The sequence below is a fragment of the Paroedura picta genome, chromosome 7 (assembly GCF_049243985.1).
Source record: "Paroedura picta isolate Pp20150507F chromosome 7, Ppicta_v3.0, whole genome shotgun sequence".
Classification (NCBI taxonomy): Eukaryota; Metazoa; Chordata; class Lepidosauria; order Squamata; family Gekkonidae; genus Paroedura; species Paroedura picta.
In genome coordinates, this window is record NC_135375.1 from 104,649,372 (window position 1) to 104,793,550 (window position 144,179).

Here is a 144,179-nt window from a genome sequence, read left to right on the forward strand (position 1 = left end):
GAAGCAAAACCGATGCAGAGCTACCAATCAAGAAGAGTGCTGCCTGCTCCTCCCCTTGATGCACATTTAGGACGCCAAAAAGTTCTCTCACTCAAGAAGAGGGAATCTACCAACTTCTGGGGCTAAATTTGCCTTTGTACAATCCATGCACACAGAGAGACCCCGAGGAAAGGACAGGGTTCCTTTTGATGAGTATTTATTGTTCTACAGCTCAGCTGTGGTGCTCTTGGCCTTGCGAGGAAAGGAAGGCAAATATTTGGGGCCTCCCAGTTTTCACAGGCAGGGTTCCAGTTTCCTTTGGTAAAGCTCTGCTGGTCCTGGACTTGGAGTAGAAGCTCGCCTCCTGCCTATGACCTAATAAAGTAAGGTGACCAGATTGTCCCACTTTTGGAGGGACATCTGGGGGTACCTGGCCAATTGTACTTATGTTGAAATTAAAAAAATATATATTGCAATAGTATTTTTGCATTCTATGCGTTCTATGAAACTTTTTGTTGCTCCATATAGACCAAATTTTAAATCAAGAACCCCCCCAGTCAATGGTGTCCCGCTTTACCAATGTTAAAACCTGGTTGCCTTATCATAAAGCACTGTCCTCCTCATGCCTGTCCCGCCCCCCCTCGGCCCAAAAAGAACCCACCATACTGAGCAAAGTATTTATTGTTCAAAAGTCAACAGCTATAACTCTCCCAAGTATGAAACGGACAAACACTCGCTAAACTTAAATAAAAAGAAATTAACATGAGATTAAAACTCGTCTGTTGCTTCTTGGTACAATTCCCACTGCAGGGTCACTTGCTGGACACTTCCGGTAGGCTTCTGCAGGGCCTGGTCTGCAAAGGAAAATGGGGCAAAGTTGGAAATGGGTAGAGAAGTGCCGAGAGTTTCAGCGTAGGCCTCCTTCCGGCAACATGACCTCCTCCTGGAGGAACCTGCCGTGCGCTCGAGAGAGCCACCATCAGTCAGGTTATACCAGGGAAGCCAGACTGAGGAGGGGGTCAAACTGGAGAAATGCTGGACGCTTGAGGTCTTAGACTGCTATTTGAATTTGTATCGCGGTTGCAAATGCGTCTTCTTTCAGTCGACACTGGAAAATCAGAGCCAACATACAGAGCTAGACCACAAATTAAAAACAAGGGAAAGAACGGAACATCTAACTTGGCATCGTGATTAACAGCAGCTGTCTCCAATCTGGTGAGCCAGGTTCGATTCCCCTCTCCTCTACATTTAGCCAGTTGGGTGACCTTGATCTAGTCACAGTCCTGTGAGTCACAGTCCTATTACAGTGTTCTTGCAGAGCAGTTTCTCTCAGCTCTCTCAGCCCCACCTCCCTCCCAGGCTGTCTGTTGTGGGGAGAAGAAGGGAAGGTGACTGTGAGCTGCTTTGAGGCTCCTTTGGATGGGGAAAAGTGGGGTATAAAAACCAAATCTTTTTTAGTGCAGTTAACTGTGGCCAATTTTTGTCCATCCAAAACATTCTTTGAATTCTGAATTGCTCTTAGTTTAACTTGATTACAATTTCCACATCTTTAACAACCAATCTTAACTTGCCAGGCAGGGTTGGTTGTTTCTAATATCATGCAAATGCCACCCTCCACATTTCAAGGTTTGGTGTTGTGATGAAGAAAGGAAAAACTGTAAGCCACATCAGGCCTTCTCCAGGTAGTGAAAAGCAGGGTTTAAAAAACAGCTTGTTCCTTCCTTCCCACCTAAAGTACCTATATTTTATTTGGGGGAAGGGAAGGCGATTGTAAGCTGCTTTAAACTACAAGTACAACGATATAGGCTAGATATCAGGAAAAAAAATCACAGTCAGAGTAGTTCAGCAGTGGAATAGGCTGCCTAAGGAGGTGGTGAGCTCCCCCTCACTGGCAGTCTTCAAGAAAAGGTTGGATACACACTTTTCTTGGATGCTTTGGGCTGATCCTGCGTTAAGCAGGGGGTTGGACTAGATCAGGGGTAGTCAAACTGCGGCCCTCCAGATGTCCATGGACTACAATTCCCAAGAGCCCCCTGCCAGCATTCGCTGGCAGGGGGCTCTTGGGAATTGTAGTCCATGGACATCTGGAGGGCCGCAGTTTGACTACCCCTGGACTAGATGGTCTGTGTGGCCCCTTCCAACTCTTATGATTCTGTGATTCTGCTTTGATACTCCTTTGGGTAGTAAAAATCAGGGTGTAAAAACCAACTCTCCTCTCAGGGATCAGTCGTTATATCCACTCCCTTTCTGTGACAGGTCAACACCCCTATCCAGAATGTCTTTTGCGCAGTCTTCCAGTGACAAAGCCCAGTACTTATGTGTGGTTTGAATGGGGAAAGGCATGGCTGGATGCTGCCTACCCGCCATTTCCCACTGGGGACTCATCGTCTCAGCGCATCACGTTGTCGCGATGGTTGCCAGACGTGCTCTCGAGTGGCAGCAGGAGCATCCGCGTTTAGGAACTTCCTTGCCCTTACTCACTTTATCGAGCAGCTTGCAAGGAAGGGATGTCCTGGAGCGAGAGACGGAGCTTGTCGAGATCAGCCGGGCCGAGGCCGCCTTGCCCCCCTGAGGGTAGTCCGGGGGCCTCTTGTCGTAGAAGTCGCGCGTTATGACAGGTGAGAGGTACGTTAAGGACAGAGGTTGGCTGTCTTCAAGGGAGCCGCAACAGGAGAATTGATTAAATCAGTGGTCCCCAGCCTTTTTATCACCGGGGACCGGTCAACACTTGACAATTTTACTGAGGCCCGGGGAGGGGGTAGTCTTTTGCTGAGGGACGTTGCTGCCACCACCTCAGCCCCTGCTCCACTTGCTTTCCCGCTGGCGCCCCTGACTTCCCGCCACCTGCTGAGGGGCGCTGCCAGCAGCAGCTGCGCAGTGCCACACCGAGGGGGAGCCCCAGCCATGGTGGCCGCTGGAAAACACCAAAGGTGAGCCGGCGGCAGAGTGGCAGGGCAGCCCCCGAGGCAGCAGCCAGGGAGGAGGATGAGGAGGAGCCGCAGCCTGGTACCTACTGATCCACAGACCGGTACCGGTCTCCGGACCGGGGGTTGGGGACCACTGGATTAAATGACTGGCAACAGGAGGGGGGTCACTTTGCACTCGGTGGGACAGCTCTGCCTAATCGGCACAGGCCCACCTGGGGAGAGGAGTGCCCCTGTCAGGACACCTTCCTCTGCAAACGGAGAAAGCCCCGCCCACCAGTCGGATACAACTTTGGATTGCAGTGAGGCGGAGGAAATTCTCCACATGTGTTTCCCCAGCAGATGATGGCGGGAATGTGGCTGCTCTAGTGGACAGCCTCACCTGGATGTCTGTGGAAGTGCGGTGTCCTTCGGGAGTGGAAATCTCATTTCCTCTGCCCGACATGGATTGCACAGTCCCTGTTTTCCCTTCCTCATTTGCTCTGGCTCTTACTTTCCGTGCTGCCCCTTGTTCACCTGCAGCGTGGTGTAGTGATTAAGAGTGGTGGGAGTGAAAACCAGGCTTGATTCCTCACTCCAAATGCAGCCGGCGGGGTTACCTTGGGCCAGTCACAGATCTCTTAGAGCGATTTTTGCAGTTCTCTTACAGCTCTCTCAGGCCCACCTACCTCACAGGGTCTCTGCTGTGGGGAAAGGAAGGGAAAAGGCTCCTTCGGATATGGAAAAGGGTTTAATCAGCTCGTCATCTTCTTGTTCCCTACCTGCCACTTGTCCGTCTCTCTTAGTTGATGCTTTTTCTTCAGTTTCCTTCCCCACCCTGCTTTCAGCCCCTTCATTCTGTCAACCACTGTGCCCCCCACCATGCACTGTTTCTCTGCATCTTGTTCTTTTCATTCTTCTAATTTTAAAAATGGCATGAGAACTGTTGAGAGCCAGCATAGCATTGGGGTTAAGAGTGGTGACCTGTAATCTGAAGAACCAAGTTTGATTCCCTGCTCCTCCACATGCAGCCAGCTGGGTGATCTTGGGCCAGCCCGGTTCTCTCGGAGCTCTCTCAGCTTCACCTACCTCACAGGGTGTCTGTTGTGGGGAGAAGCAGGGTAGGTGATTGTAAGCCTCCTTGAAACTCCTTCCGGTAAGAAAAAGCAGGGTACAAAAAGCCAGCTCTTCCTGTATGGGATTACTAGGCAACCCCAAAATCGCAGTCCTAAATTTACACTTGGTCTCAGATCTCTTGGCAAACTATTGGATTTTTCTGCAAATCTGGGAGATCCACTGGGTTTGTAAAAACAGTTCCCCATCTGTTTGTGGTCCCACTGTGCAGATTTTTTGATCCATGCTGTGAGGCCAAGTTTGGAATGAGACACTTGAGAAGGGCTGTGGCTGCCGCTTCCCAAGCAAGGTTGTAAGTCACTTGGTCTCTTTTCTGCTCGACGTCCTGCGGCGTGCTAGAGCCGATCCCCTTGTCTCGACGTCCTCTAAAAACTGCCTCCTTTAGTTGCACCATTGCAAGAGAAGCCCTGGCACAGGTGATATGGCTAAGACTGGTGTCATGCCCCAACAACTGCTAGCTGGAGATGCTGGTGGTTATTATGCAGAGTCTAGGGTTGGGCATTTTGGCATCCAAAATGGCCGCTCGCATCTGAAGCAGCCAGCGCTGTGTCATGGGGGGGGGGGAGGCGCAGCCGTCAACATGCCAGTCGGCGCACACACTCGACATCTGCGCCTTCCTCCCCCACCCCCATCCCCCGCGACGTGGCACTGGCTGCCCCACCCTAGTAGACACTGCTCTCATGTCAGGAGAGAGGAAAGCTCAACTTGGGGCTCCTCTTTTTGGTGGCAGCCTTAGATCTTTTCAAGTGAAATTCTTTGGCCTTTGGAAGGGGAGAGAAGCGGTCAAGACCAGGCCAGCATTTAGGGCTGGGAATGAACATGCTCATTTCCTCCTGAATGATTTTTTTTTATTTTAAGTGTTGCTCAGACCCGGGACGTATCTCATCCGTCATCCCTCTGCCTACCCTGGCCTGTAGATAATCCTGGACTCCAGAACCACCACCGTTCCCTCTTGATGGCATACCGCTCTGTCCCAAGATGGTGCGTAGCTCGGAACAAAAATGCATTATTCTGGCTAATGGGGAATGGAAGACCCATCCTCCATGAAGCTTCCTGGCTTCCCTTTTCATGATCTCGCCTTGGGGGTAGAGAATTCTACCTGTCATTTATGCATGGCGTGAAGATGCACTTTTGTTCCCTTTGTCCATGTCGGGCACGATTTTGCACATGTGTTTCCTGCCCTCATTCCATCATGTCTTTTCTGAACTTAAAAAAATCCCAAATGCTTTCCCTTAATGTTTAAAATGGTTTGGCAACTGTGTAGACCAGGGGTGGTCAAATTGGGGCTCTCCAGATGTCCATGGACTACAATTACCATGAGCCCCTGCTGGCAGGGGTGTATGGTAATTGCAGTCCACAGACATCTGGGTGTAAACTGCACACTTTTATTCCAACCCCAGATCGATTCAGTCCCTGCCCTCTACACAGAATGCGATTTCCGTTTGGATTTTGGCCGATTTAAAATTTCCTTCAGCAGCAAAAGGATTGATTTTGACCCTACCTTTATTGTGGGATATCTCAGACTGCTTTTAATCCTGAATATCCATTTGGGAAAAAAGCTCTGTGGTAGAGAACCTCTGATAGGCCATGTGGTCATGTGACCCGCTTGCCTTAAAGGAGAAGCCCCTAATTTCTCTCAATTTCTGTCAGTCCTGGATTTTTCCTCCCTCCTCTGTCTTTTTTGATCCTCTCCCCCTCCCCTCCAAGAAAAGAAAGAGACTCCCTGCCTGGTTCCTCACCCCCCCCCCTTCAAGAAAAGAAAGAGGCTTGGCTTCCTCCCCCCTTCTGAACTACCCTAACCATGTGCAGAAGACTTTCCTGTTTCAATGGGGGGGGGAGAGGAAGAATCGAGTTCAAAGCGATCTGAATTCAACAGGATTGACAATGGAATAAAGAAAGTGCAGATTCTGCCCTGGTATAGACTACTGGCGAGTTGCCCCTTTGACATCACTTTCCTGCAGCTCGACCCAATTTCGGTGGAGAGAAACAGGACTGAAGCACTCTATTTTGGCCTCTCTGTTGACAGAGAGCGGGGTGGTGATGGTGGTAGGGAAAGAGAGAGACTGCAAAAGGATATTTGCCTCCACGGGCAACAGGAGTATTTCCGTCTCTGTGTGAATTTCGATCCGGTGGGAGATCTCACCGTAGCCCTGGGCCCCTTCCAGACCAATGGCCATGGCATAAATCTCGATGTCCAGCTTTTCCTGCAGTCCAGCAGCCACCTAGGAAAGACCGGGATGGGTGGCTGGGTGGGTAGCCATTCATTTTAAAGAATGTTGGATTTCCCCCCTTCCAAGTTCTTAATGCTCTCCTTAAAAATGACAGAGGAAAGATTGCTGGCGAGGCATGAGTTCACAAACGCCCAGGATTTCTCACTACCTGCTTTGTGCACCCCCTGTCTTCTTGTCGTGTGTATGTGTGGCGGTGTGACATGGATCGCCCTACTGCCCTAGGAGGGGCAGGCACTGTGTGCACCTGCGGTGTACTAGCAGACTCGGCCTCCTTTCCCCCAAGGCTGCTCATGGAACGAACTTGGGAGATGTTCAGAGTGAAACCGGTGTAACGTGCGGATTTCCTTACGACTCCACAGTGAGCTTATGTAGAAAATTAAAGTTGGGAAGAGCTGGTCAAGGATGGAATTGGGTGCTATTAACCAAGAATTCATTTGCTTGTGCCTACTTAATCCTCCTACTCACAGTTCACTGTGCTGCATGCCAGGCTAGTCCCTCTTTAAGTGGAGCAGGAAAACTAAGTGATGGACTCAGAAGTGACACCATGGAATCCCCCAAATTTCCATGGCTTTTGGGGAAATCCTAACATTGCTCTGACATCACTTCCTGCTCAGGAAGTGCAACACTGTGGCTGCCCTCACCATCTTGAGGGTTACCAACAAATGGCAGTCAAACCCGCCCTTCCTCCTTGTGCCTGGAGAAATTCTAGCTGGAATATGAGCCATTGAATTCAGCTCTGAGCTGCTTCTACTCGTGTGGGTGACTTAAGGGCTGTGAAGCCCCTCCCTGGGCGAAGCCCTGGAACTCTGGGGCCTGGTAAAGAAGCGGTCTGTGGCTTACGGGTTTGGGCTGGTAGCTCACATGCAGTCCAGTGGAGGGCGGCGGCTGTTGTACCCGAAACCTGCCAAGAAACAGGAGAAGTCCATCAGTGTGCCCTAAATTGGGCTAGGAGAATGGGAAAGAGAAGGACAGTGACTAGTCTAGGTGAGTCATAGCTCTGTTAGAGCAGTTCTCTTAAAGCTCTCTCAGCCCCACCTACTTCCCAGGGTGTCTGTGCCGGGGAGAGGAAAGGAAAAGCCTCTTTGGGATTCCCTTCAGGTACTGAGAAGTGGGGTGGAAAAACCCAGATCTTCTGCTTGGTTCTGCACTGCTAACCCGGAAGCACAGAAAACACCGCTATGCATGTGCTCTCTCATGTAGGGCTGCTTCTAATGGCTTCCTTCCAATGTCCCATCAGGCTCTGAACTCTTCCTTCAGCAGCCGCATCCTACTCCTGACATTATTGGGGTGGGGAGAAATGATCCTGCAAACAGCTTCAGGTGGGGAGGCCTGGTAGCCTGCAGTAGGACAGTGAGGTTCAAGCCCAACAGCACTTTGGAGATGAACAAGGTTTTCAGGTCAGGTATTTCTATTTACATTGATTCCCTGCCCTTCCCCAGAGGCCCAGGGCAGCCGACAAGAAATTTTAACATACCTGACCAAGGGAACCTTGACTATCAAAATGTTCTACCTCAAAAAACGTTATTGGTCTCTTAAGTACGACCAGATTCAAACCTAGCTGTGTGCCCAGCATGGGCAGCAACAAGGACTGACCTGTCCTGCCTTGGATGGGCACCAATGCAAAATCCAGGATTTTACAGGCTGGGTCAGCTGCCTCTTGCACCTTCTTCCCGTGCCGCTGTTAATGGATCGGATTGGCGGGGATACCATATATGGATCACCAAGACAAACCTGCAGTAGTCCATGCCAATGTTCTTCAGGACCACCGTGGTGGTGTAAGTGCAGCCTTCCTTGAGAACCCCAAAGGACACTTTGGGTGGGATGAGAAGGAAGCAGGTCAGGGGTTTTGGTGCTTTCAGTACAGAAGAGTTGTTGACTTTCCCAGAAACCGGAATGCTATTCTTCACATACGAGAAAGAGAGAGAGAGAGAGGGAGGGAGGGAGGAAGAGAATTAGAAAGGCCAAACAAAGCTGGTGCTCTTGATCTGAAGGCAGGATACAATGGATGTTTATCATTTCTACAAATGAACAATTTTGACTGACATTTTTTTGAAGTTTGAACTTTTTTTTTTTTTAATCCTTCTTTACGGGGAGCTTATGGCCAAGGTAAGAACTTGCAGAAGTTGTCTTTGCATGAAAAACATCTTTGCAGATCACAAAACAGTAAAGAGAAATGGGGGGAACCATACAAAACAGCACAATGCTTCATGCAAAACAGCCTTTCTCAACTTCTTTTTACTGTTGAGAAACCCCTGAAATATTCTTCTGGCTTTGAGAAAACCGAAAAATCCCCACCTCCAGACAACTGGCATCCTGCTTCTGCTGCTCCTATTCCTGTGTTTGTGGACAAGGACACACATTACGAAGTGAATCAAATATTGGACTCTCGATGGCATAGGGGGAAGCTCCAATATTTAGTGGACTGGAAAGAATTTCCTATGGGGGTCCGTGAGTGAGTGGAGGCCGGGAATGTGCGGGTGTCTAGATTGGTGAAGGAATTCCATCGTAAATTCCCGTTGTGCCCCAGGCCAGAGGAGGGAGATTGATTGATGAGAAATGTTTTTAGAAGGGCGGAATGTCAGGATCACATGATCACTGCCATGATTTATGCTTGACCTGAGTGGTTCCATCTTGTATCACTGGCTGTGTAACAACCCTGAACTGTCTGGGTAGTGATTTAGTTATTGTAACAATTATGCTAGACTGTGTTATCTTTGGGAAGGGTAGCTGTATAACACCCAAGGCCAAGAAGACCCGGCTATCACTCCTGGACGCGAGTCCAGGCTGACACCTGCAGGAGGGGGCTTTTTGCCCTCTGGGAAAGTGGACCAGTAAAAGTGAACGCATTTTGTGTATTGATTAGATTTGACTATGAACGTCTAGGTGTTCTGATCTGCTTAGCAATAAAGTTTGCTATTAATCCAGAAGTATTGTTACTAGTCTGTCAGCCCTGACATCATGCAGAATATGGTTGGGAAGCGGAGCTAGGTATGTAACCCCCCCCCAAGGGCCCTCCCCTTCCCATCCCCTCCAAGTCCATCACATAATTAGAAATGTGGTAACTTGTGCTATAGGATCTCACTTTCTTTCACTGCTGGTGTCAGAAGGTGGGGTGGGGTGGGTTTACCTTCTTCTGATATACAGCATCGGGCTTGCCTTCCTTTATGCAGGCGGGCAATTTCACTTTCCCTTTTCTAGGGAGTCCTGCGGCATTTACCAGCAGAGACTGGAGTTTTGGCTTGAAGAGATGTGTCGTTAAATTATCATCGTCATCTGTGGAGTAAGAAAAGAACACCTAAAGAACACCTATTTAAGGGACTCCACCTCCCCAGAATCGCAAGGGGGTATCCTAGGTATAAGTTCGTTTCATTGAACTTCCTCAGTTGTATGATAATTGCACACAACCAAAATAAATTCAGGCAGAGCGCAGTCTCTTGAGTAACAGCTTCCCCAGTGGATCCAAGAAAATAGGAGAATGTCTAAACAGGTGCTCCAAAAGAACAGGGCTGCACTTACCTGTAACTGTTATTCGTCGAGTGGTTTTCTGTGCAGTCACACATGGGTTCACCCCTCCCTTCACAGGGAGTGACTTTCCCTCCCAAAGTCACATGATATGGGAGTGGTTAGCACTCTCCCCTCAGTTCTGCTTCCTGCCGCCGGAACAGGCAAGTCAATCCATTATCAGTGGCCCACAGAGGGGAAGGAGGGAGGGTTGTGTGACTGCACAGAAGACCACTCGATGAACAACAGTTACAGGTAAGCGCAGCCCTGTTTTCATCTTTGTGGCTTCTGTGCAGTCCCACATGGGAGACTAGCAAGATCACGCACCCTGGAGGTGGGTGTGGGCTTACAAAGTGGAAAAATTGATTGAATCCACTCTACTCACACAACCTCTCTCCAGGAGTTGACATCTATGACATAGTGGTGGATCACTGACTAGGTCGCTCCGCTGCAGATGTCTGTTAGAAGCAATCCAGCCAAGAAGGCTGCAGGAAAAAAAACCTCTGAACACATGTAGTTTAGAGAGATACCAATAGGGCCATCTACCTCAGGCAAAATAAAAATTAGTTTAATGGAAACATCATCAGCTTAACGGAAACATGATAATGTCTGTACTGAGGCCCTTCTACCCTTTCATGGGTCAGTATGGGAATTAAGGATTCCTACATTGCCTGGATCAGCCCATGAAACTTTTTTAAAAATATAAAAAGTAGGGCCCTCGGAACATCTCCTGTATACAGAGCCCTCTCTGCTTCAGAACCAGGTGTCAGGTCAGGAGTTACGTAGAAATCACTTGGTTGGTAGATCTGATCAGGATAACAGAAGATCCCGACTAAGTGGAACCTCCATGCTTACCGTTGCCAATATTTAGGCTGTCAATCTGAACATTCCCAAATGCCCAAACATCTCATATGTCTGAGCACTAAATAACGTTTACCTTCAAAAGAAACCCCCCCAGGTTTTAGCCCTGGTTCTGGGTCAGACGGGGAGTGATTAGCCAAGAATGATGTTGCACTACAATATAGGCTGGCATTACTGTCATGTGGCTTCTTGCCCCCTTTCTTGAAGCATTCAATTGCCACTTTCCCCATTTGAGGTATACTGCCACTATGCCAGTGGATCCCTATACTCAGCAAGGCATCAATGACAGGTGACATATTGACCCCAAGGGACCCGTGATACATGCCCATTACTGTGTTGCACTTCACTGCTTTTATGCCCATGGCAACTAATGAGAGCCAGTTTGGTGTAGTGGTTAGGAGCGCGGACCTCTGATCTGGCAAGCTGGGTTCAATTCTGCACTCCCCCACATACAGCCAGCTGGGTGACCTTCTAGAATTATATATAGCTAGCTTGCGAGTTTTTCTCTGTGGCAGGCCTGCGATCCTACAGAACCCATGTGGGACTGCATAGAAGCCATGAAGATGAAGAATTCTTCACAAAATCCAGTCTTTTTATCTCAAAAGATCATCTATTCTCCTGAATGCCTAGGAATGATCCAGGTAAATTCCTGGATCGGTTTTTCTGGAGAAAATGGATGCTCTGGAGGCTGCACTGGATGGTATTGGACCTCCTTGAGATCCGTGTCCTCCCCAGGCTCTATCCTTAACTCGCCAGGAGGACAAAACAGGAGATATAGAATCATAGAATTATAGAGTTGGAAGGGGCCATACAGGCCATCTAGTCCAACCCCCTGCTCAACGCAGGATCAGCCCTAAGCATCCTAAAGCATCCAAGAAAAGTGTGTATCCAACCTTTGCTTGAAGACTGCCAGTGAGGGGGAGCTCACCACCTCCTTAGGCAGCCTATTCCACTGCTGAACTACTCTGACTGTGAAAAAATTTTTCCTGATATCTAGCCTATATCATTGTACTTGAAGTTTAAACCCATTACTGCGTGTCTCCTCTGCAGCCAACAGAAACAGCATCCTGCCCTCCTCCAAGTGACAATCTTTCAAATACTTAAAGAGGGCTATCATGTCCCCTCTCAACCTCCTTTTCTCCAGGCTGAACATTCCCAAGTCCCTCAACCTATCTTCATAGGGCTTGGTCCCTTGGGCCCAGATCATCTTCATCGCTCTCCTCTGTACCCTTTCAATTTTATCTACGTCCTTCTTGAAGTGAGGCCTCCAGAACTGCACACAGTACTCCAAATGTGGTCCGACCAGTGCTGTATACCAGTGGTCCCCAACCTTTCTGAGGCTGGGGACCGGCAAGGCATCGGGCTGCGCCCGTGCGGACCACGCCCGCAGGCCGCCCCCGCGCATCGGGCCGCGCATGCGCAGCCCGGCCCTGATTCCCTCTCCCCGCCCTCCCACAGTAAGAAGATTCCCGGGCCGCAAGCTTGCGGCCTGGGAAGTTTTTTACTGCAGGGGGGGCGGGGAGAGGGAGCCGCGGCCCCGCGCCATGGCCTTCGCGGCCCGGAACTGGGCCGCAGCCCGCAGGTTGGGGACCACTGCTGTATACAATGGGACTATGACATCTTCTGATTTTGATGTGATGCCCCTGTTGATACAGCCCAAAATGGCATTTGCCTTTTGTACCGCTGCATCACACTGCCTGCTCATGTTTAGTTTACAATCTACAAGTACCCCAAGGTCTCGTTCACACACAGTGTTACCTAGAAACGTATGAAGGCTATGCCATTTCAAAATCGGACCCCCTTTGAAAAATATTTGGAAAAATACATTTGCTATACAGTTACCTTGGGAACTTGTGTTATGTCACTGAGGAAACTGATATGAAAACATGTTTCATAACCGGTCCATGTTATGACGTAGCCATGAAAATAAAAGTGGTTATTTGATTTCTACAACTGGTAGCCTAGCTGTCAGCATTTTTTCATTGTCTGTCCTTAACTTGCCAGGAGTTTCCCAAGATAGAATGGGCAACCCTGACCCCGACTCCCACCATTGGCCAAAAGGGGGGCAGGCAACCCTAGGCAGCATCAGGCACAGGTCTCCTGGGTCTTCCATTTGACCCCAGGGAATAGCAGTTTTGAATGCAGCCACAAAGACTCCCTTAGCTGTGAGTTGGCTGGAGCCCCGTGGGGTACCAGCTGCTCTCTGGAGACCTGGCCCAGGATATTGAGCTTTTGCCTTGCAGGAGTGCCTGCTTATATCTTTACAAACGAAGCGCAGATGGTAAAATGCTCTAAGCTTCGTAGGTGCTCTTGTCTAAAAGAAAACTCAGGGATGAATCAGATGTCACACTTTTTAAAAGTGTTCTGTGCATGGGCAGCTACTGGAGCGCACTCTCCAAAGCAGCAATAATGCTAATTCCTCAGAGGCGTCTAATGCTATAGAGCCTGGAGACTTTGGGGGTGGAACCAGGAGCGGGTGGGATTTGGGGCAGGGAGGAACCTCAGTGGAGTATCATGCTATGGAGTCCCCTATTAAGTCTGCAGGTTCAGTGTTCACAGACTCCAAGTGTTCAGAAAAGCTCGTTTTATTTAGCAACTCCAGCAACAGACTACAACTACTGAACAGAGAAAAACAGGCAAACTCATGCACTTTTATACCTAGGCAGCCAGCTGCTGCCTCTGATTGGCTCTAAGCAGAGCAATCTGATTGGCCCTAGTGGAGCAATCCAATTGGCCCTAAGCAGAGCAATCTGATTGGCCTTAAATAGAGCAATCCGATTGGCTCTAAGCAGAGCGATCAGGTTCCTTTGATTGGTTGACAGAAGCCCTCATCTGCATCAGTGGCCAAATGCCCACAGACATAACATCCTCCCTCCAGCCATTTTCTCCAGGGGAATTAAGGTTGCCAGCTCTGGGTTGGGAAATCCCTGGAGTCTTTGGGGGTGGAGCTGGGATTAAGCAGGACATCATCTTGGCATGGAATTGGGGTCACTGTGGGTGGGCAGGTAGTTGTGAATTTCCTGCATTCTGCAAGGGATGATCCTAGATGATCCTGGAGGTCCCTTCCTACTTGATGATTCTATGATTAACCACTGTACCACACAAGTATGCCTGCCTTTTCCAGCCCCCCTGCTTGAACACCTTACCTTGCAAGAAGGGATCAGGATTGATTTCAGCCCGGACTGAGGAACATCTCGAGATATTAAACAACTCATCGGAAAGGGAGCAGCTTTGATTTCCTAGAGAGAGATGAAGAAGGAGAAGGAGAGCTGGGCTTTTGTACCCTGCTTTTTACTACTTAAAGGAGTCTCCAAGTGGCTTACAACTGCCTACACTTCCTCTCCCCATAATAGACACCCTGTGAGGTAAGTAAGGTTGAGAGAGCTCTAAGAGAACTGTGATTGCCCCAAGGTTTCCCAGCTGGCTGCGCATGGAGGAGCAGGAAATGTTAAAATTAGAAATGCTTCAGCCTAATGGCCGTGATACAGTGATACCGTTTCTGCACAGATACAGATACTGTGATATCAGTGATACAGATATCAAGCCATACTGGCCAGGGAATGGAATTGAGGTCACTGTGGGTGAGCAGGTAGTTGTATGTTTCTTGCATTGTGTCGGGGAGCTGGAATAGATGACTCTGGAGGTCCCTTCCAACTCTATGATTCTAGGAAATAAATAAAATGCACACCAGGAAATGCTGACCTGATCAACTCACAAGAAGTAAGGGCAATTAAATGAGTCCCTCTTCCTTTTTGAGATATATCAGGACTATCAAAAAATATTTTATATTGAAAGTATTCCTAGGCTTAAACTGTATACTCAAGGTCAGAGTAATTCGGAACTCTATGGTATGGATGTGTTGACATTCAGGAATTTGTTTCCTGCTTGTGGACATACACGTACCATCAAGCCTACCAGAAGTGCCTTCAGTTTGAAAATGACACACAAAGTTATTTAGGTAGGCTGAGAGAACTCTGAGACAAACTGCTCTGCAAGAACAGCTTTCACGGAACTGTGAGCAGCTCAAGGTCACCCAGCTGGCTGTATGAGGAGAAGTGGGGAATCAAACCTGGTTCTCCAGATTAGAGGCTGCCGTTCTTGATCTCTACATAAGGTGACCAGATTGTCCCACTTTTGGAGGGCAAACCTGGCAAATTGTACTTAAGTTGAAATTTAAAAGATATATATATATATATATATATATATATGTATGTATGCATGTATGTATGCATGCATGTATGTATGTATGCATGCATGTATGCATGCATGTATGCGTGTGTGTGTGTATATATATATATATATATATATATATATATTACAATACTATTTTTGCCTTCTATGCCTTCTATGAAACTTTTTGTTGCTCCATATAGACCGCATTTTTAATCAAGTACCACCCCCCCCCCCCCCGCTCGATGGTGTCCTGCTTTACCAAAGTTAAAATCTGGTCACCTTACACCATGCTGTCTTCTTGAGACTCAAGTTGGTTTACATGGTATATAAAAAAGGAATCAAACAGCATGAGGTCTCCCTCCCTCCCTCCCCCCCCTGCCCATAAGCTTTTAAAATCAGGACTTTTCAGTCCTGTTAATTGCTAATCCTGTTCTAGCCAACTGCGTAGAGATTTCACATTTGGAAGACTTATGACAGGACTTACACAGTCCTTCCCCTTTTTTTGCATAAATAATTTACACTTGAAAGAGTTGGGAAGGATTTTGCACCAAGTAAAATGTATGGGAGAGGCATGACGATTGACGGGGCTCAGCCCCCCTTTTCAACCACCATGGCTATGGGCCTAGTTCAGGATCCAAGCTCTTTTATCTGAACATGCTACTGGTAAAGGCAAAATGCAGATCCACTGAATTCAGGTTTTTTTGTCTGATGGGAAAACTGAATTTGGGTTTTACCTAAAGTGTCTCCAGTAGTTCCAGTTTCACAGGACTGTGTGATGGTTTCCAACAAACGCTCTTTCTTTGTTGGCTTAGGAATGGGAGGGAGCTTCTTTGAAAGTAGTTCGACTTCTGGAAACTGAAATAATGAGAAAAAAATATTATGGCAGTCCTCTTATTACAAAGAAAGAATAAAAGCAACCTGGAGGCATCTCTAAAGTGAGCCAACCTAGAGTTTTCAGTATTGTTACTGTTTAAAAGAGAATCATTTGATAAAATTACATATGGGAAATGGATGCTACATTTAAGGTGGCTGCATGCTTACAGCCCGAAGAACCCAGCCTCTGAAGCTGTATTCAGATATGATCCACTGCAATTCTCCTCCAGCTACATTGAAATTTGTACACCAAGAAGAAAGCTGTGTCAAAGTTCGGTTAGGTCTATGAGCACATGTGAAGCTGCTTATGCTGAATCAGACTCTTAGTCCATTGGCATCAGGATTGTGTAGTGGTTCTCCGAAGCCTGCTGCAGAAGTTCTCCTTATCACCTCCTATATGGTTTTTATGTGAAAACATCATATGCGGCAGCCATAGCAAAAATGCAACGGAAATCTATTGCAGAAGCAAATGTTGACCGGCAAAATTTAAAGGACACCGTGACATGAGCTGTAAACATCCAGGAGGCCAGGCATGAGGTGCATGCTTCAATAGTGAGCCATTTTCTGTGTGGTACGGCCACAGGCAGCAAGTGTAATGCTCCAGTGTTGCATCGCTGCATCCATTGTTTTTCGGACGATTTCAAAACTTCAAAAAACAACAGTTTTGTCTTGTTGAGATCACTGATTCGACATAAAAAATAATTTGACATTATAATTGATTTTAAAAAAACAAACATTCAAAACATGCGGAGTTTTAGCATTTGATGTATTCACATATAGCTTATGTGACAATCCGAGTCTCACATCGTTTTTATTTTTAAGCTTGAGATGACAGAGATTGAACCTGAGGCCTTCTACATGCCTTCCCAAAGCAAGGACTACATTTTCTGAGTGTGGTCTCTGTACCAGAGGAACAAGAAACAAACCAAACCACATTTTGAAATAAGCTACATTTAAAATGAGCCCCAGCTTTTATCGAAAACACATCTAGAGATATCTATAATTAGTAAAAAAACCCAACAAAACCCAAATCCTGTCGTTAGGGTCGCCTAGGATCCTGCTCCATTTATGTTGCAATTTGGTTGCAATTGTTGGTTATTGGTGTACATGTTCTACAGACTGTTTTATGTATGGTTCTCTGTTATAATGTAAACCGGCCTGAGCCTCCGGGGAGGGCGGTATAAAAGTATGATAAATAAATAAATAAATAAATGTCCTGCCTATATGTGTGTCCCTTAACTCAGGGTCAGGTCCTGAAGGAACTGTTTTCAGACTGTTTTGCTGAGACAGAGAGTGTGTGTTGTTTCCATGTTCCATTACCTTCTTTTGCAAAAACTCTAGGCCGAGTTCCGATCTGAAATAAGGGGGGATGTCTTGGTTCCTCAAGCACATGAGACACTTCTTCCCATCCTCAATTTCCTGCCTAAAGATGTTTTTGAGAGAGAGGGAAAGAAGAAAAATCGGTAACCCTGCAATTATTACACATGCTTTCCTGTGTATTAAACATCCATGTCCACCTGAAGGCTCTCTCTCCTCACAGGTCTGAGGCACTGAGGCCATTTCCCAGAGAGCTTCCAGACAAACTGCTCTTCCTCCCCTCGATTTCTGGGGTGGTTTGGCAGAAAGGCTGAGGCATTGTCTTCTGTCAGAACAGAGCTGATGGACTCAGCTTTCCATTTGGGGCTATTTCACCCCACTTTATTCTTTTTGTCTTTTAAAAATTATTTATTTATTTTATTTACTTATTTAAACAAGGCCTTGTCGAAAAACAGTGGCCAATAATATCAGAATTCTGAGTCGTTTGCCTCTCCTTCTGAATCTGAGGTAAAAATTTCTCTTCAGCTTGCTGAACAGTCCTTTCTCACTGTTTAAGACCCATGACAAGTTTCAGATTTAGACTGATTCAAAGCCTGCCGTGTTTCTCCGTAGGCTTTTCCCATCATGGCCCTCGGGCAGGGAGTGGTTTCTGAACTTAAACCTCCAGGTATTTGCTCATGTTACCTGTTCTGTGCTAATCTGCTCTTCCAGGAAGATATGCGCTCTGTCTCTTCTTGACTGCAGAAGGGGAAACGAAAAAGACTGTAAAATATCATTTAGTGAATGAGAAGCGTTTCCAGAATATGAGAATTCTTGTTTTAAACAAGATTGCCATCACATCAGGCCATTTCTACAGTCTTACTGAACAGTCTTGCTGAAGAACACCTGTGAATAAAATTCACAGATCCAAGTGATTTATTTTGTTGTGAACAAGAGCCAGGGTGGTGCAGTGGTTCAAGAGCGTCAGCCTCTATTCTGTAGAATTGGGTTTGATTCCCCACTCCTCTAGCTGGGTGACCTTGGGCCAATCACAGTTCTCTCAGAGCTCTCTCCGCCTTACCTACCTCACATGGTGTCTGTTGTGGGGAGAGGAAGCGAAAGGTGTTTGTAAGCTGCACTGAGACTCCTTGGGGTAGGGAGAAACGGGGTCTAAGAAAACAGCTCTTTGCCATATTCCGTGGCAGCCATTTTGTGGCTATGCCTTCCTTGCTGTTTCGGAAGGTGCCTGCAGGCTGAAAAAGCACCTGCCCTAGACATCATAAAAGATGACTGGGAGGGGGTGGTCTCTAATCTGGAGGACCAGGTTTGATTTCCCATTCCCCCATATGCAGCCAGCTGGGTGACCTTGGGCTAGTCATATTTGATTTAGGGTTGTTCCTGCAAAGCAGTTGTCTCAACCCTACTTACCTCACAGCGTGTCTGTTGTAGGGAGAGAGGAAGGGACTGGTGTTTATAAGCTTTGAGACTCCTTCCAAACTAACTCTTCTCTTCCCACTTCTCCCTGTTAAACAGAGCTTCAGCTCGAACTGTCAAAGAGTTACTGTTATAGTTCTACATAATCTTACTCTGTGGCTGTGGTGGACTCCACCTCCTGTGGCAGCCATTTTGCAATTGTGACCACCATCCCATGTCGGGATTCTAAAGGGTCCTACAGGCTCAAAAAGGTTGGGGACCCCAAAAAATGAAGAGTTCAGATAGCCTGATAGATAATTATAATGTTATAATGATATGCCGAATGCTGATTTTTAAAAAGGATTTTTAAAAAGGATTTTAAAAAATGGTGGCAGGAAGAGGGGGAATGGCCACAAGTGGGGGACAAGGGGAGATAAAATTTTACCAACGTAGGCAGATCTGGACTTTCCCACCCACACATTTGCCAGACCGGCTTGGTTGCAATATTTCTTGAAATGCCGCAACAGATCAGGGTTGGGAAAGATTGTGGGAAAGGTTGAGTAACCCAGGAGGTGCACAGAAATCCCACAGTGCTGTGGGAAAGAGCAGGGGAAAACCCCGTGCTTTCCAATAACATCAAAGCCTGGACAAACAACCCATGGAGAAATGATCTTTGCTTCACTTCCTGCAAGTCGTTTTCGTTTTGCTGTCCTTCGTTCCTGGTGAGGTTGTCTTCTTTATGGCACACGCTTAGTATCAACCAAATATTGAATGCCAGTGCTAATGGCAGAGGCAAATGGAGTGGATCCAGCCCTCCTCCGAGTAGACCTCTTCCTACTTGAAGAGACTTCCTCCAACTTAAGTGACTCTTCCACTTCATTTGGAGGTTTCCTTAGAGGGGAGGAAGGTTTTAAGTTTGAGCCAAAGGAAGAAGAACTGTTTTTTTTTGTACCCTGCTTTTTACTACCTGAAGGAGTCTTGGAGTGACTTACCTTTCCTCTCCCCACAATGAACACCTGGTGAATAGGTGAGGTCAAGAAAGCTCTGAGAAAACTGCGATTGGCCCAAGGTCATCTACCAAGCTTCAGTGGAGCTTAAACTCACCTTCCCTTCCTCTCCCTACAACTGATACCCTGCAAAGTAGATGAGGCTGAGAGAGCTCTGAGAGAACTGTGCCTGACCCAAGGTCCCCCAGCTGGCTGCATGTGGAGGAGTGTGGAATAAAACCCTGTTCTCCAGATTAGAAGTCCACACTCCTAAACACTATACCAAGCTGGCTCTCAAATATTCCTATTGGATTTATATATACCAAATTGCCCCATAAGTAACAACAAGCTGCACAATGCAATGGTAAAATAGTTTAACTGGTATGGTATCCCCTGCAGGCACCATTTATTTTAAATTATTGCAATGTCATTTTTGTAAAAAGATGGGATAGCCTGTCCCTTCCCTTGGGGTAATATCCCAGCTCTCCCCGGATGCAGGATATTCCACCTTCTTCTTTTAAGGTAGCAGAGTCTGAAGTTTCTTTTTTTTTATAATTTTATAATTTATTATTATATAAAGCATTTACAGAAAAGTAAAAGAGAAAAAAAGCAACCAGCTGATATGGTTTGCCATCCTCTTTTAACATACATATTCAATTCCCATCACATATTAATCCTAATCTAGAAGTTTTTACCATCTTTCTTAGCGAAATGATTGTTTATACATATGAGAGTGTAATCTGTTATAAGAATATATTCTATTATTATCTTAAGTGATATAAAGTCGGTCCCCTTCATATATTGGCCCTGACCTAAGAGTTACTACTGCTGTCTTGTTAATACATATGAAGTATAGTTTGCCATCCTCTTTTAGCATACATATTAGCATACATATTCAGTTCCCATCACATATTGATCCTGATCTAGAAATTATTACCATCTTTCTTAGCAGAGTAATTGTTGATACATATGAGAGTATAATCTATTATAAGAATATATTCTATTATTGTCTTAGGTAATATAAAATCAGTTCCCTTCATATATTGGCGAGTCTGAAGTTTCTTCATAGTGGATGACTATATATGTATATACAGCACACATATTCGTATTAAGAAAGCTGAAGCTAAGTTTAATATACATGTAGATTTAACTTCACAATAATAGAAAAGCCACCCCCTCAGGAGAGAGGCAGAGAGAGAAGAAGGACAGTTAAGCTGGACACACACCGAGGGGAGGGGCTGATTCCGGAGCAGAGCTTTCAGGCCCCCTCCCTCCTGCAATCCAATTAGGCTCCAGAGATTTCCCTACAATTTTAACTTATATAGTATTTATATTACTCGTATGTATGTATTTTAAACTTGTAAGGCACCCTGAACTGTAAGGAAGGGCAATATAGAAAGTAAATAAATAGAAAATAGTACTTATAGTGAACAGCAGCCAGTGCTATAGCTCTTCCCTGTTCCTCTGATCCTAGCTAATTTTCATGGCAGCACCCCCCCCCCCCCCACTCACAAAGGCTCTTACCAGAATCTCTGCCAATATTCTTCGGTCTTCTTTGCAACTTTGTTGGCGGATAGATTTTGGGACTGCGGACACAGCGCCTGTTCATAGAGTTCCGCAATCTGAGCTGCAAGACCATGAGAGGATTTTTATTATTTATTAATTACTAGAAATCAAGCCCGCTGTAAACAGAATACAGCAGGTGCTAGTCCCCACTCCCACCCCAGGCTGCAGCCGTTCCCAAGCACCTGGGCTGTGCGGTCACCGGCTCTTGGAGCTGGCGGCCACGCTGCCCGGGTGGCTGGGGTTGGCTTTCTCCTACTCAGAGTAGGAGAAAGCCATCCCCAGAGTAGTTCAGCAGTGGAATAGGCTGCCTAAGGAGGTGGTGAACTCCTCCTCACTGGCAGTCTTCAAGCAAAGGTTGGATACACACTTTTCTTGGATGCTTTAGGATGCTTAGGGCTGATCCTGCGTTGAGCAGTGGATTGGACTAGATGGTCTGTGTGGCCCCCTCCAACTCTATGATTCTATGATTCTATACTCCCGCCTCCCCTGGCAGCTGCCGTTTCTAGCTGCCTGGGCAGCGCGTTTGCCGGCTCTCTGACTGCAACATGTCATCCAATGAGCAGAGAGTAATTTATCTTGCCAACGAGCAGGAAAAGATGCCAAAATAATAGTCCTGAGCAAGAAGACTGAGCATCGTCTAAAGCCAGGGTGGCCAAACTGTGGCTCTCCAGATCTCCATGGACTACAATTCCCATAAGCCCCTGCCAGCATGCCGTGTTGATGGTTTAGCTGATGTTCTGAGTGGACTGATGTTTTGTGCAGGGAGGCCAGATAGCCCGTTTTGTCTCTGGCCTTGACCTTAGGCCTGGCAGAACAGCTCTGCCTTGCAGGCCCTGTGGAGCTGTCCTAGGTCCTGAAGTGCCCTGATCTTGTTGAAGATAGCATTCCACCACGTCAGGGCTGAAACTGCCTTCTGGAAATGCAGCCTGGAGACAAAGGAAGCAGATCTGTGGCTGCTGGGTCAAAAAAGACATGGGCAAAATGGAGAGGGTGCAGAGGATGACCTGGGGACCAAGCTTTGTGAGGAAAGGATGAAGGAGTTGAGAATGTTCAGCGTGAAGAAGAGGAGGTAGAGAGGAGACAGGATGGCTCTCTGTATCTTGAAGAAGGGCAGGGAGTGGTTCCTGCTGGCAGCAGAGGAGAGAGCCCATAATAACAGATTTAAATCATGTGTGGAAGGGTGTACCCTAGATATAAGGAATTTATTTTTTCGCAGCCAGTCCAGCAGTGCAATCAGCTGCCTAAGGAGGTGGTGAGCTCCCCCTCACTGGAGGTCTTTAAGCAGCGGCTGGACAGATCCTTATCCTGGATGCCTTAGGCTGATCCTGCATCGAGCAGGGAGTTGGACTGGATGGCCTGTAGGCCCTTCCAACTCTGTGACTCTGTGAAATCTAGTTATTGTGAGATAGAAAACCTTGCTGCTAAACCCTCTCTTGCAGTGATCGATACTTCAGCAGTTGAGCCTGACATTCAGGAAACTCTGGAAAGTGCTCTTCCGTCAGGCAGAAAAAAACAGCATTCTGACCACTCTCGGAGGGAGACCTGTTTCCTAAGCAGAGCTCTCAGTGTTGCCTCTCCAGGTTTATGTGCTCTTCTTCTTCCCATCCTGCCCCATAACAATAGATCTCTGCTTTGACTTTGCAATTTTCTGTGTGCCCCAGGTCTAAAAATGACAAAGTCTAGACATAACCCTCCTGCTATGTGTTGGCAGAGTTGCAGGATGTACCAGGCTGATTAAAGCAACAAAATAGTTTTATTTAGAAGAGAAACAATGATGTCGGGAAAGGAGGAGAGAGGAGACCTAACTATCTTGCTAGCTGTGGTTTGCAGTCATTCTTCTGCTGTCCTGGAGGCAAGTAGGGAGGAAGTGCACTAAGAAGAGCCAGACGTCCCCTTTTGAGCCGATCAGGAGATATTTTGAAAATCACCACGAAGTTCCTATCCTAACTATGCTGAATATACATCTCCTCTGATGCCTCCTGCATGACACTCGTTATATTCCCCTCCGTCTTGCACCCTGCAGACCTTGCATATCCCGGAGGGAGGGCACATAGGTGTGAAGAGCCACAGTTGGGAGGTTCCTATATGCAATGGGCCTCTTTCCTAGGGAGGACAGTATTCCATCCCCCTAAGGAAATGAGTGCCAGATGGATGACTCAGAGTTCCAGCCAATGGGAACCATGATCTGCTTCCTTTAATGACCAAACTTCACCAGTGCACTTGCTACTCACAGTATCCAGCCCAACCTTCGCACAGTATTTATTCATTGGATATATTTACTCATTGTATATTATATCGCAAAGCAGGCACTATTTAAATAATGTAAGCCATACATGACACAGTTGAGAGGAAGAATTACGAAAGAAGTAGAGGCAGAGGAAAGCAAGCGTTAAAGAAAAGGAGCATCTTAAAAATCCAAAACAACAGAACCTGCATAGTTACCTCCACTGCAGAGATCATCTGAAGACTCTTCAACATTGGGGAAAGACTGCAATGAACACAAATAATTTGAGCAATATGAGTCTCAAAATAATGTTGACGCTAGTAGAGACGGCAATGCTACTTTCCCCCCCCCCAAGCACAAATCCGGCGGTGAAATGATCTACCCCGAAAGAGACAGCAGGGCGTAGTGGTCAGAGTGGGACCTGGGAAAGCCAAGTTTGAATTGCCACTTGGCCACCCAAGGCTGCTTGGGCCAGCCAGGCAATACAAGCCTAATCTACCTCACAGCAGAGAAAACAGGGGAGAGGAGAACATGGTAAGCTGGTTTTAGTTTGCACTAGGGAGGGAGGGAGGGAGGGAGGGAGGAAGGAAGGAAGGAAGGAAGGAAGGAAGGAAGGAAGGAAGGAAGGAAGGAAGGAAGGAAGGAAGGAAGGAAGGAAGGAATGGGGATAATTAGGGAGGGAGGGAAGAAGGAAGGAAGGAGGCGGGCGGGTGGAAGACATAACAGTTCTTACCATCACTAGTTTGAGCAGGTCTGCAGCATTTTTCCTCTCCTCTTCTGTTCTTGGATCCTTAATTACCATTTCTTGCATCTCATCTTCTTGCCTTATAATTTTCTCTATGTATGCCTAAAAGGGCAGTAGAGGAGGAATTGGAGTATCGTGAACATTAGGCTTTTCAACAGAGCAAAGTTTGAGACCAATGGAACCTTTAAGACTAACATGAAAGCTTGCACCTAGAATAAAACTCAGTTGGCATTGATCTTCCGGGCATACTGGCCTCAACCATATGCCTGGTGGAAGAGCTCCATCTTGCAGGCCCTGCAGAACTGTACTAGCTCTGCCAGAGCACTGATGTTCTCTCAAAGCTCCTTCTGCCTTTTTGGCCCTGGGCCTAGTTGAGGCCTGTCACATGTCTGTTTATTAGCTTAAGTATTTATTTGCTTCATGTGTGCCCAGCCTTTCTCCTCATATAAGTAATAGCTAGTATGGGAAGCTAAGGGAATAGGTTAAGGGTTCTTTGAAACACATTTGACAAGTCATGAAGAAAATGACTGTGTTATATAAAGTAGGATTTCTGATGACTTCTGGACAGAGTTTACAGAAGGAAGGGTCCGTCCTGCAGACTGGATCCCCACTGTAGTGCCCATGGGTGCCACAGAATCCATGGACCCCTCCTCTGTCATGTGCCAAGTGTTTTTAGAAAGCAGGTGGTGCCAGAAAACAGTTACACTGACCTGTAGCTGGTCTTATAATAACTAATCTTATATAATTCTAGAAGCTCCAAAGAGTGGTCACCCCTCCCCTACAGAGGGTGACTTTCCCGCCCAAAGTTACATGATATGGGAGGGGCTAGCCCTCTCCCCTCAGTTCTTTTTTGGCCTGTTCAGCAAGCTAACAGACTATTTTACCTCAGGTGACATAAATACTTAGTGTATTTTAAAGAATGGATAAATGAAAATGAACAGACTCGTGGAGTTTATCTCCTCATTCTGACAGAGGAGCGCCATGATTTTCACTCTTGCCACCAAATCACCTCAGAATTTGAGGGAATAATGGTGGCTTGCCTGCAAGTTCTCTAAATACTGGTTTTCTGCCTCTTGCCCATAGCAAGAGTGTCCTGGTAGCAAATTTCCGCCTACTAGCCATTTGGCTAAGTGCCAGGAGCAGTTGGGAATCTCCCCTCCCTTAAAGTCCAGGGGCACCTTTAAGACCAACAGAATTTCATTTTCTCTGAGTTTATTTACAGATTCATAACAGGGGTGCCTGAGGGCACGAGAAAGCTGCAGGGTCGTTACTGGAGTGGCTTTGTTTTGTATCGGTGGTAAATGCTGCTGCTGACTGGGCAGAATAACTGAGCTCCGTAGTCAAATTGTGGTTCTTGCAAGTAGTCCAGACTGCCTTTTGGCCACTAGGTGTAAAAATGTAGATTTTGCTTTGAAGATAAAAGCCCATCTGCCTTGAGAATATCTTATGGTGGGAAGAAGGAGCTCCATAGTAAAATTGTGGTTCTTGCAAGAGAGCCAGTTTGGGGTAGTGGTTAGGAGTGCGGACTTCTAATCTGGCATGCCGGGTTCGATTCTGCACTCCCCCACATGCAGCCAGCTGGGTGACCTTGGGCTCACCACGGCACTGATAAAACTGTTCTGACTGAGCAGTGATATCAGGGCTCTCTCAGCCTCACCCACCCCACAGGGTGTCTGTTGTGGGGAGAGGAATGGGAAGGTGACTGTAAGCCGCTTTGAGCCTCCTTGGGGAATAAGAACCAACTCTTCTTCTTCTTCTTCTTCTAGTCCAGACTGCCTTTTGGCTACTAGGTCTAAAAATGTAGATTTTGCTTTGAAGATCTCAAGGCCCATCTGCCTTGAGAATAACTTATGGTGGGAAGAAGGAGCATTGGTGGGAAAAGGGGGATGTCTATATGTATCCTAAGACTGGCCTTAGCAATAATACCATAATATTCCAGATGTACCCGCTCGGACCCCATTAAACAACTCATTCTTTTCTATGAAGAATGTCTCAGCTGTCTTGTCTCCTTTGAGAGAGTACTCTTGGATTGTGACAGCAGCAGAACTTGACCTCTCAGTGTCTGCAGATTTTGTCATTGTCAGTTTAGCCCAGTCCTCCCAAGGTCTGCCTTACCTTGACAGAAAGCTGCAGTAGATTGCGTCTCTCGTTGCTCACTGGCTCATACTGGATCAGTCGACGAATCTGCAGGACTTTGGGATTTTTCTTTATGGGTGGCGGAGCACTTGCCAACTCCTTAAATTCTATGTCCAGGCCTTTCCAAGCGTGCGTTCCAAAAGGAGGGCCTGGCGTCTTTCTCTGAACCGGGACAAGGAGAAGAGCAGACAATGCCTCATTAAACATTCAGGGGGAGGGTGCATCCTTACAAGTAACTGGTGTAGGACTAGTCTATTATACCAGCCATTCTCAACCTTTTTTGGCCACAGTCCTTTTAGGAGCCCTTCTCAGGTTCCAAAGACCCTTGAAAACAAGGATACAGCACAACAGGAACAGACAGACTGGAAATCATTGGTTATTGAACAGCCAGAAAACTTGAACATTCTGACATACTGGAAGAACTTTAGAAAAGATTGTATGAAATTAAAAGTTTAAACATCTATCAGGCCTAGCACAATCCTTGAGCTTAGTGCTTTTCGGCAAGTTTCATGATGTCATTGTCAGAATGCTATGATTTTGCCATGATTAGTAATCTTTGTAATCTGTTAGCATATAAATAATGTTCTAGTATGAAATGTTAAACTGTCAATTGTTCTACTGTGGTACAAGTTGCTACTGTTAAAAATCTTACATGTTTAAATTATGATGTCTTTCTTGTATTAAGGAAGTTTCATTGTTAACAGCCCTGAGCCACAAGGGAAGGCAGTATATAAACATAATGAAATAAAATAAATAAAATCAATATACACAAGGCAGATTTCCAGAACCTTTGACCAAGTAAAGCATGTGGGTTCACTTTTTCCTTGAACGCATTAATTCAAGAACACACAGAGGAACGGATGAAGTGATTTCTTTTTCTGTCCCTTGATGAAGGTCAACATCCGAGGGATAATTACACAACCACACTGCTAACTGCAGCAAGCTCTGAACATCGCCAAGTGCTGAACAACCCCAAAAGCCTGTGAGATCACTGTTCTGATAACCAAGCATGAAGGAGTCAGTTCAAAAACTGTGTACCTCGACTGGAGGGAAATTCTCCCAGGCCCTTGACTGGAGATTGTAAGGAATAATGTTGGCAGAGTCTCTCTTCATTACCCATCGAGACGCTTCGGTCAAAGGGCAGAGGACGATGATGCTTAGGATGCCTGGTTTCAGAAGGCAAAGAGAGAGGGTAAAGATGCCACTGAGTTCTCAGACCAAACAGAAAAGATGTGTGCTGCTGTGCAAGAGGAATGGAACACAGAACTCATTACATTTTTTTTTTTTTTAAAGGAGGCTAAAAGTCACAGAAACAGCCAGGCCTTGCTGGGGTGGGGGGGGGGGAGGTCTGCTCCATTCGGCATTCAGCAGAGAGCACTTCTGAATGGCTGGAGTACAAGGAAAGATTAAACTGCTTCCAAAGAAATGGAAAACCCCTATCCCGGACAACAGCAGATACAATCAAAGGAAGAAGTGCATTTCCTCAAGGACAGAGTAGTGTTCCTTGGGGGCATGAACCAATGCAGCAAAGCAACTTGACTTGGGGAGGCACTGCCGTTTCTGCCTGGGATCTTCTTGAAACTGTGCCATGGGGGACTGTTCCTGCTCAAGAACACCACCTGCCTCCCCCCCCCCTGCTGTTTTTCTGATCTGAAACATGGGGGAAATGTAGGGCAAATAATGCCATTCAGCATCATTTACCCTCCTCTACCCATGCCATGGTGTAGTTTGTGACAAAACCTGAGCCCCCACAGCACAGTTAAAGGAACTCCAGTCTGGAAACGCACTCTCTTATGTATTTGAGTCCAGTTTTATTCAAGGTGTGAACTTTCATGTGCATGCACACTTCTTCGGACAATGAAATGAAAATTACCAGGCCACATATGTAAAGAAAAGTAGGTTAGTAGTAAATTAAACAGCATCATGAAATATCCAACAAATATGCAGTATAATGAAGATGTTTAGCCTATTCAAGAGCCTTGCTAGAATAATGAGCTGATTTTGAGCTGTGCCCTCTGGGTACAATTCCAGTTCAAAAAGCATAGTCGAAGGAATTAAACAGTCCAGATTAGTGATTAATGGCGGATGCATTCCCAGTTCTAGAAAAAGTAATTAAAAGAGATATGGTGGCATGCCCCTAGAATGAACTCGGGGATGCCCATCTTGTCTAGTTTGTCCCCAAATCTTGTGAATTCAATGAGCTTAGAAGGGTGGAACTCTGCCTAGAGAACCATGAATCAAGAGATTTCTGGTGTGGAAGCTGGCATCTATCAGGAACTAGCTGACGTTCACTGGATGGCGGGAAGTGCTGTCAAGTCCTATACGACTTATGGCAACCACACAGGGTTGTCAAGGCTCGAGATATTCAGAGGTAGTCAGCCATTGCCTACCTCTGTGTAGAGAAGAGATTCCCAACCAGGGGTTTGTGGAGACGTGGCAATCCACAGGAGCCTTGAAGGGGGTCCGCAAGAGCTCTGAACTGGCGTGTTATGGGAGGGGGTGTCTAGGCTGGCTTTTCAGCTCCTGTTCTTCTTTCCGGTCTATGTGAGGCAGAGCCACCACAGTAAGGTGGGGGGAGGGAGCAAAAGGATGACTAAGAGTGTGGGTAGTGAGGTCATTTCTGGGGGTGTACTAAGGCACTGGGATACCATGTTGGCAAACAGTATCCAAAATAGACTTCTGTAGAGTCTTCAATCTTCTATTATTTCTTTATTCTTTTATGTTCAAAACAGTCCCAACGCGTTTCGCCCACTAGCTTTGTCAAGGGACATTTATTGTTTTCAGACCAACTTCAAATTAGCACATATCTCTTAAGCAGAGTATAAGGTCGTTATAACAACAGCTACTCGTAGCTTATGGCGTTCCAGAACCTTGAAGACTCTACAGAAGTCTATTTGTTTGCCACCTTGGTATCCCAGTGCCTCAATGCTTGATTTGTATCTGATCCTTCACTGGGTCGTACCCCTCTCAATTTATCATTTTTATTTCTGGGGATGTAGCAGGGGGCGTGGCCAGCTGACATCACTTTCAGAGTTCCTTGACTGTGGGGCTCCCCCACAGTCAAAAGGTTGAAAAAGGATGGTATAGAGACTCTTACTAATCAGATTTAGATACATCAGAATCTGATGACATCAGGCTAGCTTGTACTTACCCTCATCTTTCATTATCTGCATCTCTAATACTACTTAACAACATGATAACATATATGAGGGGCTTTGAACATCCAAGAGAGAAAAACACATATGTGAAGTGGCAGAGAAGAGTATCAGACTAGGATTTGGGAGAACCAGGTTCGAATCTTTTATTCATTTATTTTCTACACTGAGGAGGTTGCCATTTGCCTCCTCTTTAATCCCCCCTTCAAGTCAATGCCAGCAAGGAACTAAATGTCATGCAGCTCTTTTTTAACCTTCCGTCGTCATTTTAATTTTTCTTTAAATTCAGCAATCTGAGTCTAGCGACAGTCTCATATTGATAGATTCATGCTGCTTGTAAAAAAAAAAAAATTAAAAATGAGGGGAAAAGAGAGCTTGTACAGCCACTGCAGGGGTAAGTGCAGAGTGGGTGGCACAACCTCAATGTGGGTGGGACAGTGACCTTTGAGAGGTGGCAAAAGGCTGGGGTAAAAATCCAAGGGAATCTGTATGCTTTTCAATTACATTTGGACTGGAAGTGAAACAAGGGGAAAATCAGCACAAAAGCACTCGCAGAAAATCCGGGACAATAGCAACCAGAAAGTGATCTGAGCCCCGAAGGGAGGAAAATCAGTGTAGAATGGCAAAGAAAACCCAACAGACATGCCCAGTGAAAATGAGGGAAAATACCCATGCGTCATAGACCTAAGAAAAAGCAGGCTGAGTGGAAAAGAAGCATTCCTACCTGGGCATTCTTGTACTGGCTCTTGAAGAATGACTGACACGGGATCCCCATACGCCATACACAGATATTCATCCGTCTCCCTGGTATGGAGGAGTTCAGTCCCTGAGCCATCAGCATGGACAATGAAGAACCTAAATGGCCAGCCCCACAAATTGGATCAGTTTAAGGTTGCAAATAGGTTACAAGAAAGTGGAATGTCTAAAGGATCACTGAAGGGTCAAAGCTAAGCTACTGAAGACAGTTACCTTTGGAGTACACACATTTCACTGGTTTCATACCTAGGTGTGTGTTCCCCATATATGACAGGCGTTTGAATGTCTACGGGTTCCAATTCTTTCTCATCAGAATCACATCCTGCAATGAATTCGGACGTGCTGCCGTCAACCATCACCTGTGATTAAAAAAAAAACAGGGTTGCACTTACCTGTAATTGTTGTTCATCGAGTGGTGCTCTGTGCATTCCCACATGGGATCTGTAGTAAGCAGAGCCTGCCACGGAGAGCAGCTAGCAAGTTTACTCGTGAAGAAATAACTCCCAGGAGTGTTGCCCCCGCCCATTTGGGAGAGTATGAGGTGTCTTTTCCAACCCAAAGTCACATGATATGGGCGGGGCCAACAGTTTTCTTCCATTGACGGCTCATCCAGATTCGACCTTGAAAGCCCTTGAACACTCTCGACTCAAATCGATCAATGCACTCTTGCGCCTTCTGACTGAACCTCTATGGCCGTTGCCAAAAGACCTTTAGTCTTTGGGCCCTCCCATCTCTAGTCTTAAGAGGTCATCTTTTTACAGGCCTGGCAGGATCCAGTCTTATGGCCTTCCCCAAGGCAAAGAAGACAGGCAGTGTGATAATCATTTTGAGCCATTTTGGCTCCACAATCCAGACATTTTAATAATTAGGCCATAGTCAGTCCCCGAAATTTCCAATCAGAATTTACCTCAGAAGTCTGAGGCGCAGAGAACCTTTCCTGTCTGGTGCCAAGAAAAGAACCGAGGAGTGTTGGCCCCACCCACATCATGTGATTTTGGGAGGGAAAGGTCACCTCATACTCTTGCAAAGTGGGGGCCAACACCCCTGGGAGTTATTTCTTCATGAGTAAATTTGCTAGCTCCTCTCCATGTCAGGCTCTTACTGCAGAACCCATGTGAGAATGATGAACCCAGAACTGCTTCTCAACAACAGTTGGGCTCAAAAGACCATCTGGACATTGGGTTATTGGCCAGCATGCCCACAGATATCAGGGTCAAATGACATGACATGTTTTTTGGTGAGTCAGGTTTGAACTTGGTTTCCCACAGCCAAACGGCAGCTTCAGGAAATGTTATTTTTAAACTCTGCGGGCTCCCGACTTAACTTGGAACTGTAGTTTGGGAGGAGGAGAGGATCCTGTCCCCCACACTAATTTCCTGAACCCAAATGATCCCAGTGGAGAGTCATTTTCATAACTTTATATATTAATTAGATTAGATTTCTATTAAATTTCTATACCACCCTTCCCAACACTCAGGGTGGTTTACAATATGAAGATATTCAGTTAAACCATAATAATACAATTAAGTTAAACAGTTACATTACGAGAAACAATTTGTGTTAAAACTGTAGCCATTGTTCATTCATTGATCTGTATTACGATACCAGGCACATTCACATTTATTTAAAATTTGTCTCAGTCTTAAAAAAGATTGGACGATACCCCAGTCAAAACACTTTTATCGATTTTATTGCTTAGGGCTGATCCTGCATAGAGCAGGGGGTTGGATTAGATGGCCTGTATGGCCCCTTCCAACTCTATGATTCTATGATTCTATGATTCTATGATTGCCGTCCAATATAAAGCCAAGCTTGTAAAAAAAGAACAGCATACACATTATTGCAGCTACAAAGCTTAGTACTTTACCTTGAAAATGTTTCCTGCAGGATCTGTCATCTGGCAGGCAATGTTGGAGTTATGCTTCATAATGTATTTCCCTATCTCGTCCTCCTTATTGTAAACAAGCTTGCCTCCACATTTCTCAAATGACTCTGGGGAGTAAACTGCAGTGCAGTTTTCATCTATGAAGAGGAGGCCTTTGTTCACGGGCAATACCTATTGGAATAAAGAAAGTAGTTTTAGCCCTGACTTGGACAGCCTGGGCTAGTCTGCTCTCATCAGAACTGAGAAGCTAAGCAGGGTTGATCCTGGTTAGTATTTGGATGGGTCCCTTCTACTGTATTGGTCCTTCTAGTCCGGAAGTCTCCAGAGTCCAAAGGTTTTTGAGTATATAGTCATTGCAGAATCAGAGTATTGGATGTATGGAAAACAACAGAAGACTCTGGTATGAAAATAAGAAGTCAGAATGTTTTGGCACACATTGTCAATTTAGAACTCACTTGATACCTTCCTTGTGGCTTTGCTATGACTGAGGTTCCGTCGGCAAAAATGGCACAACAGGCGCTGTCCTCAGAGTTTGTGATGATGGTTGCAAAGTTTGGATTCTCCACGCGCAAGCACTTCACCCTCCGTGTGATGATTTTGGGCTCAGCGTCTGCAAACGAAATCAGACCAGCATACTTCAGAAGAGTGGGTATACAGATGTGTGGGAATGTTTAGGCCAGCCGTTTTTCAACCTTTTGACCAGGGAGGACACCCTTAAACATTTTCCTAGCTTTGAGGAACCCCAGAAGTGGTGGCATGCCTCTTCAAGGAAGTGAGCGTGGAAGTAAGATGTGGGAGCCAGCCAGACCATCAATCCATCCATCATTTACCATTTCCATTGTGGAGAAAAAGTAGGCCTGGAAAGCAAGAGCGCCAGTAGGCTCCAGTGATGTCTAATGATGTCAGTGGCCACCTAAAGTTTTGGGAAAGCCCATGTAAATCCAAGGGAGCTCTTGCCAAACCCCAGGGTTCCCTGGAATCCAGGTTCGGAATCCCTGGTCTAGGCAATGGACTAACACCATTTCTTAGAAAGAGTTATTTCCTAGTATTTGCAAAGCAGGTAGGTTTTATATATTACTTCTTTTCATGAAAATTAACATCAGTTATCAATATGGCCCAAGTTAGCCCAATCCATTCAGTCAATTTATTTGCATGTAGCCATAAGCCACTACAAAAATGAAGCAAAGTTATTAAAACATTTCAAAGTATAATGCAAAATAAACAATGCAAATGGGAATATGCCTACTGATCCATTTAAAAAAAATATTCAGATTGTATATGACAAACTATTTGCTCTCGCTAGTGCCTCTTTAGCGATTATCTTCTCCACTGCATGGGCAATGACATTTGGTTGGGAACAAAAGAATTAGTATTGATAACAAGAAAGTCAAGTTTTTCCTTATCAGATCAGCCATAATCTGTCAATCACAGTAAAAGAGATGCACACCCAGTCTCTGAGCTGATTGTTGTCTACTGAGTTATCTAAGAGGTCATCTGGGATGGAATAATGTGATAGAAGATTATTTAGAAATCTAGAGCCAGCTGGATCTTTGGACATCAAAAGCTTAAACGATGGCTCGCTGATTGAACTTAAACTTGCTATTTTATATTTATATTTCTTGCTATATTATATTTCACCTGTCTCCGGGTGATATCCCACACCTGCGTAACAAAGTGCACGCTCATCTATACCTGCTTCCTCACTGCTCTCAGGTGCAATCTCATCACACTCTTGGAAGAAGGTGGTTATCCGGGTGCTGTCAGCGTGATCCACTATCCTGGAGCCATCTGTTTTCTCCACTATGACCACCCGGTCTTCCCTCATTGTCATGACCTGGAATGACAAAAGACAATTGATGAAATGTTAGGGGTGGATTGAAGTTCTTGAACATTAAAATCAAACATAAAAATGACATGTATTCTGGAGGTGATGTGGGAGCTGAGTTTTACTCATACTCTGGGCTGCCCAAAGGACAAGGAAGTAGTTTCCTGCTCAAATCAAGCCTGAACTTTCCTTAGAAGCTAAAAGGACCAACAGAGGCTATCATACACATTGTGAGAAGATGAGAGTCCCTGCTAGGAAAAGTTGAAGGCAGCAGGAAAAGAAGAAGAGCCAACATGAGATGGATTGACTCAAGGTTCCAGTTTAATTTATTGCTTGTGGCAGGATGTGTATCTGATAGCAGATACATTAATTTGTTCAGCTCACAAAGAGCAGATATGGTGATTAGAACCCATCTCCAGGAATTTATCCCTGGGATCTGAAAATAAGGGACAAACCGAAATGCAGCGAGATGGATGGACTCAATCAAGGAAGAAGAAGGGGTCCCGAAATGGCTTACAATTGCCTTTCTCTTCCTCTCCCCACAACAGAGACCCTGTAAGGATGGTGGGGCTGAGAGAGCTCTGAGAGAACTGTGACTGCCCCACAGATATCCAGCTGGCTGCATGTGGAGGAGGAGGTGGGAATCAAAACTGGTTCTCCAGATTAGAGACCGCCGGTCTCAACCACGACCCCATGTTGGCTCTCAGGACGCCACAACCCTTGGTGTGCAAGACCTGAGCAAGACTGTTTCCCAAAGAAAGTTTGGGAAGAGGTCATTAATTCATAGCGTTGTTTGAAATGACTTTATGGCACTTCAGCCACACACACACACACACAGTTCCTCTTCCACTTTTAGGAAAATAGTATTTTTGCTTTATTAAGAGAAATTCATGAAAACAGATGTAGGATGGAAGCCTCCATGCCAGCTATGAATTCTATGGTGACAATTCAGGAATTTCAAAATGCCTTAGAAGTGGACGTGTGACATTACCGTTCCATTCACTGGATCCGTGGCCTGGTAGGACAGAAGTGGCTTCAGGTCCAGTCTCTCAGACCCCTTGGTGCCCACTTGAACCCCCAGTGGGGTGGTGGTGATCCAGGTGCCTGCCAGGGAGTCGGGGGAGTGGTCGTTATCCAACATATCCGGGACAGCTATTTCGGTGACTTCAGCCTTTGCACCCTTGGTGCCTTTCTCTGGGTAGTCAGAAGAAGAAAAGGAAGATGAATGGTATAAAACAGGCTGTCTCAACCAGGGGTTTGTGTAACTGGGGTTTCTTGATAGCAGCTACTCCCAGGATAGGCAGGAAGACGACTGGAGCAGGGTGCCTCCCACCACGCAGGACAGGAAGTTGAAAATTAGTCCTGCCTCCCAGTTAGAGTGGCGGGAAACACCCACCGAGGCGTCCTCCTGAATGTCAAGAGAGAAGGGTATATTTAAATGTTTCACAAATTTTTAAACAATATAAAAAATTATCAGGTGACATGACCATATATGGTCATGTTGACTGCCCCGCTTCCCGAAATAGCCAATGATGGGCCTGGAGGGGGTAGGAAGGGGTGGGGCCTTGGGTGGGCATGTACACAGTTGTGCTCCCCAACCATATTGTGCATGGTTGTGCCACTTCTGGGGTTTCTCAAAGCCTGAAGAATGTTTGGTAGGTTTCTCAATGGTAAAAAAGTTGAGATACTTGTTGATGAATTAGGCATTCGGGCCTCAAGGACCAAGATACAGTCCCCTACGCAACAGGGCAGAGTGAATGGCCTTTAGTGCCTAGAGTTTAGCACAGGATACAACTGGTTGCATCTTCAAAGACAAAACACTGTGGGATCCTATCTCACAAGCAAGCTATACTAGCCAGGGTACATGCAATAAAATAGAATACAAGGCAGCTCAAGAGAAACGGCAAACATCATCATGGTTTTGACAATACTCAAGTACAAACTTTGGATATGGATATGTACACCTCTCACAAATGTATCTGACTATTCCAGATCTCTAGTTCCTCTGCCTCTTCGAAATCCTTCCAGATCTCTAGTTCCTCTGCCTCTTCGAAATCCTGCCTGTACTTCTGGAAGTTCTCGGTCCACATATTGCTGGAGCCTAGCTTGTAGGATTTTGAGCATAACTTTGCTAGCATGAGAAATGAGTGCAATGGTGCAGTAGTTTGAACATTCTTTGGCAAATCAACGCTTTGTGATGAGCATTTGCCAATGTGACTCATATTACTACTATTATAACATACACTACTTTGGGAGAGGAACCACTGATGAAGATAGACAGAAAGCGGGTTATTTAGCATAGGATCCCGTTTTGGTTGACTCTTTATGACTGACTCTTTATTTGGACTTTTACGGATAATACAGAGAGGATACTACATTACTTTGCCTTGTGATTCCTTTTTTTCTGAGTTTATATTGAGGAATCCACGGTTCTGTGCTTGATTGGTAATTTATCCCAACTATATTCTGCATGATCATGCCACTTCGGAGGTTTTGGGAAGTCTGAAGAATGTTTCAGGGGTTTCTCAACCATAGAAAAGGTGAGAAAGGCTGCTCTACAGAATTATTCTGTAATTCTGAATAATTATTCTGCTGTGCAGAATTATTCTGTAGAAGAGCAGGAAAAAAAAAACAGCTGGCCTTTCAAAAGCTTCCATGAATAGTTAACTGCTTTCAGGAATCAACTTCTTATTACTTCATCTACCTGTTTGGGAAGACTATGTAGGATTCCCCTTGAAGCAGGGTTGGTTTCTCCATCTAGGACATGTAGAAGAAGATGATGAGTTGGTTTTTATGCCCTGCTTTCCACTGCTTGGAAGAGTCTCAAAGCAGCTTACAATTGCTTTTCTTTCCTCTCCCCACAACAAACAACCTGTGAGTTGGGTGGGGTTGAGAGAGCTCTGCTAGAGCCTGCTCTGTGACAACAGCTTTAATAGGTGTGTGACTAGTTCAAGGTCACCCAGGTTGCATATGGAGGAGTGGGGAATCCAAGCCAGCTCACCAGATTAGAAGCCGCCGCTGTTAACCACACCAAGCTGGCTAAGAGCCCCATACTTCCAGGGACCTCACGTGGTGCCTTGCCCCATCCATAGCCTCTCTACTCTCTCGTTTTCCCTCTTTAAGGATCCTCAGAGTGACACCCCTGTCCACTGTGCCCCTAGTTTGGCTGAAGTGGAAACTATGAGAAAAGTTGACGCCTGTCGTAATTCATTCTGAAAACAGGAAGGGTCCTTACTCTTCTTGGTGCTCGGCTCCGGAGGAGTGACCTCTGTGTGCGGTGTACTTGGCGCAGGGGGAGGTGGCATCACAGGACCGGAATCAGGGCTTCTAATCACGGTCCCATCCGCAAACAGAATCTAGGGAAGACGTCCATGTCAAAATTCTCACAGTCAATAACCGCAACATTCTATGACACTCTTTAGATGAAATATCCAACTATTGGCCTTATATGAATGAACCTTGGGCTTATGCGTTGTCCTTTTACCTGCAGGCACTGAGACGTCCCATTAAGGCACATCAGAACTAGTCTTTACATTCAAACCACCAAGTTACATTCTCTGTGTGTCTTTCAAACCAGAACTAGATCCCAAAATTTAGGGGAGGTTCTAAACCAGAATTAGCTGATTTGCTTGCAGCACGAGAGAGTAAAACGGAGCACAAGATGGAGAGGAAGCATGGAAGCAAACAAGTCTGAGGCTTGTTCAGATAATGCCAAATTACAGTGTGCCCCTGCTCCCTGTCCGCTCTGCCAGATTGCGTATTCCTGCTCCTCTTTTCTCCCCACCAGATTGTATTCTCCTGTTCCTCTCCCTTCCCCTTGACTGTGCTCTCACTCCTCCTTCCCCTCTGCTGAACTGTGTATTCTCACCCCTCCCTCCCCTCCACTACTGTTTATTCTTGTTCCTTTCTCCCTTTCCTTCAACCGTGCTCTCATTCCTCCTTCCCATCTGCCAGACTGTGTAATCTCACTCCCCTTTCCCCTCCACCAGACTGTATGCTCCTGCTCCTCTCTTCCCTCCCCTAAACCATGTACTCCTGCTCCCCTTTCCCTTCCACCAGACTGTATGCTCCTGCTCCTCTCTTCCCTCCCCTAAACCATGTACTCCTGCTCCCCTTTCCCCTCCACCAGACTGTATGCTCCTGCTCCTTTCTTCCCTCCCCTAAACCATGTACTCCTGCTCCCCTTTCCCTTCCACCAGACTGTATGCTCCTGCTCCTCTCTTCCCTCCCCTAAACCATGTACTCCTGCTCCCCTTTCCCCTCCACCAGACTGTATGCTCCTGCCCTCTCTCCCCTCCTTTAGACCAAGCGCTCCTGCTCTTCTTTCTCATCTTCTGGCCTATGCATTCCTGCTCTTCTCTCTCCTCCCCCTGCTCCTCTTTCCTGTCTGCTGGCCAATGCAATCTTTATCAAACAACAGCACTAAATTTAAGCCAACGGCCAATGGACTCTGTTCATGTACCTGGGTGGAGCCATCCAGCATGTATTTTACAACAGTCCCTTGTCTGGTAATAACTCTAGACACCTCCTGCTCTATTGGCTTCTTCACTGTGTTCTGCATCTGTGAATGCTTCACTCTTTGGGGATAACTCTGCCTAATCATAATTTCAAAGACGGACTCCTTCTCCTTGTCCACACTGGCTGTCTCTGCTTCAGTTTCAGCCTTGCCTTCAACAGGCACATCCTTGAGGGCGTCGTCAACGGCAGGGGTATCCACAGCTTTGACCTCGTTGCTCGGATCTCCCTCTGCCTGGGTCTTGCTTGCCATGGCCTCGTTGACCTTGGCCATCTCCTCCACCTTGGGCTCTTGGGTCTTGAATTCATCTGGCTTAGTCTCCTCCACTTTGCCCTCTTTATCGCTGATCTTGTGCTTGTCACCTTTCTCGTCATCTTTTGCGTATCAGAAAAATTTACTTGCATTAGTTGGTTAAAAAAAAACACACACACAGCACCAATAGAAGGAGCAGAAGAGCGTTTTTTCCCCACCCCGCTTTTTGCTACCCAAAGGAGTCCCAAAGCAGCTTACAAACACCCTTCCCTTCTTCTCCCCACAACAGACACCCTGTGAGGGAGCTGGGAGCTGATAGAGAGCTCTGTGACCGGCCCAAGGTCACCCAGATGGCTGCATGTGGAGGAGGTGTGGGGAATGAAACCCAGTTCTCCAGATTAGGGGCCACTGATCTTAACTACTGCACCAAGCTGGCTCTCAAGGATAGAAAGCTAGGAACCAGATGAGCCTCAGGGAGTAACGTTCCAAAGAAAGGGTGTCTGTACTGACAGTGCTTGGGAAGAGGGCCTGAACTGGTGGGCTGAAGAGCACTGCAAGGACCTGCCTTTCAATTATCCCAGCCCTGAGCCTTAAAGAGCCAGCACTCTGAATGGTGCTCAGGATCAAGCGGGCTGCCAGAGCAGGCCTTTCGGCAAAAGGACGACATGACCCCTGCATCCAGTCTGACAGTAATCTATCAGCGATATTTTGGAGTCGTGGGTAAAGCGCGTTGCTCTCTTCCGCCATTTCAGGCAGCCGTGCCAAGTGCTAAGAAGTGCGAGAAGGCAGCAGAGGAGAGCAAGTGAGTCAGAAGATGAGGAATGGCTGGAGGTGCGTTACTTTATAGCATTACGCTGGCGTAATGCTATTTTTGTCAATGTGCGGAACTAAAATGACTTTGCTTTTTCCAAAGAAAATGCCATGGACCGTGACACGCTTATATTTAGAATTTGTTTGGAACATATACCAGTTACCATATACCAGTTACTGAACACATGTTGTGATTTTTGCATTTAGGGTAATTCTGGTGCCTGTTTTCTTCACTGAACTTTTGCCTGGGTACCCTGTTTGTATTTGTGTTTGTGTAATACAGCACAGAACCAACCTGGGCATTTTTTACCAATGAAGTTCAGTACCAACCCATTGGGACAGGACATGTTCAATGCATTGAAACCACGGACTTCCGGTGTGGGTGGTATCTGCAACTGGAGTGGCTCATCTACTTCCACCTAGAGAAGAAGAAGAGTGTTTTTTTTTTTATACCCCACTTTGCACTACCTGAAGGAGTCTCAGAGTGGCTTGCAGTCGCCTTCCCTGCCTCTCTTCATAACAGACATCCTGTGCGGTAGGTGGGGCTGAAAGAGCTCTGGGAGAACTGTAATTGGCCCAAAGTTCACCCAGCTGGCTGCACATGGAGGCATGGAAGATCATAGCTAGTTCTCCAGATTAGAGATCGCCACTCTTAACCACTGCACCAAGCTTGGCAAGAACAAACACCCCCCTCCCTCAAACTCTGGGGCTATTAAAATTTAATGACTATTTACAGGCCAAACTAGACGGGACAGGGAGATCTCTGCTTAATTCCACTTGTCAGTCTCTAAAGCTATGGTTCTTACTCCATGGTTCATGGAGAGCCACATTCGTAATCATCCACCAAAGAGAAGAACTGCATTGACTACCGTCCTTGACATGAGAACTGCACTTCAGTGAGGATTGCAGTTTACTCCTTTCTCCAGCAGTGGAAGGTGGGGATCACCTGCTAACTACAAGCCCAACTAGATAAGGGCCTTGCCAATTTTCCAAAAATGTGCCACGCCACATCACAGAACGGGGCTCAGAAGAACCAGAAGTGGCTCCCAAATTGTTAAGTACTGCTACTCTAAAGTCTGGATGAAACTAAAATAGTAAGGCATGGGGAACCAGATCCAGTCCTCTCGCTCCAAGTTGTCTGGCTGAACATCAGTGACTTCTGAATACTTCTTCCAGCCCCACTGGGGTGGCAGAAGTGAATGTGGCTGAAATCTCACCCCCAGGGCCAGTTCTCTGGCCAAGCCACCCAACAGTTGGCCCTTTCCTCAACATGTCTACCCTTTTACACAGCTGTCATATTACCCCTTGCCCCTGTCCTCTATTCTTGGCTCGCTCCCAACCCTCAGCAGCCCCCTGCCCCTCCCTTAGGTCTTGCACTACTGCCTCAACCAGGAGTGGATGGGTGTGCCTTTCTTGAGGAGACAAAATGCCTTGCGCCGGCCCTGCTCACACTGTTGTGCCTGTAGTCCTATCAAAGACCAAGCTTGAGTTCCAAGGAAGGATAGGAAGACTGCACCATAAGTGACCAAGGTGTGGCTGGATCCTGTCTCCCGGATCCAGTCAGTTTAAAGTGAAACAGACCAATAGCACACACTGGCAGGAAGATCTATTCTGGTTTTATTGTATGTAGGGACACTGTATTGATCCCAAGGCTGGAATAGCAGGACTGGGACTGAGAGATTTAGTAACGTCTATGCCGCCATGTATTGCTTATTGTTTTTATAATTTTTATTGGGAAATTTATGAAGTTTTATTGTGATTTTATTGGTTTTATATTGTAAACTGCCACAAGACGGCAATTGCCATGAGTGTCAGTTTGTAAGTCAAAGTATCAAATAATAAATAAACAAACAAACAAACGCATGAATGAATGAATGAATGAATGAATAAATGAATGAATGAATAGAATGTTGGTGTTCTCATACCATCATGCTGGGGTCACAACAAAGAGCAGAAATGAACTCCCAGTATCCTGGGCCTAGTCTGCACGCAATAGATAATGCATTTTCAATGCACTTTAGAAGTAGATTTTCCTGTTCTGCACTGGAAAATCCAGCTGCCAAAGCACATTGAAAGTGCATTATCCTTTGTGTGCAGACTAGGCCCTGGTCTTTGAACCCACAGATCTAACACACACCTTTTTCTCTTCTTGCTTTGGTGGTTCTTCTGGTGATCCGGTCACCGTGAGGCGAGAGCCCATTTTGCTCGACTGTAAGGATTTTGCAGATTTCTCTTTTGCGGGCTTGTTCTTTCCTGGTGAGACCGCAGCGGTGGCAGTGACAGCTGAGGCAGTAAAAGTGGAGGTGGGCACATTGACTGAAGGGATGGCCAAAATGGCTGCTAGTTCGGGGTCTTTCTTTTCTGCAGGGGAAGAGGAAACAAACTTTAGGCTGTGTGAGAGACGAGAAAATCCATGCATACTGGTGAAATCCCGGCACCTTTAGATGAACAAGTCAAATAGCAATTATAATAAAAAATCTAGACAATTTCCGCATGGAGGGGTAAAACACGAGTGGCTTCCTGCTTGCAAACGCGGGATGGTAAACCTCATCTTTGCAGGAGACCCCTCCCGCGTTTTCCCTCTGCCCCATTGCAGCTTTTTGCCTCCTGACATGTCTGCAAGGGAAAGCAATACAAACTTCTCCCTCCACTCCTTGGCTTGTCAATCACAGCAAGCCACCAATCACAGCATAGTGGTTCTCTCCTGGACTGAAATTTCTTCCCCCCCACCAGCCCCAAAATTCTTTAAAAAAAAAAAAGGCACTTCTGCATTGATAATACCTCTTGTGAGCGCAGAGTGGTAAGGCAATGACATGCTGTCTGAAGCTGTCTGCCCATGAGGTTGGGAGTTCGATCCCAGCAGCCGGCTCAAGGTTGACTCAGCCTTCCATCCTTCTGAGGTCGGTAAAATGAGTACCCAGCTTGCTGGAGGATAAATGGTAATGACTGGGGAAGGGAATGGCAAGCCACCCTGTATTGAGTCTGCCATGAAAATGCTAGAGGGTGTCACCCCAAGGGTCAGACATGACCTGGTGCTTCCACCTTTACCTTTTTTAAATACCACAACACAGATGCATTTTTAATAAAAATCAACACTGGTGCATTGCTATGGAGAAATACCAGAATTATACAGCATTCCCCTCTTCTGTGGAGGATTCGTGTTCTTTTGGACTTTATTTCTGCCTGGGTAGATTTCTGAGATTCTGGATATGGTCCCTGGAGTCCAAAAAGTCATTTTGTGTAAATGTTTGGTTTAAAAACATAGTGCTCAGATCCTTATATGATCGGGAGAAGGCTGCTCAATCACCCACCCCTCTTTCCCAGCTCATTTACCACCTTCAGAAAACAGAAAGAGGGCTGTTTTTGCCTTCCTGAATTGTGAGAAGGCTGGACATGGTCCCTGGAGCCCAAAAAGTCATTTTGTGTTAATGGTTGGCTTAAAAACAAAGCGCTCATACCCCTGTATGACCGGGAGAAGGCTGCTTCATCACCCACCCCCACTTTCCCATCTCATTTCCCACCTCCAGAAAACAGAAAAGGGGCTGTGTTTTGCCTGCCTGATCCCAAAAAGACTGTGAAAACTTTAAAGATTATTTTATTTTACTTTTGACAATGTAGGTTTGTGGTTATGCTGCAACACAGACCGTGCCATTAAAAAAAAATTACTCAGAGCAGGAAATGGAGAGGAGAGGTCAGCAGCCAGGGCTGATCTCCTCTAGGACTGACCAGTTTATTTGCTTTGCAGTCCAAGGGACTCGCAAGTCTTCTCCAGCACTAGAGTTCAAAAGCCTCAATTCTTTGACGCTCGGCCTTCCTTATGGATGATGAGGATGATTATCCAAAATAATTAATTCCACTACGTCTGGGCCCATAGCCCTATGTTAAAGATGGGATAGCCTGTCCCTTCCCTTGGGGTAATATCCCAGCTCTCACCAGATGCAGGATATTCCACCTTCTTCTTTTAAGGGAGCAGAGTCTGAAGTTCCTTCATAGTGGATGAGTATATGTATATATACAGCACATATATTCATATTAAGAAAGCTGAAGCTGAGTTTAATAAACAGTTACATGTAGATTTCCTCAAGTTAACTACTCAACAATAGAAAAGCCACCCCCTCAGGAGAGAGGCAGAGAGAGAAGAAGGACAGTTAAGCTGGACACACCCAGAGGGGAGGGGCTGATTCTGGAGCAGAGCTTTCAGACTTCCTCCCTCCTGCAATCCCAGAGACTCCAATTAGGCTTCCCAATCACATTCTGCATGGTTGTACCACCACTGGGGTTTTTCAAAGCTCGGGGGATGTTTCAGGGCTTTCTCAATGGTAAAAAAAAGAAAAGAAAAGGCTGATTTAAGGGATCGTGCTGGATGGGTTACACGTTCCTAGAGAAGAGACCGGTAAAGCAGGTATGATGAAAGTGAGATTTATGTATTTGTTTCTCGTACAGCATGTGTGGCTTAACTGGGAGATCTGAGGATTGCTTCGCAGCCAGGTGAGGGATGTTCAGGGGTGGTTTGCCATTTCCTGCATCCCACTGATGTATGACAGCCACAGCATATGCCCTGGGTACTAATTGACGGGGGGAAATGCTTCCACTGCTGTAGCCCCATCAAGCCATAATGTTCCGAGCAGCCTCAAGGCCTCCACCCCACCTGTCTGTGGGTCTCTGGATTCTGAGTACAGCCAGAGAAGGAGCGAGAGAGCCAAGAGGGGGGGATGCTTATAATCAGAGGGGAGGCTGCTGGAACAGGCCTTCCTGAACTGAGGCAACTGGGCACATGCTCCACCAGCGACAGAGCCCGCCCACCCCTGTGTCACCAAGCCCCGCCCACCCCGGGTGCCAAATATACTAGGTGTGCTGCTGCTGCCTCATGACCGCTGGCGTTCGTTGGAAGAACTCCATCGAAATACTAGCCAGGGTTGACCCTGCTTAGCTTCTGAAATCTGACATGGTGGGGCTTGCCTGGGCTATCTGTACTCCCTGGATGCTGAGATGCATCTTGAAAACCAAGTCCTAAATTCTATCTGCATAAACCCAGGGGCTGAAAAATGCCCCTCCTGAAGTGGTAGTTCTTGTGAAAAGCTGTGTTTCCTTAGAAGACAATACAGAACAGAACACAGGCAGGAAGAGTTTACAACTGGCGATAGCTCAAGGTGGGGCAGCTGGGCTAGTCAGCCTGAGGCAGCAAAAAGAGCACCATCAACACTAACGGAATTTTGGGCAGGGGATGAGCTTTTGTGAGTCACTGCTCACTTCTTCAGATCCCACTGGAGCTTGAGAACGTCCTTCCTTGTGCTTGTCTTACCTGGGGTTTTCCCTTCAGGTCCGTAGCAACTAAAGGAAAGGTGAATATCATTTTCTAAGGTGGCAGAAAATGATCCAAATTTGCTCACAGCTTCATCTTGATTTACTGGTTTTTCTAGAAGGGGGGGAGAAAACAAAGTTAAGTGCTATGCAACCTCCACATGCAACCAGCTAGGTGACCTTGGGCCAGTCACAGTTCTTTCAGAGCTCTCTCAGCCCCACCCTAACTCACAAGGTGTCTGTTTATTATTATTATTATTATTATTATTATTATTATTATTATTATTATTATTATTATTATTATTATTTAATTTTTAGACCGCCCTTCTCCAAATAGGTCTCAGGGCGGTTTACAACATAAACAGTTAAAACACAATAAAATCCCCATAAAAACCCCAATTAACATCAACAAAAGTTACAAATAACATATAAGCGGCGGTGGTCACAATTCTGATCTTAGTTACCCGACTTCCCCCCAAGTTCAGCCTGGTGGGGAGAATAATATTCAGAAGAGGGTGGCACCAATACAATAGATCTAACAATGATCTTGATGTTAGAGATCTCAATATCGGAGGGGATCCTCTGATGGATTAGTGGGAGAGATGCCCTGGCCTCAACCATATGCCTGGCGGAAGAGCTCCGTCTTGCAGGCCCTGCGGAAAGGGAAGGGGAGGCGATGGTAAGCCACTTTGAGACGCCTTCGATTAGTAAAAAACGGGGTAAAAAACCCAGCTCTGCTTCTCTAGTTAGGATGCGACAGCAAACAATTTGATCGTGTACCAGGAAGATGAGGACATTGATGGGCATGTGTTTTCTTAGCAGCAGTTTGCCCTTGACTTGTGAATTGGACCGATAACCGGAGAGCACACCAGAGTAGATCAGCCTATTATGCATCTAACAGTGACTCACTAACTGACCTGGATCAGCTTGCTGCTCTTCCAGGGAGTCCTTCCTTCCTTCTTCGTTTTTACAGTCTTTTGGAACGTCCTTGGGATCGATGATGTGAATGAAGAAGTTGTGGTTGTCCTTTATCACCTTCACTTTGACGAAAGTTGCCCCTGGGAGAATGACGGAATGAAAACAGCTACCCTCGGAATGGTTCCCACAACTTGTGGGAAATCCATGCAGCAGAACTAATAGATGACTTGTTGCTTAAGCATATGCATTGAAGGAATGAGTTTGCAAAGGGATAGATTTATAAGCAGGCTGCAGCTACCTCCACATTCATTTCTCCATAATCAAAATATGAGAGCAAAATACACACAGTATAAAACTATATAGTGTATGTGGGAAATCTATGAAGACTTATAGGGGAAAGGAAATCTACCCCCCCCCCCCCACACACACTTCTGGCTTCTTCCCCTATTGTTCTGCCTAGGGCCCAGACTTGTCACTGCAAGGATCCCCCGCCATCCCCTTCTGTCACATAGATACTTCTCTCATCAGAAACTTTCCTACTCCCCAGTAGCCAATCCTTACCCCCCTCCATCCATTTTCACAGTCGCTGTACATGTGTAGACATCCCAGTTACTTTTTTTTTTGGGGGGGGGTAGTTAACTCCCTGTACATTTTTTAAAAACTATCTGGAATTCTACCAACCTGTAAGGTTTCTCTGAGTTTGCAGAAAACTCACCCGTACCCCATTTTGCCCAGCGTTGGTTCAGAATTTGACTGTACTGATTGTGAGATTGCTGAGAAATGACGTGACCTTGTGAAGTCAGCCCCACTTTTATGGCCTTGGAGGACACAGCTCTGACTCTAGGCTATCACCTGCCAGGAGCTTAAGCCTGACAAGATTCCAGCAGGAGTTGACTTTACCATTGACCTCCTGGTGGCAATCCCAGTGGAACAGGACTAATGTGAAGCACAGGATCACACTCCAAGATGTGGGGGATTTGCAAGCCCAGCAGAACCAGTGCAATGTACTAGTGCCTGGCAATGCCAGCTCAACAGGACTGATGTGAAGCACAGATCCAGCTTAATTCCAATAGCAGTCTGCTGTCATCATGATTCCTGTGGGCTATTTATCTATCGTATGGTTTGTGTAGTATAGTCTCCTGATCTTACGCTTGCCTGGCAACCAGGCAAGAGACATTCAGAGGAGCCTCTACGTCATGGCCCGTATCAATCGCTAAAACAACCCTCCATGCTCTTGTCTGCTAGCTGCTGCTGAAGGGCTGAGTGAGAGAGCGTGCCTTTGTTCAAAGCCTGTTCGCAAGTTCATGACATCGCTCAAATGGACAACTTCCGGATCTACAGCTCCGCAGCTATGCCACACCGGCGCGTCAATTATTTTCAGGAAGCATTACTTCAATCAGCCTTTCTTAACTTTTTTACTCTTGAGAAACCCCTGAAACAATCTTCTGACTTTGAGAAACCCCCAAAGTGGTGCGATCATGCAGAATGTGGTTGGAAAACAAAGTTGTGTACATGCTCACCTGGGGCTCCTCTCCTTTCCACCCTCTCCAGGCCCATCACTGGCCAGGGTGGGGGGGTCAACATGACCATATCTTTAAACTGACTAAATAAAACGCTAAGGGCTGGTGGGGAGGAGTTAGGGCGGGCTCTGTCCGGGATAAAAACTCGGAGGAGCGAATCAGGAGCCGTGAAGCGGCTCTTGATTCGCTCCTCCAAATGTCAATCCTGGACCAAGGAGGCAAAGCGCGCCTCCCCATTGCCTCCTTGGCCGCCATTGCCTCCGCCCCACTGTGGGGAAAGGAGCAGGGCCGCCGCGTCGAAGACGCGGCAGCCCTGGTCCTTTCCACCCGCACACCTGCCCAGCTCTGCCTTCCCGCAAACGCACAACCTTCCCACGAACGCGCAAGAAGCCTCCCGCGAACGCACAACCTTCTGCCGCCGCTTCCCCACTTACCCCGCGCTTCGCAGCCGCTGCGGCAACAGCCTTTGCCCACATAAAATGGCGCCGCCCAGTCTGTCCACGGTCACCTGGCCCCTGAAGCCTCACCCCCCCAACATGCCGCTGCTCCATGGCCGCCCGCTCCGGAGCCTGAGCTGCCCGTCGACAACGCCGCACCTGACCCGCCGCCGCCCAGAGCCACGTTGCCTACCACCTCGCACCAGCCAGCGATCCCCCGACGCGCCACACACGGTAGGCCCACTTCCCCGACGCAAACCCTGGCCCCGCAGAACCCTTCCCCAGTCCAGGTGGGGGGGGGCAGGAGAGACACTTCTGCGCCCTCCCAGACCCGCCCCAAGCCATCTAGCGCCCATTTTATTACCAAATAAAATGGGCTTTTTATCTAGTCACCCAATAAATGCTTAACAATTTTTCAAACCGTATTAAAAATTAATTAACTTCCACCCATTTGGGAAACCTTTCCAGGGCTGTCAAGAAACCTCAGGGTTTTGTGAAACCCTGGCTTGAGAAAGCCTGACTTAAACTATCACTCATTTTGTATCATCAACGCTGATTGTCACTTCCCAATGCCCGTCTGTCACACAATTCACGAAAGTATAGAAAAATCACCTTTTACAAATGTTGTCTTTTCTGCCTGGATTTGCCCTCCATCTGTAGGGAAGAGATACTTAGTAGTCCCTTTCACTTGAATGGGGTTCTCTCCCATGTTATATCCAAGAAACTAAGGAACAAAAAGAGTTACAGCAAAAAAAGATATAACCAAGTTGGAATGATTCAAATTGGCTTACTTGAAAATGTCAGATCAGCAACACACCTGCGTTCTGTTCTGGTCATTTGCATAGTGTAATCCTATACAGAATGAGCATGCTAACATATGCAAACGTTTGTGAATGAGCCAAGAAAGAAGACCAAGAAAAGTAAAAAATGGACAAGCTTCCCTGTTTTAATCTAAGAGGAGAACAGCTCTGCGTGCATATTCTTTTGTGAATATCGATACCCTCCCCAACAAAATGAAATTACTCAAATTCAAAGCTTCTGGGTGGCCACTGTTGCAAAATGTCTTTGTAAACCCTATATTTTGTTTGTGCTACTTTTCTCAATGTTACATGTGTAGCATCCTGGAATGAACCCAACATATTTTGTATTTCCAGTGCTTTATCATCAGGAAGGAATTATGTGGACAAAGGAAAAATTATCATACTCAACTGTTCCACTTAATACAGCCAATCGCTGAGGGAGGTTGCAAGATGGCACAGTGCAGTCTAAGGGGAGGACCCTAGATCTTAGTCCTGGCCTCAAGACCTGGCGGAAGAGCTCTGACCTGCCGGAAGAGCATAGAACTTTGACAGTTCCATCTGCTCTCCCAAGAGCTGATTCCAGCAAGTCGGGGCCAGGGCAGAAAAACCCTGGCCTGGCCCCAGAGAATTACGCAAGGAGTAATTCTACAGAGTAATCTGTTAGCAGGGACTGCTAACAGATTAGTACCTGAAGAGCAAAGTGCCCTGTGGGGGACATAAGGAGATAAGCAGTCCCTCAGATAGACAGGGCCCGAACTGCAAATGGCCTTAAAGGTCAAAACCAAGACCTTTAACCTGATCCGGGCCACAACCGGCAACCAATGCAGCTGCCTCAGCACAGGCTGGATATGGGCCCTCCAATGTTCGCCAGTGAGGACCCTCGGACTGCATTCTGCTGCGGCTTCTGGGTCAAGGTAGGCCAGCATAGACTGAGTTACAGAAGTCCGGTCCAGAGGTGACTGTTGCATGGATCATTGTGGCCAGACAGTTCTGAGGCAGGTAGGGCACTAGTAGCCTCGCCCGGAGATGATAAAATACCATGTGAGCTACTCTTGTTATCTGTGCCTCCACAGAATGCGTGGCTGGATCCCGTCAATTTAAACCTGAAACTGATCAACAGCGAGCACTGGCGGGAAGATCCATTGTCTGATCATGTATATAAGTTGAGGTTTTCAGGAGATTTCTCAGTTCAGTTTTGCCTCTTATACCATCAGGCTAAGATCACAATAAAGCAACAGGTGACCCATAAGCCATGATACAATAGAAGAAAAAAAGTCTCAAGCCTGCGATGGTGAAGTGATTTAATGTTCAAAATATCAAAATGTTCAAAGCAATTTCAAAACGGATACCTAGGTATATTCCGTTTTCGCTTCCTTCATCAGTGAATATTGTAATCTCAATCTTCTCTAATAATGTTTGTTGGAAATAATACTGTTGGAAATTAATTTCTTATAATTTCTTGGGTATATAATTCAATCCCAAACTGGTTGCATTAATTCAAATTTGTAGGGGTCTACTAATATTAATATCACTATGTGTATTACCTCTATAGCACAATAAAGATCACAATAAAGAGCTGATTGAACTCCCAGAGATCCTGGCTTCCTTCGAATGCAAGGATATAATGTAATGAATTGAACATGGAGTGTCATACCCCGGCTGCCACCTCCCATCTCCCAGGAGTTGCCACAGCAACCAGGGCTTGCAGCTGAGCCAGCTCTGGCAGAAGAGAGAGGGGCCTCTGAATGTGTAGCAGGGGAAAGCAGTGCAAGTCAGCCAGGCTCTTCCCAAGAGGTATCTTTGGTGCATCCGCAGATGCCTTCCAGCCCTGACAGCTTGCCTGAATGACGCAGACGAAGCAGAAGGGTAATGTTTGCTGAACGCCGAAGGAGCCAGAGACTGCAGGCATGCTGTTAAAGTAGATGGGGCCCAGCTAGAATAGCTCCTGGGGAGGATGAGTGAGTCCTCCCCCAGGTGCTGCCAATTAGCTGAGCTGCTTTTAGGTGAGACAGCAGCAGCTTTTGGGTGTGGGTGCAATTTATGCAGAAATCCTCCTGTCCAGCTTGGATTCCCTGGTCTGTGAACTTCTGATTCCCATCGGCTTCCCTGACTCCTGGCAAACGGCTTTTGACTATGCACCTGGTAATTGGACTGGTTTTGTTGAATATATGCTTATCTGGACTCTGACCTTGGCTTTCTCTCAACTACTCTTTGCCTTGCTTGTAACTCTGCTTGTTTTGATTCCTAATAACTTGGACTGGACTTTGCTCTGGTGTGGACTCTGGCTAGGCTCTGCAGCCCAGGCACCTCCTGCCACGGGCTGTGGCCAGCTAGGACAGCATACCGAGCTCCCCCATGCGAAAAAGAGCAACCTCTTCCCAGTGGCCAGCAAGGAATCATAAATCTGCTCACCTCATGAGTCCTGGCGAGAGGAAGAAGAGGAGGAATGATCTGTTTACTCTGCCTCGGCATCTTTGCCTGATCTTCGGGCTCTGGCGATTTATTTGACTCGGGAGATTTAGTGGGCGATTTAGCTTTATCCTTGGACACTGTCTTCTTAGAAGACTTTCCTTCTTCCGGGGCTGCTTCTTTACCTTGGCCTTTTTTCTTGCTGCCAGCCTTTTCCTTCCGCTCGGCTTTTTTCAGTTCTCTCAACCGTTCTTCTTCCAACAGCCGTTCCTGCTCTTCCTTCCAAGCCTGTAGAATGATTCGAAAGAAAATCCAATTAATTCTCTTGCTTGGTTGGTTTTTTTTCTGCATTCTCCTTTATTGTCTGTTAAGTTCCTGTTTCTTCAGGGTTCCCCATCTCCAGCTTATCTCCAATTTCGGACCACTAGAGGGAGCAAAACACATGTGGAACAGGACAATCCCCTAAAGACACAGGAATTTAAGATGAATAAAATGAGAATGTGGAAATAAGTAATTGCTGCTTTGAGGGAGTTTATACTTCATGGTATAACTGAAAGGGGCAGTTAATAAACTCAGTAAATAAATAAAGTAATAAATAAATGGTTCTGTCTAAAACACTCTCTCTCACTCTCTCTTGCACCTTAGGGTGTGTGAATGCAATTAGTTTCAGAAAATAAAATGGGTGGTTGGATTCCATGGAAAATCTCTACTAAAGGAAGGGAATCTTGGTCAGCAGGGTGGATTTTTCTGCCCTCTTCTGCAATGCCCCAAAATGTACCCCCCCAATAGTGCTCCTAGGGGCCAGGAGGACTGCATTCAAAGCACAGGGGAAGTCAGAGGTCTGCAAAGGGAAGGGGGCATGACATAAAACCCCTTTCTGTTCGTGGAAACCTCTCACTGGATTCCATCCACTATAAGCATTCCTGCTGAAGGAAGGCACGACTTAATGGGAATCCCAAGAGACTTTCTGCTGTCTTCAGATAGTCTAAAGGAGTATCCGTATTAATTGGTTGCAGAAAAACCCACCGAAGCCTCCAAGATTAACATGATTTGGCCTAGGTGAGAGCCAGCAGCTTCTAATCCGGAGAACCAGCTCTGATTCCCCACTCCTCCTCCCCATCCAGCCAGCTGGGTGACCTTGGGCCAGTCTCAGTGCTCTCAGAACTCTCTCAGCCCCACCTACTTCACAGGGTGCCCATTGCGGGGAGAGGAAGGGTAGGTGATTGTAAGCTGCTTTGAGACTCCTTCAGGTAGTAAAAGGCAGGGTTAAAAAAACAGCTATGAAATACAAGGAATGCAGCGAACCACAAATAAAAATGAAAACCAGGACGTGGTTGGGCACAGCTGGACAGGTCAGGATTCTTCACTGATTTGCTGGCCTTTGCCAGTGAACTGGCTAACTTAGGGATTCTCAACCAAGGGTCCTGTGGGTGTTCTGAACAGACATGGTATGAGGGAGGTGGGTGTCCAGGCTGTCTTCTCAGCCTCCTGTTCAGCCTATATGAGGCAGAGCTGCCATAGTAGTGGTAAAGGTGGAGGCTGGAGCAAAAGGAGGTCTAAGGATATAGGTAGCAATGTCACTCCTTGAGGCATGGTATGGGGTGTGGCCAACTGACATCCCTCCCGGGTCTCCTCAATGTCTGAAAAATTACTTCAGGGGCTCCTCCATGGTCAAAAGGTTGAAAAAGTCTGAGTTAAGCAGATTCCATTCTGCAATGGAAGCTCACTGAGTAATTTTGGGCCAGTCCCTTTCTAAGCCTAAGCTACCCCGCAGGGTTCTTGTGAGGATAAAGAGAGGAGAACAATGTAAGATTTTCTGGGTCCCCGCAGGGAAGGAAGGTGGGGGATAAATCAAGTAAATACATAAATCTGCTAAACTAAGAATTGTGTTTGGGGGGGGGGTGTCTTGACTGTGATTTTATCATTATGCCAGCTACTTTGAGAAAAGGACCTCGGGCTGCATTCTGTGCTGCTGGTGCCGGATGAACCATCTGGTCTTGCTTGCCTACAAATCTATGCAGGAGAGGGAAGGATTCTGGCATGAGGCTGGTATAGTTTGTTGCACTGGCCAGGTCTAAATGTATGTATCTCCAAAGGCAGCCCCTTTTCTTTGGAAAGCCTGTTGCAACATTGGAGTGTTTGCCGTTTATCACCTTGGCTGAATCTGCATGGAGCTTTTATTCCAATCCCAGGTCGATTCTGTCCCTGCCGTCTACATTGAATGTGATTTCCATTTAGATTTTGGCCTATTTAAATTTTCCCTCTGCAGTAAGCAGGATTGATCCAGAGCGACCCTACCTTTCCGCCGCAATATCCTGGAGTGGATATAGCCCTCAATATTTGAAAAACCGGCATGAGTAAAGGTGCAGCTCTCTGCTTGTCCCGAATGAACTAGCTGCCTCTAGCCTCCGACACTGTAGAAAAGCCCTGTTTTGCCAAGGCATCAGTTCAAAGGCTTCCTTGTTCCCAGGCTGCAAAGTTTCCATTAAAGGAGAAGCCCTAACTTCTCTCAGCAGAGGCTCCGGAAGCTCTAACCACTCTAGGCAGATATTTTCCTCTTGGATTTATTCCCCCTCCTCTGCTGTCTCCAATCCTCCTCACCCTTTCAAGAAAAGAAAGAGGCTCCTGCTGCACTTGACTCCCCCATTCTGAGCTTCTCTAATCACATGCGGAACACTTTTCTGTTTCAATAGGGAGGGGGGGGGGATAGAGGAGGCCCCGAATTCAAATAGATCTGAATTCAGCAGGATCCACAATGGAATAAACAAAATAAGTGCAGAATCAGCCCTCCTCATTTCCAAAAAGGCATCTGGGGTCACCTCTGTCCGCATAGCCACACAAGCCTTGTTCCTAGTACTCATGCTGCTGGTGCCGCTGCCGGAGTTTCGCTCTGGATGTCCACTTAGGTACCCAACACACAAGAACATGTTTTGCAGAACTAATGCCATTGGGGCTCTTCTTGGTTTACCTTCAGAGAGTCATCTCTGACAAAAATGCTTTTTTCCTTCTCTGGGGGAGGAGGCGGCTCTGGAGAAACTTCTGCTTTACTTTTGGCATCTTTGAGAATTGAAGGAAGAATAAAGAAAATTGGGGGGCGGGGGAGAACGGAAGTGAAACCTGGGTCAGTAAAAGGCTTTTGCATTGTTAAACATCAGGAAGTACAGACAGACTACAAAAGTTGTTGTTATGGGATTTATAAACCGCCCCTCTCCACAGGCAGGTTCAGGGCGGTTTATAAGCATAACTTAAAAATGTTCATAATCCCATTTTAAAGCAGCTTAATGTTAAAATTATCTCCAAGCCCCCCAACCATCTTCAGTCTGGCCTTATTTATTTATAATCTAATTTATATGCCGCCCTTCTACGGGGGCTCAAGGCAGCGTACGGCCTCTATAATAAAAAACACCACTGAATTTTAAAATTTAACAATAAAACATGTAAAATGGCTAACAATTGCCTTCCTTTCATGTCGACCTGCTCTCCCCCCCCCCATGGCCAATGATGGACCTGGAGGGGATGGGAGAGGGGCCCTGGGTGGGCGTGGACACAGCTATGCCTCCCAACCATATTCCGTGGCACTTGAAGCCTGAGGAATGCTAGAAAAAGTTGAGTAAGGCTGCCTTAGCCCTTCTTTCTCCCCTAATCCAGGCATGCTAAACCGCTCACTCCAGCAATTAAAGGATTGGGTCAAAGAGAGACAATCTTGCTGTGAATGTAGGGATTTGGGTTTGAAAAGCATGTTCCCAGAAGGATGTTACAAAAATCTTGGGGTTTTTTTGGTCATTGATGTGACAGCCAATATGAGCCACTACGCACTTGCCAGCAACCATTGCATCAATCCACTTCAACTTCTTTCTTTGAGATAACAAGCACTATTTTATTAAGGGCTTTAACGAAGTAATTTTTCATAAACTTCGTTGCTTAGGATTAGATCTATCTACTCTAGTTAATTATGACGAGAGCACAGTCCCAAAGCTGATCACGAAAAGACTAGAGGACCAGGATATTCAGATAATAGGCACATCAACCCACAGGATCTGTTCACCATGCCATTGGGACATCCCCTGGACTTATAAATCAATGGCCCTATATCTGCAAGTGTTAGATGACTGTTCCCTTAAAAGGGCCTTTCTCCTTGCGCGCCTAAACATCTTCCCTTCAAACCTATCAAGAGGACGCTTCCTTCAAATCCCTCAAAATGAGAGAAGCTGTCTGCATGGGTGCAATATACCAGATTCCCTTAGCCACCTATTATTCAACTGCCCCAAATTTCAGATGTTCCATCATTATCTGGGGGGTTTTATGGGAAAACTGAAATATCTGTGCAGCGATGAGAGACATCTAGTGAAGATGTTGCTGAATGTAAAGGAGCCTTCTCAGTGGACCTCACAAAAATCCTGTCAACTATCTTGAGAACTAATCTATCTCTGCTGCAGATCGGCTATACGGCATAAGGCCTTATTAGAAGAAGAAGAAGAAGAGTTGTTCTTATATGCCGCTTTTCCCTACCCGAAGGAGGCTCAAAGCGGCTTACAGTCTCCTTCCCATTCCTCTCCCCACAACAGACACCCTGTGGGGTGGGTGAGGCTGAGAGAGCGCTGATATCACTGCCCGGTCAGAACAGTTTTATCAGTGCCGTGGCGAGCCCAAGGTCACCCAGCTGGTTGCATGTGGGGGAGCGCAGAATCGAACCTGGCATGCCAGATTAGAAGTCCACACTCCTAACCACTACACCAAACTGGCTCTGTTGTCCATGTGTCTATGTCCAGAATTTGTTTTAAATTTTGTTTTAAGTATATCAAATTTTATGCCAATAAAGGTATCTGAAATCTGAACAAGTACTATGTTTGGCTTGTAAGGAAATGTTCTCTGGCCCACCAAGTGGGAGGTCCTCCACACTGTTCCTTGGGAGAAGGATCTCACAGAACTGTGTTATACATTGATAAATGATGAGAACGTAAAGAAGAGAGAGACAGGGAGACCTACTTTTGGTTCTCTTAGTAGCGGAAGAACCTTTTCTTCCGGACGGTGGAGACTTGACCTCCACTGGAGGCTTCTCTGCCATCTCTTTAGCTATCCGCAGGGCTTCCAGTTCCTTTGCCATTTTTTCTTCCTGGTATTTGACTTCTTCTTGAAGGACCCACTCGCCAATAGAGTTGGCTACCAATTCCAAATAATTCCTGGAAGGGAGGGGGGAAGGGGTGGAATTAAGTTTTTCCTGTTGTCAACAATGGCATAATTTCATCCGGAAATAGTAAAGTTTTTGTTAACACGTTATGACTCTTGTTTATTGTAAAGTTTCTTCCTTATCAATGCTGTGAAGCACATTTAAAAGGTAATAGTTATTCGGATCACCCCTGCACTGATCTGCCTGTGAGGAGTTCATGGCAGCAGCATATATTGTTCTCCCTTCCTCTTTTTAACTTCACAACAATCCTGTATGGCAGGTTAAACTATCAGGTTAGGGCAGGGGTAGCCAAATGGAGGCTGTTCAGATGTCCATGGGCTACAATTACCATGAGCCCCTACCAGCAGGCTGGTAACTGTAGTCCATGGTCATCTGGAGATCCACTGTTTGGACACCCTTGCCCTAATCTAATGCTCTTATCCAGGCTTTCTCAACTTTTTAAATGTTGAGAAACACCCAAAACAGGCTTTGAGAAACCCCAGCAGTGGTGCGCAATCCTGCAGAATTTGGTTGGGAAGCAGAGCTGTGGACACGCCCACCCAGAGCCCCTCTCCTTCCCACCCCCTCCAGGCCCATCATTGGCCATTTTGGGAGGGGTCAACATGATCATACATGGTCATATCACCTGATGTGTTTAACAAATTTAGAAAATATGTTAAAATTAATTCGCTTCCGCCCATTCAGGAAAACCTTCCAGGGCTCTCAAGAAACCCCGGGGTTTTCACAAGACCCTGGTTGAGAAAGTCTGCTCTAACTTAATCTGATACACTAACTAGGGCCTGAGATATCTGGGTTTGGGTCCCCACTCTGCCATGCTATTCCCCTCACTGTGTGTCCAGAAGAGGGCAACAAAATGGTGAGGGGGGTTGGAGACCAAGACATATGAGGAAGAAGAAAAAGAGTTGGTTCTTAAATGCCACTTTACCCTCCCCAAAGGAGTCTCAAAGCGGCTTACAGTCGCCTTCCCTTTCCTCTCCCCACATCAGACACCCGGTGAGGTGGGTGAGGCTGAGAGAGTCCTGATATCACTGCTTGGTTGTGAGTGTCCTGCATAGTGCAGGGGGTTGGACTAGAGGTCCCTTCCAATCCATTCTATGATTCTATGAAGTCCGGAAGTTGGAAGGGGCCATACAGGCCATCTAGTCCAACCCCCTGCTCAACGCAGGATCAGCCCTAAGCATCCTAAAGCATCCAAGAAAAGTGTGTATCCAACCTTTGCTTGAAGACTGCCAGTGAGGGGGAGCTCACTACCTCCTTAGGCAGCCTAGTCCTTTACAGTTATTTATATTTTTACTTGTACGCTGCCCCTATTCAAACTAGATTGAAACCGGTTCGAACATCTACCTGCAACACCCAAAGCCAGGCAATTAAATTATGGCCAGGCACAAAATGGAGTTGAAAGGGGGTTCGTCTGGGGGGAGGCATTAGGTGGTAATAGTGGAGCCGGGTCTCAACCGAATGCCTGGTGGAAGAGTGCTGTTTGACGTGCCCTCCAGAACATTGGGAGCTCCATGAGGGCTTGCATCTTAGAAAAGACACTTTTACCTGAAACCGACGTCGGAGTGCAATGCCACATTCCAGGACTCTTGGAGCTCAAGACGCTTGTTCATGGGATTGTGGAGGACTAACAGCAAGGAGTTGTCTTGAGTGTGATAATAAGAGTCAATGCATCGGTAATTCTGGGTGGCGTTGTGAAGGACCTGAACACAAAAAGGACAAGGAAGACAATCATGACCCGGATGTTGCTAAGGGCATGGTTACAGAGGTGATTACAGTACTGGCATTACTGCCTATGCCCCCTCCCCCCAAGAGCATTATGCTCCCCCAATTCCAACCAGCTAGCGATCCCTGGCCCCAAGGAAGTATGTCTGGCCTTGACCAGGGCTAGGATGTTTTCTGTTCTGGCCCCCATGTGTTGGAATGACCTCCTAGAGGCGATCCGGGCCCTGTTGGAGCAAGCACAATTCCACAGGGCCTATGTGCATATCCATTCTCCCACCCCACCCCCAGAGGAGCTTTCAATCAGACGAGGAGCACTGTCACTTCTCATGCATGAAGCAGTCCTGTCCTGAGCACTAGGCAAGCTGTTCATTTGGTGGAGATTCGGTATGCATTAATTTAGACTTATTGTCAGTCCGCAAGGCTTAAATCCCTAAGGCTAGCGATCCACAACCTGTGGGCCACAGACCACATGTGGTCCTTCGAGTAATTGGAGGTGGGCTGTGAAAGACGCCTTCTCCCCCCCACCCCCCCCCCCCAGCACTTTACAACACACTTTGGGTATCATTGTCTCCCATCACTCCCAGATGGGACTATCTCATTGCAGAGAAACAAGCTCAGGGTTCCCAATGATTTGTCATTGTCATGAGTTAAAATTTCCATGAAAATAAAATGTTCCTTATGTTCATTGTTGTGGCGTGTCTGTATCTGATTTTGAAGGGATGTTTAAACATTACCATAGCGATCAGAGCACGTTAGGGCAGTGGTTGAGAGTAGAGGAGTAAACTACCCCCCCCCCACCGGGCCTCAGTAAAATTGTCAAGCGTTGAGTGGTCTCCGGTGATAAAAAGGTTGAGGACCACTGCCTAAGGCCACCTGTTTGAGATCAGTAGGACATTTGAGGGATGTATGTCCATACAGAGCAGCCTTTTTCAACGTTCTGGCCATGGGGGAGTTCCGGAAATAATTTTGCAGGCTTCAAGGAGCCCCAGAAGTGATGTCAGCTGGACATGCCTCCCTACTACACCCCCGGAAGTGACATGTTGCTGAAAGTGACATCACCACCAATGTTAACAATCTGGCTTGAGGAGGCCGTTGAAGGCAGGAGGAGGCATACAGGCTCTGCTTCTTCCCAGGCACAGAAGCCATGAGAGAATTTACCCATGCAAGGGAGGGGGAGGCATGTGAGTTGCCAGTTGAGTTTGTGGCTGAGCCCATTAAGAGAGGGGAAAGGCTGTGGACTATGGAGGTTCACGGACCCCTGGCTGGGAATCCCCTGAGTGCCTCCTCTTCCAACTGGCTTGCCTGTCTGTCTAGCAGCCAGCCAATCGCCTTCCATCCCCCACCCCTGACCACCCCCTCCTCCTTCCACTTCCCTCCAAAGCTCAGAGCCTGCAATCCCTGATGCGTGAGAGCTGCCCCTGCTGGGCTTTGGGGCTCCCTGGGAGGGCGCCTCATCCCTAGATGGCTGGGGACACGGCACCCTAACAGCTGCCTGCAGCCTTTCCAGGTCCTGGGGGAAGGGGGAGGTAATTTGCAGAATTTTTCTACCCCCCCCCCCAAAGTGACACCCGTTGTATTCCTGAATGCAGCAGGCTTGGCCCCCAGTTGTCTTATATTTGGTGGTTTTGTATTCAGTAATGTTAATCCTTTCATGGATATGTGTAAATTTACAGAGTTTCTACTATGGGAGGTGTGCCCTGCTTTCTATGTGAAAAAGAGGAAGAGAAACAAAAGCAAAGCTGGGAGAGAGGCAAGCAGCTCCCTACATCCCTTTCAATGCAGAGGAACACTGTCTGCGTCTGAGATGGACAGGAGAGGGGGCTCTTCCCGTTTTGGCGACCAGGAGACAATTTAGATCCACTAAAGTTAAAGGTATCCCCTGTGCAAGCACCGAGTCATGTCTGACCCTTGGGGTGACGCCCTCTAGCGTTTTCATGGCAGACTCAATACGGGGTGGTTTGCCAGTGCCTTCCCCAGTCATTACCATTTTACCCCCCAGCAAACTGGGTACTCATTTTACCGACCTCAGAAGGATGGAAGGCTGAGTCAACCTTGAGCCGGCTGCTGGGATTGAACTCCCAGCCTCATGGGCAGAGCTTTCAGACTGCATGTCTGCTGCCTTACCACTCTGCGCCACAAGAGGCTCTACCTTTAGATCCACTACTGTCCATTAATTCTGCTAATGGCTTGGGGGCAGGTCTGAACCAGTGACCCAGGGGAGGTGGTTAATGTTCTCTTCAATATTAGTCTTGAGCTCTTGTCCACAAGTTTAGAAAGGAAAAGCTCAAAAGTACCTGGAAAAGAATATGTGGTTCAAAATGTTCAGCAAAACTCCAGTCGTTCAAACACCGCTGTTGGGTCTGCTGGATGTCTGCTAATTCTACCTCTTGGATGACCTTACAAGACACCAAGGGGGGAAACAATGTTAGCATCACAGTCAAAGAACATTTTAAGTAGAAAAGAAGCCACAGAACAGAAAAGAAGGTACTTTTTCTGGTCTGGTGGTGGTGGGGAAAGTATCGTCGAGTTGCAGCTGACTTGTGATGATCCCAGAAGGATTTCAAGGCAAGAGATGTTTACGGGTGGCTTGCCGTTGCCTGACTCTGCATAACAGCCCTGGACTACACTGGCGTTCCCCAATCCAACAGGGCCTATTCTGCACACAATAGATAATGCACTTCAGTGCACTTCAAAAGTAGATTTTCCTGTTCAGCACTGGAGAATTCAGCTGCCAAAGCACATTGAAAGTGCATTATCCTGTGTGTGCGGAATGGGCCCAGGGCCGAACCTGCTTAACGCCTGAGATCTGACAAGATTGGGATAGCCTGGGCCATCCAGATCAGGGCAGGAGAAACACAGTACCAATTGGAAATGAGCCAGCTGAAGAATAAACAATGCCATTCCCAAGGAGAGGCAGTGCGGTGCAGTGGTTGAAAACGGCGACCTCTAATCTGGAAAGCCAGATTTGATTGCCCGCTCCTCCACATGCTGCCAGCTGGGTGACCTTGGGCCAGCCACAGTCTTGTTACAGCTGTTCTCACAGAGCAGTCCTGTCAGAGCTCTCTCAGCTTCACCTACGTCATAGGAGAGAGGAAGGGGAGTCGATTGTGAGTCATTTTGAGACTCCTTCGGGTAGTAAAAAGGGGTTGTGCGGCCGTGTCATTGTGTACTTCATCAGCGACAAAACCTGCTCTTTTTTTGCACACGTGCCATACCATGTACGGAATCCCCTCCCTTTATTTATTTATTTTTGCACATGCAGTAATGTTATAACATGGTAACGTTGTAAACAAAAGGAAGACAACACACTGGGAGCTATAGGGGAAGAGAAGGGGTGGGGGAGAGAATGAAGAAGCAATACAAGTGTGTGATGACAAAGCCTACCCTCCCACCCCCCGAAAGGGAAAGGATCTTGATGGACGAGGAATTGGATGGAGAAGGCTACACGAAACCTATTAATGGAAAAAATTGTACCGCAACTTAACCAAGCTTTTTGGTCAAGGCCAATAAAACACCAGCAACCACTAGAGTTCCCAGAAGCCCCTCCCACCACCAATTGCACCCAGTCAGGGAACAGCACAGGACAACTCCTGATCTGTCAACACACTCAAAAGTTGCACTACTGTTGTACCATTATGAGTTATACAGTTAAAGTTATAATATTGTAATGTTAGGAATGTTATAAGTTCATTATTATAATACATTTTCTGTACCAAGCTGTGAATATTCATTGTTATCCACCCCGAGACTCAAGGTTGGGAGGGATAAAAATGGAATTAAAAAAATTATTATGCTAAAAACAAAGGCCAGATGTCTCAGGGACAACTTGAGTATGGTGGGAGGGTGGGAGGCAGGTTGAACATGGGTCAGTTTCTTGCTAGAAAACTGCAAGTTTTAAGATTTGAAGGGAAAAATCCATCACTGTAAAGGGGGATTACAGGTAAAGGGGGTGAAATTTGGATCTATTCCTATGGAGGCAAAATTTTGTGCGGAAAGGAGTTTGCTCTTGGACAGAAACGGTCGTTTCCTACCTTATTTTCACACAAACCAGACCCAACAGTTTCATGACTGTCTCCAACTTTTTCAGAAAAAAGCCCACTGTTGTGACCATCAACGATTCTGCCAGAGAAAGCACTTTCATCACCAATATCACCTGGAAATTGTACACAAAACTATATGTTAGGCTTTCAGAGGTTTTTGAAGTCTGTTGCCTGGTTACTTGACTGGTTCCTGCTCTTTAAATGCCGGCAACACAGTCTCCATCCGGCCCCACCTCAAGATTGGTCTCCATGTGCCCAAGAGGACCGCACCGTCCATTTCTCTGAGCACTGTTCTTTTTGAGGAATGGCCTTCAGAGGAGCCATTCTCAACGGGGCCCATATGGCTGCCTGGGACATTTGATGAGGGCCACAGAACGAAAAATGTGAGAAGGGGGGCCCAAAGGATTTATGGAGAGCCCTGGTCATTGAACTGATGAAATACCCTTTTTTCACATTAAAGGTAAAGGTATCCCCTGTACAAGCAACGGGTCATATCTGACTCTGGGGGTGACGCCCTCTAGCATTTTCTTGGCAGACTCAATACGGGCTGGTTTGCCAGTGCCTTCCCCAATCATTACCCTTTACCCTCAGTAAGCTGGGCACTCATTTTACTGACCTCGGAAGGATGGAAGGCTGAGTCAACCTTGAGCCGGCTGCTGGGATTGAATTCCCAGCCTCATGGGCAGAGCTTTCAGACTGCATGTCTGCTGCCTTACCACTCTGCGGCACAAGAGGCTCTTTTCTCACATTACAATTTCATTAATTGCTAGAAAGTTCGACCTTCGTCAAAGGAAAGAAGGCCAGGGATAAGATAGTTACTGGCAATTACCTTGTAACAATGTTGTAACAATGTTTCACACTGGTATGGAAGCAGATGGGGCAAGCAGCATCTGGTGGTGCCTTTGACCACTGACAGTTTTATTTCTCCCATGATTGTGTGAACAACAACTGAATTCCAAGGGTACTGATTGGCTGTTTTGGCAAAGAATTATCACTGGCTGTATTTGGATGTGTGACACAATTTACTAATGTAACAGAATTAATTTTTGCTAGATATTCCCACGGTCATGGAGGGAGTTCTTAGTCTGACGAAGAGGGCTTGCACTCGAAAGCTCACGCCCTGAATAAATCTCTGATGATTTATTAAAGATTACTGGACTCTGATTCTATTTTGCTACTTCAGACCGACACGGCGATCCATTTGAATTTATCGTCAAGAAAATGGGCTGAAGCTTCCACTAACAGCCACCCTCTCCTCTAGTGCACCAGGGTCCCTTGTGCTGAAGGGAGACGTCACTGTTAGCAGAACACATTCCTGGGATCCTTCTCAGTTTTTTTAATGCTTTTACAGTTGCTTGCAAAAGTACAACTGAAAGCCACATCACCTGATTCGCTTTGTTCACTTTTCACTGACATTCGCCTGCTTGTGCCCCGCTGTCTCAGCTGCTTAGCAAACCTTGCAGGATTATCCCACGGGATATAAGGCACCTCGAGGTCTCCTCCGAGCATTTTGCCTGAACCTTCTAGCTCTCCGGTGGCATCTACCCCTGTCAGTCTCAGGCTTTCGAAAGTGAATATTTTAAAAGCTCGTTCTACTTCCGCCCAGTTCAGCTGCTCTGTAAGACAATCAAGGCACAGAGAGAAAACTGACCTTATTATTTAGCTCAGCCATTCTTAATGGGGGCCATGTGGCTTCCTAAGGGGCTCTGACACATTTGAAGGTGGCCACAAGGGGGCCTGGTAACTGAACCGATGAAATACCTTTTTTTGTCACTTATGATGTCATTAATGGCTAGAAAGTTTGGCCTTCATCAAGGAGAGCAAAGGAAATAATGCAATCTGTTCCTTTGTGTGTGCTTCAATTAACCCATTCAAGAGAAAAAAATGAATGCACATACTTCTCTTGGTTCAATGTTTTAGAAATCCATCTCGCGTATGTATAAGACAGGGCATGTTGAGTATAGTTATTTCGCCCTTGGCTTAGGCCTTTTTTTAGCCCAGCTCATTGTGCAAGTGGTTGGCTCTTCTGCATGGAGCCAGCTGGGGGACCTTGGGCTTGTCACTAATAGAGCTAAAAAACGTCTCTTCTTCTTCAAAATGATCCTCAGGCTACCCATCAAGTGCCCTTCCCCCTGCAGTCTCCTAAGAATTACATCAAGCTCTCATAAAAAATAATCTTGGAACTTCTAGGCAACGGCGCCCCGCGGATGCCAGTAAGACTATGCTGTTACCATTGGTACAATAGTGCATCAGCTCATGAAGTCGGGCAAGGCGTTTGGTGTTGTTCTCGGGGGATGGAAGAGGAAATTTAAGAAGGTCAAACAGAGGCAGCTTGCTCATCATTTCACGTTCAATCTCAGCTGGGTCTAAATAATCCGGTGCCTGAAATAAACACCAACGAAATGTCGGATCAACCATTTTCACCAGTGATACTGCCAAAATAATCGCTACGGTTGTTTACATCCTGGCTAGACTACTGTACCACATCTAGAATCACAGAATATTAGAATCATTGAACTGGAAGAGGTCATTCGGGCCATCTAGCCCAATCTCCTGCTCAATGCAGGATCAGCCTACATATAGCTACCGTTGAATGGTGTTCAGAGATTGCAACTGGTTCAGAATGTGGCTTCCATATTCTAGTAAGGGCACTATTTTGCTAATGTATTAGGGCTGGTCCTCCCATCACAAAGACCTTAAGGCTGCTGGGGGTGACTGTGTTAGGTGGTGGGAATTTCATGCCTTCAAGATGCAAGCTAGTCCTCATCGGCGAGCAAACGCGGCGCATGAGGAGAAGCAGTTTCAGTCTCCCTCAACCCCCGGCCCATCTTCACGTATTTAAATTGCCCAGTGGCAACACCATGTATATTAGGAGTAGCTATGGACCTCTTGCCCCTTGGACTCCTGTCCATCCTGGCTGCTCAAGTTGGGCAACAGGCAGATAGAAGAAGAAGAGTTGGTTCTTATATGCCGCTTTTTCCTACCCGAAGGAGGTTGAAAGCGGCTTACATTTGCCTTCCCATTCCTCTCCCCACAACAGACACCCTGTGAGGTGGGTGAGGCTGAGAGAGCCCTGATGTTCCTGCTCGGTCAGAACAGTTTTATCAGTGCCGTGGCGAGCCCAAGGTCCCCCAGCTGGTTGCATGTGGGGGAGTGCAGAATCGAACCCGGCATGCCAGATTAGAAGTCCATGCTCCTAACCACAAGATGGGAATGCTCTCTCCAGCTGCCATTTTGAAAACCCCCATGCTACGGTACCATTGAGGGGCCTTTGGGGTACTGTGCCATAGTACCATGGGTTGGGAAACCCTGGGTTAGAGTGATTGAATAGGATCGAGGAGGCTCCAGGTTTGAATCCCCCCTCTGCCATGGAAGCCTCCTGGATGACCTTGGGCCAGTCGTACATTCTCAGCCTGACCTACCTGTTTTGAGGATTAAACAGAGGAAGGAAAAATGGCACAAGCCACTTTCGGTCTCCATTGGAGAGAATCAATGAAGAGTTGGTTCTTTTATGCCGCTTTTCTCTACCCGAAGGAGTCTCAAAGCGGCTTACAATCCCCTTTCCCTTCCCCACAACAGAAGTAGGTGAGGCTGAGAGAGCCCTGTTATTACTCCTTGGTCAGAACAGCTTTATCAGTCCTGTGGCGAGCCCAAGGTCACCCAGCTGGCTGCATGTGGGGGAGCGGGGAATCAAACCCGGCTTGCCAGATTAGAAGTCCACACTCCTAACCACTACACGAAGCTGGCTCTCTTGAGGTAAATATATCCATGAGGTAAATAAATCAATCAGGTTATGCTGTACCTTTAAGAAGTGCAACTTCTGAGACAGCACATCGTGATGATTCAGGATCACGGGCCCTCTGTGAGAGATCGCCTTTTCTTGACTTCCAGGATAGAAGGACCTGTACAAATCCTGTCAAAAACCACACATCATGCCTGTAAATTTTCAACCACGCAAAACATGCCTATCTGTCACAACAAGAATGGGGCTGCTGGGAAATACGGACCACTTGTTCACTGTCAGAAATGGAGAGGGAAGGCAACATTGAAGCCAGGTGGCTAGCGATGGAGTGATGCAGCCCATCTTCGCGCAGCTCTGGGACGACCAAACTGGGGGGAGTCAGGTTTTCTTCTGATGCAACAACCTAGCAAGAGAAGGGTAAAAAACAAAATAAAGATGTGCTGCCACCTCTGGTGGAGAGTGGTCCCCAACCTTTTTATCACCAGTTGGTCCCCAACCTTCTTATGACGCTTAATCATTTTACTGAGGCGGGGGGACCACTTTTTCTTGATCTGCCCTTTTTCTTGATCAGGGTGCTTTACAGCACAGATTCATGAATACTCCGGAACAATATTCCAGGGGTTAAGAAATTGAAGTCAGTGATTGATAACTTTCTAACATTCAAACTGTTAACCAAATAACCATGTAACCATCATGTGACTATTGCCATGACTGATGATGTCTTAGGCTGTGTGTAGGGGGCGTGCCTGATGGAGAGGGGTTCTGGGGGGTTTGGTGGATGTTGTCGGTTCACTGGCCTCAACTGAAGAGCTCCGTTTGGCAGGCCCTGTGGAACTGTGCTGATCTCCTCTGGCAGCTCATTCCACCAAGGGGGGGGGGGGCAGGTAAGAGAACGTCCTGGTCCTGGTTGAGGCTGGACATCCTTCCTTGGGGCCAGGGATCACCAGCTTGTTGTAACTGATTGAGTGCAAAGCTCTCTGGGGGACATATGTGAATGCGGAGCCTCAGACACCCTTGTTGACTTGCATGAAGATTTCATGGAGAAGTTGCTGGGAATGATTAGCCTATCTGATCACAGGGAAGTACGTATACGCCACCCACTTGAAACGTATATCTGATTGAAGAAGGAGAAAGCAAGATTTATGAATACGATACTAGCAACTATGCACAAACTATGGAAGATGTATAACAATGTCATCAATTCAGAGAGAAATGAAAATTATTTATTGCTTACTGGAAAAGTAGAGATGCTTTTTCTACATATGCTAACCACATGTTTAGTTTATTGTCCCTGAGTGCTGAATGTGTTTAGAAAATGAGCAGAGATTTTGTAATTTTACCATTTTAATGATACTGTTAGAACTACTCGCAAGCCATGAAATCCCAAAACTTTTATTTATTTATTTATTTATTTATTTATTTATTTATTTATTTATTTATTTATTTATTTATTTATTTATCCATCCATCCATCCATCCATTCATTCATTCGTTTAAACTTATATACCACTGCTCTCAAAGACTCACGGTGGTTTACAATAAAAGAATAAAAACAACACAACCCTTAAAATTCTATATTATAAAATTCTATATTATATAAATAAAATGAATAAAGTTCGTATTGGCAGAATCCTCAGCCAGCAAATCTTTCTTATTCCTCCCCCGGGGACTGGAGAATCATGCTGCCTACTCCTCTGCAAAAAGTTCCAAAATGAGCACTCTGGAGTTACTCATCCCTCAAGGCCACTATCCCATTTTGCGCGATGGCAGCTGGACCGTTAGCCGCAACGCTCAGCAGGATTATTTTTGTCCTTATTATTCACCCTGGCTGACATCGGGTCACACGCTTGCTTACCTGTTCCACCATGGAGTGAACGATCAAAGGAACGGAAATAAGTTCTTCAGGGACTTGGCTCAGCAAATCGTTGTAATACCTCATGTCCACATCTGCAATCAGAACGGTAGCATTTTGCAGTGTCAAAATAAAAGCAAAAGGAACCGGCTCCTGTCCCCGAATTAAACGAGCATACTGACAATTTGGGGATGTTGGCGTTACTCTGTCAGACCGTTTATGCACTGGAGGTTTCATGCCGGGCTGCAGGGTGGAGTTTTAGTCGTGGCAGGTTGCCCCATCTCTTCCTGCACCCACACGGGGGAACATTTGGCCTGGTGCACCTCATCAGATTTGTGCTCCTGCACGGAAGCTAGGGCAGTGAAGTTCCCAGTGCATAAACGGTCTCCAAGAGTTCTTAACTGGAGTGAAACTCCTGCAGCAAGGATGGCTAACAGTTTTTCCTGTAAGCATGGTCTCTCGATAGAGATAGCATTGGGCATTAAAACTGCGTTCCATCTTGGAAGTCAAACATCAGCAAACATGGCCAGAGCAATCAAAAGGAACATAACATTTGGAGATGCACGTGTCTGGTAATCGGGCGGACGTCCAATGAAAGACAATCAAACCATTGAAGGAGAGTTTCCTTGAGTGTCTAGTGAAGGATGCTGAAGGCACAGAAAGGGCTGAGAAACTTCCAGCCCTGTACTTCCTTTTCGAGCAAAACTCCAGCGGCACCTGAGAGCCTAGAGACATTTATTTCAACAAAAGCACTAGAACAGACTGGCGTGACACTGCGAGGACAGCTTTAATGGGGAGCATTTAGAATTCATGTGTCCACAAAGATATATCTGACTAGCTTCTCTTGATAGGTGTAGGGTTGAAGGGAACCTCATTCTCTTCAGGGGGGAAAATTGAGGGAATAGACTCTCGATCCACATGAAAACTGACAGAAGCCAAAGACAAAGGTTGAGGGGAAAGGTAAACCTGGCCCTTAAAAAGCAGTCAGACACTGATGTTAACAAACAAAATTCAGTATTGGAAAGTCAACCCGGAACAAATATATCCCGCCTGTATTCCACCCAAACAGGTGGGTGCTACCCCCATCAGATGAGCACACTGTTTTCCCTGTGGGGTGCTCAGCACATAGGCCTGAGTAGAATCGTAGAATCATAGAATCATAGAGTTGGAAGGGACCTCGTGGGTCATCTAGTCCAACCCCCTGCACTATGTAGGACACTCACATCCATATCGCTCATCTACTGTAACCTGCCACCCCTTTGCCTTCACAGAATCAGCCTCTCCATCAGATGGCTGTCTAGCCTCTGTTTAAAAATTTCCAAAGACAGAGAACCCACCACCTCCCGAGGAAGCTTGCTGATGAGCTTTTCCCATCCTGCCTTTGCATATCGACATGGGTTCATGTTCACAAATGTCGCCCCTTCCTAAGATGAAATGGTTTCTCCGACTCTCATCCATGATGGCTCCTCCATGTGACCCTGGACAAACACCTCTGTGTAGCACCAATGGGGAGGAACTGCCTTTCACAGAATCATAGAGGCATTACAAGCCATCTAGTCCAACCTCCTGCTCGATGCAGGATCAGCCTAAAGCATCCATGAGAAATATTTGCCCAGCTGCTGCCTAAAGACTGCCAGTGAGAAGAAGCTCACTACCTCATTAGGCAGCCAATTCCACTGCTGAATTACTTTGACCAAGATTCCTCCCCCCCAATATCTAGCCAGTATTGTTCTACATGAAGTTTATTATTATTATTTATTTTGTTACCCGCCACTCCCGAGTAGGCTCGTGGCGGGTTACAGATGTCCGGTTAAAAGCCCCATTAAATCCCAATTAAAACGGACACAAAAATACAAGAGGCAATCCAAACAAACCCAACAACATGGCGGAACCCCCTCCATCCCTGCCCCCGCCCCTACATCTAGAAGGAAGAGGAAGGAGAGACGAGGTAACCAGAGTCACAGCTTGACACCAGCCATCTCTACAGGTCCCATCCTCTGCTGCCAACAAGAACTGCTCTCTGCTCGCCTTCAAGTGACAACCTTGCAAATACTTACCTTTGCAAATACAACCTTGCAAATACTCCCCTCTCAACCTACTCTTCTCCGGGATGAACACTCCCATTTCACACACTGAGAGATCTTACTTAATGTTCAGGGTGTGGGGACTAAGCCATAATGGCTCAAGACCCCTTCTTCCCACCACGATCAGCAGCCAGTCAGGCGTGTCTTTGCCAAACCTACCCCTCCCTCTTCCCAGCAATTATTTTTCTCTCTGCTGGCAACTGTCCCTTTCTGGCTTCAGAAAATTCATACCACCATACCTGTGGTTAAAGCTCGTGCTTCTTCTGTAGCCTGTCTCTTCCTGGAAGGTGTCACTGGAGCTGTGGGAGGTCCCTAGCAAAACAAAGATGCCAATAAAAGCACAGACATCTGATATTTCAGCCTGCTGAAGGCACTCAAGTGCCTTCCCAAAGTTTTAATGAATGCCTTACTGAAGCTGATCTATCCGTCTCAGTGAACAAATTCTGGCGAAGATAAGAAACACATGAGAAGCCCTGCTGGATCATATCAGTGGTCCATCTATTCCAGCATCTTATTTAACACAGAGGTCAAACAATTGCCTCAAGGGAGGAGAGGTGCCCCAACAACACGGCATAGATGCCAAGGCCTCCCTTTGACATTGCCTCTCATCACCGGTATGGATCCCTGTACCACTTATCTCCTGCCACCTTGCGGAAGGGTAAGTCAGCCTTTCTCAACATTTTTTTACACTTGAAAACCCCCTGAAACCTTCTTCAGGCTTTGAGGTGTGATGGTGCAGAATATGGTTGGGAAGCACAGCTGTGTACATGCCCACCTGGGGCACCTTCCCTACCTATCCCCTCCAGGCCCATCCTTGACCATTTGGGGACCATTTGGGTACACATGACAATATATGGTTATATCACCCAATAAATGTTTCACCATTTTTTAAAATATACTAAAATTAATTCACTCCCACCCATTCAGGAAAACCTTCCAGGCCTGTCAAGAAACCCCAGGGTTTCACAAAACCCTGGCTGAGAAAACCTGGGATAGGCTCTCACCTCTTACCTTCCGCCCCCTTGTGTCAAGTGTAGGCTCCTACCTCTTTGCTTTTCTTCTCAGCGACCGGGACGTTAATCAATTTGGTTGATTTCAAGTAGTGCTGATGCTGCCTCCTCCAGTCCAGGCAGTCATACATTAAGCAGGCGATGGTCTCGAAGATCTCCGTCCCATATTCAAGCTGAGCGAGAGAAAAACGAAGACTGGATTCAAGGGCAAAGTGTGAGCCTGGGCTGCGTCTGCACAGCTCTGGCTATGGTGCTGTCATGGTGCTTTAGCGATCGACTGTCACCAAATTGGCTTGAAAAGGACTGCTTTGGCTCTCTGGCAACATACTGGTGTGTGCTGGTAGCCCAGGCCTCTTCTGCCTTTGAAGCCCTGAGTTTTTTATCCACACAAGGAGTACGCGAAGAGCAATGTAGATGATTTTACCCTTTGGCCTGAATGTCCTTTGCATGAAATCTCCCCCATGTAGATAGCCCAGGCGAACCCATTCTCTTCAGATCCCAGAAGCTAAGCAGGGTCAGCTCAAGCAGGCACTTAGAAGGGCAACCTCCAAGGAATACCAGGGTTGTGATGTGGGGCAGGCAATGGTGAACCACTTCTGAATGTCCCCTGCCCAGCTGCTAGACAATCTTCCCCCCCACGGAAGAGGTTTCTGGGCACTGATATCTGGTTTTTAATTCTTTTTCCCACTCCCATGCCGAATTGTATACGGAGGTCATCAGAGACTCGGGTACTCTCTGCACTCATGTTTTTTTTTCCTGTTCTTGATCCTACCAAATTCTGATCAATCTGAACCTGGTTCTTGCAACAGATCTACAACGTTGCTTTTTCCTAACTCAAAGCAGCTTTCACAGAAATACTGTCTTCTTCACTTGAATCGTTACAATTATCAATCATTTTCTAATGCCCTGCCTCGTGTATCATTCAAAGGAAGCTGACTGGCATGAATATTTACTAGTGTGTCAACAGAATGCAGGGATTTTTTTGTAGTTGATTGGAATTTTTCCTTTTTTCTTTGCGGAGTTTGGGTATGTGGCTTCTCTCTTCTCTTCTTCCTGCTTGATTGGCAGGGGGGGGGGATGTGCCAGAGCCTATAGGTGCCTTTTATTTTCTACTCACTTCCTGGACAGCTCTAAAGCTAGAGTGCAGTGGCGGGGGGTAGCCAGGGTTGTATGAAGCTCCAGCCAGTATCAAAAGAGCACAAGGCAACAGCCTCATGGCTCAAGGGCTTTATTTCCTGCCTTTTGTTCCCCGATGGCTCTACAGCCAGAACAAGTCAGGGGAGGGGGAAGTACAAAGCCTCAGGCCATAAGTGTTTTCTTGTTGATTTTTGTTTTCCCAACCAGCTCTGCAGCCAGAGTGAATGGGGGGGGGGAGTGCCAAAGGAGCACGAGGTGGAAGCTTCAGAATGATGGAGGCATGGCTGGGCTAGGAGGAGGGGGAGGGAAAGAAAATCTGAAAAGGTGAGCATCTGCACATGGAAGAGTTGGCTTTTGGAGTGCTTTTTATCCAATTAAGTGGATAATGTCCACTCTTGGATAACCTGGGATAAAGGTGGTGTGACTCCAGAGTCAAGTTGGGACACTGCAGATGGAAAAATAAAACTGATTGACATCAGACTGGAAATCAGATCAGGTGCAGATTCCTTTTTAAAATCTGAGATGATCACAGATTATGAGCCCAGTGCAGATAAGACCCAGAAGTCCAAGGTCTGAAGCCAGCTTCTTTCCTTCTTACTGTCCACTATGGAGAATACGGGATGCAGGAATTTTTGTCTCATCAAGGATAGATGTGCCCCTGGACCCCAAGACTATCCTACGCCCAAGGCTCAGCCCTGCTCAGAGCCAAACTTGACTGGAGTGGGGGGGTGGGGGAAAGCGAGAGGTGCTGTGCAAAGATTTTGGATTGATAAATCTCACCTGAGCCTTGGGAGGAGACACAGGGGCATCTTAAACAGCCAGGTGATGTGGAATCTAACTGGCGCTAAGAGTGGTTTCAATCAGCTGGTACAGAGGACAATAGTACAATAGGGCATGAATTTAAAACTAAGGAAACCATATCCTGGCTCATGGTCGATAAATGTTCTATTGACATGGGAAGAGGAGAGACAGAGAGAGAGAGACAGAGACAGGGAGACAGAGAGGGAAAGAACACATGAGAGAGAGCACAACTGTATTTTGCTACAAGTAGCCCCCAAACTACTCCAAAAATAGGTTACTAACCAACATTTCATTGTTAGTCCAGTCAGCAGGAAAGGAAGACTCCTTCATGACGCAATAGAGTCTAGCGATCTGGAAAAGGTTTGATCCCGGTTTCCCACTGTTCAGGATGGGTTCCAAGTACTTCCAGAAGTTTTTCAGATCCTTCACCACCTGTTCCTTCTTCTTTGCTTCAGCTTCAAGCACTGAAAAAGCGCAATAGAGTGAAAACTGCTTTAGAAAACTTAGCTATTGACAAGCTTTGATTAAAAAAAAGAAACTGTTGTATTCATTCCATTGAAACAGCCAAGTCTGTTATCACACCATGAAATTTGTTTTTTTGCAGTGGGGGGAGGGTCAGATTGTGGAAATATACATAGAGACTCTGGCCTTGGCCGCAAAGGGAAGTAGACTCAATTGAGCATAGCCCCTTCAATTATGATTTTTATAGTGAGATCCATAAAGAAACAATTGACCCATTGCTGGAAGGCTTCCCGGGTTGGTTGAATAAAATCAGACTTGAACTTCTGATAAAAACCACCAAACTATGCACCAGGTGGCAAACTTCTGTGTCCAGGTTTGCAGATTCAAGAACAATGTGAATGTTTGTAAGTCATGGACAATGGTATGAGGAGCGTTATACCGGGATTGGCAGAATTATTTTTTTAAATCATTTTATTAATTTGTTTTATCTTTGTGTTCGTTTGTTTTAATTATGCAAACAGCTGATTGTTCACCAATATTTTTGAACATATCCACAAGGACCGAGACTGGCCTTAAACACGCCAGATTTTCTGTACTGTGATTTGATCGAATCCGAGACCAAAATTAATATGTGTTGTGGGAAATCCACTAAGAACCTAAAAAGGTCAACACTGTTAAAGACGGGATAGCCTATCCCTTCCCTTGGGGTAATATCCCAGCTCTCACCAGATGCAGGATATTCCACCTTCTTCTTTTAATGGAGCACAGTCTGAAGTTCCTTCATAGTGGATGAGTGTGTGTGTATGTATACACACACACACACACACACACATACATATACAAACACACAGCACACGTATTTATATTAAGAAAGCTGAAGCTGATTTTAATAAAGCAGTCACATGTAGATTTCTTCAAGTTAACTTCACAATAATAGAAAAGCCACCCACTCAGGAGAGAGGCAGAGAGAGAAGGGCAGTTCAGCTGGACACACCCAGAGGGGAGGGGCTGATTCCGGAGCAGAGCTTTCAGGCCCCCTCCCTCCTGCAATCCCAGAGACTCAAATTAGGCTCCAGAGACTTTAGTAATTTGTTTTATCTTTGTATTCGTTTGACTTAATTATGAAAACAGCTGATTGTTCACCAATATTTTTGAACATATCTACATGGACAGAGACTGGCCTTAAACACGCCAGATTTTATCTTTCTGTACTGTGATTTGATCGAATCAGAGATCAAAATAAATATGTGTTGTTGGAAATCTACTAAGAATCTAAAAAGGTCAACACAAGGAAAATGAACTTAGGCCTATACAAGATGGGACACAATTTAAAAAAAATTATAATACCAGGATTTACTAATCAGATTAAAAACCCAAGGCTTTCAGCATAGCCCCCCCCCCCCAAAAAAAAATCAGTGCATACGTAAATACTAATGCCTCCACTGACCAGACGTGTTTCATGTAACCGCCTTTATCAATGGTCAGGCATCAAATAAAACCAGCATTCTTAAAATATACAAGAAATCCACAATTTACATAAATAAATACTTTACACAAAAAGATGCACTCAGGACACTGTGGACCTATCATCGATTCTGTGAACCAGAAGGCCAGATAAAACTATTGGAGGCCTCTACTATTTCAACAGCAGGCCCTGGTCAAGGCAAGCCCAATCTTGTCAAGTCTTGTCATCAGGAGCCTACCTTCGTCCAGAGTAGGCTGCAGGTTGGAAATATATATAGGTGAGAAACAAATACCTTCTTTTGCCAAGTGGAACACGAGCTTTCAAAAACCACGCAGGGGAAGCCTGCTCCCTCCCTCTCTCCAGCCAGCCAGCCAGCCAGCCCAGCTATGAGAGAAGGGCCGTTTCCACTGTGATACATCCCGCTGCTGATTTTTGTGGGGGAAATGAGAACCAAGTACCCTCCCTTTACTGTCTTCTGCTTCTTTTCTCACACTTGTTCTTTGCATCATCTCACAACGCCTCCTCTGGTTTTCTGGTCTCATTCCTGTTGGAAGGGAAGGACTTGGCACTGCTTCTTACCCCCAGACTTCAGAGGGGGACTTCAGAGAGGCGGAGAGATATCTAGGCCAGGACCAGGTTTGATTCCCCTCAGTCTTCCTCCGCATACAACCAGCTGGGTGATCTTGGGCCAACTGCAGTTCTCTCAGAGCTCTCCCAACCCAACCTACCTCACTGAGTATCTGTTGTGGGGAAAGACAGGTGACTATAAGCCCCTCTGAGACACATGAAGGCTGCTGGGTCGCCTTGGACCAGTCACAGTTCTCTCAGAGCTCTTTCAGTCCCACTTTTTTCACAGAGTGTCTGTTGTGGGGAGAGGAGGGGGAGGCAATTGTAGGCCACTTTGAGACTACTTGCATCCATTTTTATTGTTTTGCTTCTTGCTAACTTGGGCTGCGGGCAGCTTCTAAAGATGTATGCCACCTGCGCATGTTAACTAAGCAAGGTTGGGGTGAGGATGTGTCATATTTGAGCTGCCCAGTTAAGAGCCGAGAGTTAATCACAATGCCGAGCATGCTCCCCAAATTATTTATTTATATATATATTTATTTATTAGATTTATATACCACCCTCCCTGAAGGCTCAGGGCGGTTTACATTAAACTATTCAACAATACATGAAACAGTAGAAGAATTGGTTTTTATGCCCCACTTTTCACTACTCGAAGGAGTGTCAAAGCGGCTGACAATCGCCTTCCCTTCCTCTCCCCACAACAGACACCCTGGGAGTTGGAGGGGCTGAGAGAACCCTGAGAGAACTGCTCTGTGAGAACAGATCTAAGAGAACTGGAATGGGCCTAAGGTCACCCAACTGGCTGCACGTGGAGGAGTGGGGAATCAAACCTGATTTGCTAGAAGTTGCCACCCTTTCACCACTACACCACATTGGTTCTCATTACACCCTCCCCTCCTCCAATTGCTGTCAAGCGGACAGACTCAAAAAGAAAATGGAAGACGACAGTGGTACTGATGTTACTGCCAAAAGCACATGACTATAAAAATGCACATGGAAAAACCTCCGCAAAGACTATGGGGCGTTTCTGTTCACAATGAAGGCTTTCCCCTTATTTGTAATTCTTTTACCTTCTGGTGTGAGATGAGGGTCTTCTGGCAGTGAAACGGACTCCAGGTGAGCCTGCAGCAGCTCATAATAGTCCGAGGACATCTGAAGGACGCTTCCAACGTTGATCCCCAGCTCAGACAGGATCGGCAAGAGTTGGGGAGAGTGAAAACCCCAAAGGATGAAATAATACTGAGCACCATCATCTGGCTCGTCATCTGTTCAGAATAGACAAAAGCCTGTCACTCGTACCCAAAGGCAACACGGGGAAGAACAGAATCGCTCAGCGATGATAAGCTCGAAACGAGCACGTCCCTTGGACTGCAAGGCGAACAAACCGGTCAGTCCTAGAGGAGATCAGCCCTGACTGCTCCTTAGAAGGCCAGATCCTGAAGATGAAACTCAAATACTTTGGCCACCTCATGAGAAGGAAGTACTCCCTGGAGAAGAGCCTAATGCTGGGAGCGATCGAGGGCAAAAGAAGGGGACAACAGAGAACGAGGTGGCTGGATGGAGTCACTGAAGCAGTCGGTGAAAGCTTAAATAGACTCTGGGGAATGGTAGAGGACAGGAAGGCCTGGAGGATCATTGTCCAGGGGGTTGCGATGGGTCGGACACGACTTCGCAACTAACAACAACAACAAAGTCTGACTACCAATCATAGTTTAGTTGGATCTATCGTATTTCCAATAGCCACTTATGGCTGTGAAAGCTGGACGATGAAAAAAATTGGGAGAGAGGATCATCGATTAGTTTGAACTCTGGTGCTGGAGAAGGCTTCTGCAGGTTCCATGGACAGCAAAAGTCACGAGGGACGCACGAGAGCCCATAAAGCCTGACGCATCACTGGAAGGCAAAATCGCCAAACTCCTGCTCGCTCGCTTTGACTGCATCATGCGATCCAACTCAACTGCCAGAGCAATGATGCTAGGATCGGTTGGTGGTAAAAGGAAACCAGGTCAACAGAGAACATAGGGGTTACAGATTATCAAAATGGACACTGGCCAGAGCATTATGCAACTAAAAGAAGATCGGAAGACCTGGAGACAGCTGAGCTATAGGAGTGCCCAGAGTCAGATTCGACTGAACGGCTGACATCAGCATCAGCTTCATGGGTGTCTTTTGGACATACAGCACTCACTCCGTGGTTACCCACCAATATACTTATCAGTATCGTCCTCTTCTCCACGCCGCTTCAGCTTGGTTTCCTTCTTAATGGTTGTTCCCGAGTACTGCTGGGCATCAGATGCCTTCTTCCCTTTCCCTGCTTTCCCGCCGGCCTTGGCGCTGGGTGGTTTCTCCTTCTTGCCAGCGGACTTGCCTTTCCCCTTCCCCTTCTCCTCTTTTTCCTTTTCCCGGTCGTCAGATGGCTGCCAAATCAGAGAACAGTGTGTATGTTCACATTGCAATCTCACAGAAAGGACCGCGCTGATTGTTAAATGCAATGAAACTGGAAATAGGAAAGCACAGGGAGAAGAAGAGGAAAAAGAAGAGGAAGAGGAAGGAGGAGGAGGAGGAGGAGAGCTGGGGTTTTGGACTCTGTTTTTTATTACCCGGAGAAGTCTCAAAGCGGCGTACAATATCCTTCCCTTCCTCATCCCACAACATGCCACAACACCCTGGGAGATAGCACAATAAAGTCAGAGTCCAGTAGCACCTTTAAGACCAACAAAGATTTATTCAAGGCGTGATTTTATTGCGCTTCTTCAGACCAACACGGCTACTCATTTGAACCTGGGAGATAGGTTAGGCTCACAGAGCTCTGAGATAACTGAAAATGGCCCAAAGTCACCCAGCAGGCCTTATGTGTCTCAGAGGGGCTTTCTCCCTCCCCACAACAGGCACCTTGTGAGGTAGGTGGGGCTGAGAGAGCACTGAGAGAACTGTGCATGGCACAAGGTCACCCAATAGGCATCATGTGTCTCAGAGGGGCTTATAATCACCAAGCTGATTCTTCGAAGAGGGCATTTAGCTGAAAAACAAGCTCTAACTGGTGGCTTTTCCAATCAGCATTATTTATAACTTGGACAACTATTTGACAACACTGTTGTTTGGAAAAAAAATTGTCTTATGTTATGTCTTATTTGCAGTAATCTTGCTGTACACAGTTTTGGCTGGTCTGCTTGATTCAACATTATCTATGTACTATTGTTCTATTCCATTTCCCAGCTTGGTGTAGCGGTTAGGAGTGCGAAGTTCTAATCTGGCAAGCCGGGTTCGATTCGAGTTTTGTGCCCATGCAAGGATGCATGGCGATTTGCTCTCGAGATCAAGAGTCCTTTGCAGAGAACCTTGGGATACTCCACGGCGGTCTTCTGTCATTCTTCTCATTAGTTTGAGTTGTTGACTGACTCTCTTTGATGAGAGCCAGTTTGGTGCAGTGGTTAGGAGTGTGGACTTCTAATCTGGCATGCCAGGTTCGATTCTGCGCTCCCCCACATGCAACCAGCTGGGTCACCTTGGGCTCGCCACAGCACTGATAAAACTGTTCTGACCGAGCAGTAATATCAGGGCTCTCTCAGCCTCACCTCCCTCACAAGGTGTCTGTTGGGGGGGAAAGAAGGGAAGGTAATTGTAAACCGCTTTGAGACTCCTTATGGTAGAGAGAAACGGCATATACGAACCAACTCTTCTTCTTCTTCTTCTTCTTGATTTTGGTAATCCGCCATACCCCAACATGAGCAGGTCTTAACACCATGAGCTCTTAGAGTTCTGCAGGGACTGCAAGGCGGAGCTCTTCCACTGAGCCTATGATTGAGGCCAGCCAATTAAGAACAATTCCAATGAAATCTCGGGCCTCCCTTCTGCCCCCACAGCGCTGTTTTACCCCCTTGATTCTGCCCATCTTAACATGGGGTGGATCAACCCGGTCGAATCACCATCAGCAAAGGTAAGTGTGATAGAAATCCACTACAGTTGTTTTAACTTTATAATTTTAACTTGTACTGTAATTCATTTTTTTTCAATTTGTTTTTTGGTTATTAGTTTTATTGTGTTTTAAACCGTGCAAGAGCCTCTTGTGGCGCAGAGTGGTAAGGCAGCTGTCTGAAAGCTTTGCCCATGAGGCTGGGAGTTCAATCCCAGCAGCCGGCTCAAGGTTGACTCAGCCTTCCATCCTTCCGAGGTCGGTAAAATGAGTACCCAGCTTGCTGGGGGGTAAACGGTAATGACTGGGGAAGGCACTGGCAAACCACCCCGTATTGAGTCTGCCATGAAAACGCTAGAGGGCGTCACCCCAAGGGTCAGACATGACTCGGTGCTTGCACAGGGGATACCTTTACCTTTACCTTAAACCGTGCAAATCAACCTGAGCTGGTTTTTGAGTGGAGCAGTGTATAAATATGTTCCACTTAATATTTCTGGTATGGGCTTGGAGGAGGAGCTAAGCCACAAGACCATTCAGCGCTTAACACCCACTTAGGGCGGCTGTCCCACATGAGTGCCTCCTCCTCTAACTAGCTGGCCTGTCTGTCCAGCAGCCAGCCTTCTGTCCCCCACCAGACCACCCGCTCCTCCTTCCACTTCCCTCTGAGGTTCAGAGGCTGCAGATCCCTACCGCCTGAGAGCTGCCCCTGCCAGTGAATTCACTGCCTGGAGCATCCAGCCTGCAGCCTTTCCAGGTCCTGGGGGGCCATCTGCAGAGCCACCCCACCCCCCATTCTAGCACCCATTGTATTCCTGAATGCAACGGGCTTTACCTCTAGTACCTATATAAATGAATGACCTAAAAGTGTGCTTAAAATCTCTTTAAAATTTTGTATAGTCATGCCTGATGAAGTGATCTGATGAACTCGCAAGCTTGTACACTGTTATGTGTCCTTGGATTGACCCTCAAATGGGTGATGTTCTTGGCTTTTTAGATGTGAATAAAACCTGTCTGCCCTACCAGCAATGGTGAGAAGTCTCCTACAAGAAAGAGAGCAGGGCAAATATTGGAGGCTAGCCTCTCCCAGGGACAGGGAAGGGTCCCCACCCAACAGAAGAAACAAAACATATCGAAAGCATTTTGCCTTGGAGGAAAAACAGGAGCCACAGTTCATGAGAGTAACTCAGTAGGCTTTCTACTAACTTCGCCAAGCCAAGCGACTAGCACCCTACTTGGCACCAGAACACCTAGCCACAGTGATCCATGCAACGGTCCCCTCTAGACTGGACTTCTACAACTCGCTCTATGCAGGCCTACCCTTATCTTTGATCCGGAAACTACAACTGGTGCAGAACGCTGCAGCCAGGATACTCACTAATATACCATGGAGATCTCACATCCAGCCTGCACTCCAACAATTCAGCTGGCTCCCAATTGAATTCTGGATTAGACTTAAGGTTTTGGTTCTTACTTTCAATGCCATACGCGGTCTGGGCCCAGTGTACCTGAGAGACCCTCTCTCTGCCTACACCCCCCAAAAAACACTACACTCCGCCACCACCAACCAGCTGGTGATCCCTGGCCCCAAAGAAGCACGTCGGTCCTCAACAAGGGCCAGAGCCTTCTCTGTCCTGGACCCCACCTGGTGGAAAGAGCTCCCTGAAGAGATCAGGGACCTACATGAACTCCCAGAATTTCACAGGGCCTGCGAAAGGGAGCTCCTCCACCAAGCATTTGCTTGAGTCTCACTGACCCAACAACATCTGCTGGTCCCCCCTCAGATACCGCCTCCATGACCTGAAGCAGCCTGACCTCTCTGAGGCCTTGTCTTAAGTTATTATTTATTTGAAGCCACTGTTAGATGGTTGATATAACATATCAACACATGACTGTGTTATTTGTTCGACTGTTCTACGTGTTATCCCTACAATGTTATATGAACCGCCCTGAGCCGTACGGGAAGACGGTATAAAAATCTATGAATGAATGAATGACTGGATGACTGGATGACTGGATGGATGGATGGATGAATGATTGTGGCCACAGTACCTTCTTTTCAGCAGCCCGTCTCAGCATATCCTTCTGCTTGATAGCAAGCATTTGATATTTAATTAACTTGCCAATCAGAGTCACAGGAAGCGATTCTCCGGCATCCAAAATGCTTTTTGCTACTTCTAGCACCTGCACAGGAAAATACACGTCAACTTTAGGAGTGACAAGATAAAAAAGGGTTCAGAACACAACCGACTTCAAAGAGGCACTTTAGTAAACTGATAATGAGCTTCAGGAAGACTCAAATTAAACCCAATTTGGCGGGTGGGGGTGGGGTGAACGTACCTGACCATGAGTCCAACTTAATGTTTAGAATCAAAACTCCTAGTTATACACACACTTTACGTAGATGAAACCTACAAGGAACATGCTTGTATGAAGACAAAGGTTATTTTAAATTATTTTAAATTATTTAATTTTATACTTCTACACCTCCCTCTCCCTTGGGTCACAGGGCTTGGCACATGCTTGTAGTGCGGGGAAGCCGATAGATCAGGGATTCCCAACCAGGATTTCCAGGAAACCCTCAGGTTCTGGCAATGATGGAACGCATCTATGAGTCAACCAGCCACCTATGGATCTCGCATGGCAGTCCGAGCTACAAGCCCCAAATCAAGGACCAAGAGCCATTTTGGATCTACTGGTGGGAAGAGGACTGGAGCTCCACCCTAAATGCCAAACGTCCTTCCCTCCTTTCTGATTCTGTCAGTATGTAGCCTAATTGGGGTGGAATAAGGTTATTGGATTTTCATCGGGCGATGACAGCCACATGAAGGCCCAAGCTGCCCTGTCCAGATGTGTGGCACTGACAAGCTGTTTTACGGCGATGTTTCTTACAGCTTGTTTCCACCAAATTTCATACAGCTCACTAACATCTGGGCCCTGTGAGCCAAGTAATGACTTGAAAACAAGAGAAGGCACAGCTCGGTGAGGGTTCACTGCAGGGAGGGGAGCGTTTCGCTTGGGTCATCCTCCTTACAGAGTTCGTCGAGACAGGGAAGCATTGGGAAGGAACAGCTTTTACACGTAACAGTTTCCAAATTTCGTTTTTAACCTTGACTGGAGATATTTATAGCTCTGGGATGAATGAAGTGTGACTCCTGAGTTCTGACAGCTTCTCATTCCCATACAGCTTTGGAGAAATGACTGCATATGGTGTCGATTTTGAGGTCTCGGGCAATGACAACGAATGCCTTCCCTGACACAGGCAAGAATCTAAGCTAGGGGTTCCCAAAGTGGGTGGTACATCCCTCTGGGAGTGGTAGAAGGGCCCAGGGGGTCAATAGCCTGTCTTCCTGCTGCAGCTGCATTTTCCTTGTAAGAGATGTTTCAAAGATGGCTTGCTATTGTCTGCCTCTGGGTGATAGCATTCCTGGATGTCCTCGGTGATTTCCCACCCTTATGCTCTGCAGGTGCAGGGAGGTGCGTTTGGCCTCAACCAGGGCCAGGGCCTTTTTGGTCCTGGCCCTGACCTGGTGGAATGAACTCCCAGAAGGCCCTGTGGAATGCCAAGAACATTCAAATAACTTATATTTTTTCCCAGACTAAAATATGGTCACTGAACAACTACCAAAGAAGAAGAAGAAGAAGAAGTAATAGTAGTAGTAGTAGTAGTAGTAGTAGTAGTAGTAGTAGTAGTATAGGTACTACAGTGTGGCGGCAGCCTGAAAAAGTATGGGAAGCACTGGTCTACACTTTATGGGTGTGTGCACATAGAAGAACACAGGTTAGCTTCTGACAGTAAACCCAGAACTTGGATTAAGGATCACCGTAAGCGACACAAGTCAAACTAATGAGAATAATGACAGAAGACCTCCGTGGAGTATCCCAAGGTTCTCTGCAAAGGACTCTTGATCTCAAGAGCAAATCGCCATGCACCCTTGCATGGGCACAAAACTCGAATCCAATGTCAATTTGTCGGGCCAACTCAATCACATCGCTCTTGGGATCCTGGCCTACAACCACTAGGAGTGTTGAGTTGAAGGAGGGAGAACCATTTCAGCCCATAGATCAAGAGTCATCCCATCCAAGAGTCATCTCTGTTATGGGGCAGAATCATCGGCGTGTTATTCAGATCGGTTCACACAACCAAGACCATGGTGTGCAAGCCTGGAAGCACCGATTCAGACGGGTAAAGAAAAACCACAGAACCTTTCTGACTGCCAGCCCAAACACATAGAAGTCAATTTATAACCACTAGTTCTGACCAGGATCTTCTAGCCTCCCTATGTTGTTGCTTTCTCCTTGACAACAATCATGCAGTACAAAGCAAGGCGACCCCCATACTCGAGTGCATTCTGGCTTATTTCTCCAGATCTTGCCATTTTCTTGTTCATCCTGCACAATCGCTCTGTCCTCAGGTGAACAGAGTTTGAGTCTAATGGCACTCTGATTCAAGGTATAAGCTTTTGTGTGCACACACACTTTGTCAGATACATGCACACGAAAGCTTCTACCTTGCATCAAACTTCGTTGGTCTTCAAGGTGGTGCTGGACTCAAACTTTGTTTTGCTGCTTCCAACCAACCTGGCTACATATCAGAATCTGTCCTCAGGTGTGATTCCCCCAGAGGTAAAGTCACCTGTAAACCGCCTTGGAGTACTCCTGCTTCCTTACTCAATGTCACTAGTAAAAAAAGCAATCAAACCCCCCAAGACTGATTTCCAAACAAGCCCCATTTTCAGGTCTGATTGGCAATCTATTCAGTGTGCCTGACACCCGCAAGCGAAGCAAAGGCTGAGGCCGTCTCCACTGTCAATATATGCTTGTCATACCAGGTATTCACAGGAACATGACTGGCATAGCTCAAAAAAGTTACCATGGCATAAAATCTCAAACGAACAGGATTCTCTTTTAGCAGCCGCCCCCTCTCCACACACCTTACTTAAGAGCTGGGTTTTTTATATCCCAGTTTCCATTATATTTCCTTTTTTTTTTTTTTTACCAATGAGAAGCCCCTAACTCTCCAGGCTTTGAGAAACCCCAGCAGTGGTGCACAACCCTGTAGAATATGATTGGGAAGCAGAGCTGTGGACACACCCACCCAGGGCCCCTCCTCTTTTCACCCCTCCAGGATCATCACTGACCATTTTGGGAGGGGAGGGGCAAGTCAACATGGCCATATATGGTCTTATCACCTGAGAAATGTTTAAACAAATGTTAAAAATATATAAAGAATTAATTAATTCCCACACATTCAGGAAATCCTTCCAGGGCCATCAAGAAACTCCAGGATGGCCAAACTGTGGCTCTCCAGATGTCCATGGAGGAATTTCCTGATTGGGTGGGAGTTAATTAATGCTTTATATATTTTTAAAATGTCATGAAAACCTGGTTGAGAAAGGCTGAATTACACAGTCTCAGAGCAGCTTACAAACCCCCTTCCATTCTTCTCCGCACAACAGACACCTTGTGAAGGTGAGAGAGCTCTAAGAGAACTGCTCTGCAAGAACAGCTCAGAAGGGATTTCGATTAGCCCAAGGTCACCCAGCTGGCTGCATGTGGAGCAGGGGTGAGACATCAAACCAGGTTCTCCAGATCAGAGTCTGCCATTCTTAACCACGACACTATGCTGACTCTCATGAAGGCTGGGCAAACCAGGTGATGAAGTCTGGGGTTGTCCGGCCAATCCAAAATGAAAACTGCAATTTTGCAAGAAGAGAGGCGGAGGGGAAATTTTTCCAGCTGAAATGAAGTCCCAGCATCCTGGCTTCCTTGACCCCTTGGATCTAACATGGCCCAAGACTGAATTCACCTTTTTTTTTTTTTTAACCACCACATCACATCTAGCTTCCTGCTGGTGAAAAATAGTAGGAAAGGATTCCATCGGATGTCGGAAGTGGCTATGACAGAAATCAGGGGATCTGCATGGACAGAAGCCATGTGGGATGGGAGCTGCAGTCAGGAGGAGAATTGGGGAAAGCAGAGTGAAAAGTTGGCTGGGTCCAGCCCAACGGACCAGAGGAATGGTAGCAGGAAAAGGGCCCACTTGCCTCAGAATACAATGGTGCTGGAGCCTGACTTTCTTTGATTTTCTTGACTTTTACATTTCCAGAATCCATAATCTGTAAGAAAAACACAGCGCCATGAACAAACATAGGAAATGAATGCTGGGAATTGCTTGTGTTCATCAATGTTTCTGATAGGCAAGTTAGCAAGACCAATAAAGATAACACTAATTAGCAAGACTAATTAGTACATAGCTTGAGCTTACAAGCTAATGTTAACTTTAGCTGATTTAGCTATTATGTAAAAGGTTCCTGATAAGATGGTAAACTGTCTAGCGAAATATTTTGGAGCTCAGCTGATTAAGTGGAAATGTTAAAGTAGGGAGATGAGGGAACTATTTCACAGCAAACCATAAGGGCAAGGTATGTTTAAAGGTAAAGGTAAAGGTATCCCCTGTGCAAGCACCGAGTCATGTCTGACCCTTGGGGTGACGTCCTCTAGCGTTTTCTTGGCAGACTCAATACAGGGTGGTTTGCCAGTGCCTTCCCCAGTCATGACCGTTTACCCCCCCAGCAAGCTGGGTACTCATTTTACCGACCTCGGAAGGATGGAAGGCTGAGTCAACCTTGAGCCGGCTGCTGGGATTGAACTCCCAGCCTCATGGGCAAAGCTGTCAGGCAGCTGCCTTACCACTCTGCGCCACAAGAGGCTCTTTTGTTTAGGTATGTTTAGACTTGACAAATTGTGCTCACAGATATGAGAACGGATATATGTGGCAATAAAAAGACACCTGCACATGTCAAAAAGTTGTTTATCACACTGTAAAAAAGGTCAGTGGTTACAGGACTTTGTTACCAAGATCCTTTTTATTGCAATAAAGTTCTGTCTACTTCTGGAGTCTCTCTGATGTGTTCTTCAGTAGGCGTTGGTGTACCAGGCAAACAAGTTGGGTATCATTTCTACAAAATAACTTGAAAGTAGATGTCGGTTCAAGATGCAAACTGATCCAAAGAGCCACCTCCGTTACACCCAAAAGCTTGGGTACACCTTGCAGAATTGCTTATTTCCTTCCCTATGAACAGCAGTGTAGTTTCACAATCTGATCCTCAAGGTTAAAGGTAAAGGTATCCCCTGTGCAAGCACCGAATCATGTCTGACCCTTGGGGTGACGCCCTCTAGCGTTTTCATGGCAGACTCAATATGGGGTGGTTTGCCAGTGCCTTCCCCAGTCATTACCGTTTACCCCCCAGCAAGATGGGTTTACTACATAAACCAGAGTTTTTCAGTGGGAGATTTTAATGTCTGCCAGTGGAAGAAGAAAGAGTTAGTGAAAGCACAGGGGGTTGAGGAACCTCAAAGCGGCATGGGACAGCCCGATCTTGTTAGATCTCAAAAGCTAATAGAAAAAGAGAGAACCCGCCCCAGGCTATCAAAATCAGTTAACAATATATATATACAATCTCCATTTTAATGATAAATGAAACAACCAGAACGGACTCTAGATTTTGTTCCGTTATCAAAGTAGACCTTTCATTGGTGGTTGTTTCCTCCTGAGATTTTGAAACTTATCCTAGAAGTTTTCAATATTTCAACCAACTCTAAGCTGTAATCAAAATTCTATGCATATAATACCGGCCTTCAGCTCACAGGTATGGGAGAGCTTTGTCCAGATACCACTCTACTTTGAAAACGGAACAAAATCTAGAGTCCGTTCTGGCTGTTTCATTTATCATTAAAATAAGGTAAAGGTAAAGGTATCCCCTGTGCAAGCACCAAGTCATGTCTGACCCTTGGGGTGACGCCCTCTAACGTTTTCATGGCAGACTCAATACAGGGTGGTTTGCCAGTGCCTTCCCCAGTCATTACCGTTTACCCCCCAGCAAGCTGGGTACTCATTTTACCGACCTCGGAAGGATGGAAGGCTGAGTCAACCTAGAGCCAGCAGCTGGGATTGAACTCACAGCCTCATGGGCAGAGCTTTCAGACAGCATGTCTGCTGCCTTACCACTCTGCGCCACAAGAGGTTTGATGCTTACAATTAGGCTGAAGAACACCCTAAGCCACAAGAGGCTCTATCATTAAAACAGAGATTGTATAAATATATTGTTAACTGATTTTGATAGCCTGGGACAGGTTCTCTCTTTTTCTGTTAGGATATTTATTTAGAACCACCTGTTTTTTCGTGTTATAGATCTCAGAAGCTAAGCAGGTCCAGTAATTGGAAGGGCGACCACCAACTAGCACTTTGCAGAGAAAGGCCATGACAAACCACCTCTGCTTCTCACTCGCCTTGAAAGCCCCTTACTGTGGATGCCCCAAGTCAGCTGCATCTTGATGACCCTTTCCATATGCACATGTCAGACATCAGTTATCGAAAACGAGACGTCATCACTTCTTTGGCTTGGCAGACTGAGTTACAAGAGGGATTACCTGTGTGGTCTTAAACAGTGTCAGCCTTCTAAACCCATTTAAACCAACAGGTTTAGAAAGGGGTAACCCTGCCTAGGAATGCATTCTAATTTGTAGATTACAGCTAAACTTCCTGACAGTAAAAGCCGTGTGATGATGGAACCAGTAACCTAGAGGGGCTCTCCCTTGGCCTATTATGCACGGAGTGGAAGGTCTGCATTCAGGGTGGAATGGCGGCGGCTCAAATCACCAATTATGCACGCCGCAGGCGGCAACCGGGCGCAGAGTCAAAGTATGCTGCCGAAAACGCTGCGTTAGCGAAATGCGGAAGAAAGTGGAGCTTCCCAGGCGACCAGGGCGCAACCAGAAGTGGCTCCGGATTGGCCGCGCGCATAATCGGCTGCTTTGGGTTTTGCCGCCGTTGCGTTGCGTCCCATGCATTTGTGGTTTGCTTCGCTTCTTCCTCCTTCGTGTTCTCCATACCTCCGTTTCAGCGGCCATGCATAATAGGCCTTGGTGGAGGTGTTCACAGAGGTTGGACAGCCATTTATTGGGGATTCTCTAGCCCTGGCTCTCAAGTCACCCGCTCCCATCATTATCAATGGAATATGCTGTCAAACCGCAGATGACTTATGGCGACCTCCATTGCATGACTCTGTGGAGCAGCTCCGGACTTTCTTGGTGGTCTCCCATCCAAATGCTAACCAGGGCTGACCCTGCTTAGCTTCCGAGATCTGACAAGGTCCAATTAGCCAACGTTGTTAAGTACCTCTTCTAATATTTGTTCCCAAGATATCACGCTGAAGAGCTTCCGCTGCGGCACCTGCACGGCAAGAGACAGAGCCTTCATGTGCAGCTCGTCTTCGATTTGGTTCCCAACAAGGAAGGCGATGCTTGGGATCCAGTTTTCCTGTTTGAGTTCCAAAACAAATCACAGAAATTACACATTGCTGCCTTTCTATATCTAGGGACTGTTAACGTTATTGTTCTGTTTTCATAAACGTTTGCCACGCTTACAATGCTGATTTTGAAACTCTGAGTCCAGTGGCACCTTTAAGACCGACAAAGTTTTAGAAGAAGAAGAAGAGTCGTTTTTTATACCCCGTTTTTCACTATACGAAGGAGTCGCAAAACAGCTTACAACCGATTTCCCTTCCTCTCCCCACAACAGGCACCCTGTGAGACATGTGGGGCTGAGAGAGATCTGACAAATCTGCTCTGCGAAAACAGCTCTAACAGGACTGTGACTAGCCCAAGATCACCCAGGCTGCCTGCGGAGGAATCAATCCTGACTCTCCATATTAGCTGCCACCACCCTTAGTTTTACACCACGCTGGCTCTTGAAGGTATAAGCTTTTGTGTGTATGAACAGTTTGCCAGATGCAATCTGACAAAATGGGCATGCACATGAAAGTTTATACCCCGAATAAAACTTTGCTGGTTTTCAAGGTGTCACTGGGCTACAACTTAGTTCCGCTGCTTCGGACCAACACGGTGACCCACCTGAATCTATCTCAATGCCAAGTTATGAATCGGAAAGAGCTCACTACCACCAGGTGGCAATGTGATACCATAGAGCTCACCATTTGCTCCAAGTTGATATCTGGAGCCCAAAAAAAGCACAGCCACAATTTTGCGACGGGGAGAGGGCAAGGACCCGCTTGCACTTGGAAAAAAACAATAAAGCAAAGCAATCTGTAAAATTCATGGCTCTGTCGGATTAAGGGATATTAAAAATGTCACAAGACACTCCAGAACAAACGAGCTTCAGTATTAATATCTGCCAGGCCTGGGCAGACTCTGCTTTTAATATAACTATCGGCCTTATGAAACAAGCACATGTACTTCCCAGCAGCGTAAGATGTCAGATGCAAAGGGTCTACAGCTAATTGCATTTCTCCTTCTCACGTCTTCCCTTACATCCTTGAGTTCAAGGGGCTATCACCCTTTGTCAGGACCATCGTGTCAACTGAGCTTGCTGACTCTTGGGAACCACAGCAAATCAAAAGATGACCTCTCCTCTAGCCAACAGCCAAATCAGAAGTCACCAGACCAGAAATAGAGAACCCTAAGCCAAAAGAGGTGTGTGAAGAGCTAAGCAAGGTGTTTTTCGGAGCCAGACTTCTGTGGCATCCGAGCAGTGGGACAGCTTGCGTTGCTCTCTATTAACGGCCCTTGTTTTAGAAGAAGAGTTGGCTTTGATACGCCACTTTTCTCCAACAGAAGGAGTCTCAAAGCAGCTTACAATCGCCTTCCCTTTCCTCTCCCCATAACAGACACCCTGCGAGGTAGGTGCGGATCAGCTAACTGGCTGCATGTGGAGGAGCAGGGAATCAAACTCTGTTTACCAGATTAGAAGCCACCACTCTCAACCACTACACCAAGCTGGCTTTAATTATCACACTCATTATATCAGGGGTAGTCAAACTGCGGCCCTCCAGATGTCCATGGACTACAATTCCCAGGAGTCCCTGCCAGCAAAGATGGGCCCTGGGGAGGACAGGGACCTCCGCAGCACAATGCCAGAGCCCACCCTCCAAAGCTGCCATTTTCTCTAGGAGAACAAATCTCTGTAAGTCTGCAGAGGATTCGCAATTCCAGAGCATTCCCCGGGTCTCACCTAGAGGCTGGCAGTCATTATTAAATCCATGGGTTCAGTTGTTGACATGGACCCCGGAGCTCTTTATTAGGACCCCAGCATGGTACATGCAGACCTTAGAACTGCACCGAAAACCCTCCAGAACACCCCAACTTCTGTTCACAAGCAAACAATGGATCTTCCCCCCAATGTGTGCTGTTGGTCAGTTTCAGTTTAAAATGATTGGATCCGGCATTGGTCAATTACAATGGAAGCTTCCATTCTGCTTCAAGCCTCAAGCTCAGTCCTGGGCAGGACTATAGACACAAATGTCATCACATACAATTTCCATCCTATTTAAATGTTTTTTTTGCTTCCCTTTTACCCAGCTCCCCCCCCCCAAAAAAAAATATTCTCAAATATTCTCATTTCAGAGGTTGAGGTGACAGAAACAAGCACTAATATCTTTTGGGGACTTACTTTCCTGTTTAGGGTCAGGCTGTAGGGTTTCTAACCTGTCCAGTGCAACTAAATCCACAAGAAGGAATAGGACACTTTCCAGTAAACCTGTGTCAGTTTAGAGCTGCTGCTGGACGGAAGCTCTAGGGTTGCCAGCTCCAGGTTGGAAAATACCTGGAGATTGTGTGTGTGTGTGTGTGTGCAGCCTGAAGAGAAGGGAAGGGAGGGACTTCCTTGGAATATAATACCATGGAATCCACTGCCCAAAGCAGCCATTTTCTCCAGATGAAGAAATCTTGGTTGTCTGAAGTTCTAGGGATGCCAGCCTCCAGGTGGGATCTGGGGAACCCTTGGTTTTACAGCTCATCTCCAGGCAACAGCGATCAGTTCCCCTGGAGAAAATGGCTCCTTTGGAGGGTAGTCATAGGGATGCCAGTCTTTAGGTGGGGCTTGGAGAATCTCCTGGTATTGTAGCTCATCTCCAGATGACAGAGATCAGTTCTCCTGGGGAAAAGAGATGCTTTGGAGGGTGGACCTAGGGATGCCAGCCTCCAGGTGGGACCTGGGGATCCCCTGGAATTATAGCTCATCTCCAGGTGAATGAGACCAGTTTCACAGGAGAACATGAGTGCTTTGGAGGGGGGACTCCACAGCATGATACTCCACTGAGGTCTCACCCACTCCCAGCTCCACCCCCAAAGTCTCCAGGTGCTTCCTAACTCAGAGGTGTCAAACCTAGTTCCCCTGGGAAAAAAATTCCTATTTTGGAGGGTGGGCTCCATAGCATTATGCTCCCAGCCCCAAATCCCACCCACTCTCGCCTCCACCCACAACGTCTCCCCACGCAGAGCTGGCAACCCAATGGGGATCATCTGTAATACCGGGAGATCTCCAGCCAGCCCCTGGGGGTTGGCGACCCTAGGAAGCCCCGAGACACTCGTGGCCCCTGAGACGAGCGCGCCGAGCCCCCCACCCCACACCACCCCGCCTTCGCAAAGCAACGTCCAAACTCGAGGGCTCCCTCGAGGTCATCCAGACCGGCCCGTCCGTCCGCAGCGCGGCCCACGCACCTCCTCCAGGCGCGCAGCCACCAGCGCGGCTTCCCAGTTTTTGGAGCCAGCCCCCGGGGCCGGAGGAGGCCCCCCGCCAGCCGCGCTCTTGGGCCGCTTCGGAGCCATCAACCGGCGGGGGCCGTCGGAGCGGCAGACTTCTCGGCGTCTCCCGGCTGTTATGGTCGCCTTGGCAACCGCGGCCGGGGCGGTTTATTTTTTTTTTTGCGCGTGCGCCTCCAGAGGCGGCTGGCCGTTCTGCGTCGCCTTGGCAACCGGGCGGCCTGCCCAGGCCTCGCGGGCCCCAGCGGCTCGCTCGATGTTGAGGTTCAACGCGAGCGACCCCATAAGGCTCATTTAAGGTGCAGCGTCCTGCTCACCTAGGATCCCCCCCCCTCCCAGGCTCAGGGGATATTTCCAAAAGCGCAATAATAATGTGTCAGGATAAACAGTCTGAGGAAGAGCGCAGGCCCTTGAAAGCTCACAGCTTTGAATGAATCTTTGTTGGTCTTAAAGGTGCTATGGGACTCTATTTTTTGTTAGGATAAAGAGAGGTTCTGGGCTGAAGGCGAGCGGCTGTACAAAGTTGCAGTCCAGCGATTGCACGTGTAAGACCGACTAGGTTTTACTCAAGGTGTGAGCTTTTGTGTGTCCTCAGGCAGTGAAATAGACATCACCAGACTACATATATCAGGAGGATGTTTTAGTCAAATAGGTGGACAACTTGGTGTCCCCAACACCCCAACTGCAGAAAACCCCAAGGGCGAGAAAAACAAAAGATCTTTTATCTTTTTTATTCAGCAGCCGAGGAATTGGCTCCCTGCAGGAAAAGCAGGGATCCAAAAGGAAGAGAGCACGCAGAGGCTCTAGTCTAAAGGCCAGCTTGGTTGTAGTGGTTAGGAGTGTGGACTTTTAATCTCGGAGCCAAGTTTGATTTCCCACTCCGCCACATGCAGCCAGATAAGGGACCTTGGGCTCGCCATAGCACTGAGAAAGCTGTTCTGACTAAGTAGTAATATCAGGGCTCTGTCAGCCTCACCTACCTCACAGGGTGTTTGTTGTGGGGAGAGGAATGGGAGGGGGAGTGTAAGCTGCTTTGAGACTCCTTCTGTTTGCGAAAAGTGGCATATAAAAAACAACTCTTCTAAAACAAGAGCCGTTAATAGAGAGAAAAGCGGGTAGAGAAAAGCAGCATATAAGAGAGAAAAGCGGGCAGAGAAAAGCAGTATATAAGAACAATATCTTCCTCAGTTATATCAGGGCTCTCTCAGCCTCACCCACCTCACAGGGTGTCTGTTGTGGGGAGAGGAAAGGGAAGGCGAATGTAAGCCTCTTTGAGATGCCTTTGGGTAGAGAAAAGCGGCATATAAGAACCAACTGTTCTTCTTAAAACAAAGCATTTATACTTCCGATTACAGTACAGTCACATGGTAACCTCCACTTCAGCACCCAAAGCCTCCCATAGGGATTCCCTGGTCATGTCATTGCAGTTCTTGTGCTAGTGTAGGGTCCAGTGGGGGTGTAAAGATGGTGCTGTAGGGCAGGGGTAGTCAACCTGTGGTCTTCCAAATGCTGGCGGGGCTCATGGGAATTGTAGTCCATGGACATCTCGAGGACCACAGGTTGACTACCCCTGCTGTAGGGTGTTGCTTTTATTATGTAAATCAGTGGTCCCCAACCTTTTTATCACCGGGGACCACTCAACGCCGGGGACCACTCACCGGGGACCACTCAACGCCTTTTACTGAGGCCCGGTGTGGGGGGGGGGGTAGTTTACTCCTCTACTCTCAACCACTGCCCTAACGCTCTCTGATTGCTATGGTAACGTTTAAACATCCCTTCAAAATAAGATACAGACATGCCAGAACAATGAACATAAGGAACATTTTATTTTCAAGGAAATTTTAACTCATGACAATGACAAATCAATGGGAACCCTGAGCTTGTTTCTCTGCAACGAGATAGTCCCATCTGGGAGTGATGGGAGACAATGACACCCGAAGTGTGTTGTAAAGGGCCGGGGGGGGGGGGGAGAAGGCGTACTTCACAGCCCACCTCCAATTAGTCGAAGGACCACATGTGGTCCGCAGCCCACAGGTTGAGAATTGCTAATGTAAATGATTAAAATGCCTTCTCTTTGGTTACTGGTGGTCAGTTCATTTGGCATGAAACACTATGGTAGGACTATGATTTTTTGTTCTTTCGTTAGCCAGACGCATTTGAATCTACGTTAGTCCCATAACTTTCTCTGGCTGCAATGGCCATCTATAAAAATGGCAACTCAGAATGCAGGGAGCAAATGAGAAAATATTCTTGTTCTACGCTGTTCTCAAACTGTACTGACAAGCATTTCTTGAGTCTCATCACAAATGACTGTGACCCTCTCATGTGAACTTAATTTCTGTTCAGAAAAGAGCTGAACTATAAAGCATAATTGCTGCTATTTTGTATATGATTTTGCCATCACAACAAGGAGTGAGCAAATAAGCAGTAAATTAGTAAATAGCATCATGAAGGTATCCAACATTATTCTAGCAAGGAACTTAATTCTGCTAAACGTCTACATTATGCTGCATATTGGTTGGATAGATCATATCTTCATGATTTTGTTTACTAATTTACTTCATTTGTCCTAGTCTTCATTAGCCATTGGACTCAAACTCTGAGTCAAGATGAAGAGAGATTCAGGCGCAGAGCAGTGTGGGTCTGAAGTGGCAGAACAAAGTTTGAGTCCAGGGACAACTTTAAGTCCAACAAAGTTTTGATGCTGTGTCTGTAGACCTGCTGAGGACTGCGCTTGAGGTATGAAGCAGGATGGTAAGCCTGCAATGTAAGTAACCAATGTGCAGTGGGATCCCAGCTGCCAGATCCAGTCAGTTTAAAGCAAGTGTGACCAATAGAGTGCACTGGTGGGAAGATCTATTGCAGGGATAGGCAAACTGTGGGCCTCCAGATGGACTACAATTCTGGCAGGGGCTCATGGGAATTGTAGTCCATTGATATCTGGAGGGCCCCAGTTTGCCTACTCCTGATCTATTGTGTGGCTTCTTCTTCTTCTTCTTCTTCTTCTTCTTCTTCTTCTTCTTCTTCTTCTTCTTCTTCTTCTTCTTCTTCTTCTTCTGTGTTTTATTCCCTGCCACTCCTGAAGCCGGCTCTTGGTGGGTTACAACAATATATAAGTGGGGTTGGTTGTGGGTTTCTTTGGTTCAGTTCTGCTTCTATCATGGTGGGGTCCTAATAAAACTTCCAGTGTCCATGTCCACCCTGAACCCACGGATTTAACAGATTCAAGGGATAAGCTTTCGTGTGTGTACACGCTTCTTCAGACTTTAAAAAGTCAAGTGCGACCTTTAAGACTAACAAAAGTTTTATTCTGGGTGCAAAATTTCATGTGCATGCACACTTCTTCAGCTTATACCTTGAATTTTAGCAACGTATTAACATCACACAACATTGGGTGAATTAATACGTTGACAAAATTGGCAACTTTCTTTGCCATTAATATGTTAATATAAATTAGTGAAATAAATCTGACTCTGAAGAAGACTAATCACAGTAAGAATCACAGTTAAAATATATACATGGAGTTAATTGTAGAGTATCAAAGTTATATTGTTTTTTAAATTTCTCTTTCAGCTGAGGGAGCTGAATAGTAAAGCCAATGCAAAGAGTAGCTATTGGTTCTGGATATAAATCACAACATATTTTTTGGGAGATAGATTCCATGGTATGAGACCCCAGTGAGGTCCCTCCCTTCCCCCAGATTCCACCTGCTCTAACCTCACCCCTATCCCCCCAATCTCCTGGTATTTCCAAATGCAGAGCTGACAGCCCTGCCTAAGAAGCAGATACATGACACAGCACAAGGAAGCGTCAGTCCAAGAAAAGAAGACAGCATAGGAGACCTATTGTGAGGAAGAAGAAGAAGAAGAAGAAGAAGAAGAAGAAGAGATGGTTCTTATGCCGCTTTTCTCTACCCAAAGGAGGCTCAAAGCGGCTTACAGTCGCCTTCCCTTTCCTCACAGACACCCTGTGAGGTGGGTGAGGCTGAGAGAGCCCTGATATTACTGCTCGGTCAGAACAGCTTTATCAGTGCTGTGGCGAGCCCAAGGTCACCCAGATGGCTGCATGTGGGGGAGTGCAGAATTGAACCCGGCATGCCAGATTAGAAGTCCGCACTCCTAACCACTACACCAAACTGGCTCTCTGTGGGTTCAGGGAAGCCAGAATCACTGGGTATTGTCAGCTCTTTATTGTGATGAAAGAGGCAAAACTGGACTGAGAACTCCCCGAAAAAAACCCAACTTATATTCATGAGCAGACAATGGATCTTCCCACCAGTGCACAGTGTTGGTCAGTTTTAGGTCTAAACTGACAGGATCCAGCAGACGGGATCTTGCGACACATTGGTCGATTACATTGCCCACTTCAGTCCTGCCTCGGACCTCATGCTTGGTTCTCAGCAGGCCTACAAACACAACAGCCACCATCCCTGCCTTGGATTTAAGCATAATTTCCCATCTTTTGTTGAGAGAAGCATACAAGAATGGAGCATATGTGTACATTGCACTTAGGGGTGCAGTTCCTGGGTGGGGCCTGAGGATCACCTCCAGGTAACAGAAATCAGTTCCCCTGGAGATAATGGCTGCTTTGGAGGGTGAACTCCGTGACATTCTACTCCATTAAGGCCCCTCCCAGCCTCACATCTTGGCCACTCATTGATCCACCCCCAAAGTCTCCAGTCCAGAGCTGGCAACCCTAATTGGACGATAACGAGAACAACAAAAGATGCAGAGTATAGAGCTAAACAATACGTTTTCATTATTATTTTATTGATTTATTGTATTTATATACCGCCCTCCCCGAAGGCTCAGGGCGTTTTACATGAAACAAGAAAATTATACAGGTAACATCATTTATAGTAACAACAAGGTGATAACAACAATAACATTAACATAATAACAACAATAACAAAGAATGGTGGAAACTGCAAAGAGCTTCATGCTTCACCACTATGCCTTTGCTTAACTTCCAATGATCTTTTGTGAAATAAATATTCTGGTTCTCATTAAAACCCAGCAGTTGTTCCCAAATTCATTCACTCTGACTCATCCCTCCCAAAGCCCCCCTGCAGGGTAGTTCTGAGAAAAGAAAGGAAGGGAAGGTTATCATCTTATCGTGAAGCTAGAATTGTATTGTTAAGCTAGAACAGCCTTTCTCAAACTCCTGAAACATTCTTCAGGTTTCGAGAAACACCAGAAGTGGCGTGATCATCCAGAATATGGTTGATAAGAATAGCTGTGTACATGCCCACCCAGGGCATGCCCACCCTTCCCACCTCCTCCAGGCCCATCATTGACCAATGGGGGGGGGGGATTTAACATGATCATATGTGGTCAAATCACCCAATAAATATTTAACAAATGGAAAATATATACAAAACATAAATTAACTCCCACCCAGTCACGAAACCCTCCCAGGGCCAAGAAACCCCAGGGTTTCACAAAACCCTGGTTGAGAAAGCTTCAGCTTAGAATCGGCCATCTTTCTTGAAAAGAACAAAATTTCTGGCAGGGAAAAAGGACCTTTTATGAAGAAGTGAGCAACGTATTTTGTTAGTCTTTAAATTGCTACTGGTCTCTTGGCAACTTGTTTTTTTTCTACTGCAACAGACTAACACTGTTGTCCATCTTAATCCATCTTTCTTGAATCATACTTAAGTTGTTTCTCCAGGATATTATTCCAGAATCGTTTATGGGCTAGGTCTGAATTTGAAAGCTGCAGCAGTGCCTACCGGGATTCAGGACACTGGGAGGTTATGCCTTGTACTGCAGCTAACAAATTACAAGCCCAGTTGGGCTCTACGTGAAACCAATATTTTGGTCACCTTGGAAATTGAACTCGCACAATGGCGCTGTAGCATGACCTCAGCCAGGGTGCTTACTGAGCAGTGACTAGGAGGTCCGCACAGGTGTGGGCAGCCCAGCCCACTCTGTGGCCAAAATCACATTTCAAATATTACCATATGTTCCCATGCTGGGACGAAAGGAAGAGAAAGGGTCGCTGCTTGGGAGAGAACAGGAAAGCTGCCAAAATAAAGAATTCATTACAGGGCAGTCATGTTGGGATCTTACACTGGAGACGAGTGAAATATTTTGTGTGATTTAACATTCTGCGAAAATATCCCCAAACATGTGCTCACCGCCGCCTCCGGCCCAGCTCTTACGATACCCATCTGTATGCTCAACCTTGGAAACGGTTCTTTAAATTTCGTGCAAGCCTTGAAACTTTGCTCTTTGCTGATTTATTGATTTGATCTGGAGGCTTGGACAATATTGCTCTGTTGTGTTCTCGATGAGGACTCGAACATGGGATCATTTCAGCTTGTAGCAGTCTTGGTTTTCTGTTAAATACAGATTAGGGAAGAAGGAATGAATTTAGAGTTGCCAGAAACCAGCTGGCAGCCAACAGGAGTCCAGGAGGGATCATGGGGAAATACTAACCCCCTCCTTCTGTTCATAAGATTAACAAAGGTTTGCTACTATCCAACTTTAAATTGGATTTAAATGACTTGAGGGACCACCTCTCTGTTTAAACCCCCTGGAGAGCACTGTGCTCCACAAACTCCAACAAGCTGTCGAACCCTGGCCCCAAGAAAGCCAATTTGGCCTCAACCAGGGCCAGGACTTTCTCTGCCCTGGCCCCCACCTGGTGGAACGAGCTCCCAGAGGAGATCAGGTTCCTAACAGAACTAAAACAGTTCTGCAGAACCTGCAAAGGGGAGCTCCACCACCAAGCATTTGGTTAAGGTCGACCGTAACTAAACAGCATCTACCCCAACCTCCCTCCCTTGAACCCCTACGACTGATCTGACCAACCATGGGTCTGTTAAATTGTTTAGAATGTTACTTTCTCTGTTTATTGTTATTATTATTATTACCTTTCATTCATTATAATCACTGAATTTGATGAATTGTTCTTGTTTACGTTCTATATGAACCGCTCTGAGCCTTAGGGGAGGATGGCATCCAAATGGAATAAATAAATACATAATCTGGGGTCACTGTGGGTGGGCAGGTAGTTGTGAATTTCCTGCATTCTGCAGGGGGTTGGGCTAGGTGATCCTGGATGTCTATTCCAACTCTATGATTCTATGGTTCTAAGACCTGCACCTGATGTGACCAGGGGATCCCGATGGGAGACTTTGGGGATTGCACTGCAGGTGACCATGGAATTGGCCAGGTGATTGTATTGTAATCAGAAGTATACATGCTTTGTTCTAGAGAGACCTGTGTGCCCTCTGCCCTTTTGGGTCCCTGCTTTTCCTGCAGGGAGCCTATTCCTCAGCTGATAAATTAAAAAAAACACCTTTTGGTTTCTTACCCTCGGTGTTTTCTAACAATTGGTGTGCAGGAGACCCCAAGTTATCAAAACTGTTTGACTAAAACATCAGACAACAATTCAAGTGTGTTAACCACGAGATCTGCTGCTCTTCCAGCTGTCCGGGATTCCAGGAAACGCTCTGAACTTGTTACAGAAAGCGGCACACAGTTGCCTAGGAAGAACGCTGTGGGAGGTTGGACGATTGAATTCCAAATTTCCAACAATAAAGCCCGAGATTTCCGGAGTATTACTTTATAATTCCTCCCGATTCCTGAAACCTGTTACGTTCTCTTCACTTGCCAGCGTAGACCCTTAATCTGAGAAATTTTTCCGCAGCAGGCCAATCCTGTTTGAGAACGAATGCCTTACATAGTGGGGAGCGGAGATAGGAAGACCACCTGCTTGGGAATTGTCCATAGCTGTGAAACAGAAAGGGAAGGAGAGGACAGATGGGCTGGCACTGCCCGTGTTTCTAATTGTCATTTGAGAGGAAGGACTTAGTCTCCGGTGCCAAGGGCTCAGTGGTGCTGAGGATAAACCAAGTGATGAAAAAGGGAGGGGAATAATGGTTAATTACCACAGCACAGCATGGTTTAAGCTTCATGGAACTGTAGGGACACGGACCTGAAAAGGTTGATTCATTAAAACATCACCTTAACCACCACCCTCCTCAATAAAGTACTAGATAGTCACAACTGCCCAGCATAGTGTTGGGACTTTTGGACTTGGCTTGGTCCCAAGTCCCTCCAGAGAAATAGAGCTGCAGAGTTTTGAAAGTATGCCGTTAGTGGATGAGGTACAGATCCAGACTCACAGCACTTTGTGGTTTAAAAGAGAGTAATCTTTACTGGAAATATCATATAGGAAAATATCTTATTCATCTGCTTCTGTCTAGTTACTGAAGCAGAGTCCAAAAGCTTAAAGAGCAGTTGCAGAAGCTGCACATTGCAAGCCTCTTGTGGTTAGGGCGGACTACATGCCACATGTGAGCAGATGGAGAGAGCTAAGCTTAATGGACACAAACACTGCAAAGCAAAGGACACACACACTGATCTGCTCTTCCTGAAGAAAGAGGAAAGAGGTGGGAGCCAGCTTAAACAAAGGAATCCCCTGCAACCTCACCAATGACCACTTGAAGCTACTAGTCAATACACAAGCACAGCTCAGCTGCTTAAACAGCTTAACAACAACAGCCTTTCAGGGTTGCTTACACCACATTACTTGCTGATTGCAATTTCAACACAGAGCCAGATAAGAAGTGTCATGCCTGGGACTGGCTTATCTACAGGACTGCCTTTCCCTTATGTCCTCCAAAGCGTGTCAAGATCAGTGGAGCAAAACCTGCTTAGGGTCCCTGGCACAAAGGAGATGAAATGGACCTTGGCCAAGGTTTTTTCAGCCTGGGCCCAGATCTGGTGGAATGTTTTGCCAAAAGAGATCAGGACCCGGAGGGATTTAACGATTCCTGTGGGGCCTGCAAGACAGAGCTGTTCCCCCGGGCTTATGGTTGGGACCCAGCGAGGCTATCAAGAAGTGACAGGAACTGAGGGAACACCATTCTGAGAACTTTGAACCTCCCCTGTCAAAATGAGTTCAGCGAATTGAGATGGTTTTATTATGACTGTATAGAGTGTTTTATTATCACCTGCTCTGAACTGCACCGGAAGGGTAGGTTATAAGGATAAACATTTACTTTCTTATTTAAACCTTAGGACCAATTGATGCTAGAAAACACCACTGACACGTTGACACTAACATTGGTCAAACAGTGACAAACACGGCCTGTCCCATTTTGCCCTCACAACTGTGCGACGGCTGCAAGAGACCGGCTAGCTCCTCGTTATTCAATTGGCTTTGTGGCTCAGAGAGGATCTCAACCCAACTCTCTGTGGGCCATCTGACACCGTGCAAGGCATTGTGTGTGGTTTCATTCCGGAAACTGTCTGTGACTTTGACTGTATAGGCAGGTTCCAACCAGTAAGATCCAGCCCTGCTCTCTCTGCCCCAAACTGCAGAAGGGTCGTTAGCTGCCCCACTTCTGGCAGCACCTCCCACTAAAGATGGTCATTGCCTGCCAGCTCTGCAAATGACGAGAGGGGGAAAATGGGCTAGGGAGAATGGGGGTGCTTGTCAGCATTGTGCTGCTTCACTGAGACCCTTTCTGGCAGCCCCTGGAAGTGATGTCAGGATGTGGCAAAGGAAACAGGAGTCACAAAATCTCCACCCAATGTTATGATGACATTTCCACTCCCAGTGCCATGATGTAAATTCTGGGTTTGTTTTTTTCTTAATCATAAATGATGTCTGCATATCCACACAATTCTGACACAACTGTCCCTTCCTCACAAGGATTACAGGTTGTGAGAACCAGCTTGGTATAGTGATCGAAAGTGGCAGATTCAGATTTGGAGAATCGGGTTTGATTACTCACAGCTGAGTGACCTTGGGCCTGTCATAATTCTCTCAGGGCTCTCTCACGTACCCCTCACAGAATGTCTGTTGTGGGGAGAGGAAGGAAGGTGATAAGAAGGAGGAGGAGGGTCTCAAATTCACCTTCCCTTTCCTCTCTCCACAACAGGCACCCTGTGAGGTGGATGAGGCTGAAAGAGCGCTGATATTGCTCAGTCAGAACAGTTTTATCAGTGCTGTAGTGAGCCCAAGGTCACCCAGCTGGTTGTACGTGGGGAAGCACAGAATCAAACCCAGCTCGCCAGATTAGAAGTCCACACTCCTAACCACTACACCAAACTGGATTACAAGCTCCTTTGAGACTCCTTTGGGTAGTGAAAAGTGGGGTATAACAAAACAACACTGCTATGCAGAGATGAGGGGGTGGAGGCCAGAGTGTAGCTTTTGGAGTGTATTACCTTCTCTCTGAATGCTCCTCGCCTGAGGTCTTCCTTATTGTCCATCAGTTGGCAGGTTAATGCACTTCATTTTACCCAGGTTTTTCACATAGAGAAAGTTCCCAGCTTCTCAAGATGTCTATATGGTCTTCTTCTAGCCCAGGCTTTCCCAGCCAGGGTTTCATGAAATCCTGGGGTTTCTTGACAGCCCTGAAAGGGTTTCCGGAATGGGTGGGATTTAATTCATTTTTAATATATTTTCAAATATATATTAATATATTTTTCTCCGCAGCTTGGTGCTGGCCTCGGGCTTCAGTGATTGCCGATCCGAGGCGCACATCCCTATAAGAATCTAACCTGGCTTCCAAATTTATCCTTCCGGTCATCCCTCCCGCCTCCTCCCTTCTTTGCAAAGGATGCTACATGTGTCCTAGAGGGGGAACAGGATTGCCAGAAATAAGTTAGGAAATTCCTGGAGGTTTGGGATGGAGCTTGGGGAGAAGAAGGACCACATAGTCCTTCTCTGAAGCAGCCATTGTCTCCAGAGAACTGATCTCCGTAGCCCAGAGATGAGCTGTAATTCTGGGGGATCTCCATGTCCCTCCTGGAGGCTGGCATTCCAGGGTGTGTGTGTGTGTGTGTGCAAGTTGTGTGAGGTTTAACTCTATTGACCGAATTAAGCCCTCTTTCCCCCTGGCACTCTGAGAAGACGCCTCCTGCCCCATGCTGTGTTATTAGTGTCCCCCGAATCCCAGTCCTGAAGGGGGTGCTAGGAGCTTGCTGAAATCAGGGATTTTGGTTCAGTAGATAGACCTGTGTCTGCAAAACCAGTACAGCTGCCCAGGGAAAATTCTTTGGAGCCTGATCTGGCCATCCGCCTTAGGATGAATAAGACCACCAGGTGATAAGGGGTGTGCATGTCACAGCTCAAGAGGAAAGTTTAAACCTCCTGTGTGAAAATGCTCTTTGCCTTTTACCTTGCCTGTTCCTAGGGCTGCCATACGTCAGCCAGCAACTAGCAAGAGAGGGAAGGGAGGGGAGGGAGGAAATGACTTAGTGCCCAGAAGTGATGTCACATTACCAGTGTGACGTGACACAAAGCTCTAGGATTTGGACAACATTCTATGGTAAAACCATAGAGTTTTCTCCAAACCTTAGAATAGCACACAGATACCACAGCAGCATCATGACATTACTTGGGGAGGGGAGGGGGGATTCCCACCAGCCCTCAGGGAACTGGTGGGTAATAGTCAGGGACATGTGGTGGCTTCCCAGTTTCTTCCAGGGTTTGGATTATGCTTGGTGCAGTGATTAAGAACAGTGGCCTCTAATCTGGAGAACGTCATTCCCCACTTTTCCTTCACATGTAGCCAGCTGGGTGACCTTGGGCCAGTCTCAGTTGTCTCAGAACTTTCTCAGCCTTGCTCTATCTCACAGGGCAGCTGTCGCAGGAAGAGGAAGGGAAGCAATTCTGAGCCCCTTTGAGATGCACGAGGCCTGCTAAGTGACCTTGGGCTAGTTACAGTTCTCTCAGAGATCTCTCAGCCTCACCTACACAGGTGACTCCTGTGGGCAGCCGCTTTGTGACTCCTTTGGGCAGTGGAAAGCAGAGTACAAAAAAAACAGCTGTTTTTCTCTTTATTTTTATATACGAGTCAACATGTTGTACTGGTTAAGAGTGGTGGCCTCTAATCTGGTGAGCTGGGTTTGATTCCCTGCTCTTCCACTTGCAGCCAGCTGGGTGACCTTGAGCTCATCACAGCCCTGATAGTTCTGTTCTCGCAGAGCAGTAGCATCACGGCTCTCTCAGACCTACCTACCTCACAGGGTGCCTGTTGTGGGGAGAGGAAGGGAAGGCGATTGTAAACTGCTTTGAGATTCCTTCTGGTAGAGGAAAGCAGGGTATAAAAAACACTTCTTCTTCCTTCAGAGGATTTTATTCTCCAAGGGAACATTTAAACCGATGCCCAGATTTCTTCTCCAAGACAGTCTTCCCAATCTGATGCTTTGCATGTTTACCAAGACATTACTCCTGCTGACTAATGTGTGTTCTTCTCTCCCTGTGGTGCAGCTTGGAATCATGGGGAAAGGGGCATGTCCCCTGCATCTCAGTACTGTACCACCATCCCATTGGCACCCCACTTCTTAAACTACCCTAAGAACTGTTTGTGTAGATAAGGTAAAGAAATGGCCTTGCATGGCAAACATACCAGGAAGAAGGAAGGATGGAGAGATACTGATGGGGAACTTGGGGCTTGGAAGGAAAAAATCATGGTAGGTCATGGAAAAATGAGCCACTCCACGCAGCAGTCAAGCTACCACAGATTAATACGCTCCCCACACTTCTGGCTCCTCTTTGCTTTCCGGTCTCTTTGGACGTGGCTCCCTTCTACAGGTGATGATCCCACAGCTTCAGCTTGGGAGAAGCCACTGTTGGAATACACCAGATCTATCCTGTGCATGATGCAACGGCATATATGAAGAATCTCCTACAGGGGACATCAGAGGAGAGGTGTAGGTAGCATATTTAGACCAGGGATTTTCTGGTATTTTCAAATATCTCCTCCCATGTCCTGACTGACGGAACTGGAGACTTCCTGCTCCTTGGAGCACACTTCCTCCCTGTTTCTCTTCAGATGAAGAATAACAGTTAGACAGTTAGGATCCTTTCTCTCTCTCTCTCTCTCTCTCTCTCTCTCTCTCTCTCTCTCTCTCTCTCTCTCTCTTTTATTATAAAGTTGTTTCGCATCAAAATAAATGTATTTATTCTTTAAGCAGCCGGTGTTCCACTCCTTTACGTATTTCTCTGCCAAGAGCTACCATCAGGACTTTCTCCCAGACTGTTGGTGGATGCTGCCTTGTGCTACAACAAACCCTGACAGATTCAGGCCATTCCTTTCTGAAACAAAGGGCCACATGAAGGGTGGAAGAAAAAGTGTTACAATAGCTATATTTCCCCTCAATGTTACTCCTCCCATGAATCTCCTTAAATGCATCTCTCTCTCTCTCTCTCTCTCTCTCTCTCTCTCTCTCTCTCTCTCTCTCTCTCTCTCTCTCTCTCACACACACACACACACACACACACACACACAAACACACACACAGAGTGAACCTAACCCCCCTACACACCCTGATCCCTTCTGAGCAGCTGTTGTCCATCTGGCCGACCTCGGTTCCTCGTCAGCTGTTTGATGTCACACATCAATCTTCTGTCATTGCCACAAATCTCTGACGATCAAGTTTCACATTTTGAGAACCCTAGCCGCAAAAGCTGCCTTCCTCGGCATAATCAGGAATTATAAGCCCCCTCAAAAATCATAGGAAACTCCTCTGTACATAAACAGACATCCAACTCCCATCTGTCACATTGGGACGTTCATACTCGGGCGAGTCTCCATCACGGAGTGGTCCGCGTTGCTTGACCACAACTGCCCTGGGCTCCCTAATTAAGCCCCTGTTCTGAGAAGGAAAAACGATCTTGTTCCAAATCACCGGAGGTCTCATTACATTGGCATCGACACCTTTGCCTTTTAAGAAAAAAAAAACCCCACGTTATTTTTCATAGCACTCTTGATTCGTTGTCTTGGTGTCAGGGTTAAGAGTGGCAGCCTCTAATCTGGAGAGCCAGGTTCAATCCTCCCACTTGGCCTCCACATACAGCCAGACGGGTGACCTGCTGCAAGTCATAGTTCTCTCAGAGCTCTCTCAGCCCCACCTGCCTCACAGGGTGTCTGAGGTGGGGAGAGGAAGGATAGGTGATTGTAAGCTGCTTTGAGACTCCTTTGGGTTGTAAAAAGCGGGATACAAAACCCCAGCTCCTTGTCATCGTCGTCGTCGTCGTCCTCCTCCTCCTCCTCCTCCTTTCAAGCTACAAGGAACCCCACAAGTTGTGGCAGGCCCCTTCGAGAAGTGGGTGCAGAAGTAAGGGGCAGGAGCCAGCCACTCAATCAATCATTTACCTTTTCCATTGTGGGGAAAGAGACCAGGCCCTTTCCTTTTTTCAGAATTGCAGTGGTGCCAGCAGGGTTAAAAAAAAGTTGGTGATCCCAATCTCTAAACTGGGCTTTCTCCACCACGGTTTCATGAAATCCTAGGGTTCCTTGATGACCCTGGAAGGGTTTCCTGAATGGGTGGGTTAATTTTAAAGATATTTTTTAAATGTGTTAAATAGTTATCGGGCGATATGACCATATATGGTCATGTAACACCTCCCCCCCTCCCCAAATAGCCAATGATGGGCTTGGAGAAGGTGGGAAGGGGAGGGGCTCCAGGTGGGCACATACACAGCTATGTAGCCCAACCACATTCAGCATGATTGTGCCACTTTTGGGCTTCTTGAAGACTGAAGAATGTTTCAGGAGGTTCTCATTTTGCAATGGTAAAAAACAGTTGAGAAAGGCTGTTCTAAACAGTGGCCCTTTTAATGTATTTCCAATGTTTTGACATTTTCCCTACACAAATAATAGCCTTTCAAACGATTTTGGTTTATTAATGGTTCTCCCTCCCACCCCAGTCACTGTTGACTTTTGGCGACCCTGTAAGATTTTTAAGTCAGGAGACATTCAGATTGTTGCCATGGACTTTCTCTCCAGAGCAACCCTGGACTTCCTTGGAGGACTCAATCCAAATACTGACCGGGGCCGACTCTGCCTGGCCATCAAGATCTGAAGAAATCAGGTTAGCCTGGGCCATCTGGATCTTCCTGCAATTCGGCTGATTAGTAACTATCAGCACTTTGCAAGCACAATATGCTTTGGCAGCTGGATTTTCCTGTGCAGAACAGGGAAACCTACTTCTAAAGTGCATTGAAAGTGCATTATCTATTGTGTGCGGAATAGGCCCTGGTAACCCTGCCTTCCACCCATCCCCTGCCCATAGCCACCTGAAGCACTCTTGCTTCCTTGGAACGTGGGGAGGCCAGATGCCACAAATGAGCATTAGAATTAGAAAAGAGCAAGGGGGAGGTGATTTATAAACAGCTTTGAGACACATGAGGCCTGCTGGGTGACCTTGGGCCAGTCTCCGTTCTATCTGAGCTCTCTCAGCCTCACCTACTCCACAGGGCGCCTGTTGTGGGGAAAGAAAGGGAAGAGGATTGTACGCCACCTGGAGACTCCTTTGGATAGTAAAAAGTGGGGTACAAAAACCCAGCTATTCCTCCTCTTCTTCTCCTTTTTGGAAAAACCACAACAATTCCGAGACACATGTGGCCTGCTGGGTGACCCTGGGCCAGCCACAGTTCTTTGAGACCTCTCTCAGCCTCACCTGTCTCTGGGCCTTTGTAAACCACTTTGAGATCCCTTCTATCAGGGGTAGTCAAACTGCGGCCCTCCAGATGTCCATGGACTACAATTCCCAGAAGCCCCTGCCAGCTGGCAGGGGCTTCTGGGAATTGTAGTCCATGGACATCTGGAGGGCCGCAGTTTGACTACCCCTGCCTTATATGTTCCATATCAACCCCAGCTTGCCTTATCTGCTCAGGGGTCCTGCCTGAATGCTCGGCACGGCTGCTGAACCTTTGAGGGAAGCTGTAAAAGTTATATCAGCATTAAAAATATTACCATTTTATATGGCACTGGCATGCCTCACCTGTATCCATCCCTTGCATGCTTTGTTCTCTGTGCATTCTCAAATAAAGGCCCGACTTTTCTCCATAGGAGATCTCCGGCCCGCTCAACACAGACATCTGTCCTGGTCTTGTCGGTAAGCACGGCAGCAGAATTGGAGCTGAAGAGCCCTTACAGGAAGCAAGAGACAGCTTTCCCCATTCATTTTGATACTCCGGCCTAATAAAAGGAAAATATTGACATTTGATTAAATTACCCCTCGATTTCAGATCGCGTAACATGTCTTAAGATCTAAACAATGATCCCGTTCTGGAGGAATGCGAGGCCAAGACCGATGAGATAAACTTTTGGGTGCGAAGATCTCTCCGAGCCCGCTAAATTGCTTCCCTTATTTAATTACAAATTAATTGAAAACACTCCTCGTCCAACGGCTCCGCAACTTAGAAGTTGATTTGTTGATAATAGCCTCATTCCATCGTAATATTCCCCCCACGGCTTTCGCCGTCATTACGCCACTTTTCGGGGGGTTCTCCTCGAAGAAAACCAAACAGCCATCCAGACTGTTTGTTAGGAAGGAGATCAGGAAACTGCGAAACCACCTGCGATATGAGCCTGGGCTGGCGTTTTTTCTCAAAGGGACTCGCCGTGCGCCAATTACAGGGATGAACCGAAATCAAATGTCAAGATCTGTGCTATGACTTCCTTCGCAGAATGATGGACAGACAGGAATCCATTTAATACTGGATGAGATAATTGGGTCATTTGGAGTAACTGAGAAATATGTTATTATACTGGAGATCATTTTGAGGATCAAAGCGAGTCCTTGGCCGAGCAAGGGTGTGGGAGGGGTGATCTGTGGCTCAGTGGGAGCGAGCATGCTGCACATTCAGGGGGTACTACATTCAATCTCCGGTGCTTCTATTTGAAATAGAGTCGCCATCTCCCTCCTGGCCATCTGTGGGATATGAGAAGGTGGGGGGGGGCAGATCCAGATTGGGAGACACCTGGAGATTTGGGGGTACAGCCTGCAGAGGATAGGGATCTCAGTGGGGTATAGAGTTCACCCTTCAAGGCAACATTTCCTCTCTGAGGTCTGGAGATGAGCAGTAATTCTGGGGGATCCCAAGGTCCCACCTGGAGGCTGGCATCACTAATTTGAAAGAATCTCCAGTGGCAGGGATGGGGAAAAGTCAATATCTGCATCAGACCCTTGGCTCACACCCAAAGGCTCAGAGAAAATTATTGGGATAGTTGGGATATTAGTTAGTTAGATAGTTAGTTAGTTAGTTAGTTAGTTAGTTAGTTAGTTAGTTAGTTAGTTCATTCGTTCGTTCGTTCGTTCTTCGTTCGTTCTTCGTTCGTTCTTCGTTCGTTCTTCGTTCGTTCGTTCGTTCGTTCATACAGGATTATACAACTTAACATAAGTAAACAATTATAGTATCATAGGGACTAACCTTACCTACTAGTAGATTCAGATGGGTAGCCGTGTTGGTCTAAAGCAGCACAACAAAACCAGAGTCCAGTGGCACCTTTAAGACCAACAAAGATTTATTCAAGGCGTGAGCTTTTGAGTGCAAGCACTCTTCCTCAGACTATGAACTATCATCATGACAGTGGGAATATAAAGCAAAAGTTAATTCTGCTAAATTAGTAAACTATTTCACAACATCCAAATACAGCCAAATACTTTATAAATGATATGTAGCTTGTATTAAGACCAGTGTAGCCAATGACTAATGGAACTAATTAGTTTGGTGTAGTGGTTAGGAGCATGGACTTCTAATCTGGCATGCTGGGTTCGATTCTGCACTCCCCCACGTGCAGCCAGCTGCAGGACGTTGGGTTCGCCACAGCACTGATAAAACTGTTCTGACTGAGCAATGATATCAGGGCTCTCTCAGCCTCCCCTCCCTCACAGGGTATCTGTTGTGGGGAGAGGAAAGGGAAGGTGACTGTAAGCCACTTTGAGCCTCCTTCGGGTAGAGAAAAGCGGGCAGAGAAAACCAACTCTTCTTCTTCTTCTTCTAAACCTTTCCATCACAATGATCAACCCCCAAATCTCCATGAGTTTCCCAATTCCAAGTTGGCAACCCTAGAGGAGACAATGTGGTTTCTACACATTTTATGCTGACGGGTCATCTCTGTTCCTAATAACAACCCAATAGCAGCAGCATTTACAGAGATTGTAACAATAATTCAACATACTCTGCTGGTGGCTCCGTGAGGTTATCTCCTAGCCAGCAGAGGGACATCTTCGCTTACAGAGTTTGCCCAGATAATAGAAGTGTGAGACTGCATGCAGTAAATAAATCTCCCAAGAAGTATATAAAAAGTAAAACTTATATTTATTCAAGTAAATTCAGATTGCAGTCAAGAGATCAAAGAGAGAGAGAGGGGGGGAGGCTTAATCTAAAGAGTGCTTTTCCTATCACAAGTGACCAGCTAAATCCAGCTTCATGTGTATAGAAGTACAAGGTAATGGTTTCTACAGGAGAGACGTGGAAAGACATTGAAAGCCACGTACAGAATGGGAAGAACAAAGGTCAGAGAGAGAGAGGGAGAGGAGAAGTCAGAGGCAGTTCCCAGGTTAAGACAAAGGTCTTTTCTGCACAGTTTACCTCAGATGTTTCTGAGCAGTTGAATCTTTACCCCCCAAGTTCAGATTCTAGGCCTGCCTTTACATGTCATAATTTTTTGTCTAGGGTATTTACTCTGTGGCTGCAACACCAAAAACACATATTTTAAAATTGTGACGTGTGGGAGTGGCGTCCAAGTTTTTATATTGACACAATTGCCCTATTGTAGCTGTGCAGTAGTGTCACCTTCCATTTAAGCCCTCCTGGTTCAGCTCCTTAAATGAAAGGGAACACAAAAGGATGCTGACAAACTAAAAGAAATTGCCCTGAAACAGACAAAAGGTTTTTGAAATTGACTAGGGCCTATAATGCCTATTTAAAGGTGTTTTTTTTTAATGAAGAGGATAAAACTATCAATATGAGTTTATCGCTAGTATTGGATCATGGACGGGAGGTGGTGACGAAATTATTGACAGAGAAAACTTTTAAAGCAAATTAGCATGTGGGGGGAGGGAGATTTTCATAAAAGTCACATACAAAGGGGGGGGAGAAAAGATTACTAAATTGCCCCCCTTTTGGTATTGTGGCTTTGCATGTACAGACTCTAAAGGGCTGGCTGCCATTGAACTCCAAGCCGTAGTCAAGGCCAGAAAACTCAGTGAGAAGATGCGGCTGCAGTGTAGAGACATGTGTCAAGTGAGCCATGTGTGCAGCCCCCTCCCTCCTCATGTCAAGAACATGGCTGTAGGTGGGCAAAAGGCTTGGTGCCCAGAGCAGGGGGGACTTAGAATAATAGAATCATAGAGTTGGAAAGGATCTCATGGGTCATCTAGTCCAACCCCCTGCATTATGCAGGACTTAGGCTGGAGTGTGGCAAGGCAGCTGAGGTGGATAGGTGGATAGGTGGCAGAGCTTTATAAAGGGGGCGAGGGAGGAGTTGTGATCCCTGCTCTGGAGGGGCGTGGAGCACAGCAGGGGCCACAGCACCTTGGGATCCAGAGGAGTAGGATGCTTGCTTGCTCACTCCCAGGCATGGTCAGCTGGGGGGGGGGGTGTCTCACTACCCACCCAGTGTATACTCCAGGCCAAATTCATCCTATTATAGTTACCAAGCCTGCTGACACCAGAGCTAGTTTTAAGATCTGCGGGGTCTTTGCAGAACACAACCGGTGCCGTTACTTGTGTTACACTAACTGTACAGCACTGTGGGGCCCCTGGAACTGCAGGACCTGTAGAGCAGGGGTAGTCAACCTGTGGTCCTCCAGATGTCCATGGACTACAATTCCCATGAGCCCCTGCCAGCATTTGCTGGCAGGGGCTCATGGGAATTGTAGTCCATGGACATCTGGAGGACCACAGGCTGACTACCCCTGCTGTAGAGTATGTTACATGTGCTATTTCCATTCACTCGGGGCCCTCCTTTCTAATGTTGACAGAGATCTGGACCAGTCCAACAGACAGAGACCTCAACAGGACAATGACCTCCATCCTTGCTTCCGGAGGCTTCCGATGAACTGTTTTCCAGTGCTTTCTATTGGGTCAAGAACTCTAGAGCTTTTTTTGTTTTTTAAAGAGCAACAAAAGGTCCCCCCCTCCCCCAATCACAATGGGTCATGGCAACAGATGAAAGCAAACAGATACAAAAGCCATAAATTAGCCAGGGCAGAGGGAGAGGAAAGCATCCACAAACTGCTGACAAGATTAATGCGCAGTTGATGGGAAGGGTTTTCACACCCAGGTGCCAACAAATAAACACACCGCAAAAATATCGTCCCCTGCGGCAGGACGGGATTCCCGGAGACAGAGAGTCCTGGGCCGGGTTGCACCACGAAGCGTTCATATCCCAAATTCCTCAAGGGAACCTGATAGGGGTCGGGTGTGGGAGGGCAGGCAGAATGCAAAAGGAGAATTTGGGGCACAGAAACCGGGAGGTGGGGGCAATGCAGGGTGAGCCGTGGGGCTACACAACGAGCCCCCCAAGTCCAGGAATGCCTAGGATTGTCTGCAAACATTCCACCCGCCGTGATGTCAAGCTTGCGGCTCCCTCCCTCAACAGACAAAGAAACTTTTTTTGTTAAAGAAAGCTTTGAAACACCTGTCTTGACCAGCAAGGGGTTGTTGATCACCAGGTAGATCCTGGCATTAAAATTCATCTCCAGACAACCAAGAGTTGCTTCAAAGACATGGCTTCTTGGGAAGGTAAATTCAGCGTCATTTCACCCTGCTGGGCTCTCCCCAGATCCTGGTCTCCCACGGCTCCCAAATCTCCAGTAATGTCTCAAACAGCAGTTGACAGCATTATAACCTGATGGCCGACTCAATACTTATCAGGTGGAGGTGGACAATCCCCAGCACTGTGTAATGGTTATGTGTGGTGGGCTCAAATCTGGCGATCCGGGTTGGATTTCATGCTCCTCTACATGCAGCCATCTGGGTGACCTTGGGCTAGTCACAGTTCTCACAGTTCTCTTAGAGCTCTGTAGTCCTCAGTCCCCCCACCTCACAGGGTGTCTGTTGTGGGGAAAGGAAGAGAAAGGTGTTTGTAAGCCACTTTGGGACTCCTTTGGGTAGTGAAAAGCTCTCCTCCTCCTCCTCCTCTTCCTCCTCCTCTTCCTCTTCCTCCTCCTCCTCAACTTCTGCTTTCCTCCCTCTGGATTGCATGAGAAAACAGGAGGAGAGCATCATCACTGACACCATGACATTTCTGGGGGAAAGCCAGAAGTGATGTCACAACACCCCTGCACCATTCTAGGAATTCTTCTAATCTCTATGGTTTCATCTGAAAGTGACATTATGGCCTTAATGGCACTGTTATTCAAGGGCTCTGCCGGCTCCAAGCTGGCAACCCTGGGCTCCAAGCAAAGGTGGAATCTACAAGAGTTGAATCTCAGCCATGTGTGGGCCCCATGTGTGGATAGCTAAATCCACAGATCAGGGCCACAAAAAGGTGAAAGAGATTTTCCTGCAAATTTGGAGCCCCAGTTTGCAGAAAAATCTTCAAACAAAAATAAAATAGAGGATTAAATCCCCCCCCAATAAAATTGCATGGCCTGTGCATGCATAAAAACTGCTCCTCTGGCTCTGGATACTGCTTATGGAAACAGCTCCAGGAGGATGCCAGTCGCTGCTCTGGGCCTTGTGGTGGAGGATGTTGGCAGCCACTGCAGGGCCAGCTGCAGCAGAGGATGCTAGCAGCCACCAGAGGTCCGCTATTAATTGATAAGGATGTTGGCCACTGCTCCGGGCCCGAGTGTTGTGGCGGTGGACTCTGGCAACAGCTATACATCCAAGTGCTGTAGCAGACACCAGACGCTACTGACAGACAGGGAGTGATGGTGGAGGATGTCAGTTGCTGGACTGGTGGTGGGGCCTGGAGCCCTGCTGGCTCAGCAATTGAGGGGGAATATGGGGTTCCCCACATGAGTCTGCTCCCCACTTTGTTCTGTTTGGCTCACATAATGTTCTGGTTGAGCAGGTTAATTCATGAGGGGTTCTTTTTGAAGTCTGTTGGTAAAACTGGGAACAACTTAGTATTGTGCACGTTATGTCACCTAGGAGTTGCTATGAGATACTGTGGCTCAGTGGTAGAGCATCTGTTTTGCATGCACAAGGCCCCAGGTTCAGTCCCTGGCAAGGATCAGGATTTCTCTCTGGAGAAGAGAGTCAGAAGAAAGGTTGGCAATAGTGCCCAGACTTCTCTGAAAATTACTAGGGTTGACAGGCCCCTGCTGAGAGAGGAGGATCCCCTGACCTCAGAGGGTGATCCCTGCCTGCATTCAGCTAGAGGGGGAGGGGGAGGTGGAAATGGTGCCCAAAGCGGGAGGACCTCAGCAATGTCCCAGCATGTCGATGTCACTTCCTGTGTGTTCAGATTTGACATCAGCATGTCACTGGGGGGATGTCAGGGATGCTCTGGTATTTGGGCAAAACTCTACGAAGTGCTCAAGAAATAACATCAGTATGTCAATGGGGACAACAGGGCATCATCGGTGAGGGCTCCTGACTACCTGATAAGGAAGCTGAGAACCCTCCAGAATTACCAAATCTCTGGACCACAGAGATCAGTCCTAAATGGAAGCCTTGGAGGGTGGATTCTATGGCATTAGATCAGAGGTGGCCAAACTGTGGTTCTCCAGATGTTCACGGAGTACAATAACCATGAGCCCTTGCTGGCAACGCCAACTGGTGTAGTGGTTAGGAGTGCGGACTTCTAATCTGGCATGCCAGGTTCGATTCCGCGCTCCCCCACATGCAGCCAGCTGGGTGACCTTGGGCTCGCCATGGCACTGATAAAACTGTTCTGACCGGGCAGTGATATCCAGGGCTCTCTCAGCCTCACCTACCTCACAGGGTATCTGTTGTGGGGACAGGAAAGGGAAGGCAAATATAAGCTGCTTTGAGCCTCCTTCGGGTAGAGAAAAGCAGGATATAAGAACCAACTCTTCTTCTTCTTCTAAATCTTTCCATCACAATGATCAACCCCCAAATCTCCATGAGTTTCCCAATTCCAAGTTGGCAACCCTAGAGGAGACAATACTGCCCTTGACAGACCAAGGGCCTGGTCACCTTCATGTGTTTGTGGGTTATTTGATATATCCCAGGTAGGATAAATCAGCAGCAAACAATAAAAAAAGCCAAATGCTCCTAAAAATATTCAGCATGGTGTAGTGGTTAAACGAGGTGTAGTGGTTAAGAGTGGTGGCTTCTAATCTGGTGAGCCTGGTTTGATTTCCCGCTCCTCCACTTGCAGTCAGCTGGGTGACCTTGGATTAGTCACATCCCTGATAGTGCTGTTCTGACCGAGCAGGGATCTTTCAGCCTCACCTACCTCAGAGGGTGTCTGTTGTGGGGAGAGTCAGGGAAGGCGATTGGAAGCCACTTTGAGCCTCCTTCAGATGGTGAAAAGCAGGGTATAAAACCCAACTCTTCTTCTTCTTCTTGGCAAACGGGTGCCTGAGTCAGGAAATCCCGAGGGTCCTACCTACACCACTAGTCAATACGGACCACACTGCCCTGTGTGAGTCTCTGTGCAAAGGCCAGGCAAGGTTTGGGTTCACCCAGGAGGCTGTCCCAGCAGGGTGGGCCCTGCTGGTCAGATGCATCTGCCTGTCGCTTGGCTCTCTTACGAACACTGCAGACCCATCACCAGGGGGCGCTCTTCACCTTGCCTCGTCCTTGGGCTCACTCTGGAAAATCACTACATTAATTCTACTACAAACATTCACAGGCCGGGGAAGGGGGCGGTTCAGAATGATTTACAGAAAACGATTTCTCCTTTTGAACGGCTCCCCCCCCCCCCCGAATAAAGAATACAAAAGTGGTCTTTTTTTCAGCAACCTACAAATAATGTTGGTAACACGTTTGTAGGGAGCCAGGGCCCAGGTGGGAAAGAGGTGCGTGTGTGAGAGACCAGACTGGTCTTTGCCTCTGAAGAACATATTGGAAACTGATCCGTGGGGATGCGAAACGGACTGTTTGGCGCACAGAATTTGATCCTCCCGGATCAGTTTCCGCCTTCCACCCATGCAGCCCAGTTCCATGACTTTCCCTTCTCTCCTGGATCGTGGGCAAGCCCGTCATTCATCAGTACGAAGAAAGGTGCCTAATAAAATGAAGCTCGGCACCATAATCGTGTATCCATTTCAGTAAAATGCCTGTTTTGACTGAATCGCTATATATAGATTTGCAGATTCGATTAAAACGGAGGCCGCTTAGAACCAGGGCTGGTAAACCTCAACGCTCTCTGGGAAATATCACACCCTCTGTCCAGTTCACCTGACAGGACTATTGTGAGGGGAATTTGGGGGGCCTGAACTAAAGTGTGGGGTACAAGTACAATCACAGACAGTTCCACTGTTGTGTTCATGCTTCCCTTTAAAAACTGTTTTTTAAAAACCAAAAAAACAGCAACGCATATTTGTTCATTCAATGTATCAGAAAGATCTTTTCCGCTGGCATAGGAGCTGGCACTTAATCGTTTACACGCTCTTAAAGTAAAAAAAATCCCCCCCATGCTATTTCTTGCTGAAATTACGGGCAGTGTCGAACGGGGGGCTGTATTGTGCTTAGAAACGTTACAGACAATTGCTTGTGGAGGGATTTCAGCCAAAGAAGCATCACTTATTCGTTGCTTTTGCCGGTTTAAGGGGGGAAAATAGCAATCGTGACACCGGAAGCTTGGGTGCGAGAGCTTAGGGAGGGACATGCTTGCTACCGCTATACTGAGAACACACATGTCTTTTTCTGATGTGTTGCAGGCTGTTCTCAAGAGTCTAACGGATTTTTAAAAGGGGGAATCCACTTTTGTGGGGAATCTACTTTTAGGGGGGATCCACTTTTGGAATCCACTTTTGGATTCCCCAAAAAGCGCTACAACGAAGCGATTTTTGTGGGAGTGCTGCAGGAGTGTTGCAAATTGTGTATGATGTCATGAATAACAAAAAATAGATAGCGTTACACAATGGTAACACTTCAGCAACATTAATGCTGTGCGGAATGGCCCAAGCTGTTCTACCACAGGTCAAGCTACCTGCTAAAAATTATGCTTTTATTATTATTATTATTATTAAACACCTTTGCCTCTCCAGTAATTTCCACTGAGAGGTGGAAGAGGCATTTTGAAATCTAATGCGATAAGTTGATGTGATAAAGCCATGATGTTTTGTAGATCAGTTTGAGGCCAGTGGCACCTCGAAGACCAACGACATTTTAATCAAGGCATAAGCTTTCGTGTGCACAACACACTTCTTCAGACACCCTGAAATGGGAATTACAAGTTCACATATTTAGCCAGAGGGTGGGCCTTGACAAATTTGTACTTTGTTCAGACTCACCTGAACAGGCCTATGCACAGAATTTTTAAGGGTTGGGGGTTACAATACATTCCAGAACCTTTGTGAAACATCCTAATTAGACCCTTTTCACTTGTACTTGCATTTTAAAACTCTTTTTCTATGATTTTTCTGTCTTTTACTGTTGTGAATTGGATTTCATTGATTCAATAAGTTGCTTTTAGTATTTTTTTAAATTTAATCTTCTTTTTTTGTGCATGGCCTTGTACCTGAATCTGATTTCATGGATTACTTATTCAGCTAAGTAGCAGAATGTTCAAATGCAACAGCAGGCAGACAGAGAGCTGGGGTTCTGTATCCTGCGTTCTATTTCCCAAAATAGCAGCTCACAATCACCTACCCTTCTTCTTCCCAGCACAGACACCCTGTGAGGTAGGTGAAACTGAGAGAGCCCTGTGAGAACTGTGACTAGCCCAGGCACACCCAGCAGGGCTCATGTGTTTCAAAGCAGCTTGTAATCACCTATTCTTTCTGTCCCCCAGTAGGCACCCCATGATGCAGGTGGGAGTGACAGAGCTCTGAGAGAACTTGGACTAGCCGAAGGTCACCCACCCAGCAGGCCTCGTGTGTCTCAAAACGGCTTACAATCGCCTTCCCTTCCTCTCCCCACAACAGGCACCCTGTGAGGTAGGTGAGGCTGAGAGAGCTCTGACAGATCTGCTCTGCAAGAACAGCTGTAACGGAGCTGTGACTGGCCCAAGGTTGCCCAGCTGGCTACATGTGAAGGAATGGGGTATCAAACCTGGTTCTCTAGATTAGAGGTTGCCACTTTTAACCACTACAACAAGCTGGCTTTAGGCATATTCTTCAGTCTGGGCACTGGGAAATTGCAGTATAATAGAGGTTAACAAATAAGCATCTTTGATTTTTATGCATTTACACCCGTAAGGGCGGGAATGAAGCCTTAACAAAAAACCCGAAGCCGGAATTCTCCTGATGGACAGACAGCCGTTCAACTTCATGGCCTGTTTTGTTCCCACACACCTGTGCCTGGCCATTCCCTCTTTGGCCGGGCCTAATCTCTACATACTCCTGATTTCTTCCTTATCAGATTTTCGGAGATCAAGTTGTGTGGCTCTTTGCTAGACTGCCGTCAGGGCCAACTCACTTTGTAACAGCCTGTGCTTCTCGATTGACCTGTCGGGTCAAGGACGTCGCACTGAGCTTGGGCAGACAGTAATAGTTCTGTTGACAGATCCATGTCGCCAGCTGGGTAGAAAAGTAATGCGTTGGACAGAGCTCCGAGTTAACTCTTCTTTTGCTAGCCGGTTTAACCTCGCCGAAATCATTTGCTGGAGAACCCGAGAATTCCCACTGCAAAAAAGAGCAGAACGAATAATCATAAACCAGATATAAGTGACCTGTCGATGATACAGGATTTGCCACTTTGCCCGTGCCATGTTCCTCTAGATTTTCTTCTTTTATCCCCATGATCTCTGCTTCTCCGAAACCCAGATCAAGCTGTTCCATAAATAACACTCCACGTCTATCTGAGACTCAACCTAAATGACCTCAGGTTTGAGATGATCTCCCTACTTTCCTTGCAACTTCAGGGCACCCTAACCTTCCCCATTCCCATGCAAATAGAATGTCTCGTTATCTCTGTAGGCTCCTCCCCAGGAGGAGAAGTTCTGTTCAGGATTCTTCTCTGACTTCCGGGAATCAGATAGGTATCTTTTAAAAAAAACAGTGCTTGGTGTAGTGGTAAGGAGTGCGGACTTCTAATCTGGCATGCCGGGTTCGATTCTGCGCTCCCCCACATGCAACCAGCTGGGTGACCCTGGGCTCCTCACAGCACTGATAAAGCTGTTCTGACCAGGCAGTGATATCAGGGCTCTCTCAGCCTCACCCACCTCGCAGGGTGTCTGTTGTGGGGAGAGGAAAGGGAAGGCGACTGTAAGCCGCTTTGAGCCTCCTTCGGGGAGAGAAAAGCGCCATATAAGAGCCAGCTCTTCTTCTTCTTGATTTCTATGCCCGCCCCTCTTGGACTAGCCATCTCAGAGTGGTGAGCAGGAAAGGGCGGAGGATTCCACAATAAAATACACAAAACATCATTGGGCCAACCTGTTCCGTGGTCTGCTACCAATAAGACCCTTTTAAAGGAAGGAAGAGAATGCCACCTGAATTTCCCATTCTGGAACATTTAGCTAAACTGCCTATTGTTTATTTATTTAGATGCTGATACCCCCACTTCCCCCCCCTCCAAAAAAATCCAGGGATCCAATGTGGCTTACAACATCCAGTTCCTATTCTTCCATTTTACCTTCACAACCACCACCCTGGAGGGGAGGGCTAAGAAAGTGACTGGCCTGCGGCCACCCAGCAAGGTTCCATGACAGAGTAAGGATTTCATCCTGAGTTTCTAAGATCTGAGTCTGAATCTCTGACCATTATATGAGGCTAACTGCCCACTTGTGAGCTTGCTGTAGTGGTTCACGGTGGCGACCTCTAATCTGGAGAACCGGGTTCAGTTCCCCATTCCTCCCCATGCAGCCAGCTGGGTGAACTTGGGCCAGTCACAGTCCTCTCAGAGCTCTCTCAGCCTCACCTACCTCACTGGGAGTCTGTTGTAGGGAGAGGAACAGAAGTCAATTCTAAGCTCCTCTGAGACACATGAGGCCTGCTAGGTGACCTTGGGCCAGTCCCAGTTTTCTCTGAGCACTCTCAGCCCCATCTCTCTCACTGGGTGTCTCTTGTGGGGAGAGGAAGGAAAGATGATTATAGGATGTTTTGAGACACATGAGGCCTGCTGGGTGACCTTGAACCAGTCCTAGTAATTTCCGAGCTCCCTCAACCTCACCTACCTCACAGGGTGTCTGTGGTGGGGAGAAGAAGGGAAGTTGATTGGAAGCCGCTTTGAGACTCTGACAGGTAGTAAAAAGTGGGATACAAAACCTCCAGCTTGTCTTCTTCTCTTGTAGGGATAAAGGTTGCTAACTCCAGGTTGGGAAATCCCTGGAGATTAGTAGCTAGGACATAGCAAAGGGCACTTTGGAGGTCAGCTGGGATGCGAAGCTTTGAGGTGGCCATTTTCCCGAGGGAATTGATTTCTGTAGTCTGGAGACCAGTCGTAATTCCAGGCCCCACCAGGAGGTTGGCAACCCTAAGTGAGAAAGCCACAGCAGGCCTTGAATAGGCCTACTCAGAAAATGGAAGTCCAACTCAGACAGGAGCAGCATCGACCTGCTTGGGTCCGTGTTGCAGAGCCCATGCATTCAGGCAAAGGCTGTCCGCCTTGGCACAGGAGCTAGACCTATCTATCAGCAGGAGCAGGAAGTGGCTCAAGAGCTCGAGAGAAACGTGGCCTGTCAAAGGGATCTGCAGCTCTGCTGACAAGCCCTTCAGCTCAAGGGCCCTCCAAATCATCCACGCTTTCATCTGGACCATCAACTGGGCACTCATTAAGAATCTGCCAGGTGCTAGATTCCATGTCTTCTGCCCTTTTGTCAGGAATGCAGCACATCTTGCTTGAAGTCCATGCCACTCAGAGCCCTTTGCCAAGCTACAGTGACCAGTGTCATTGTACGTCCCTGGACAATAATTCCTTCCAAGTTGGGATGCCAGTCGCCAGGTGGAATTATGGCTCATCTTCCAGGCAACAGAGATCAGTTCCCCTGGAGAAAACGGTTGCTTTGGAGGGTGGATGCCACAACATTCTACTCCACTGATGTCCCTCCCTGCCCCAAAGCAGTATAAAATAGTATAAAAAAATATTTTACTACCAGGGTAGGGGAACTTGGAAATAAAACAAAGAATTCCATAGCATTCTATAGTTCTACAACTTTAGCTGTTACATGGGTAAACTCCAAGACAGATCTCCTTTTCTGCCCAAAAACATTCTCAGAAAAAACAAAGGCAGGAAGGAGAGTTGTCTCTCTTCTTCTGGTCACTTGTGTGAGTGAGAACTAGACACATTATCAATGGTGGTAAACACTCTAGATACCAATAAACATATCACATGACCCACTATGCCTGTTCCCACAGCAACAAGTGTCAACAAAACTGTTAATCCTTTATCTGGCTGACTCTTGCTAATAGACAAAGTCTAACAAAACCATTCTCAAGAGTTAGCTGCTGACTTCAAGCAATCCTAGCTTATCTCTAAGATTCACAAATCTCTATCTAACGGTTTGGTCAGCACATCAGCAATCATATTACCAGTAGCACAATACACTACATCAATGAGTCCTTCTCTAAATCTCTCCTGGCAATTGCCATCTTGATTGTGACATGCCATGTCCTGTTCTTCATATTCTCACCTTTGATCATTGCAATATAGGCTGCATTATCCTCACAGATTGTGACTGGCTTAGTCAAGTTGTAGAGCTCCATTATGAGCTATAGAAAGCTATGCATGTCTTTGTTTTATTCCAAGTTCCCCTACCCTGGTAGTCTAACAACCTAATGAGAGGTATCAGCATTGCAGAGCAAAATTATATGGTTAAGAACATATTCTTCAGCATTTATTTTGTCTGCTTAAATAACTTATTTTTGTGGTTGGGACTGTTCCTTTAAACTGTTCTCAGATTCCGCTTCCTTTAGCATTCCTGTTTCCAAACTTTCTATATATCTATGTGCTTCACCACAAGACTCCATGTTGTTCTTGTGGCAGCAGGCCTAGGCGGCCACGCCCATAGAACGTGACATCAATAAATCTGCAACAATAAGGAGTCTTTATTGTGTCTCCTTCAAGACAAACTAATTTAATGGTGTGGATGCTTTTGTGGACTCCCAATGGTCTAATAAATGTGTTTGAAGAAGTCACAAAATGTTTCTTTTTGGGCTTCTGCTTCCCCTAGCTACTCCAGTGGAATCAGTAAAACATAGTATTTTATACAGTTTTTCATGGAAAAAAATGTATGTATCTTAGGGATGTCAACTTTGAATTGTGAAATTCTTGGAGATTTGGGGGAGGACCCTGAACAGACCAGGGTTTGAGAAGGTTACCAACCTCCTATCATCCTAGACAAATCAACTTACTGGCAGGACAGATGAAGACGCAACAATGCTTCTTGGGAGAATTTTGAAAAAGCTAACCACCAGATCACCATGGCATTGTTGGAATGGGGCTACTCTAACTGGACCATTGAAATAGCATGGACTTGTGTTGCTCAGGCTGACTGAGAAGCTCTTTTAACATATAAACAAACAATCCCCGTAAGCAGAGTAACATGTTATTTTGAGTTCTCTCAATTTGTGAGCCAACTTAAACCCATCATTTATCATCGTTGACATTTAGTGTCAAGTATACTGGTTGTGAACAGAATCCATTGTAAGCATGATGACACTGTTGTAATATTAGAGAACTAATTACACCTTGGGAGGAAAGGAATAAGATTTCTTTAAGAGATTTACCACAGGGGTAATTTTCACTGTGGTAATTGTTCATTGTGTAAACTGATGCTGAGAATTTCTTAATATGTACATTCTAATAACAACTTTAAGATTACAATGAGTTTATATATTATCTATCCCAAAATATTGTCTATGGGATGAAATGTCCGTGTGACCTTTTATACATTGGAATCTCTACTAGACCTTTGAAAGTCAGAATTATGGAACATCTTTCTAGGATTAAAATAGCATCAATAGGTATTTGGGTGAGATTTAAACATTCATTGGATGATCTCTCATTGTTTGGTATCAAGCAGGTAACACTCCGACCACATCTAAGAATGGACATTAACCAAAGACTAATGCAGAAGGGGTGTTTTTACATATTTTCCATGGACATTAAAATGCCAAATAGGCTGAACTCTTCCTGTGTCATCCTATTTTTTATAATAATTATGAACATTTATCAAGGTTGAGCTGTGATGCCCCCCTTTAAGTGTCGGTTGATTGACTTCACCTGTGTTGCACCTGTTCTGCAGGGTGATGCACTTTTATTTGGGGAAATGTGTGTGACTTCCTTGAGATCCTGCTTAATGTTGAGATTCATACCAGGGATTCTCCGTGTTCAATGGTTTTTTGGAGCTGTTGGCCGAATTGATACTTTGAAGATTTTTTTTTATGATTTATAAAATATTTGATTGTTTAGGATTATCAATATATTGAATAATTTTCATAGGATTTCATAGAATACCATGTTTGTATTATAGAGATTTCTGCAACTGGTGCAATGTTTTGGGTGCTGTGCTACACATTATTGAAGGTAGGCTGGGAAGTGATATTTTGAATAACTAATTATATATATATGGTTATAACATTAATTTCTTATCTTGTATTATTTTTGTTTAAGGAGTTAGCCAATGATGACAGCTTTTAACTTTGAAAACGAGAGCAAGATCTGGAACCTCATTCTGGCAGACTCCATTTTTTTATTTCATTGGGAATGAAAAGATGAGTGAATTTCAAATAAAAGGAACTTTATTGTATAGCCACTTTTGATCCTGTTCTTCATCTTCAACCTCCAGGTGACGGCTGGTGTTCTCTTGGAATTCCAATGAAATTTCAATTCTATAATAGCTAACATCTAATTTGGCCTCCCTCCTACATCACACCCTACCTAGAATCCTAGGTTTCTGGCTTTAGACTTCTGATTTTTGGTTTTCAGATTTTATCATTTTTAGCTTGGTTTTAATGTGACTAATTTGTGTATGTATATGTATATGTATGCATGTATGTATATGTATATGTAGTCCTCTGCCTTTGTAGGAGAGAGCAGGTTGTTGTTGTTGCTGTTGTTGTTGTTGTTATTATTATTATTATTATTAATTCAATTTATTCCCCGCCACTCCATGATGGCTCATGGTGGGTTACAACAACAAATTCAAAGAAATAAAATAAATACAAAATGAAAAAATATACTGATATCCTGAATACATAACTTGTTCATTCATTCATTCATTCATTCATTCATTCATTCATTCATTCATTCATTCAAACAATTTGTTCCACTTCTGGACAAAATGGCTGCTTTGGAAGGTAGACTTCATGGCCTCACAGATCACAGATCCACATCTGGCTCACAGATCACATTTGGGAAGATGGGGCAGCTCCCAAAATACAGTAGGTAGGCCAACCATAGTCTAAAATATTACAAGCAATTACAGTCTCATAACATCTTGGAATATCTTTGAAATGGAATGTGAAATAAAAGACAGTGGGTAGTATTATAACTTGTATGTGTAAATTACTGTCAAGTTGCAGATGACTTACAATGACCCCGTAGGATTTTCAAGGCAAGAGATGTTCAGAGGTGGTTTAGCCATCCCCTGGCTCTGCACAGTGGCCCTGGACTTCCTTGGTGGTCTCCCATCCTAGTAGTGACCACGAACCAGCCTGTTTGGATTCCAAGATCAGGCCAACTTGGGCTATCCAACCTTCACCTTAGGGCAGGGATTCCCATTCAGGGGTCTGTAGACTCCTGGAGGTCTGCGGGAGTTCTGAAGGGGGTTTGTAGGAACTCTGGTGTGGTATGGGGTGGGGGGGTAGTCTGAGTTGCCTTCTTAGCTCCTATTCTTCCTTCTGGTCTACATGAGGCAGAGCCACCATTGCAGTAGTATAGGCAGGAGGAGGGAAAGAAAGGAGGGCTAAGGATATATGTAGTGATGTCACTTCTGGGGCATGGCAGAAGGATGCGGACAGCTGACATCACTTCTGGGGTCCCTCAAAGTCTGAACAGTTATTTCAGGGGCCCCGCCATGGTCAAAAGGTTGTAAAAGCCTGCCTTAGAGAAAGTTCCTCGCAGAAGAAGCTCCTCTATCTCGTGTGGCACTTCCGTTAGTTGATATAGGGATAGTATCCAAGCCAACGAGTTATGATCTTCATCTCTTGCTTAAGACATGACCACAATCCATCACCTTGGGGAAAGAGAAATGGCTGTATAGGAATGGCTCTTTCTGAGAGCCACTCTGGCTCCACACTCAAGTCTCCAGGTATTTCCAAACCCGGTCCACAATCCTAGAGGAAAGAGGCCTTGGTGGGGTATAACGCCATAGAATGTACTCTCCAAAGCAGCTGTTTTCACTGGGGAAACTGATCTTTGTAGTTTGAAGATCTTTTGTAATTCCGAGGGATGTCCAGGCCCCACCTGCAGGTTGGTCATCCTATCCTGAGTAGTTACTTACACAGATCAGGAAAGGGTTGGGTAGAAGTCTTTTCAGGGCTGCCTGTTCACATAGAGGAGGGGAGAGGGGACAATCATAACAATTAAGTGAGTGGACTCCCAATTGCCAAGCCGCCTGTGTTTTGACCACACAACAAACCGGAGCTTGATCAAACCGTATACTCTTCAGTCAAGTTCGGTTCACTAGAAGAAGGGAGAGGAATGAAGCCACCGTAAACTGTGTTCATGGCCACTTGGAGTTAATGAAGTCTGAATCACGATTTGGGAGGTATTTGTAGCATCCACATAAGGGTAAGAGGCGGGAGCATCTCGGTGAGTGGAAATCCTTGTGCCAGTGGAAATACACATCTGGATCTAATAATAGTCAGGCTCAGCTCACTCAGCCAGTTATAGGCTAAGACCCAAGGGTCGAAACCTTTTAAGTTCTTGCCCTTAACTGTGGTCTCACCATTCACCTGTGACAGAAGTATAACAGACGCTTGTCCCAGATCCTACTCAAGCCACACAGAGAAAATTTTTGACCATTTGAAAGCTTTTTCGGACACACATGGAAATGTACTCTTGATGTAGAGTTAGGCAAAAGCTGAGCATGGTGGCCTCAGATAATGCATGTTTTAGAAGTTGGGCTCCAAACCAGATACTTTAGAAACACGAGTTGGGGCTACACCAAACAGATTTTTCTTTGCCACCCAGCAAGCCTTTAGAGCAGGGGTAGTCAAACTGCGGCCCTCCAGATGTCAATGGACTACAATTCCCAGGAGCCCCCTGCCAGCATTCGCTGGCAGGGGGCTCCTGGGAATTGTAGTCCATGGACATCTGGAGGGCCGCAGTTTGACTACCCCTGCTTTAGAGTTTGTTCTTATACAAGAGAGCATTTCACACAATATATTGACCACTGAGGAAGACCGCTGTGGGTCAGAACACATTGGGTCTGTTCTGTCACGTGCAGTTAGATAGGTGTTGTTTTAACTTTGTTTTTAATATATTATTGGTGCACTTTGTTTAATCAATATTTTTAATGCTTTTTTTTTTTAAATATTGTTTTGCAGCTCAACTTTTGGGTTTCTGACTTCTGTTCAAGTTGGGTTTTGGTTCCCTTTTTGGTTTTGCACCTGAAAACTCAACATCATTTTGAAGGATTTTGAACTTCGAGGCCATTTGCGGTCTGAGTCTCGCCTTTCTGAGGGACAGCCTTTCTCTCCCCCCCCCCACAGGGCCCTTCACTCTGTGGGTATGAATCTGCTGGTGGTTCCTTGCCCACGGGAGGTGCACCTGGCCTTGACCAGGACCAGGGCCTTTTTGGTCTTGGCCCTGACCTGGTGGAATGAGCTCCAGAGGTGAGGGCCCTGAGGGAGCTGTCACAGTTCCACAGGGCCCGCAAGACGGAGCTCTTCCACCAGGCATTTGGTTGAGGCTGGCTGGCAATAATAAGACTGAGGGCCCCTCCTCAGTTTGGCCAAGACAGCAGGCTCTCCTCCCATTGCATTTTTCCCCCTGGGGCATCTGACGGGGGTGTTGTTGAACAGAGGGGTGGGGAGAATTATTTTAGTTTGGAACGGCTATATTTTATTGTAACCTGCCGTGAGCCAGCTTGCTGGGAGCGGTGGGTAATAAATCCAATAGTAATGATGATGATGATGATGATGATGATGATGATGATGATGATGATGATGATGATGATGATATTAATAACAGAGGGGAAGGCCCTCTTTAGTATTTTGATTCCCTGTTACTTTTCCTCACCAGAAACAAAACAAAGCAAAGCAAAGCAAAGCAAAGCAAAGCAAAGCAAAGCAAAGCAAAGCAAAGCAAAGCAAAGCAAAGCAAAACAAAACAAAACAAAACAAAAGATGCCTTTAACTCTCTTCTCCATTAATATAATTTGAATGTGATTTAATAAAATTGTCCCCTCAGCATCGAATCACCAAACAATCTGGCTGAGGAACCTTCAGATCAAAACTCCAAAGAGTTAATTAATTCAGCAGACAGACGTAAGGATCGGTTTTTGAAAAAACATCACACACGTCAACACTTTTGTCAAAATTGTACATCTGGTACACTTTATTAGTTACTCGGTCCTCTTATAAAAGTAGGGCGCAATTGTGGAGGTTTTGGGGGGGAAAGAGTTGGTTTTTAAACCCTGCATTTCACTAACCAAAGGAGTTTCAGAGGGGCTTACAATCACAGTCCTTTCCTCTCCTACAACAGAACTCCTATGAGGTAGATGGGGCCGAGAGACCTGCGAGAGAACTGCTCTGTGAGAACTGTGACTAGCCCAAGGTCACCTGCATGTGGAGGAGAGGGGAATCAAACCTGGCTCTCCAGATTAGAGGCTGCTCTTAACCACTACGCCACAGTGGCTCCTGGATATATTTCGGGCCTGAGGGACAAATAATTCCTCTCAGTTCATCGAGTCACCTTTATGGTATCATCCTGAAATTCTCGTTCTCCTTCATCCTTTCCCCTTTTGCTGAGCCTCGATTATCACCTCAGAATGTCATTTGAGCTCCAGATGGCTATAAAAGGTTGTAAGCAAGCAGACTCTCTCTCTCTCCCTCTCTCCCTCCCTCTCTCTCCTGTCTCCAGTGGATGATTGCACATGTGTCACATCACAGCACATCTTGGCACCCTGTCTTGCTAAACGTTGCCTTCCAGCTCTGCGATGCTGTCACCTAGCCTAGTGCAGCAATTTCCTTAAGCTGGCCTAGAAGCTGCCAAGCCGTCCAAATTTTCCAAACAAAAGTACAAGTTTCCCTGTCAGAGTTTGCAGTCTCCACAGGCGATGCGCCGCACACATTCCTCTCCTCCTCCCCAAAGATGGCAGATTCGCCGGAGTCCTTTTCTCACCTTCGGATTGGAAACTGGTAACCGTAAAGGCTTGTTCACACTTTGTCCTTCGCTCTGCGGCATGAGATATATGTCAGTTGACTCCTTTGCAGAAGGCCGTTCCAGAAGTCTGACATCCAGGAAGCAGTTTCAGCCACTGTGTTTTGATTTGTTTTATTTTATTCAGTGCCTTGGTGACTGCCTTTCTTCCATGCAGAGCTCAAAGCAGCTGACAGCAGAGATGAAATAAGCCCAATACAGGACATTCGAAGCACAAAACCCGAGATTTAAAATCACTCTTCAGGGCTGCTAAGAACTGAACCAAATACTGTCCTAAGTATAGTTAAGGGGCCAGGTGCAGCTCCCTGGGGTGGTTGTTTCATATTTGTGGGGCTGCCACTGAAAAGGCCCCATCAGGTATGCCCACCAAATGACCTTCTGGGACAGTCTGGAGGGTCACTCCCTGTGATCTTATTTCCCAGGCAAGAACATACTCAAGGATGAAGTCTGCACACACTGAATAATGCACTTTCAATGTGCTTTTGCAGCTGGATTTTACAGTGCAGAACAGGATAATCTACTTCTAAAGTGCATTGAAAGTGCATTATCCAATGTGGGCGGAATGGGCCAAGAAGATGGTCTTTCAGATCCCTCATCTCAAGACATGTAGGGCTCAGATATAGAACCAATACTTTTAATGAAGTCGTTGATACGGGACTGATTGTATCTGCCAACTCTTCCCTTCCTCCCCTGATGAGGAGGCTTGGCTTCCTGTTCTACAAGAAGAAGAAAAGCTGCTTTTTGTACCCTGCTTTTTACTACTCAAAGGAGTCTCAAAGTGGCTTACAAAGACCTTTCCCTTCCCCTCTTCTCAACAGACACCTTAGGAGGTAGGTCAGGCTGAGAGAGCTCTGAGAGAACTGTGAGTGGCCCAAGAACACCACAATGGAGCCAACAGGTTGGGAAACAAATAAATATTCACGCAATCCAAGCATTTTCTTTTTTCAGGGAAAATGTTGAGTGCCTATAAAGTGCCATAAAATGGCGGCTGACTTCTGGAGACCACAGCCAGGGGGTTTCAAGGCGAGTGAGAAGCCAAGGTGGTTATGCCATGGCCTTCCTCTGCAGAGCCTTCCTTGGTGGTCTCCCATCCAAGTACAGACCCTGCTTAGCTTCTGAGATCTGACGAGATCGGACTATCTCATGCCACTGGAAAATATTTAGTGGACATCCAAGCTGGGGATGCCAGTCCCTAGGTGGGATCTGGGAATCTCCTGAGATTGTAGCGGAAGAGATCAGTTCCCCTGGAGAAAATGGCTTTAAAAGGCTGGACTCCTTAGCCTTAGACTCCACTGAAGCCCCTCCCCTTCCTAAACCCCACCCTCCTGAGGCTCCACTCCATTAATCTCCCATTATTTCCCAACTAGTAATCACCTTTAAGGTCATTCGCGGTCTGGGCCCAGTGTACCTAAGGCAGGGGTAGTCAAACTGCGGCCCTCCAGATGTCCATGGACTACAATTCCCAGGAGCCCCCTGCCAGCATTCGCCAGCGAATGCTGGCAAGGGCTCCTGGGAATTGTAGTCCATGGACATCTGGAGGGCCGCAGTTTGACTACCCCTGACCTAAGGGATCGACTCTCTGTCTACTCCCCTCAGAGAGCCATACACTCTGCTACTACCAACTGCCTAGTGATCCCTGGCCCCAGGGAAGCTCGCTTAACCTCAACCAGGGCCAGAGCTTTCTCCATCCTGGCCCCCACCTGGTTGAACAAGCTCCTGGAGATCAGAGCCCTAGCAAAGTTGAAACAGTTCCGCAGGGCCTGCAAAAGGGAGTTCTTCCACCAGGCTTTTGGTGGAGGTCGGCCTGAATGCAATCACTTCCCATTGGCCCCTGAACCACCACCCCCTCCCATGATAGCCACCACCGACATGTCCATCCCATGGGGCTGTCAGTATATCACAGTCAAAATCGGATATTCTCACCCTGTTTGTTGCATTGTGTTACTGTCTTCCTGTTATGACTTTTTCACTACTGTTCAGTTTATCATGTTATCTGTACTGTTTTTATTCCAGTTCCACGTAAACCACCCTGAGCCTCAGGAGAAGGTGGTATATAAACAAACAAACAAACTCAGGACAGGCAACTCTACGCGGCCTAGCAATCTCTCTGAATTCCAACTGATCTTGGACAAAATGAGGTCTCTCCCTGCCTCAGATCCCGCCCACTCCTGGCTCCACCCCCAAAGCTTCCAGGTATTTTCCAACTCAGAGCTGGCAATCCTCACCCAAATGTACAGATGCAAAGCCAGGTCCTTCCCTAAGCTGATTCTCTGCCACGTCCCCTCTCCTGTGAAATTATAACCTGTCCTTCACAACCGTCAGGGTGGCCGCAGAGCTCAATCCCCGTAGTGTTTTCCACCTTGGCTTCCGTGATGCCTTTGCTATTCTCACTATGAGCAGAAAAATCTGCTTGAGGTTGTAAGTCTTACTAAAACTGTCTCCACCTCCCTTTGCTGGAGGCATCGCTTTCCCCGTTTTGATATCTGAAGAAAGAGGCTACTTTTAACTCGCCCCCCGCACCATCTGGACATAGCTTTTCCGTTTCAAATAGCCGTGTCATTTGATTTATTGCCGGGGCCCCATTGCTCGATATAGATCGAGCACAGGTCATCACGACGGCTTAACTGTGGCGAAGCTTTTCCAGGAGCCAGGCCACCTCCTCGGACAGGGTGACCAGATTAGCTCCGCGCACGGATCATCTGCTCCGGCTGTGACACTTTTCGGGATGCGTTGTGGAGATCCGATTACCGGCCTGCTGGGGGGAAAAAACGCAAGGACAGAGAGGAGGAGCGCACAACAACTTAATGAAGGGTGAAATGAATTAATTAGCGAAGCATCCAAAGCTTCTGTCGCCGAGCCCATGGTGAGCACCGGCCGGATATCGAGTTGCACCCCGTCCCATTATCACCACGCAGGCTCTGAGGCTGTGCTCAGCAGTCCAAAGGGAATAATAAACATGGCTGCTGAGGCAATTGGTCGAATGCCCGAGTTCCGGATCATTCCGAAGCCTCAGAATTGCCCTGGGACATTGGCTAACTCTGTGGGATTTGGACAATCCGAGTCTTTGCTGATGCTGCTAACAGAAACTGAGGTGGAGAGACATCAGTTAGGGTTTCCAGCTAGGGATGCAAACCCCAGGAGGGAGCTGGGGATCCCCTGGAATTATAGCTCAGCTCTAGACTAAAGCGATCAACTCCCGTAGAGAGAATGGCTGTTTTGGAGGCAGGATGTAGCTGGGCCTATAGGAGGCGGGAGGGCGGGGAGGAGGGGCGGTGCTAACCTCGTCCATCCACTTACCTGCCCAACTGGATGGCAGAACCCTCGAACCAGGTGAAAGGCTGCCGTGGGCACTTCTGAGGTGCGGAGGGTTCCCTGGTGCGGGTGCATTCGGCACTAAGGGCTGACAGGTGGTAGCCAGAGGAAGGCGCAAAGAGAGATGGCACTTGGGGTGGCGGCTGGGACAGAGCCAGGGTGGGGGTGGCAGGGTGCCCGAGAGGTGAGGATTGAGGCCAGGCCATGAACGGAGCCTAGCGGCAGCAGAAACAATGACCTGGGGCGCAAGCCTGGCTACCACTCCATCTTTTTGCAGGCAGTGACCGGGGCGGGCACCACAGAAGCCAAGGCTGAGGAGAAGCCCATGCTGTGCCATGCTGGAGGAAGAGTCACCAGGCACTGAGGGGTCTAGTTTCTCTGGCTGCGGAACCACACATGGGCGGAACCACACATCTCCAGCCCTCCCCTGGAGGTCTCCCAAAGTATTAAGTATCCCCATGGTGTTAAGCTGGAACTTGGTTACTTCATCTCACCTGCCTTCTCCCTAGGGGTTGGGGGTAGAGAGGGGTTTTCCACCATGTTGTTGGGTTGTTATATTTGTATTTTTGTTCATTTTAATAGGATTTTAATGGAGGTTTTAACTCAGGGATAGTCAAACTGCGGCCCTCCAGACTGCTGGCAGGGGCTCATGGGAATTGTAGTCCATGGACATCTGGAGGGCCGCAGTTTGACTACCCCTGTTTTAACTGGACATCTGTAACCCGCCATGAGCCTACTTGGGAGTGGCGGGTAATAAATTAAATATTATTATTATTATTATTATTATTATTATTATTATTATTATTATTATTATTTGCGGGAAAGCTACTGGTAAAGATAGGCTGCAGAATGCCTTTTTGCTTTCTATTTTTGCTTTGTAATCGCAAGCCAGGAAGCCCCTGATCTGCCCAGATTCACAGTAATACATGGCTCAAATACCAGCGGAGAGCTCTTAATTACATTGGGAAATGTTAGAAGCTAAAAGAAATGGCTTCACCTTGTAGTCCTGAAACCATTTTAATTGCAGCTTGGGATGCTTCTCTGCCGTTCATTTAGTAGCAGTAGAAATAATCCCCACTGCCCTAATATTCAAACTCGGGTTAAATCAGACTTTTTTTTTTACCACTGAGAACCCCCTGAAACATTCTTCAGGCTTCAAGAAACCCCAGAAGTGGAACGACCAGGCAGAATGTGGTTGGGAAGCAGAGCTGTGGACACGCCCACCCAGGGCCCCTCCCCTTCCCACCCCCTCCAGGCCCATCATGACCATATATGGTCATATCACCCGATAAATGTTTAAAGTTTTAAAAATATTTTAAAAATAATTAACTGTCACTCATTCAGGAAACCCTTCCAGGTCCATCAAGAAACTCCAGGGCTTCTTGGTTGAGGAAGGCTGGATTAAGCTGATGAGCAATAGATCCAGGATGGACTAAAAAAAAATTAACATCTTTGCTCAACAAAGAAATTCATTGTGGAATTCACAGCCAGTGGATATAATAGTGTTGCGCCACAAACGTAGATGGCTTTAAAAACAGCCTAAAAGAGATTCATGGATGAATGGGGCCATCAGTGGCTACTAGCCCTATCATCATCATCAATAATAATAATAACAACAATAACAATAATATAATTTCTATACCACCCTCCCAGAATGGTTCAGGATGGTGTACATAATGGGGTTAAGAACTAGCAATGAATCAAAACCAACATAGTAAACCTAAACATCAATATAAAACACGATAAACAAATGAACAATTTAGCAGCATTTAAGTAACAGCAGCCTCTGTATTATTGATCGCTACTTAGAAATCTCCAGGCTAGGTATCTCTTTGTGGGGTGTTTTTGTAGGGGAGGGCCGTAGGTGTTGCCAAGTCATTGGCCCCAACCAAAAGCTTGACAGAAGAGCTCCCTTTTGCCAGCCCTCTGGAACTGGGCCTGGATCTCCTCCAGGAGTTCGTTCCACCAAGTAGGGGCCAGGTCCTGGCCCTGGTTGAGGCCAAACATTCTTCCTTGGGATTAGGGACACCCAGACAGTTGAAATTTCCATAGTGTTCCGAGGAATTTGCAGAGCTTTCAATGTGGTTGGGAAGCATAGCTGTGGACATGCCCACCTGGGGCCCCTCCCCTTCCCATCTCCTACAGGCCCATCATTGGCTACTTTGGGAGAGGCAGGTTGACATGACCATATATGAATCTTATAACCCGATAAATGTTTAATAAATTTTAGAAACACATACGAAATTTATTAACTCCCACCCATTCAGGAAATCCTCCCAGGGCCATCAAGAAATTCCACAGTTTCTTTATTTGTCCATGAAAAGGTAGAACACAACTAGAGGTAGCCATGGCGTTCATTCTTGCTGAGTCTGCTCTTCTGGAAGTGCGATCTGCAATCGGACAGTCCCTTCCCTGGATTTCGGACACTGAATGAACGATGGCCACAAAGTGATTCAGCAGTGGTTTGTCCCTCCTTGGTGGCAGGGCTCTGCTCAAGTGATTTAGCAGTTGTAGGCCATGGTTGGCCAGGGTACCGTAACTGGCAGTATGATCCCATCCTCGTCACCAGTGTAAATTTCGTGGGTTTGTCGGAAGAACACCAGGCTACTTGGCAAATAAACCTGCTCTTTACTGGTGATCTCAGCAGTGGGTACATGTTGAAGAAAGCAACGACTTCCGACTTAGGGCCATTCCGCACAGCGCTAATGTAGCTGAAGTCTAACTGTTGTGTAACGCTATTTTTTTAACATTATGCACGACGTTGTACACAATCTGCAACACTCCCGCAAAAAGCGGAATCGTCAAAAGTGGATTCTCCCTTTAAAAAACTGCTTCACTCCTGAGAACAACCTGCAACACATCCGAAAAAGATATGTGCATTCTCAATATACCAGTAGAAAGAATGTCCCTCCCTAGCTTTTGCCCCCGAGCTTCTGGAGACGTGGTCACTATTTCTCCCCCCTAAAACCGGTGAAAGCAACGAATAAACGAGGCTTCTCCGGCTGAATTCCCTCCACAAGTGATTCAGAAGTGCTTAACAGTAAAACAAAGCTCCCTTCTGCAATTGTTTTTAAAGTTTCCGAGCACAATACAGCCCCCTGCTTGACATTGCCCGTAATTTTGGCCAGAAATTGCACCCATGGGGGGGGGGGAGATTGTTTTTTTCATGAAGAACATATAAACGATTAAGTGCCAGCTCCTACGCCAGCAAAATAGGTCTTTCTGAGATATCAAATGAACAAATATTAGTTGCTACTGGTGTTTTCAGGTTTTTAAAAAACAGTTTTTAAAGGCAAAGGGGCTTTTCGGGAGCACAAACACATTTCATTGGCTGTTCTGTTTGATTGACAGCTGGGGGTGGGGTTGGAAGAAGTGTGGAAAAATATTGCCTCCTTTGTTGCGATTCCGGCGAGACCAGAAACTTGTGGGTAATGAAAACAGCGCTAGTGGGAGAGCCTTTTTTACGGTAGGAATGGCTGTGTGCATTATCAAGACCTGCCACTATTAATTGTAGCGCTTTACAATAGCGCTTACATTTGGCTACATAGGCGGTTGTGCGGAATGGCCCTTTAAAAAGCCCAAGAAAACCTAAACTTATATACAAATTTAAGACAATTGGCTTGGTTACGACTGATTGATTTTAAAGGATTGGTTCCCGCAGTGGGGAACCTTGCAGTGCATTAGCTGGTTTTGCATCTGGTCGGAACCTGCCTTGGACCTCAAGCTCGGTCTTTGGCAAATCCGCACACACCACAGCCTCCATTTGACTCAGTGCAGAAAGCATGTAGTGAATTTCAGCCTGGGAAATAAGGGGAGGACAGCCCAAATGCAGAAGCGTTAGAGTTGACTCACAGCATCCAAAGGAAATCCAAAGTGAGGCTAAAACAAGGTATGTCTCCTAGTGTGGAAATGGTCAAAGTGAAAACCTGCACCCCTAGGTTCTTTAGCTCACCCCTCAATAGGGTCTGCCTGCTCCTCTTCCATCTCTCCATCTCCTTCTAAAAGAGGCCACAAAATACTCTCTTAGGGGTCTCTCCAAGAAAGGACAGAGATCTTCTTTTATGCCTCTAAGACCTCTTTCATTCCTCCTCATGGAAAATCAGACTGATGGTTCAAGGGGGCCAATCTCCAGGGGAACCTGGAATCACACGTGATCTCGGGAACACAGAAATCAGTTCCCTGGGAGAACATGGCAGCTTTGGAGGAAAAACGTTAGACTTTAAGTGAGATCTCTTCACAAATCCCCCCCCCCACTTTGACAGGCATTGACCCCTAATCTCCAGGAGTCTCCCAACTCAAAGTTGGAAGACCAAGGACAGGTGTTTCCTGCAGCAAAGTCGTCACAATCCTATGCTGCCCAGTGGCTGTGGGTGGGTGGGGCATTGTAACACCTGCTCTCCCCCTCTCTCCCCACATCTCTAGCACTGCCTGTAGTCCAGTGCGTGCTATCTAAACCTTTGTGCTCAGGAAGCGCTGGAGAAGAGAATAGCCAAAGCAATCAAGAGCCAGTCTTTCTAGAGCAGCCCTTTTCAACCTTTTGACTGTGGAGGAGCCCCTGAAATATATTTTCAGGCTTCGAGGCATACCCGCCCCCGGAAGTGATGTCAGCTGAACACAATTCCCTGCCATTCCTCCCAGAAGAGTTATGTCACCGGAAGTGACATCACCACTCACACCCTTTGCCCTCCTTTTGCTTCCTCCCCCTGCCTTTATTAATACTACAGCAGCTCCATAGAATCATAGAATAATAGAGTTGGAAGGGACCTCATGGATCATCTAGTCCAACCCACTGCACTATGCAGGACACTCACATCCCAATCGCTCATCCACTGTAACCTGCCACCCCTTTGCCTTCACAGAATCAGCCTCTCCATCAGATGGGTATCTAGCAGATGGCTATCTGGTTTAAAAATTTCCAAAGATGGAGAACCCACCACCTCCCGAGGAAGCCTGTTCCACTGAGAAACCGCTCTAACAGTCAGGAACTTCTTCCTGATGTTTAGATGGAATTTCTTTTGAATTAATTACATCCTATTCGTTCTGGTCTGTCCCTCTGGGGCAAGCGAGAACAATTCTGCTCCATCCTCTATATGGCAGCCTTTTAAATACTTGAAGATGGTTATCAGGGAAAGACGGGCCTATCTGCACGGTCTACTTCAGGAGGAAATCTGTGGAAATCCCTGCCCCCTTTCCCTAAAGTCTTGCTGCTACATCGCTGCAGTTGGATGCCTTTACCCGCTCTGTGTTGTAACTGCTTTTCCCAGAGGAGACTAACTTTACATTGGACCAAACGTCTGATTCCCCCCAACATCATACTTGGCAGATACACTCCAAGGAGCATAAAACCTATTAATAATAATAAGAGTTTTCACTGATACAGTGAATTCCAGTCTGCACTGTAGGCATTGTTATTATCCGGGGCTGGGGGACGAACGGAGAGCAGCCTCCCCAAGGCTGATGAATGAGCCGAAGCGTGGAAGTGCGATTTAAACGGGGAATTTCTCCGCTCACCCCTTTTGCTGCTGTCGCGGCACTGCGGATCCTATTAAAACAGCATTAGGTGAGCCGCCTGGATCTGCTAACATACTTTGAAGGTCTCTGTTGAGAAGTTATAAATAATGTGTCAAAGGTGGCAGGAGAAGGAGTTCAGAAGAACGTTTTTGGCCCCTGATCTTTTCTGTCTACTGCTGCTGGTTCTCCACGCAAGCCTTGATGTTCCGGCCAAGTTTCCAGGTTCCACAAGAGGGAGCCTTTGACCAGATTTCATCGACGGCCTCTCTGGCTGAAAGTTAGCATGACAGGTCACGTTCCTTTCTCCTTTTGTTGGACAGTTAATAGGAAACTTAATGCTTGACTCAGAACAACTTTTAATGGCTTACAATGGAAGCATCTTATAAAAGCTTTGTGAGGCTGTGATTTTACGGATTTGCTTGCGTCTGTGAAATCCGGGCTTTTCCGCACGCCATAAATGTAGCGTCATGCTTACCTTATGAAGACCTATATTCCGGGCGCTCTGCCTGATTTCACCCACATCCCATGTCTGGCCAGCAAACTGCTTGCTACTTCCTGCATTTTAAAGCATGACTTTGGGAATTGCAAAAATTGGATTCACCAGCCTAAATAGTGCTACCCCCCAGTGAGCAACCAGCACAAGGAATGTATGGAGGCTCAATAGTGCTATATTCACCTCTGCAATGTCCCGCCCTTACACCCACTTCTCTCTCCCTTCTTCCTGGGGACGGGACTTATTTTCTTTTTAAAAATGGCAAACTGTCTGGAGCAACGAATAGGTGGACACATGCCTCGGTGAGGCCACAGATACACAGAAGCACTTTATATGCAGTGATGTTAAACAAAGCGTGCTTCTCCCACATCCTCTTTTCCCCAATTAATTAATAAAGCTTCCAATTTAAAAGTATCTTGAAAAGTATCTGACAAAGCATGCATGTACACAAAAGCTTATACCTTGAATAAAATGTGAATATATAGAATTTTATACACATTACAGAACCAATCTTTCCTAAAGGCATTAAGCTGCTATTTTACAATCCAATTTTTTTTTACAATCCAAAAAGAGAACACTGGTTCTTTTTCGGGAAGGTAACTTTCAAGAAGAAAGAAGATAATATCACATTGCATGCTATGTTCTACATGTTTTCCAAAATATAGATTTGCAATATACAGTTTATGAATCAATTATTTCTTTTCATCTCATTTTTAAAGGCCAATATAGTCTAAGATTGGGCTCCATTTTCTTCTGACGTCTTGAGGTCAGTCTGTTATGCATCAGATATGTAAGCTTTGCCATTGCCACATATTTGACCATTTTGTGGAGTTCCTTTTTTCCATCTTGATGCATAAAGAATCCTTGCAGCTGTTACCATATATGTAAAAAACTCAGTGTACATTCTAATATTATTTAGTACCATATTTACAAATTTAATTTTCAATGTCTTTTGCATCATAATCCAATATTTCCTTACTTTTTGACAAGTCCACCACATGCTATCTTTGTGAAGCTGTGATTTTATGGATTTACCAGTATCTGTGGAAACCAACATAGAAAAATATCTGATGAGGCATGCATGTCCATAAAAGTGTATACCTTGAATAAAACTTCATTGGTTTTAAAGGTGCCACTGGACTTAAGCTTTATAGTGTTGAACTAGGATCTTGGAGACCGAGTTTCAAGTCCCCACTCTATCACAGGTGCTTGTTGGGTGACCTTAGGGCTCCAAGTTCTATCAGGGTCTCTCTCCCGTATCTGTTTCTTGGCAAATCTTTTAGTCCAATAAATTCATAGATAGTTCTTTCTCATTTTGTACGAAGTTTCCATATCTTTGCTTATGGCAAGAGAGAGAATATTTCTCCAGTGCTCCGAGAGTAGTAGGAAATACAAAGCTACAGTCCAGTTTGTTATGTTGCCAATGGCACATTTTGAGAGCTGCAATTCAAAAGAACAGGCAAAATTCCTCATCCAGACTCTGGGACCCATTGTGTTGTCGTGATTTTTTTCTGTAAGAAATCTGGTTTTTACATCTGTTGGAGGCGAAAAGATCCCTGTGGCACAACTTCTATGGAAAAGGTTCCTTAGTCAAGTACCTGTTAAGACAGGGGAAACAAGCAGGACTTCGGCCTGTTCTTCAGCGAGGCCTAAATCTTTACTATACAATTTTAAAACATTATTTTCTTTTGATTTGCTGGAAGCCGCGTATTCCCACTGGCCTCCGAATTCTGAGCAAAAGCAGATATTTAACCACAAGTAGAATGACAACAGAACCTCTTCTTGAATACAAAGGGAAGGGGAGGATTAGCTTTGTCAAGTGGAATTATAACCTTGCCCTTCTCAGGCTCCACCCCCTTAATTCTAAACCTTAGAAACCAGTGATCGATTATCCATGTGGCCAAAACTACTGCCACCACTCGCCAAGAGTGGAAACATACTATAGACAAGGCAAAAAATCCAGCTGTACTTACAGCAGCGTATTGGCTGAGAGGACAACCTGCTCCACCAATCACCAGCTAAAGGAGAAAAAGAAGAAGAATCTCGGGGCATTTCACAACCCAGAACTGGCAACTCTTATGTTGTCTAGAGACCTCCCAGAATTATAATTGTAGAGATCAGGACTCCTAGAGAAAATGGCTGCTGTGGAGGGTTTCATTGAACCACTATACCTCATCAATTTCCCTCCCATCCAAAAGCCCCACCCTCCACAGGCTCCACCCTCAAGCCTGCAGCAATTTACCCAGCCAAAGTTGTTGCCCATAGCAATGTTGTCACATCTGTCATCCGTAGGTGAAACTACTGTGCCAATCCAGGCTCAAGGGTAACAACCACCTTTAATCACATGACTGCCCCATTCACATATAGAAGATTTTCACATTACTGCTCTAAACTGGATGTTATTTGTTGTCAGCGCAATTTCAAGGAAAGTGATACATTGGATGGAGGGTTCTTATAGCGAATTTCCGCCTGTCAATGAGCCATCTCTGAAGTGCTACAGTCATTTCAAAGTGTGCCACTTCCCCTCCCCACATCTCTTTTCACCATGTGATCTTCCTCAGAGTTTCTTTTTTAATGATCCAAGTCGAGCGCTATAGCACTCAAACAATACAACATGTCAGTGTTATATCACTTTAGCGCTATAGTGCTCAACTTAAAACCTTAAAAAAAAACTCTGAGGAAGATTACATGGTGAAAAATGATGGAGAAGAAATGCAGCACTATGAGAAGGAAGTGAAATTGGCCTTGACCAGGGCCTTAGCAGGGCCAGGGCCAGGGCCAGGGCCAGGGCCAGGGCCTTCTTGGCATTGGCCCCAGCCTTGTTGAATGCTCTGCTGAAGGACATTAGGGCCCTGTGGGATCCTAACCAGTTCCACAGGGCCTGTAAGACAGAGCTGTTTCACCAGGCACATGGTTGAGGCCTGGAAAGATCAACAAGAAGTCCCTGCTGCTGGGAACTGAGGAAGACTGCTCTGAAAACTCTGATACCCTCACCCCCTCTTCATTGTAAATTTTAATTGGAGGAAATAGAGGTAATTGTTTTTAGGTTTTATGGTTTAACTGTTGTATCCTATTGTGCTGTTACCTGCCCTGACTCCAAAGGGAGGAGAGGATAAAAAATAACATTTTTAAAATTTGTTTAAGCACAGTGGACATTTCAAACAACATACAACAGCGATTCAGAAGTGTAATGAAGGGACAGAAAACAGAAGGAGGCTATTTCTCTCAAAAGCAGCCCCACCACCCTTTACTAACTCTACACAAGCTGATTTGTATGAACAGGAAAATAGATTCTGCTAGGAGCTGGTTCCCAAAACGGTTCTGTCTGAAATAATGGAACAAATCCATTCATAAATGGTCACTGAAGCAGAACCCAAAGGCAGCTGTAAAACGGCCGTGATGTCGGGGTGCGGAATCCGGACTTCAAGGAAGCTCTTTGGCCCCCAGCATTGCTTGGTCAGACTCTTTCCCTTCCTCTAGGGCAGGGGTAGTCAAACTGCGGCCCTCCAGATGTCCATGGACTTCAATTCCCAGAAGCCCCTGCCAGCATTCGCTGGCAGGGGCTTCTGGGAATTGTAGTCCATGGACATCTGGAGGGCCGCAGTTTGACTACCCCTGCTCTAGGGCCTAGTCTGCACACAATAGATAATGTACTTTCAATGTGCTTTGGCAGCTGGATTTTCCTGTGTAGAACAGGAAAATCTACTTCTAAAGTGCATTGAAAGTGCATTATCTATTGTGTGCAGACTAGGCCTAGCTTAGCTCCAATACCAGCAGTGAGCCAGGCTAGGCAAGAATTACAGGCCAAATGGGACCCAGGCCCGGGAAGCCTCATCTCCAAGGAGGGAAAAAGCTTTGTCATTTCACATCCGACACTGTGGTGCGGCAGGTAAGTATTTTCTTTGCCGATTGTTGTTCGTTTTGCAAATTGCATATAAGGAATTTCGGATGCTTAAAAATAAAACAAAACAATCTTCCTGTTGCATACAGATAACATACTTCTGAGGAAAGGTTTCAAAATAGGCGCGTAGCCAGGCCCCCTCCTGGCCCTGGCCTGCTTTAGGGCCCCTGATGGCCCGCAGCAAGGGAATGCTGATTTTCCCACATTGCCTTTCTTGCCACGGCGGCCATCAGAGGCCAGGCCAGGCCCATGCATACAGGAACTGTGGCTCTCCTGAGCCCCTGCATATGCTAGCTAGGGTCATGGGAACTGTAGTCCAGGGACATCTGGAGAGCTCCTGGTATAGTGTATGTAATGTAGTTAGGAGATCCAAGGATTGTCAGGCTGCCAGGCAAGGGATGATTGGAGGTAGTTTGCCTGCATCCATGACCCCTAGTGTTCCATGTTGGAACCACCACCCAAATCCTTGGAGGTCTCCCATCCAAATTCCAACCAGGGTCAGCCCTGCTTAGCTTCTGAGATCTGACAGGATCAGGCTTTCTCAAGCTACCTGGATCAGGGATACCTCATAGGGTGGTGCTCTAGCAGGCTAGGAAGGGTTGGGAAGACACAGCCTGCCTCTGAGCATCGACAAAGTGGAATACTGGCAGAACCTCCCTTCCTCTCTTCACATTTCTTTACACAAAATAAAGATGAGATTGATTTGGAAGTAACTTCAGATTCCTAAAGTGGGAGGACGGGACAGAGTGCTGGATTTCAGGTAGCAACTGGTTTAAGGAGGAATCAGGAACATTTCTCTCAGCAACACTAGAGAAAAATCCCTGAGGCAGCAGCATGGGGGAGATGACAGATACTTCCTATGTAACCCATGGCAGGGAGCACATCGGACCCCTGTGGAGCGCTGACACCTTCCTCGTTATACCACCAGAAGAGGTTGCTTGGATAACTCGGCCAAAGAACCAGCCCTGGTCCTGCCTCTGGCCATCCCAGGTGAATCATGGTTCTGGGTATGCCATTAGCTGAGAAAAGTGAAGTACAGAGCAGTGACTCAAACAGAGAAGCAGCAAACAGCCATCCCAAGGCCGGGTAATCCTGCCCCATCTCCATAATGGTGTGTGTGAGACTCTAAGATCCAAACACACCTGCTATGATAGGATCATGCACACGCACCCCTCTGAAAGCTACTCGGAAGGCAGTAAAAACCATATTCATACAGAGAGGCAGCAGGCAGCCTCTGTCTTTGGGCTCACAGGGGCGAAACACATTAAATTCGCATTTAAACTTGTGGTTTTCTTAGAGTGCATGGCTGGAGCATGATAGGCTGTGAAGGCTCAAAGGCACGAAGGCAGGTCAAGAAGAGGTTTTCTGTGCGTCTCTTGTCATGCTGGTCTGGCCTGCGACAGCTGCCTTCTGCGACAATAGGACCATTTATGCACTGGAGGTTTCATGCCGGGCTGCAGGCTAGAGTTTTACTTGTGGCAGGTTGCCCCACCTCTTCCTGCACCCACATGGGGGAGCATTTGGCCTGGTGCACCTCATCCACCCCCGATCTGTGCTCCTGACAAGGGGGTGGGGCAGTGAAGGTCCCAGTGCATAAACGGTCTAGGAGTGCTAACTAACAAAGGCAGTGGGTGTGTGTTTCCCGCCCGATAACCCAAGAGCCAGCCTGACGAGGCTTGTCTATCAGATCCAATTTTGCCGGATGCCTCCGGAGAGCTCCGTAACCCCTGCCCCGTGTTGATGGATGGAATAAGGCCACTAATCATTAAGTGAAAGTTATACCAGGCACTGCTCCATGGGGTCTGTGGGGTGTGTGGGCGTGGGCGTGGGAGGGAGGGGTGGCCGAGGGACAGGAGTCTATTTTCCCAATTGTCAGACTCGGAAGGGTTGGCCACCGAGCAGCTGGCGATGAGGCCTGGCCGTTGAGAGAACGCCTGAATTACTGTCGTCAAGGGTTTAGACACACTCCTGAATGGCTGGGCCTGCCAGCAGGTTGGATTATCGGGAAAGTGGCCTTTCAAAACAGTGAGACAGGAGAATGAATGATCGTTGTCTGCAATTAGCCACGAGGTTGAAGCCCCTGGCAGGAGCGTGGAGGACTTCTACATTCCTAGATATAGAAGAAGAAGAAGAATTGTTTTTTTTTACTCAAAGGCATTTCAAAGCAGCTTACGATCGCCTTCTCTTCCTCTCCCCACAACAGCCGCCCTGAGGGAGGTGGGGCTGAGAGAGTTCTGACAGGACTGCTCTGTGAGAGCTGTACTATCAGCACTGTGACTAGCCTAAGGCTGTGGCTCTTAACCACTACCCCACGCTGGCTCTTATTTATTTATATGCATTTTTAAAATCTCTCCTCTCTTCTTATTAGGGAACTTTTTCTAAAGCTTCTTGGAATATTCTCTCATTTGTTAAGGTTTAATAGTCTAGGAGCCAGACGCCTCAAAATTCAACAATTTATATTGGCAACATCAACAATGCCATTGTGGCCCAGAGTCGTACAGAAAGGAGGTATACAAATCTAAAACAAACAGATAAACAAACAAATAAATGTTGACATAAGCTGCTCGAAAACAATCTCAGTCTTAAACGATCAGGAAAGGACGACTATTTCAAAATCCACATTCTCAGAAATCTCTTTCTTTGTGCTTGACGTTTTGGGCAGTCAAAAAGAACATGGGCTGATGAATCACAAAATTTCGCTGTTTGGCAGTCGCAGTAGCGCTGCCTTGAAGGCATTCGAAGAAAAAGACCCTTCATCGGAGCTGTTGATGTACCCAAATTCCAACAAGTCAGCAAATTCAGATCCTGAGGATTCGTATTCCAATCAAGTCTGTTATGGTCCAAACATATCAAATAGTCAAAAAGTCGACTTAGCTCAGCTGGCATTAAAAACGTTTTTCTATGTTCAAGGAGAAAGAGCTTTTAAAAGCTTACAAGAACTTAATAATACCACACATTTTCTATGGATTTTGAGATATTAATTGTTTGAATTCCCGTCTTTGGGACCGAGATGGGCCCTGCAGAGTGGCCAAAGGCATTGGCTCCATCCAAATCAAAGACAAACAAGAGCCAGCCCAATTGTGAGGGTTTATCAACTCTTTGGGATATATCTGGAGGTTTGGGGGTGGAGCCTAAAGGCGGTAGGATGTCGGGTGAGATCTCAGCGGGGTTCAAAACCCCAGAGTCCACCCTCCAACGCAGCTGTTTTCACCAGGGAAACTGCTCTTTGCCATCTGGAGATCAGTCATCATCCCAGGAGATCTCCAGGTCCCCCCTGAAGGATGGCAACTGTCCCTTGGGTCCAAAGGAGCCAACAACCTATCCGCCCCCCTTGAAGGAGGAAAAGCGTCTTGAGCTCATTAAAAGGTAAAGGTATCCCCTGTGCAAGCACCGAGTCATGTCTGACCCTTGGGGTGACGCCCTCTAGCGTTTTCATGGCAGACTCAATACGGGGTGGTTTGCCAGTGCCTTCCCCGGTCATTACCGTTTGAGCTCATTAGTCTCCAGCTAATGGGGAGGTATAATTCTGACAGCCTCCTGGTTGTTTTAATGAGACGTTGGTTTCCTCTCTGCCTCCTTGGCTTCCCCCCTTCTGCCCCTGTCCCCATTTTTAATGAGATACCAATTTCCTCTCTGCTACTTTGCAGATGCATTTCTAATAAAATGGACAGCTTTGAACTTTTTTAAAGAAGAAATG

The 144,179-nt window shown here is 46.6% G+C and overlaps 1 protein-coding gene across 2 annotated transcripts; it reads right to left on the minus strand.

Moving 5' to 3' along the window:
* Window positions 1-638: 638 nt before the first annotated feature.
* SPAG17 (sperm associated antigen 17) lies at window positions 639-91,277 on the minus strand. Of its 2 annotated transcripts, XM_077345895.1 has the most exons (48): window positions 91,107-91,277; window positions 87,769-87,909; window positions 84,635-84,706; window positions 80,640-80,771; window positions 76,881-77,094; window positions 75,748-75,942; window positions 72,463-72,644; window positions 70,278-70,415; window positions 69,472-69,544; window positions 67,152-67,243; window positions 65,563-65,700; window positions 65,358-65,468; window positions 63,787-63,937; window positions 62,941-63,171; window positions 61,547-61,668; window positions 59,810-59,911; window positions 57,339-57,493; window positions 55,592-55,785; window positions 53,574-53,662; window positions 50,609-50,893; window positions 48,009-48,120; window positions 45,439-45,579; window positions 44,523-44,636; window positions 41,358-41,581; window positions 39,516-39,639; window positions 38,105-38,532; window positions 36,878-36,998; window positions 34,634-34,836; window positions 33,510-33,651; window positions 32,273-32,427; window positions 31,800-31,988; window positions 30,179-30,291; window positions 29,901-30,031; window positions 27,060-27,187; window positions 26,001-26,183; window positions 23,874-23,987; window positions 23,359-23,404; window positions 20,875-20,977; window positions 17,657-17,710; window positions 16,976-17,078; window positions 15,517-15,637; window positions 13,756-13,848; window positions 9,375-9,520; window positions 7,979-8,148; window positions 7,088-7,148; window positions 6,094-6,238; window positions 2,461-2,597; window positions 639-833 (listed from the first exon to the last, which is right to left on the minus strand). In XM_077345895.1, exons 1-48 carry the CDS (start codon window positions 91,212-91,214, stop codon window positions 792-794), a joined length of 6,768 nt encoding a protein of 2,255 aa, XP_077202010.1. In that variant the 5' UTR covers window positions 91,215-91,277; the 3' UTR covers window positions 639-791. The 2 variants fall into 2 exon arrangements, 1 of the variants encoding a protein (XP_077202010.1); XR_013232709.1 differs by lacking the exon at window positions 639-833 and having other exon boundaries at window positions 7,979-8,143.
* Between the last annotated feature and the right edge of the window lie 52,902 nt (window positions 91,278-144,179).

Coding starts and splice junctions, on each gene's coding strand:
- SPAG17 (XM_077345895.1), bottom strand. CDS start 91,214: ATGGCTCCGAAGCGGCCCAAGAGCGCGGCTGGCGGGGGGCCTCCTCCG. Junction 8,149..9,374: donor ATGCTGTATATCAGAAGAAG/GTAAACCCACCC, acceptor TCGTATGTGAAG/AATAGCATTCCGGTTTCTGG. Junction 7,149..7,978: donor ATTGGCATGGACTACTGCAG/GTTTGTCTTGGT, acceptor GTTTCTTGGCAG/GTTTCGGGTACAACAGCCGC.